Consider the following 144,179-nt stretch of genomic DNA (forward strand, 5'->3'; position numbering starts at 1 on the left):
AGGAAGATGAACACGCGTAATAAAAAATATATGCCAGTGAAGCGTAATTGAATTGAATTGAATTGAATATCAATATGTCTGAGCAAATATATCATTATATCACAATACATATGCAGTAAATTATATACAGAGTATTGTTGTGTTTCACCAGAATGTGTCTTGATGTCTGTAGATCAGTTTTGGCTGTTAAATGCATATGTCATTGTTACCATGTACTCTAGAGAAGAAACATACATGCAAATGTTATATTGCAAAGAAAATTGTCGATATCTACCTTATTATATGATTTCCTAATTAATATGTTAAATAATGTTTATAATAGGTTTTACAACCACTGGATTGTAGTGTACATTCGATATTTCAGTAGACACATTACCAGCTACGCCACTTTCACTGCTCTAAACATATTTACTGCAGACACCCTGCATACTACGTCACTTTAATGCTTCTAAACATACTTTCAACGCGCCACCTCCCACGCCATATTCACTGTTGTAAACATACTTTACTGTAGACATGCCACTTTCACTGTTCAAAACATATTTTACTGAAGACTCGCTACCTGCTACACTACTTTCACTGTTCTAAACATATTTTACTGTAGACGCAGAATCTACCACGCCACATTTACTGTTCTAAACATATTTTACTGTAGACGCAGAATCTACTACGCCACATTTACTGTTCTAAACATATTTTACTGTAGACGCAGAATCTACTACGCCACATTTACTGTTCTAAACATATTTTACTGTAGATGCAGAATCTACCACGCCACATTTACTGTTCTAAACATATTTTACTGTAGACGCAGAATCTACCACGCCACATTTATTGTTCTAAACATATTTTACTGTAGACGCAGAATCTACCACGCCACATTTACTGTTCTAAACATATTTTACTGTAGACGCAGAATCTACCACGCCACATTTACTGTTCTAAACATGTTTTACTGTAGACGCAGAATCTACCACGCCACATTTACTGTTCTAAACATATTTTACTGTAGACGCAGAATATACCACGCCACATTTACTGTCCTAAACATATTTTACTGTAGACGCAGAATCTACCACGCCACATTTACTGTTCTAAACATATTTTACTGTAGATGCAGAATCTACCACGCCACATTTACTGTTCTAAACATATTTTACTGTAGACGCAGAATCTACCACGCCACATTTACTGTTCTAAACATATTTTACTGTAGACGCAGAATCTCCCACGCCACATTTACTGTTCTAAACATATTTTACTGTAGACGCAGAATCTACCACGCCACATTTACTGTTCTAAACATATTTTACTGTAGACGCAGAATCTACCATGCCACATTTACTGTTCTAAACATATTTTACTGTAGACGCAGAATCTACCACGCCACATTTACTGTTCTAAACATATTTTACTGTAGACGCAGAATCTACCACGCCACATTTACTGTTCTAAACATATTTTACTGTAGACGCAGAATCTACCACGCCACATTTACTGTTCTAAACATATTTTACTGTAGACGCAGAATCTACCACGCCACATTTACTGTTCTAAACATATTTTACTGTAGACGCAGAATCTACCACGCCACATTTACTGTTCTAAACATATTTTACTGTAGACGCAGAATCTACCATGCCACATTTACTGTTCTAAACATATTTTACTGTAGACGCAGAATCTACCACGCCACATTTACTGTTCTAAACATATTTTACTGTAGACGCAGAATCTACCACGCCACATTTACTGTTCTAAACATATTTTACTGTAGACGCAGAATCTACCACGCCACATTTACTGTTCTAAACATATTTTACTGTAGACGCAGAATCTACCACGCCACATTTACTGTTCTAAACATATTTTACTGTAGACGCAGAATCTACCACGCCACATTTACTGTTCTAAACATATTTTACTGTAGACGCAGAATCTACCACGCCACATTTACTGTTCTAAATATATTTTACTGTAGACGCAGAATCTACCACGCCACATTTACTGTTCTAAACATATTTTACTGTAGACGCAGAATCTACCATGCCACATTTACTGTTCTAAACATATTTTACGGTAGACGCAGAATCTACCACGCCACATTTACTGTTCTAAACATATTTTACTGTAGACGCAGAATCTACCACGCCACATTTACTGTTCTAAACATATTTTACTGTAGACGCAGAATCTACCATGCCACATTTACTGTTCTAAACATATTTTACTGTAGACTCACTATCGACCACGCCACTCTCATTGTCCTTAAAATAAATTACTCTATTGAACATACATTTTCTAATAATTGACTTAAAATTATTACATCTTTAATTGAATTACATTCCCTGAAACAGTCTTAATGATTGTATTTGGTGATATAGTACATTGTAATATCTGTTAAATCGATATGAAAGATGCTATAGTACAGATATTTATAAACGTCGTCTCATATATGAGCATCATAAAGAGCACAATTTCGCTACTCTACTTGACATTTGTAAATCGTGTCATACGAATTGCTGTTTACAGCAAAGGGTATTTCAAATACCATCAAGTGACGAATTTGCAATCAACATGGAATCAATTTGACCCGTCTAACTTTGATGTCACTTATACGTCATGCGAGCAAATGGAACATGGACACTTGTGTAATGTTGTCATTATAACATCCCACGTGGAAAATAAAGCTATGAGCAGTTAAGTAGCTCGTCTGCGCATGCGTGTATTCTACGATATATGTGGTGTGTGATCTGTTGTAACCCAGTTAGAAGAACTCATGCTAGACCGTTAATGTTGACATCTCGGCAGGAGAACCCAAACATCGAAATTCAACACAGTCGGTAAGATATGCATTTGTATTACTCTACGTCAAATAAAATGTTAGCAACTATATTCGCACCTTTCCCGTGTCAGTCGTAGTTAGCAGTATAATAAATATATTTGTCTGGGGAGCGGGCGAAGACGAATAAACAGCATAAAGGTAAGTTATGTGTTGGCAATGTAAAGTTGCATATAAAACAATACAGAGATTAGATTCTTAAAATCGATGTGTGCACAGTATTCAATGATTGTATTCACCACATACAATAAAGCTATTAATAGATAGTACACAAATAACGTTTCTATTGTAAATTGACACTGTTTTAACCCTATACATTATGCATTGCACTGTATTATATCATCATTGCACACATATAAATAGTGAAAGATCCATTGTATACTTGTGTAAATAGGTCGTTGTGGGATTTAAATATTTGAAAAACACTCACAGTGTAATTCAGTTATGTGCGTCTGTGTGTTACAAAAACCAGGTATACACGTGTGAATCATACATGCACTGATACTGCAATTGAATCATCTGTTATTTAGCAACATTCTAAACTGAATCTTTCTTTCAAACTCTGATACGTGGTTTTAAGGTGTTACAATCATGGTTGTAATTAAACAAAAAGCATTGAAATCATACTCTCTTTTATATTTTTCCCCATTTAATTATACACTTTTGTTACAGCACCTTTAATTAGTGATTGACAATGCCCCTAGCTGTTCAGCAGACTTGGATTTAACCATTTGAAAACCACTGATAATGTTAAATGCAAGTTGAATTTTAGACTAGAACATTCTTGACGTCTTTCTGATTTTATGTTGCATATGCAATCATGTGACAGTTTATTGTGATACAATTTAACACCACGCATTTTAATTCAGTCGCTGCGTCTAGGAATAAATATTACTACTTAAATTGGTCATAGTGTAAGGACATTTATGAGGTCCCATAAGAATCGTATTTTCCAATCTGTGAATAATATATCAAGTATTGTTCACGTGGATTACAGAAGCTTATTCCTTGTTCTCGATTGTTCAGTAACTCTAAGGAGAATATATGAATGCCTGTAATAATTCTTCAGATCGTTAGTTGTTATTTCACCACTCATACGATACTCAATATTCATATCCCCAACGTATCTGTGAATCACATTACAATCGCTGACTCGCCATGCATCAAGATACGTCAATAAAATTATTAATTGAAATTGGATTGTAGTTCAGCGCCGAGTGATCGTAAAATATCCAGCTTCAAAACTCGAAATGAGCAATAAACGTCCTTTGGAAAATAAAACGCCAAAAAATTGTGACAGGCAATATACAGAATATATGGCTTCAACGCACTTTCCAACGGTACCTATTTATCCGCAATGTGTGTTTCACCTCGTAGTGTAGGTACCCACGCGATCGCCCTGTGGCAATCTACGCTGTGGGATTTGAGGTTCTTCATTAAAAGAAGCGCCTATGTCAAGCTATTTGACAATCTTTATCTATTAGCCGATAAATATCAATTTACATAGTATTATTTACATGCATCTTTTGGTAAAGTGCTGTAGCACAATATTACACACATTCTCAAGTTACTGTTGTTTAGGTGTAGTCAAGACACCAGCGTTATAACTAGGTTATTGTACTTGATCGAGTTTTCGCAGAAATTAGCACAATTCGGACAGCTTGCACAACTGTTAAGAACACAAATGTTTTCGCGTTGCGTTGAAATTACCGTGTAGAATTGGTTATTTCAGTTGTCCAGGAATGATTTTACGTGTATGTGAATTGCATTTGGTTCTAAAAGCTGCAGTCATACAACAAGAACCCGTCAAAAAGAGTCATTTAAACTGAGTCTATGATAAAAGGTAAGCTTGTAAAATTTAGTAACTCGCATATATATTCTAAGATGATTGCAAGATTATTTGCAAAACTATAATATAATATGGGAAGTTGTTCATTAGTTTACAATAGAATATTTATGAATAAATCCCCGTATTCAGAACAAGTATGGCGTCTTCTTGCATTCATATATTCATTTCCGCTATGACGAAGGAATACGTGGAGATTATATTTGTAGTATAAACACAGTAATTCACGTGTAGAATACTTTCTTGTAGAAAGTGTTTTATTTTTATCGAATATAATATAATCGGAATATATGAGAGACTTTGGGTGCGCAATTAGTTATACGCAGTCTGGCGTTCTTATGCATTGAACGTTGTGCCGAGGGTCGCAGTCCAGTAGCAGAGGGCTTACCGCGTTTTACGGAGGTTCATTGATTCATGTCAGCTGGAAACAACGTAACACCGCCTTATTAACTGGATTATTTATCACATGAATATATCAAAAATGCTATACAGCTATCGTAGATCGTTAGGATTGACACTACGTTTTTATCTCCTATGGTAAAACGCTAGTTCTGAAATTCATTTCATTCACCTTCGGACGTGTTCAGAAGACTTAGTTTGTCCAAGGTGCAATCAGACAGCTCTGCCGTGCATTCCACCTTGACATGTCACAAAGTGAAATCAGACAGACCCACCATGCATTCCACTTTGACATGTCACAAAGCCAACTTGAAATGGCAAAAAGTGCGACCAGACAGCTGCAATTGGCATGTCACAATGTACAATCGAACTGCTCCGCCGTGCGTTCTACCTTGACATGGCAAAAAGTGTGATCTGACAGATGTAATAGGCATGTCACAAAATGCAGTCGAACATATACACCATGCATCCCATTTTAATATGTCACAGGGTATGATCGGAAAGCTCCACCGGGCGTCAAACCTTGACATGCCGCAATTGCGACCGGACAGTTGTAATTGTCATTACACAACATGTGTTTGACAGCAGCATCGTACGACCGACATTGGTATGTCAGAAAGTGTGATCGAACAACACTGTGCATCCCACCTTTACATGTTATAAAGTGCAATCAAACAGTTCCGCCGTTTTTCAATGGTACATTTCCTGTTCAAGGCACCATTTTGTTTGTTATTTCACGATGCGAAGCGAAACAGATGTTTCTATTAAATGGCAAAACATTTTCAGAAACGTCCCTTAAATGATAAGACAAACGTTTCCTGACTACGCGCTGACCATAATAAAAGTTTACCCCAACTTGTGCGTAGCGCCACCTTAAATCCCGTTCAACTCACACCTGAACTAATAACGCTTAACGGCCAAAATCCACATTACGTCATTTACTGAATCGATAAATCGCTCAGATGTGCTCATGGACCTGGCAATGTTTGATACGTATTACTGGTATATTACAACAATACCCCTCCCAAAAGTCGGGTATACCGCATACACAATGTACGAGTTGTAGACGTATGTCTTTATATTATCTGACGTACGTCATACCATACTGACAGGGTCTACTTGTTGACTATGATTGACATAAGGCGGTTATAATATGTGCGCACTAAGCAGATTGTAAATATGTGGATGTTCATAATATATACTTTATTGATGAAATGTTTAGTGTTCACGGTACAACCACTTTTACTGTTTTGTTATTGTAGCGCACAGAAACGAGCAAACAATCGAATATTTTACCGTGTTAGAGATAATTTACTTCTGTGTATAAAATAATATACTGGTATGTTGATATAATCTCTGATGTGCGTGGAGAAAACACCAATAGCGAAAGTTCCGCTGGTACTGTGCCGTCAACGTTAAACCGTTAAACCGTCGAAATTTATTTGTGGATTCATCTTTGAATTTGACTATGTTGTGTAGTGTACCAGCTGTATTGTTTTTGTGGATTGTTTGTCGTTTGTTCTTGGACTTGTGTTAACTTCTCTGCGGTTATTCCCGCTTTAGTAATGATGTACTAATGATGTCTCCGCTTTACTGTCTATCTCTAATCAGTTTATAAAGAGAAGGCAATATTCCAATAGAGATATCAATTTATTTCAGAGATTATTCAGTTAACTATATTTAGTTGATTAGTAATATTAGTTTTTCTGAAAACCAGTTTTGAGGTTTTTCACGATAGTCTGTTCGCTGAATTAACGATATCCTATATAATATTGGAGCCAAAACCTACAAATTGCTGACAAAGCTCACCCTGACAACATGTTTGCGATATTTATTTTGAGAGAATATTTCAATCATGGTTAATACTTTTTCAAAAAACATAGACCTTTGTTGTCAGTGGGGTGTATCCAATTTAATTTGTAATACCGTTTAGTAATGGACCAGCTTGTAATTTAGTATTTCAAAAAAAAAATTGACAATGTTCGATATTCAAACTAATTTACTAGTAATATATGTCATTACATGTCTTTATGTATTTATGTATTCTAAATGAATATTATAGGAACATTTCCGTTATATTAAAAACATATTATATTTACTAGAGCCTAACTATTCTCCCAGTGGGGACCATGTAACAACCTAACAAACATGTGAAATGGGTAAGAAAATCACAAATTACCCAATATCATAACAGAAAAAAGAGCGATAATTGGCACAGATAGTGTAAATTGTGCAATATCTCGAGTTTTACACAACGGCGGGGGTTATATATTATGTTGTAGTTTGTGTGGATGGAAAGCATACAAAAGCAATAATAAAATCAAAATTCAACGAAGCGTTCGTGGCGCGTCCGTGGAAAAATTAAATGGGTACTGAAACAGTATCATTTGAGAAATATCAAACGGCAGTGGTAGTCTTAATAAAGATCGTTTTTAAATGGACACTTGGCGGGACACTGAAGGTTTTGATGCCATATTAATATAGTTATCAGTTACTAAACAGCGCCATACACTGTTCATTCAGTTTTAAATAATGCACCACTTTTTCCGCGTAATTCACATATCAAGCATACGTATTACACATATAGTATATACATACTGCACGTGGTGTAATATGGTCGACTCATTCCGCAATACAGTTATTAGTTAGAATTGTGTGTAATTTGACATATACAAACGTAATTTACATTACACAATTTATTGAGTTGGTTAATTTATTGCCCACTGTTATTGCAAATAAAACATTTACACAGTTTCGTGTCACGAAAAATCAAAAAAGGATAATTTATCGATAATTATTTCCATTTCCCGCATGGATGACTGTCTTTATTACCTGCCATGTTATTGTAAATATATTTGTAAAATGACTCTGTTCTTTATTGCATGCTATTATGATTCTCTATATATAATTTAACAATTTAGTGAAATTATGATGAAATGGGTGAATATAACTGTCAACACGTGAGCAAATATTTATATATTGACGTGCATGTGTCTACTCTGTGTGCAATGCGATATATAACCGAGGCACTTTTTTTTACATTTCCTTATACACCACGTTGCCACACCATATGAATTGCATAAACTACATAAAACAGGCAATGTATTATATAGTAATTTTTTTCTTTCTTGTGGCTATCCAAAAAAGTAATTGTTTACTAATACTAGCTTTAAAAGTACACGGAAAAAATAAGTAATGTATAATTGTCAACATATAACGATCATAATTAGGCTTTGTTATAATTTTGGAACGTGTTTTCCTTGACAATATCTTCTATTAGACATAGTTGGTTGGTTAGGTTTATTAAAATATTTAAAATGCGGCAATAAAGAACAATTTGTGGCATTCCCTATGTTAAAAAATGGAGAAAACAAAATAACTCTAGTCAGCTTGATTTGTTAAAAAATGTGTTGCTTCATTTTGTGTTGACGAAAACATCAACAGTCTGATTTGCTTATTAGATGTTCGACCTTGGGTTTGGTCTTGCAGATGTGTGATAGGTATTTTTGATGGTTAAAAACCTTTCACTTAGGTAACCGGGATTCGGTCGTTTCCACGCTAGGCTAACAAAAGACACACACAAGCTTCGTTCATGTTCCCAAAACGATTCTCTGCCAAGTCCCTGGTTTTCACCCGAGACAGCATTGAATCCATCTTTATTTCTTGTCACCCCTTAACCAATTAAAATCAGTATAAGAGACTCCAAGGCCTTGCCTTCCAACAAACAACCAATCACATGAAAGTTTTACACATCATAATCAATTAATTACTCGTCAAGCTGTCTAGAGAAAACATTTCTATACTTTGTCAACGCTAACTAATATTGATGGGGTAATAATCTCGCACTAACATTCCACCAAGATACTACCTTAGTTTAAAATCGCAAACAACATTGGTTTAGAATTACAGCTACTGTCTTGTATCTTAAAAACTGCAGAGTCATAAGATGTTTTTGGTTGATTTCGACCAGCTCGCCATCTGGTCTTGTCATTAACCTTTATCAGTATATGTCATGGCAACCACTGTCAAACTGACTGAAATATAAATCATGATAGATGATCAAATTCAGCTCTGGCTTCTAGAAATGCTAAATTTTGTGTTGGTTTAGAGAGTAAGCCATAATGAAGGTTGCAGTGGCCAGAGAACAGAAGGTACATAATTTGCTACCAAGCTTCGAATTATGACATCACATATTTAAACAATGTTTTATCAGTAAGGTTGCATACCGACTAGACCCAATTGCGTTTACGCATGGAAGGAAACAGTTGTTAGCACTGGCTAAGAAATACCCAAACTTATTAGGAATATACAAATCTTCAGTCATTTTAACTATGATATCTCAGTACAGTAATCAGTGTCAAAGCAAATTCAGAAAGTGTAGATTAGATTGCTGAATGACAAGTAGTACAGAGTCTCATCGTCAGTTTTCCCGAGAACAATGTCGTAAATTGGATACTAAAATGAATAGTTATGATCATAATAGTAAATTTTCAAAATGATCATGAATACAATAGCTTAGCCCGATCTAAGTGTTAGCGTACACTTCGTTAGCCCCTGCTGGCTTACGTTTCAATTAATTCCATATTGCTTTTGAAGCTATGTATGTGTCGATGTCTCGCATGATTTTTCATGATCGCCTTTCCGAGTTCCAACCATCTCGTTATGTATCTTAGTGTGCAAGCATGAGTACAATCCTGGATTCTGTGTCATCTCGGTAATGCACAGCGAGTCATTCGTAAGTGTGTCCAATATACAATTGTTTCTTTTTACTGATACGTTATCGATAAGTATATCATTATTAGTTTTACTAACTATATGTTTTCACTAATTGCCTTAATTAAATTAGGTTACATTGCTATTTAACAAGTTATCTACATTGTTGCTATACTACGTGCAATTACGTGAATTGAAAGTAACGGCAATATATATAGTTATTGTAGATGTCTTGGCAATCGTTAAATAAAAAGAATAATTTTGTGCGCAACATTAAAATATCGCCTCCGCAGCTAAAAAATTAGATATTCAAATCAAAGGTAAGGTGCCAGTTCCATTGATGTTATCATTTATCTAAAGAGAGATAACAAGAAACATATTACCTCGAATAAAATAATACGTATAATTTTTACAAGATGAAAAAACATTCGTTCAAATTTGGTATGTGGTCGTCGTTTCTGAGCGAATTAATTTGACAAATGTGTTCACATAGACATTTCGTTGGAACAATTACTCATAAATAACGTATTCCAAGACATACATGGTTCGATTATGTCAATAATTGTACAGCAAAACAAAGTAGAGAAATCAATCATTAACAAATCGTTCTTAATGATTTTAATGGTATCAATCCAGACCTGTGAATATCCCCGCAAAGACAACATAAACAGTTACACTGTCGCTTGTTCTAGTGCTATGTCCAAGTTTGTTTCATCATGGGCGCCTAGCAAAACGTTCTTTCATCTTCAATCTTCCGTCTATATTAAACGATCATAGTCAAATATATACAGACGTAACTCAAACGATTTATATCTATCATACGTAAATACTTAAGTTTCAAAATTTACCAATATATGTTTTTCTTTGGCAAGTCAGAAAATGTTTATTGACTGTTCAGTGTTGTTATAACAGTCACATGTCAAATTCGTTAAATATTACAGTTAATGAGTGTAGTAATTCGTAAGACTGTCATTCAGTCGTTTGCTCTGCACTGTGAATACTTTCTCCAAATGCCGCAAGGAAAATATTCATCATCATACAATAAAAATATAATATGACAGTTACAAACGCTCGTCACAACAACTCATTAAAAGTATTTTCAGAAAGTGCTGCATTTCCTGGAAGAACTTAAAACGTCTTGCGCTAGTGGCTATAACCGGAGATACAGCTTGTCTCTTCTTGACTAGCGCCATATGAACCCTTCGAAATATGAGTGACTTTGATACATCCCAGCGTGTAGATGATTACGTGTTATCTTTAAAAGCTTTAAGTTTGACTTCAAGATATGGTATTACGTGTAACATGTAATATATATACCTTTTAAGTGAAACCGACATCAACCATTATACATAAGCTGAGACGTGTCTTTATGCTTTACTATCCGTATCCGTCCATGACACAGCCTCGGGTTTTCTGCATCGCTGATACGATATCGTGATTCAATAACTAGCATTATGTAATTAAACAGTAAAAATTAAACCGATTTTAAGCAAAAAATCAACGCAATTACCTTGGTTGTTTCGTTGTGAAAGGAAATCAAGTATATCTGCAAGCACTTTTTTCCCGATTTCTCTATTGTGACACCTGCTGCCCCTACAAGAACTAGCAATAATAATAGTTCTTTGTGACTGAGTCGAAATGAATGTGTAGACTATAAGTACCATTATCGCATACACATAACACTAGAGTATGACTAATAGAGGTTGTTAATATCTTTTCCAGACAAACAAACACACGGCAAACGATCTAATGCATAGCATAATTAACATATCCATGATTGTTGTGTGCAAAATCATGCTAACACTCTGTATGACTTATGTCTGACATCATCAACAATCGCGTTTTTCAAGTAAATTCGACATAGCTACTATTTAGATATATTTATATGCATGGGTAACATTAGCCAATGAACATTTATTTGTAGATATAATTTATATCGGTTGTAGACAAAATTGTTGTAAACTGCTTAATCAACACAATTATAACAATAGTGTGAACACTGTTTTTGTCGTAAAGTTTTTCATATGAAACGAATGCGCTTAGTCATTACTGCTGATCAAGATATTGATGCTGAATAAACAGCACGCTAACTCTCATTGCATACTTTCAGTATCTGGCAGACACGGTCACAAGCTAGAAAAATGAGAACGGATTGTTTACACACAATACACCTTAACTTGTGTTAATTTATGCCGATTTATTTAACTATTCACGTACATTTTCATGAGAGTAATATTTTATCTAATATATCAGCCTTTCATGGTATGATAAAGCTATATAACCGGCTGAGTTGTATTACAGCGGAGTGGTATATATGTTTCACTGGTTAGACATATGCAGTGTATACTGAGCATCAGCTCCCTTTTCAAACCAGTGTAATGCGAATGTCTACAGAATGTTATTTTGATTTATTGCATTTTTTGATAGTAAGATATCTGGATTTCTAAACTCACGATTTATCTAAGCATCGCAGATTCAATAATTCTTTTTCACCTTGAAGGCTTACTGACTTCATTCTTGGATTTGTCCATCATTTTAACCATAAAGAATCTTTATCCATTATTTGTTGCATTTGAATAATTTTCGGGCAGTTATATTCAGTAATCGTTGCAACGTCACTTATGTTCCGTCGTACTCAATATAAAAACATGGCGAATTGCAATTGCTATTTGCAATGCTCAATTGAACTTGACCTTGACCTTGTCATGAATGCCCAACTTGATTAATCGCACAAACAAAGGCAATATATATTAAACGAATCTCCGAATAAACCGTGACGTATTTGTATACAAATTGCACAACACTATCGCGTATTACGTAACTCTCATTTGTGAGATGCAATACATATTATTATCATTTGGTCCGCTCCTCAACAAACATTAAGCAACGTAAATGTACTATACTAATTTTACACCTGTCCTACCATAGGTCATGTATACATTTTTGTATACTTAAGTTATACCAGTCTAGCAAGTATTTTTTTTCTCCAATTAATTATCTTTGATTTCTGGAGCATTGTCGATTACTTCTGTTCGACACTAAAAGTTTATGCAGGTCCCAAAACAAGTTTGATAATTTGTATTTGAGTGTGCTGTTACTTCCATTTAAGTCACTCGCCAAAGAATATTTTGAGAGTGTCGATCACGGACATTACGCTTGTTTTAAAACGTTCGCCGTTCAAACTTATTTACTTACCACTTATTTGCAGACACATCGTTTAGAGTTATTGCAGAGGATATGTGTGCGTTGTCGCTAATGCGGAGCCCTTTATATTTTCATTACAAGTCAATTTCTTTTTCCATTTGCCTTGCACTACTTGAGGAAAAATAATGGTGATTTTGAAATAATAATTTATTTTTTTTAAAAATAATGCTTGATTAAACAGAAATTTGATGAGATTTAACCAACTGTACAGAATGTGATATCAGTCGGTCTATGTCTTACATGCTGTTATGCAAATCACACAATGTTGTTGGAGCCCATTTGCTCGTTGCACACAGCAACATGTTATGAACACTTGGATTCATGTCGATGTCTTCGAATTTACTGTTGAAACTATCAAAATGCAATATTCAAAATAAATCACTAGTTTTACTATATCAGCCTTTACAATACCCGTATTCACTCAACTATCAGCTAAAGGGCAAGACGAAAATATACGAGATTACCGACGTCTATACGCGGTAAACCTAATAAGCGTGCAGATCAGTTAGCCCAGGGTAATATGCTTTCATTCTTTATAGTAGATATAACAGGCATGGGTTTTAAGAATACTGCAGTACGTTAATCATTTTAAGGCAGTCCTTTACAGCCAAACAGGGGAGTTGTATGTCTAAACGATATATTACATTTACCAAATATTATTGTATTGTGAAGTACACGCGCTTTCCAGTGCCTAACTAACTGATGTGGAAATGTCTTCACTTTAAAATGACATACTGGATGCACAGTGACTAGATAACAAAGTACCGCCAATGCATGGTGAAATGACAGTGCGTGATTGCTTAAGCGACGCAACCCCGGAGTTTCTCATTTCCTGTTCATAGCCAAGACTCAGCAAAGTACATCCTACGTTCGACTTCAGATACTTTCATCAACATATAGAAGTTATATATCTAGTCTGTGTGTGGGCGTTTGAAATGTTCTTTTCATGCCGACAATAAACTCTTAGAAACTGACGATGCACAAGTTTCTTGTATTAACACGCAATGTGCAAGGACGCGTAATGATATGTTGCATCATATGTAAGTTTATGGAATCTCTCCCAACATATAGTCTTTGGCACATCGCTAAGAAGAACTGTTACCGAAGAGAAACATTGCGTTATTAATACTGGTCTATCAAATGCAATGCCATATATACACTTATATATCCATAAAATACTGCATTTTTCACGACCCATTTGTATCATGCATACCGATATAAACATTATTAGACTACCTTTCACTAAATACTTTCACAATTATTCATTTCACGGAGTTTGTAGCATAGCTATTACATGTTAATGTTTTCAAAAGCATGGTGTTGGCAAGACAACCATGGAAGTGAAGGCATAAATTTCCACACATTGTATGAAGCGGTTACAAGCTATATACGATATTTTGAGATTTCTGTCTAGTATTCATGAAATGTTAGTGGTACCGCATTTGTAGGAACCACTTTGACCCACTTCTATTCGTAGTAGTCGGGAATGAAGTTCATTCGTTTTAGATTGTTTTAGTTCTAGTTTAACGAATGTTATATATATAATAACGAATGTAATATATAAAAGAAAGTCGAAAGACTGGAAAACTTCATAAATATATGCAATTGCAGTATTGTATTGACCAAATATTTAACAAAATATTATAATATAATACAATATAATATAATAATACAGAATACGGAATAAACAAAGACTAAATTACACCATACACACATCTCTGTCATTGAGTTTTACTTTTAGTTACACATGATGTTAATAATGATAATATTACTCTACGTAATGCATTTTGTTGGTTTACTATACATGTACCCTAAGATGGCATTTGTATAGAAATAAAGTCATCATAGTACATTCAACCCCGTTGCAGAAATTGTACTCACGTATCGCCTCCTTTAACAAGAGCAATGAAATCTGTTTCAATCAGGATATGTTATACACATGCATATGTGCCTTGTACTGCAAAGACTTATCACGGTTTTATTTTTTGCTTCAGAATTTAATACGAACCATCTATTATATCGAAGAATTTATATACTACACACACAGAGTTGATGAGCAGGTAAGTAAATGATATTTCATATTTAGTTACAATAGACATTTTTTGATACCTGAGCCATTGGAAGAACTAATTCTAATTCTATTTGAATCAATTCTAAGTGAACAAGCCATTGTAAACTCATACATATTGGTAACATTTTGTTGGTGTAAATACAGAGGGTGTATTTTAATCTAAATCCTGCCTTTCTTGTTCCAGGATTAACTATGGATGACTTAATAAATATCAGTGCCTCATATGAATTCTACCAGACTCAACGGATTATCGACGTGCCAGACAACTATGGAAGATTTGTTTATTGTTTGTTTTTTGTTCTGATTGTTATTGGGAACATCTGGGTGATTGTTGCTGTGTTTAGACAACCAAAGTTGCGCAACTCCTCGACGAACATGTTCATAATATCTCTATCACTTGCCGACCTTTTGGTGGCAATGTTTCAGATTCCTCACGAACTGTTTTATTATCATGTACCAAGACTGTTTGACTCTTTGAATAGCAGTATATTTTTTTGCCGCACATTTGCTTGGCTTCAGTGGACGTCACGTTGTGCCTCGGTATTTTCGCTCGTCGGCATTGCAATTGATCGATACAGAGCTATCGTGACGCCCTTGGAGCCGAAACTGACGCGATCGCACGCTGCCGGAATCATATCAGTGGTTTGGATAGCATCGTTGGGGTACTCAGCCAGAAAACCAGCGCTATTGGATGTGGTTCCTTTCACCTGGTACAATGTCACCATACTGGCCTGTTATGTCCCCTATGGATGGAAGGCAGAACTCAGTCGACTTTTCCATCTGGTTGATTTCTTAGTGATGTATCTCATCCCATTGATCATCATGACAGGGCTATACATCGCAATGATAGTATCCCTAAGGAAGAAAGGGCCGACAAATTTATCAAACCGCAACAAACGCAAAGCAATCAAAATGCTTATGCTGGTCGTTCTATCATTTGCACTGTCATGGTTACCGCACTACATTTTACTTCTGTACTGGAATTTCACTGACTATGAAGATATTCCGATGGGTATGAAAAAGGGAGCATGGGTAATGCGACACATTGAAGCGTTCAGTTATAATAGCAACAGTTGGACCAATCCATGCTTGTACGCCTATTTCAATGAAAACTTTCGCAAAGAGTTTTACCGAATGTTCCCATGTCTTGAAAAGTGCCTGAAGGGTAACAAAATAGTCCCAAAAACGTCCAAGTCCTCACAAGAACCCAACACATTACAAACTAGGGCTACGGTACAAGAACCTAACGCGATCAATCTAAACCAAAAATAAATTAAGCTGAGTTTAAAACAGTTTTTAATGTAATTTTAATTGATTTTATGTCTTCGTCTATTTTACGGAAGCAGTCGTGCGCATTTAACTGAATGTGTGGCTTGTATACATAATGCAGTACATTATAAACACATATGTATTACTGTACATTGAGACAGCAAACCACCGCTGAAGGTGGGTATACCACGAAATTTTAAACAATCTACGACATATACGAGGGATGATCAATAAGTTCTCGGCCTTACCATGGGACAAGGGGCGGAACTCCTATTCTGGGGTATAACTTTATACTATAATGTCTTAAGTCACTACCTGAAAAATGCAAATTTAGGTATTCATTAATTAGCACGTGGTGTTTAATTAAAATCAGCAGATGAGAAGATAATCACAAAATGGACCAGACAGAAGCTCGTGCTGTGATCAAGTATCTCTATAAAAAGGGGATGACTCCCAAAGAAATCCACAAAAACATCGTCACGACACTTGGTGAGGACCATTCTTATTCCACTCTAAAGTAGTGGGTTGCTAATTCAAAGCGAGGCAAGGAGAGCACGAAAGATGACCCAAGGTCTGGAGGCCCAAAATCTACCACCACGGACAATCAGGTTGAGACCATTCATCGCATGGTAATGAATGACAGACGTGTCACTATCCGACATATCGTGCATTCCCTAGGCATCAGTTATGGCGCAGTTCAAAATGTTTTGTCGAACATCTTGGGGATGAGCAAGCTGTCTGCAAGGTGGGTGCCCCGACTGTTAACCCACATCAAAAGTTGAACAGGTTGGGAGTTTCAAGGACGCTTTTGGCCCGTTTCCAGTCAAATCCTGGCAACTTCGAGTGATTTGTGACCCAATATGAGACATGGGTTCACTACTTTGATCCAGAATCAAAACAACAGAGCAAACAATGGACACACGAGGGTTCACAGTCAACAAGAAGTTCAAGCGAGTGGCATCTGTCGTCAAGGTGATGGCCTCTGTGTTCTGGAACAGCAAAGGAGCCATCATGATTGACTACTTGCAAAAGAGTTAAACAATCAACGGAGAGTACTATGCTTCAGAACTGCGACAGTTAAGAGCAGCATTCAAAGAGAAAAGAAGAGGAAAGCTTCGAGCTGGTGTGCTGATGCTCCAGAACATTGTACCTGTCCACACAGCACAGGTGGCAGTGGCAGCATCAACCAAATATGGCTCTTACCCTTCCTGCTCACCTGACCACCTGGCACTGTCGGACTTCTACCTGTTTCCTAAACTGAAGGCTCTCTTGCGTGGTCACCATTTTGAGATTGATGATGACGTTATCCAAGCTTTTGAGGCCTATCTAAAGGATCAAGAAGAAACCTTATTCTAGCAGGGAATAGGAAAACTGTAACATCGATGAAAATAGTGCATTGAACTTATAGGGAACTATGTTGAAAAATAGTGTGAGAAAACTCTAAAAGTTTTATGAGGAAGGCTTACACACGGTTGTAAGCCAACTTATTTAAAACTTTGTTCTGGAACATGGAAATAGCTTTAAAGCAAAAGAGATACAGCACCTAAAACTTTCTACTTTAATTCGTCGTAATAAAATCGGCACTGGAACTAGCATACAAAGATAGTTGTATAAACACATCGAATGGGAAACAAATTCGGTCCCTATTCCGGCGTTTCAAGGTTTATTCGAGGAGCTCTTGGCAACGTTGATATGTGTAAAATCTTCTCAGTTGACAGAATTAAAAAGAATACAAACACTGCAATTGGTGCCGTTTTTAAGGTCGACAAACATACCTTCACATGCGAGCTACTGGAGACGGCAATGTTTGCATCGTTTGCATAATTCTGCATGTCATATAAACCCCAAACACCCACGGTTCGCATTGCCTTTATTACGTTCAATGTGAAAAAAAACTTTTTTTGTTGATTGTATTTGAAAGCAAAATTCATCTCCACGTTCACGTTTAAGACTAACACCTAACGTGAAAAACCATGCTAAACCAGCGAACACCAGCTCAACCAATCAGACCGACGTATTCAGGCAATTGAAATGCTGTTATAATATAATTTATCTCGACATGTGTGAATATGTATATATATAATCCTATAGTGAAATAATTGTTTTGTCTACTTTTCAACTTTAAATGATCACTCTTGATTGAATACGAGTTTTCTTATATAATGCACAGTTCTTAAGTTATTTTATTTTTTCGTGATAATCCCTTCAAGTAAAAAAAAACCATTAGAAGCGTGACGTATTGTTTCACATTAGTATATATATATATGTGTACATGACATCGAAGTAATACATTCACTGAAAGTAGTGACTAAAGTCTAACTGTGGACAGGGTTTTTAAATCTACTCCAGAAATTGGTTGTCATGTGAACAACACATGCGCATAACTATACTTGTTTTAAGATAACAATGATAAATGTCCTAGCATATAGTCTTCGTGATTGCAATACATCTTTAAATATATAAAACATATATCATTTTTTTATAGACATATTTTTGTAATTCTTAATTAGAAATAGTCGTTCTAATTGTATATACTATTATGTAACACTATATGCCCGATCTACGTTGATTAGCTAAGCTAAACTTGAATTTAATTTTTTAATTTTTTATGAAATTCTTCTACAACCAAAGGGATTCTGTGCCGTATGTGCTGGTTCAGAAAGTAGCAGAAACAGCGTAACAGGTTGTACATAATAATGAAAAGAATAATTTTATATTCATATATGATGATTGGATTTCAGTGTGGTTTACTATATCGAACACACTTCCGCAAAACAATTTATTTGGAGTGTTATAGCCACTTTAATTATAAGCTACGACAAAATACACACTAGTTTATTATGCAAACATGTCATTCTTCTGATTTTCATGGGTCAGTCAGGGAGATTCAAACTAACATATGCTTTCTGGAAAGCTTTCACACTGTACTGGAGTGTGGGCATGTAAAAGGGTTGTAACCAGTATATTATAGCATGAAATAACTAGGTCATTCCGCTTGATTCTTGCTGTAGTGGTAGTACACATCAACTGAATAGTAATGGAGAAGCTAGTTATGCTTGAAACAAACAAGGAACCGAAACTGACACAACGCCCAATAAAAATACTCGTGTGAATGTCATGTTTAAACATGTACCACCAGTGTGACGCCCAAACTGTTTGAATATAATACTGCACGAGAACCTGAATATATAGCTTTCACTTTGAATTATATATGTATTCTAAATCCAATTTTTCAATTATTATTAATAAAAGGTATATTTGTACAAGAGAATTGGGATACATAAATGTTTTTAAAAATATGTGTCGTTTTTCAAATTATCTACAAGTATAGAAAAGTTCAACCATTAATTCTTCCCTACTTTTCAATGGCGAGTTACCTTTAAATTAAATATCTAATTCTCTACCAGCTACGTCAAATTTCAAATCATAAATGTCGTTTATATAACATTTTTTATCATTTCCTGTGCAAGAAATACGTAATTAAAACGCCAACAAACGTAAGTTATAGTACGGTTAGTTGTTTTAGTGAAATTTTGAAAATGTTCCCATACAGTAAAGGGTATAGAGCTGTGGTCCTTATAAACTTTTCATAACACGTGTTTATAAATCAAAATGGTTGTTAGAATTCAAATTGACCAATGACCAAATTTGAATATGTGGGCGGTTGTAGCTACTACGCCACGTGAAGGCATGCGCAAGCATTTAGCGTGCCAATCGCTATTGAATATTTGAATTTGAATGGAATTTGATGATCGACTTTTACTATTGATTATTATAAATATGTTTGTGCCTTTCGCTGTACTTGGTTACTTTCTTGTTTAATATTGCATGTATAACTGTCTATATCTGGTATTAATGAATTGTACATATATTTAATACCAATATAATATTTTTAATTGATGTGAATTATTCTTCAGTTCTTATAAATGAACTTGTTCAAATTTTGTTGTAATGTTTTAATGTTCGCAACATACCAATTTTCAGGGCGAAGTCATGTAATATTACTTATATTACTTCATTCACACTGCAGATACTAGTATCCTTACACTTACCATTATTAATGAGAAATAATATTAACAAACTCTAAAATCTAAAAGAACCTCTTAAAATAAAATAAGACATTTCAAAACATGAAAATAGTCTTGAGTGATTACAACAATGTGAATTAAATTTGATTATTTACTAGAAACCACAATCGTGTTTTTGTCAAGTGTATGCCAGCGTCAGTACTCCAATGTTTCATAATTTGTTGCCATGGCAACTGATATTATTACTAGTATATCAAATGATGATCATATTAACCAGTGGGAGGTGTTCTGCATATATTACAATGTGGGAATAGATATTAAAACAACATTATGGGCTATAATTGAGTATCAACATAAATTCATGATTTCCTTTTTATCACTTAAACCATGTGATTAAAGAGGTTTTTTTAAATTAGCCGTAGTAGATTAATGTGAATATATGTTGTACTAATATATACATTATGTACCAACACTTTCTTCATAGATGTGTTCACTGTGACTTATGTAACGTCGTTACATCAAACATCGCATATGCCAATTTGTCCTTGCTGGCTGTGCTTTTTAACCATGAATTGCTTATATGTGTGAATAGATTTATATTACATTAATATTGTTAGTGATTTTCAATATTCGGCATGTGTGCCTAAGCACGCGCTGTTGTGTTTGATTTCATCTAAAGTGAATACAGGATTATAGTGAGAAATCTGCCAAGGTATAATGGTGAGGCGAAGCCGAATAAATGGACCTTAACTGGCTAAGATGGTTACACCTCTTATATAATATAATTACCCAAAAATGTTCCATTATTTCTATATTTTTCATAATTATATTAGTCGAGTATAACGAGTAAAATACAATACAAACACGGGCGTCATAATGTAGTCATAATTTTACGCCCTACCATTATATCTCATCATATTCTGTGAAACAAATAACTACCACCGCCATTTGTATTAAGTGCTCCAATTTTTATCCGGAGATTTATTCATTTTTTGTTTTCTGTTATACCAAGAATATATTGTTTTCCTATTTAATAATTTACAGATGAAATATAATTATAAGTGAATTATTTTATTTATATAAGGCTTGTGTATTGATTGCAAATATATAAGTAACGTATCTCGGCAAATAGCCAATCAAATGTTTTGAACTATGATTGACATTAGTGTTGTATTATTATATTTATGCGAAAACGGAATGGAACTTATTCAGGATTAGGGTATATTTAAAAAATGTAATGATTATATAAGTCCAGTATTTACCTCTGTTCTACAACAATATTAACGCTAAACAATAAATAGAATATATTGTATCTAAATTGAGACAACGTATACGTATTCGTGATATTTATACCACTATCATTGAGACAACGTATACGTATTCGTGATATTTATACCACTATCATTGAGACAACGTATACGTATTCGTGATATTTATACCATTATCATTGAGACAACGTATACGTGTTCGTGATATTTATACCATTATCATTGAGACAACGTACACGTATTCGAGATATTTATACCATTATCATTGAGACAACGTATACGTATTCGTGATATTTATACCATTATCATTGAGACAACGTACACGTATTCGTGATATTTATACCATTATCATTGAGACAACGTATACGTATTCGTGATATTTATACCAGTATCTTTAAGACAACGTACACGTATTCGTGATATTTATACCATTATCATTGAGACAACGTATACGTATTCGTGATATTTATACCATTATCATTGAGACAACGTATACGTATTCGTGATATTTATACCATTATCATTGAGACAACGTATACGTATTCGTGATATTTATACCATTATCATTGAGACAACGTACACGTATTCGTGATATTTATACCATTATCATTGAGACAACGTACACGTATTCGTGATATTTATACCATTATCATTGAGACAACGTATACGTATTCGTGATATTTATACCATTATCATTGAGACAACGTATACGTATTCGTGATATTTATACCATTATCATTGAAACAACGTACACGTATTCGTGATATTTATACCATTATCATTGAGACAACGTATACGTATTCGTGATATTTATACCATTATCATTAAGACAACGTACACGTATTCGTGATATTTATACCATTATCATTGAGACAACGTATACGTATTCGTGATATTTATACCATTATCATTAAGACAACGTATACGTATTCATAATATTTATACCATTATCATTGAGACAACGTATACGTATTCGTGATATTTATACCATTATCATTGAGACAACGTATACGTATTCGTGATATTTATACCATTATCATTGAGACAATGTACACGTATTCGTGATATTTATACCATTATCATTGAGACAACGTACACGTATTCGTGATATTTATACCATTATCATTGAGACAACGTATACGTATTCGTGATATTTATACCATTATCATTGAGACAACGTATACGTATTCGTGATATTTATACCATTATCATTGAAACAACGTACACGTATTCGTGATATTTATACCATTATCATTAAGACAACGTATACGTATTCGTGATATTTATACTATTATCATTGAGACAACGTATACGTATTCGTGATATTTATACTATTATCATTAAGACAACGTATACATATTCGTGATATTTATACTATTATCATTGAGACAACGTATACGTATTCGTGATATTTATACTATTATCATTAAGACAACGTATACATATTCGTGATATTTATACTATTATCATTGAGACAACGTACACGTATTCGTGATATTTATACCATTATCATTAAGACAACGTATACGTATTCGTGATATTTATACCATTATCATTGAGACAACGTATACGTATTTGTGATATTTATACCATTATCATTAAGACAACGTATACGTATTCGTGATATTTATACTATTATCATTAAGACAACGTATACATATTCGTGATATTTATACTATTATCACTGAGACAACGTACACGTATTCGTGATATTTATACTATTATCATTAAGACAACGTACACGTATTCGTGATATTTATACTATTATCATTGAGACAACGTACACGTATTCGTGATATTTATACTATTATCATTAAGACAACGTACACGTATTCGTGATATTTATACCATTATCATTAAGACAACGTATACGTATTCGTGATATTTATACTATTATCATTAAGACAACGTACACGTATTCGTGATATTTATACTATTATCATTGAGACAACGTACACGTATTCGTGATATTTATACCATTATCATTGAGACAACGTATACGTATTCGTGATATTTATACTATTATCATTGAGACAACGTACACGTATTCGTGATATTTATACCATTATCATTGAGACAACGTACACGTATTCGTGATATTTATACTATTATCATTAAGACAACGTATACGTATTCGTGATATTTATACTATTATCATTAAGACAACATACACGTATTCGTGATATTTATACCATTATCATTAAGACAACGTATACGTATTCGTGATATTTATACCATTATCATTAAGACAACGTACACGTATTCGTGATATTTATACTATTATCATTGAGACAACGTACACGTATTCGTGATATTTATACCATTATCATTGAGACAACGTATACGTATTCGTGATATTTATACTATTATCATTGAGACAACGTACACGTATTCATGATATTTATACCATTATCATTGAGACAACGTACACGTATTCGTGATATTTATACTATTATCATTAAGACAACGTATACGTATTCGTGATATTTATACTATTATCATTAAGACAACGTACACGTATTCGTTATATTTATACTATTATCATTGAGACAACGTACACGTATTCGTGATATTTATACCATTATCATTGAGACAACGTATACATATTCGTGATATTTATACTATTATCATTGAGACAACGTATACATATTCGTGATATTTATACTATTATCATTGAGACAACGTATACGTATTCGTGATATTTATACTATTATCATTAAGACAACGTATACATATTCGTGATATCTATACTATTATCATGGAGACAACGTATACATATTCGTGATATTTATACCATTATCATTGAGACAACGTATACGTATTCGTGATATTTATACCATTATCATTAAGACATTGTACACGTATTCGTGATATTTATACCATTATCATTGAGACAACGTATACGTATTCGTGATATTTATACTATTATCATTGAGACAACGTATACGTATTCGTGATATTTATACCATTATCATTAAGATAACGTATAAGTACAATATTCGTGATATTTATACTATTATCATTGAGACAACGTACACGTGTTCGTGATATTTATACTATTATCATTAAGACAACGTATACGTGTTCGTGATATTTATACCATTATCATCGAGACAACGTACACGTGTTCGTGATATTTATACCATTATCATTGAGACAACGTATACGTATTCGTGATATTTATACCATTATCTTTAAGATAACGTATAAGTACAATATTCGTGATATTTATACTATTATCATTGAGACAACGTACACGTGTTCGTGATATTTATACTATTATCATTAAGACAACGTATACGTGTTCGTGATATTTATACCATTATCATTGAGACAACGTACACGTGTTCGTGATATTTATACCATTATCATTAAGACAACGTATACGTATTCGTGATATTTATACCATTATCATCGAGACAACGTACACGTGTTCGTGATATTTATATCATTATTATTGAGACAACGTTTAGGGATTGGTCAGTTACTTCAGCCTAGGGGGGTCGGCAGATTCCATTTTGCCAGCTGTAAATCTCAGTTGACCCACCCCCCATCAAAAAAAGTGGGTGACCCCCCCCCCAAACATTATATTTTAAAACATGCTACTCCTCCTAAAAAACAAAGAAACATTAACAGTTTTGGCTCTGACATGATTACAAAATGTATTATATGATTATATGTGCATTGAAAATATCATGGTTTGCCATAATTTTGACATAATTTTTAGCGTTTTCATTGAATAGACCTTAGGAGGGGAGGGGAAGCATAAAGCCAAAAAACGACTACAGAAAAGGCTGCAGGAAGGAGGGAAATCTATGCAGCTAAAGATAGTAAATAAAAGCAAAGCTGTGGAGTACTTACTCGATAAACGCCCTTATAAGATAGGAAAAGAGGATTTGAATCTAGGTGGTTTGAACTCTTTGAAAACTAAGTTGGATTTAAAATATCTTTCATATCTTATAGACCAGGAAAGCTTTACACCCGAAGCACAGTCTGGGCTCATGAAAACAAAGGAAATTTTGTTTTTTGCTTAAATTTGTGTTGGGTTTTGGTATTTTACAGAGCAAAATATGCATATTTAAAAGTTAAAAAAACAAAAAAAACTATTTATTTATTTTTTCATCATTTATTTTAATTTATATATCAGTATTTTCACAAATTTGATTTTCTGAACAAAAGCTGTCACTGCTTTTTGTACTAATTGCTGTGTTGTCTTCTTTCCGTCTGCTGTTATAATTGGATAAATCCAGTAAATATCTTATACAATGGTGACTTCAGACTTTAAATAAAATAATATGATACCAGCAGCACATGGACTTGGGATGTGTTTAAAACTTAACTGTATAATTGGGGTTCTAGCCGCATTGCATAATCTGTTAGTTTGTTGGCAATTTTAACCTCAAAATATTTAGCCTATAACATTTTTTGCATCAACAAATTTATAGGTAATATAGGTAATAGTTATTATTAAGAACACATTTGTACAATTAACTTTTTTATCGTTTGTTCTGAAATAAAATTTTAAAAAATATATGCATGAGCACGTGTGTGAATTCTGGCAAACATGGTGACCCCCTATACATGATATCAAAAACAGGGTGACCCCCCCTATTCATACAATCAAAAACAGGGTAACCCCCCCCCCTACTGATCCACCGACCCCCTAGACCGATGTAACTGACCAATCCCTTACGTATTCGTGATATTTATACCATTATCATTGAGACAACGTATACGTATTCGTGATATTTATACCATTATCATTGAGTCTACGTACACGTGTTAAGTCCACTCATATTGAACGATTATATGATTATATGTGAATTGAAAATATCATGGTTTGCCATAATTTTGACATAATTTTTAGCGTTTTCATTGAATAGACCTTAGGAGGGGAGGGGAAGCATAAAGCCAAAAAACGACTACAGAAAAGGCTGCAGGAAGGAGGGAAATCTATGCAGCTAAAGATAGTAAATAAAAGCAAAGCTGTGGAGTACTTACTCGATAAACGCCCTTATAAGATAGGAAAAGAGGATTTGAATCTAGGTGGTTTGAACTCTTTGAAAACTAAGTTGGATTTAAAATATCTTTCATATCTTATAGACCAGGAAAGCTTTACACCCGAAGCACAGTCTGGGCTCATGAAAACAAAGGAAATTTTGTTTTTTGCTTAAATTTGTGTTGGGTTTTGGTATTTTACAGAGCAAAATATGCATATTTAAAAGTTAAAAAAACAAAAAAAAACTATTTATTTATTTTTTCATCATTTATTTTAATTTATATATCAGTATTTTCACAAATTTGATTTTCTGAACAAAAGCTGTCACTGCTTTTTGTACTAATTGCTGTGTTGTCTTCTTTCCGTCTGCTGTTATAATTGGATAAATCCAGTAAATATCTTATACAATGGTGACTTCAGACTTTAAATAAAATAATATGATACCAGCAGCACATGGACTTGGGATGTGTTTAAAACTTAACTGTATAATTGGGGTTCTAGCCGCATTGCATAATCTGTTAGTTTGTTGGCAATTTTAACCTCAAAATATTTAGCCTATAACATTTTTTGCATCAACAAATTTATAGGTAATATAGGTAATAGTTATTATTAAGAACACATTTGTACAATTAACTTTTTTATCGTTTGTTCTGAAATAAAATTTTAAAAAATATATGCATGAGCACGTGTGTGAATTCTGGCAAACATGGTGACCCCCTATACATGATATCAAAAACAGGGTGACCCCCCCCCTATTCATACAATCAAAAACAGGGTAACCCCCCCCCTACTGATCCACCGACCCCCTAGACCGATGTAACTGACCAATCCCTTACGTATTCGTGATATTTATACCATTATCATTGAGACAACGTATACGTATTCGTGATATTTATACCATTATCATTGAGTCTACGTACACGTGTTAAGTCCACTCATATTGAACAAGACATTACCAATAGCATATCCTTTATCCAGGCCCTCTCTCAAATACACGATGATAAATGATGTGTCTCATAATAACTATCCCGCATATGGCACTTCACTGAAATATGTCTGGGTACATTTTGTAAATATTTCATCATATAATTTTCCTAAGCGAAGGGTTTCAGAATTGAAGGATTGGCATTCAATGTAATTCACTTATCAAAACAGTCTACAGTTGCATTGACAGACGTTCCGTCAACCGCAACATTTTTAAATCGACACTCAAGTTCCGGCATATCCCGGAGAGAAGGTACTATAACTTTTGAACTCGTTGATAAACTGTCACATCGTTACTGTTTTGATAGTATGTTAAAGCACATTTCGACACCGCACAAAGGAAGGTGTACCGAAATAGCACAGTTAAAATGTATTGAAGTGATATAATATGTGTAGTCATTTTTACTTAGCGGAGACTTGATTCGTGCAAGTGTTTGTTAATGTATTTCCATTTTTCAACTTTAACTAATAAAGACCTCGATGTCAATAGCGTTGACGACTAATCGGGATATGGGAATCGTGGAACTGTGGTAGGGAATCGCAGTATATTGAGATATAAGAAATAATTACATAACGTGATTATGAACAACTGTTAATGGCTATGGTTTAAGTTCTTTTAATTCGAAATCTGCAAATGGTTAGCATTCAAAACAAAACGCTGATACGAGGCCAACACGTACAGGCTGAACGTCATCAGCAGTGTGAACGCCATTCACTGTATGAACACATCGAAACGTTGTATTGTACGTGTGATCACGAATTCATACACTAGCTTGTTGTGGGTGTGCATGGCCACCAAATGGTACCGATCGTCCGTTGAAAGTGTATATCTTATGTATCGTTCGGATTATTAGTCCTTTATTTCAGGAATGTTGGTCCCAGAGACACACAATGAAAGAATACAATATACAAACTAATATGCAGCTAATAAAACATTGCATATATTCGATTGCTCTGTGCTATCTACAGCAACTAGATTGATAAAGTAAAATCAAGGTCACGGTTAAATATTAAAATCCACTCAGAATGATGGATTTTATAATATATACGTTGCATGTTTACTCAACTCAAATATATCAGTATTCATGAAGTGTTCTAGGGATTTTATATAAATCACGTGACATGATAATTATAATTTGATAATTATTTAGATCTAATTTGTATGGTACACCTACTATGCGAATAGTATCAGAACAATGATTACAAATTCTGAAAAGTCGACGCTCATGCACATGCGTATGTTCAAAGACTTTTATTGCATATTGGATTTTAAAAATTGGGACATGACCGAGTAGTTGACAGGATTCACTAAAATAATGAGAATTTTTCCAAGATGGTTTGGACGATCGGTTTTAAGTCAGGCAATGCTGTCGTACTCGGATTTGTAATGATATTAAGTCCTCGTAATGAAATGTCTCCGTCGGTCTGCGGCCTCAACATTGTGTATTGGGTCGGACTTTGTATATAGTCCGAGTACTTGGGTTTTATCATATACGTAAACCATTGTCACTGACACATAGTCATTACCTAATATTATACAGTCAAAGTTGAACATTTTTAAATATTTCTACTTACACAATTGAGATTATCCTTATTCAAGCCTCAAATTATTACTGCCGTTGGGGGCGTGGTTGAGGATACAGAATAACGCGTTCAGTCGGTGCCATTTACTAAATGCTACCTTCGAGGCATTGCACTATATTTATACCAAACAATCAACCAACACTAATCATGGAAAATGCTATAACATGTATACATTTACCCGATTTTAAACATTTACTAAAAGTGTGTAGTATGTAATTATATTTTGTATAAATAGATTTAAATTGTCTCTTCATGACTGAGATTAATAACTGACTGATATTTTACCAGACATTATAAATACCAACACCCAAAATAAAGCATTAAATAACGCATATATTTTCTTGCCTTACAAAATACCATTGATTTACCATATAATAATACGTCAGGCAAATTATTTTGGTTTCTATAATTTCGGAAATAACGTCATAAACTCAGTTTTCGTGGTGTGAAATCGAACGTCGTGCTCTTTATCTAAACGATTACTCGATCAACCACAAACATTTTTATAGTGCTAAAATCCAAATAGTTGAACGCTTTATTGAACAGATTTTTCAAAAATGTTCAACGGTTGATTTTTTAAGTAATTCCAAATGGAAAATGTTCCACAGGCGAGATACGAGAATTGGATTGAAAGATTCAGATTCGGGACAACAGACATGTACGCAGGGCTAGTTTTAACAGTGTCAGTGGTTTGCCCAATCAAAAAGATTTTTGTGGTAACCTTGAAACAAGAAAAACATGGTGTTGTGTCTTTTGCAAAAATCCATAATCCCCTTTTATCACAAAAAGACATATAACTGTGGAAACAGTGTTTATTTTTATACCTGGATTAAAAGCAACTAGTATGAATAAGCCATATATGCGGCTTAAAACTATAAATAATTTTAAAATAAAATAAAATTAAAGACAGCCTGTATTATTTTTTATTAATGACAGATATATTCTGTAAATGCACTGATTATTCCCTGTTTTTTGATTAGTTAATATCCGTTATACGCACAACTCAAATATTGAAAATTATGAAAATGTATGTTATTACCAAAGAAACAGATTTGCCCGCTTTTATAAAAGAGGGCGCTGTCTCAATCCCGCTGATAATCACTGATGACCTGTTGACCTCTGTACAAATAAAGACGCGACACGGTGACCGGCTACTGGGGTGAACGAAGGACAGACACATGTGTGACGCGGTATATTGTGCATGTACATCCCGGATTTAGTTGTTTATGTAGTGTGTTTCCAGTCAGAGTTTCCAAGCACCATTGCCGTCGTCCGCTGATGTTCTGCTGATGATTCGCGATGCCTTCAGCCGCGAATCATCTTTCTCTTGCTGGTAAAGTAGCGGTCGTCACTGGCGTAGGTGGGTTGAATCGCAGTCAGTGGACATAATGTTTATTTATTTATTTAGTTGTCTCGACGTTCTAGATAATACACTAGTGGCACGGGGGTTGTTGTTTACTATATGCATGGAGGTAGAAAAGAGATTTTCTCTTTTCTACCTCCATGCTATATGGAACCAGTGACGTCACCTGAAAAGAATGTTCAATTTAACAGTAAAATGAACGTTTATTCCGAAAATATAACATACAGTACAGTCTATTCTTCACCAATGAAAATGAGGCGGAAAAGCAAAATTATGGCAATTCACAATTTCCTCTCGATCTATGTAACGGCCCGGGTGCGTGATTATACTCTGGTTGATTGACGCTTCGATCGACGTATGTATTAAAATCTGCTTTCCGATTCGGACACCGTCACTGATTGACCCTTTCTATTTGTCGGCACTCTGATTTGCGCTTCAATTCAAATCTGAGCCTGATCTGCGCTATGCTGGTTAACATCTTTTCATAACCTGACTTTTGCCCACCGTCCCTCATAGTGTTGAGGGACGCTGTTTTGCCATACTGGACTTCAATTTGCATTTGACTAACATTTTTCATAATTTAAATATTACATCACAATTAATACATCGGCAGACTAGGTACAAACATTACAAACTATACATCTCCCCAATTCAAGTTCAGTCCGCAGTCCGCCGTTTCCTGCTTTTTGACCGTTTCCAAACCACGACCACTAAATTACTCTAGTGTGATCAGTATTGAAGTTCACTACTGAAATTGGCAAGTCGTTGTGTCCGCTGCGTATTCATCAAAGACTATAGATGCGCAGAACAATTTAGCCTGTGTGTGGAGAAGTTGTATCATACGTGTGTATGTGTTGCCTGGGTCAAATGTCAAAATCAGCACTGTTGAAACTTTGTTAGCCTTGTTGAAACTGACTTGTTATTAAATAAAAGAGTTTAATATGTCTGTGCATATTAGGTAGCTAATTTGCTTCAGCCTGGTAAGCAAAATCTCACATCGGAATAGATTTTGATCAAATTTGCTATATATTGTCTCTGAATATCTCCTGGCTGATTATTCCAACCTCTAATGCCATTGCTGTTGGGAATATTCATTTCCTAATTCACACAGAAGCTTTGCAAAATTTAACTTTAACATTTTTGTTGAGCCTTGCAATGTCTGATTGGTTCATGTATTATAAAATGTGTGTATTCTATTGTATTAAATATTGGAATGGCGTTCATATGCTGCCATCCAGTGCCCTACTTTAAATTTGAACAGGATATCACCCTATGGAGTTGAAATGATAGGTTTATTCACCTCTGCCTACTTGTTTCAGATCAAATTAGGACCACACCTTATGTGATTATATATGCTAATTTATAATTCTGTCTGCGTTTTTTGTTTTGTTTTTTTTTCCCCAAAGCGGATTTTTAATTCTGTCTGCGTATAGTCTGCTATGAATGTGGAGATTTTAGGATATTTAGGCATGATAGTTAAATCCTGAGATGAGATATGTGTCAAGAAGTTTCCATGTTAAAAACTGTCCCCCATGATGGCCGCGGCGACAGTGAACAGAACAGACCATTGACGAGAAATTTTTAAATCAAGATCTTCATTTGTCAGCATGTGTGAACAAGAATAGTGACACATGTAGTTTAAAATTTATAGTTACAAGGTCAGCTCAGACCACCATAATGAAAGAGGGAGCACAAACAGAGGCTTTTTGTCATGGATTGGCGCCGCGACATGACCCTTCTTTATTTAATGTATTCAGTTTAGGCTTGGACTAATTGACACTGTTATCAGAAGATGAATCGCATGTATTGGAATGGAGAGTTATCAATAATCATAGCCACAATAACGAACAAAATATGACAAATGAACGACAGGAATGATAATACGATGATTGATTCATTTCTAAATTCAAACTTGTCCTGGTCAAAAAACAGAAGTTCAATGTCATCAGTTATTATTATATAAATTATTAAATTCAATTTCAGGGTCAAGTTCTGGTATTGGTGCAACTACAAGTGTTTTATTTGCCAAACTAGGTGCAAAATTATCGCTAGTTGGCGAACATGCCCCTAGCCTTGATGAAGTTGGAAAGCGATGTGAAAAAGAAAATGGAATAGTAAGATATCTATACGTGGATTGCTGTGTTATATTAAAATGATGATATTATTATTGTATTATGTATACACAGAGGTATGTTTAAAATATTATATGTTAACAATAATATTCTTATTTCTTCATTAGGTTCCTATCGCATTGAAGGGAGACCTTACTGATGAGTTTTATGTTGAAAGCATTGCAGAACAGACAAATAAACATTATGGACAGATAGACATTCTTGTGAGCAATATACTTTAATGAAATTATCATTTTCGTTATTTGGTGGTGTATGTACGCTTATTCAATAAATCTAATCAGTATTTGGGCAACTAAAGAGTAAGGTCCACACTATAAATAGTGGCTTAACATTCAGCCTAGGTTTTGCAAATATTTACAGGCAATGAGATGAAAAGTTTACAAAGTCTTAAAGGCGCCGGTGTTAGGTGTATCATATTTTCTATATTAATAGCACATGTGCTGTATATGTCAGTGGTGCGTATGTGCCAAAAAAGTAATATTTGAATGATCCACTTCACAAGAAATGCAATTAAATTGTTTACATACACTTCTGTTGCAGATACACATCTAATAGAGCAAATAAATTAGTATTATCTATTCTACACAATTACTTACACATTGACAATTATTGCATTATTTCACAGGTAAACAATGCTGCCATATATGGGTCTGGCAATATACAGAGTACGTCACTTGAAACATACGATAACATGATGAAAGTCAATGTAAGGTGAGGTATATGACATCATTCAATATGTAAATTAACAAATCCACTCACAAATATTGTTCACAGACTCAGGTTTATTTTTCAGATTTGATGTTAAGTTATTTTTTTTATTTCAGATCGATATTTCATCTTACATCACTGATTGTACCATATCTTATAAAATCACATGGAAACATTGTGAATGTATCCAGTCTAACCGGACTTAGAGCGGTAAGATGTGGTCTACATTGATATTATCATTTTTTGTAAATTAAACAGTGTAGAAAAAGTATTCTGACACCTTTCACATGTATAACATACACAATAGTCACAAGAGATGTAAATATCAGTATTTGAACTTTGACCGATATGTCATATGAGTTTGTTCAATTACACATAACATGGTTATTGTTCCCATTTCATTAGAAAAACTCATAGATTTGAAGATTATACACATCATTTCAAATATTATTTTGAGATTAGTAAACATTAATTCAAAGCACATATTTTTCATAGTTCATTATATTATTATACAAATAGTCAGTTTACGATGAATGTTAACTAAGTTTGTTTATCATCATTACAAAGTTTATTCAGAATATATATATAAATTTATTATAGTTTCCATTTGCATTGGCATACTGTATGTCTAAGGCGGCTCTCGATCATTTCACCAGGTGTATAGCACTGGGTAAGTTAGATTAGATTACCAACATTACATAACGTAACAATATAATACTAACAGTGTAATGGGGTTTCAAAGTGTTTTTGTACTGTTGTGTGATCATCTTTTATTTTATTTTACCATAAACTAAAAGACAGTGCAATGCATTACATAATACAACAATACAGTATAATACAATATATAACAATACATACATACATAAAAATGCAATAAATTGCAATGCATTACATAAGCATAAAATGCAGCATATTACATTAGATAGCAATGCAATACAGTGTAATACATTACATACCAATACAATACATAATAATATATTAGTGTACGTTACAAAACAATTTTATGCAGTGTATTACAATACCTAAATAATGCAATACAGTGTAGTACATTACATAAGAATACAATAGTGGAATACATAACATAAAAACACAGTATACTATGACATAACAATAAATTCAGTGTAATACTTTGCATAACAATATAATACAGTATAATACATTACAAAACATAACAATGCAGTGCAATACATTACATACCGATAAAATGCAGTAATACATTATATAACAATACATGCATAAAAATGCAATAAAGTGCAATGTATTACACAAGAATAAAATGCAGTATATTACATTAGATAGCAATGCAATACAGTGTAATACATTACATACCAATACAATACATAATAATATATTAGTGTACGTTACAAAACAATTTTATGCAGTGTATTACAATACCTAAATAATGCAATACAGTGTAGTACATTACATAAGAATACAATAGTGGAATACATAACATAAAAACACAGTATACTATGACATAACAATAAATTCAGTGTAATACTTTGCATAACAATATAATACAGTATAATACATTACAAAACATAACAATGCAGTGCAATACATTACATACCAATAAAATGCAGTAATACATTATATAACAATACATGCATAAAAATGCAATAAAGTGCAATGTATTACACAAGAATAAAATGCAGTATATTACATTAGATAGCAATACGTTACATAACAATATATTAGTGTACGTTACAAAACAATTTTATGCAGTGTATTACAATATGGTAAACTAAACAATGCAATACAGTGTAATACATTAATAACAATATAGCACAGTGCAATATATTACATAACAATGTAATACATTACATAACAATACAGTGTAATACATTTATAACAATACAGCACAGTGCAATATATTACATAACAATGTAATACATTACATAACAATACAGTGTAATACATTAATAACAATACAGTACAGTGCAATATATTACATAACCATGTAATACATTACATAACAATACAATGTACATGTATTGCTATTACATAACAATGCAATGTAATACAGTGAACAACACTAAATCACATAGGATAATATAGAGTAGGAATAGAATAGCATAATATATTCATCCAAAGTTTGATATTAAGTGGCACTTTTTGTTTCACCCTAGAACTGGCTGGTAATAAAGTGAGGGCGAATTCTGTAAAGTGAGTAATTTATCAAATATTGTATTATTGACAGCTACAGTTGCCAATTTGTATCATACAATTCCTTTGCCACATAAGTTACAAAGTAGCAAAGTTACATGTATTTAAAGTATTGTTATCATGTAGCACAAAGAAATTCAGTCTGGAATTGGGAATACACCGTTTTCCTAGACATTTATTCCAATGTTAATATTTATTCCTTAATTCAGCCCTGGTACAACTTTAACTGGTTTACATCAAAGAGTCCTTGGTTTAAGTGATGCTGAATACGACCAGGTTAGTACTGTCCTATTTGTAATATTATACATATGAATATTATTTGTTAACATAGAAATGATCTCATATTATCATATACTTTATCATGGGCTGATGTCACACTTTTCTACTTCACCATGTGGCATTAACATGCTGAGGAAAGCATGATGAAACTCACTTGTGTAACATGATTGACATTTTTATTTTATCGTATGAACACATAGATTAATTTACATTGTTCAGGAATGTATTGATCTAAAGTGATTATGATTTCTGTGAAAATAACATCACTAATATTTTGTTGTTGTTTATTGGTTAGGAATACACTAACAATAATTTCATATTCAAACCAGAATATTAGAATTTTCATATGTGTTAATTATGTTAATCAGACAAAATTGAAATATTTATTCTTTCTCACTTTCAATACAAATTCAAAATTTGAGTTAAGTCCATCTCTTTTTTTTTATAGCTTATTGAACAACGACAAGAACTGTATCCTCTTGGTCGGGTTGGTTACGCCGAAGAAGTTGCTAATACTATCGCATTTCTTGCATCTGATGCTGCATCCTTCATTACTGGGGCGACACTTCCTGTAGATGGAGGGAGACAGTTGGCTTGTCCAAGATGATATGAAATGCCACTCACACTGTGGATGTATGACTAGATCAGGCTCTACTAAACTTCCTGAGATATTTTCTAGACTTCTAGATCGCATTTTATACCTGGTGTGGATGGAGTATGTTAGGGTGTAGAAGTAATAATGTGAGCTAGAGAACTCAGTTTATTGCATACCAAGTATAAATTATGTTAATTCTCCACAAATCAGTGGATCATAGCTTCCATGACTTAGTGAGGTACTGGTATTATACATAGTGGATTGACTGGAGTTCAGTAGTTCACACACATCAACCAACATTGTTCACATTCCTGGTTCTTTTGCTAACTTTTATATTTGATACCAACTATGGAATTTTTATTTTCTGATGAAGTAGATACAAACATATTTTTAATATACCTAATTAAATATGCTATTGGTAAAAGTTAATAAAAGGTATGTTTGTACAAGAGAAGCCATAGTAGTTTTTGATAATTGTTTTTTTTTTAATTTAATATTAAAAAAAATATAATTTCAAGTTTTTTTATCAAAGGCATTGACATGTTCATTCCCAATGTTATTACATATTTATGTATTATAAATTAGATGTGTTATTTAAAACATTAAGATTAAATAGTAAATAGTACCAGCATGCTGTCTTCTTGACAGAACATGAATATGAATATGTGATACATATGAATACAAGTGTGTGTTTTACAACCCATATGAATACAAGTGTGTGATTTACAATCTATGAATATGTGTGTGATTTACAATCTATGAATACAAGTGTGTGGTTTACAATCTATGAATACAAGTGTGTGGTTTACAACCCATATGAATGCAAGTGTGTGGTTTACAATGTATGAATACAAGTGTGTGTTTTACAACCCATATGAATGTGTGTGTTTTACAATCTATATGAATACAAGTGTGTGGTTTACAACCCACATGAATACAAGTGTAGTTTACAACCTATATGAATGTAAGTGTGTGGTTTACAATCTATATGAATACGAGTGTGTGGTTTACAATCTATATAAATACAAGTGTGTGGTTTACAATCTATGAATACAAGTGTGTGTTTTACAATCTAAATGAATGCAAGTGTGTGGTTTACAACCCATATGAATACAAGTGTGTAGTTTACAATCCATATGAATACAAGTGTGTGTTTACAATCTATGAATACAAGTGTGGTTTATAACCCATATGAATGTAAGTATGTGGTTTACAATCTATATGAATACAAGTGTGGTTTACAACCCATATGAATGTAAGTGTGTGGTTTACAATATATATGAATACAAGTGATTGGTTCACAATCTATGAATACAAGTGTGTGTTTTACAATACATATGAATGTAAGTGTGTGTTTTACAATCTATATGAATACATGTGTGTGGTTTACAATCCATATGAATACAAGTATGTGGTTTACAATCTATATGAATACTACAAGTATGTGGTTTACAGTCTATGAATACAAGTGTGATTTACAACCCATATAAATGTGTGTGTTTTACAATCTATATGAATACAAGTGTGTGGTTTACAACCCATTTGAATACAAGTGTGTGGTTTACAATCTATGAATATAAGTGTGGTTTACAACCCATATGGATGTAAGTATGTGGTTTACAATCTATATGAATACAAGTGTGTGGTTTACAATCTATATGAATACAAGTGACTGGTTCACAATCTATGAATACAAGTGTGGTTTACAACCCATATGAATGCAATGTGTGGTTTACAATCTATGAACACAAGTGTGTGTTTTACAATCCATATGAATGTAAGTGTGTGTTTTACAATCTATATGAATACATGTGTGTGGTTAACAATCCATATGAATACAAGTATGTGGTTTACAATCTATGTGAATACTACAAGTGTGTGGTTTACAATCTATGAATACAAGTGTGGTTTACAACCCATATGAATGTAAGTGTGTTTTACAATCTATATGAATACAAGTGTGTGGTTTACAATCTGAATACAAGTGTGGTTTACAACACATATGAATGTAGGTGTATGGTTTACAATCTATATGAATACTTCAAGTGTGTGGTTTACAACCCATATGAATGTAAGTGTGTGGTTTACAATCTATATGAATACAAGTGTGTGGTTTACAACCATATAAATACAAGTGTGTGGTTTACAACCCATATGAATACAAGTGTGTGGTTTACATCCCATATGAATACAAGTGTGTGGTTTACAATCTATGAATATAAGTGTGGTTTACAACCCATATGGATGTAAGTATGTGGTTTACAATCTATATGAATACAAGTGTGGTTTACAACCCGTATGAATGTAAGTGTGTGGTTTACAATCTATATGAATACAAGTGAGTGGTTCACAGTCTATGAATACAAGTGTGTGGTTTACAACCCATATGAATGCAGTGTGTGTTTTACAATACATATGAATGTAAGTGTGTGTTTTACAATCTATATGAATACATGTGTGTGGTTTACAATCCATATGAATACAAGTATGTGGTTTACAATCTATATGAATACTACAAGTATGTGGTTTACAATCTATGAATACAAGTGTGGTTTACAACCCATATGAATACAAGTGCGTGGTTTACAACCCATATGAATACAAGTGTGTGGTTTACAATCTATGAATATAAGTGTGGTTTGCAACCCATATGGATGTAAGTATGTGGTTTACAATGTATATGAATACAAGTGTGTGGTTTACAATCTATATGAATACAAGTGACTGGTTCACAATCTATGAATACAAGTGTGTGGTTTACAACCCATATGAATGCAATGTGTGGTTTACAATCTATGAATACAAATGTGTGTTTTACAATCCATATGAATGTAAGTGTGTGTTTTACAATCTGTATGAATACATGTGTGTGGTTAACAATCCATATGAATACAAGTATGTGGTTTACAATCTATGTGAATACTACAAGTGTGTGGTTTACAATCTATGAATACAAGTGTGGTTTACAAACCATATGAATGTAAGTGTGTGTTTTACAATCTATATGAATACAAGTGTGTGGTTTACAACCCATATGAATACAAGTGTGTGGTTTACAATCTATGAATATAAGTGTGGTTTACAACCCATATGGATGTAAGTATGTGGTTTACAATCTATATGAATACAAGTGTGGTTTACAACCCATATGAATACAAGTGTGTGGTTTACAATCTATATGAATACAAGTGACTGGTTCACAATCTATGAATACAAGTGTGTGGTTTACAACCCATATGAATGCAATGTGTGGTTTACAATCTATGAATACAAATGTGTGTTTTACAATCCATATTAATGTAAGTGTGTGTTTTACAATCTATATGAATACATGTGTGTGGTTAACAATCCATATGAATACAAGTATGTGGTTTACAATCTATGTGAATACTACAAGTGTGTGGTTTACAATCTATGAATAAAAGTGTGGTTTACAACCCATATGAATGTAAGTGTGTTTTACAATCTATATGAATACAAGTGTGTGGCTTACAACCCATATGAACGTAGGTGTATGGTTTACAATCTATGAATACAAGTGTGGTTTACAACCCACATGAATGTAAGTGTGTGTTTTACAAGCTATATGAATACAAGTGTGTGGTTTACAATCAATGAATACAAGTGTGGTTTACAACCCATATGAATGTAAGTGTATGGTTTACAATCTATATAAATACTTCAAGTGTGTGGTTCACAATCTATGAATACAAGTGTGGTTTACAACCCATATGAATGTAAGTGTGTGGTTTACAATCTATATGAATGCAAGTGTGTGGTTTAAAATCCATATGAATACAAGTGTATGGTTTACAACGCATATGAATACAAGTGTGTGGTTTACAACCCATATGAATGCAAGTGTGTGGTTTACAACCCATATGAATACAAGTGTGTGGTTTACAATCTATATGAATGCAAGTGTGTGGTTTACAACCCATATGAATACAAGTGTGTGGTATACAACCCATATAAATACAAGTGTGTGGTTTACAACCTATATGAATGCAAGTGTGTGATTTACAATCTATATGAATACAAGTGTGTGGTTTACAATCTATATAAATACAAGTGTGTGGTTTACAGTCTATGAATACAAGTGTGTGGTTTACACCCCATATGAATGCTATGTGTGGTTTACAATCTATGAATACATGTGTGTGGTTAACAATCCATATGAATACAAGTATGTGGTTTACAATCTATGTGAATACTACAAGTGTGTGGTTTACAATCTATGAATACAAGTGTGGTTTACAACCCATATGAACGTAGGTGTATGGTTTACAATCTATGTATAACAAGTGTGGATTACAACCCACATGAATGTAAGTGTGTGTTTTACAATCTATATGAATACAAGTGTGCGGTTTACAATCTATGAATACAAGTGTGGTTTACAACCCATATGAATGTAAGTGTATGGTTTACAATCTATATGAATACTTCAAGTGTGTGGTTTACAATCTATGAATACAAGTGTGGTTTACAACCCATATATATGTAAGTGTGTGGTTTACAATCTATATGAATGCAAGTGTGTGGTTTACAATCCATATGAATACAAGTGTGTGGTTTACAACGCATATGGATACAAGTGTGTGGTTTACAACCCATATGAATGCAAGAGTGTGGTTTACAACCCATATGAATACAAGTGTGTGGTTTACAATCTATATGAATGCAAGTGTGTGGTTTACAACCCATATGAATACAAGTGTGTGGTTTACAACCCATATAAATACAAGTGTGTGGTTTAGAACCTATATGAATGCAAGTGCGTGGTTTACAGTCTATATGAATATAAGCGTGTGCTGTACAATCTATATGAATGGAAGTGTGGTTTACAACCCATATGAATGGAAGTATGTGGTTTACAACCCATATAAATGTAAGTGTGTGGTTTACAATCTATATGAATACAAGTGTGTGGTTCACAATCTATGAATACAAGTGTGTGGTTTACAACCCATATGAATGCAATGTGTGGTTTACAATCTATGAATACAAGTGTGTGTTTTACAATATATATGAATGCAAGTGTGTGGTTTACAATCTATGAATACAAGTGTGGTTTACAACCCATATCAATGTAAGTGTGTGGTTTACAATTCATATGAATACAAGTGTGTGGTTTACAACCCATATGAATACAATTATGCGGTTTACAATCTATGTGAATACTACAAGTGTGTGGTTTACAATCTATGAATAAAAGTGTGGTTTACAACCCATATGAATGTAAGTGTGTTTTACAATCTATATGAATACAATAGTGTGGCTTACAACCCATATGAACGTAGGTGTATGGTTTACAATCTATGAATACAAGTGTGGTTTACAACCCACATGAATGTAAGTGTGTGTTTTACAAGCTATATGAATACAAGTGTGTGGTTTACAATCAATGAATACAAGTGTGGTTTACAACCCATATGAATGTAAGTGTATGGTTTACAACCCATATGAATGCAAGTGTGTGCTTTACAATCTATATGAATGCAAGTGTGTGGTTTACAACCCATATGAATACAAATATGTGGTTTACAACCCATATGAATACAAGTATGTGGTTTACAACCCATATGAGCACAAGTATGTGGTTTACAACACATATGAATACAAGTATGTGGTTTACAACCCATATGAATACAAGTGTGTGCTTTACAATCTATATGAATGCAAGTGTGGTTTACAGCCCATAAGCATGTAAGTGTGTGGTTTACAATCTATATGAATACAAGTGTATGGTTTACAATCTATTCTCTGGGGCAGAACTACATCGCAACAATTCATAGATTCGCCATGCGAACGGCCGGTGAAAAAATCGGGAAAACAACAGAAACTCAACTTTGAAGTAATCCTGAACAATCAAATTTGTATGCGTTACACGCGCAGGGGGTAATCTTGTTACACTGTTCAGGGGAGTCTCAACAACCATCCTAAAGTACCGTTTTCTGAGAGTTTTCAGCCTTTGTTTTCACTATGATGGTTGTCATGTGGTGAAAATGCGCGGATGTCCACCCCGAGAATATAAATACAAGTGTGTGGTTTAAAATCTATATGAATACAACAAGTGTGTGGTTTACAACCCATATGAATGCAAGTGTGGCTTGCAACGTTCATAGAATAAGTGTTTTTATAATCTCCATATGAATGCAAGTGTGGTTTACAATGTTCATATGAATGCACGTGTGGTTTACAATGTTCAATTACCATATAATTATAACTCTTGACATTTAACGCATTACGATGTATTATAAGTTAGTGTCATCTTATTTTAATTTAGATAAAATAAAGTAATTTACGTAAATACAAAAAATGTATTGTAAGCCTTGTCATTTGCTAATGAATAATTCAATCCAACAGCCCAATCGTTAGAGACTCAACCTGCTGTGGTTGATGTTGTGGGTTTGAACCCATTCCTTGTCCAACCTTTTCAATAATTGAGTAAGAAGTCTATATCTTTGTCGACCCAGACGTTACACTGCGATAAAATCTGCACAGTCCTAGCCAATGTGCAAAATATGGAACAGTTACATAGCTAAGACAATGCCGGTTTACAAATATGCCACAGTTATCTGAAGCAATTACACTTAGCATATGAATGCAATTGTAGAAATATTGTATTGTTTATTTCACCCGAAAACAAGTTTTCTGAGAATGTCTGAAAGTCACATATTTCAATCTGATAGGTCATATTATAGCAAGTTCTTACACACTGGATTTGTTTGGCTTGGAACACAATAAATTTAGAATTGCAATGTCGTGTGTTTTCAGCACAATGGTAAACTTTGTGAAATGTGATGGATTATAAGAAACGCGCAGAAGGCACACTTACATAAACGGGCGTAATGAAAGAAAGTGATATTCGTTTACAAATTAGTTCGAATCGCAGAATTGATGTCTACGCTGATTTCTCTTGATCGTTTCTTTGTCGACTTTAATACGAAGACGACACTGCGAACAAAACATGATAAAGGACGTATATGTGTTCTGATTAGACTTGCATACAGTCTCTTATTTGTTTTGTTTTTTCATTGAATAAAATATGGAAGTATATAAACGTGTTAATTTCTCTGAAACCCGACTATCACTGTAACCTGGCTTTCTCCATTTACATACTCCCATATTTTATTTCATTGAAAAAAACACCAAAAATAAACAAGAGACTTCTCAGCTGAAAGTCTATGTTCTGATATTAACAGAAGTTAAATTATTTGATACACCACCAAAGGTAAATAATTTATTATTCGGGAATCTATTGGAGATACCTTGCAAATTATTACTTGTATAATACCGAATACGTTCACGAATACTGTATTTCCAAAAAACCTATACTTAAGCGCCATATGTCAGTGTGGGTAAGATCGATGAAAGATCTTGAAAAGGCTTCATAAGTTAGTGCTTTTTATGAAAAAGCATCAATATAATTGTAATAGAAAACTACTCGTTTTCCCATATAAAATTATGTTTCGTGTTTCGACATAGGACCACCATTTAAAAAAAATAACAACACTATTTTAGTTTTTAATTCTAGACTTACAGTCATTTTCTACTTTTAACAAAAAACACTATTTCAGTAAACCACTGTAGACTCATGATCGAGTCTGAAAACATAACAAAGTAATCTTGCTATGCTAATACTCTTATATTAAAATTATTTACCCGAATACATTAGTTAAAGAATTTATTTTTGATTTATCGACAGGCCCCTTTCTATAATTACCTGGGGATAGAGAGTTATTATTTTAATTATATTATTATTTTTATATATTACTCTGTAGTAATTAATATTAATTAGAACTAACGAGATGTCATTAACGAGATTTACGACTTTTTTTACATTTATCGGTAACGTTGACTCTAGCTGATTTATTAGATTTTTAACCATTTGACAAACACCACCAATCCACGCCTCCACCACACCACCAGGAATTATCGTGTTTTCCATAGCTTTCGTTCATATTCTTCAAAATTTTGTCATGGGTTTTACGTTTTTCAAGAGTTTCTTGTTCGTTGTGTTAATGCTACTACGCTAGGGGGGTCGTACTACCCATGTGACTTATTTATTCCTTTGCAAGATGGCGTCGCCAATGATGCTAACTGGCAAGGTAGCGATAATCACAGGTAAACACACACCAACTGACAGACTACATTCTCGTACAGTGTGTATTATAGAATGACTACAGTGAACTATTGAGTTCCGATGAAAATTTGGCGATGTGCATACCCACGAGTGTTGTATTCCAATGCCTGGTCTTGTCATTAGAGTGACTGAAACTCCGGTAGTCAATGTTTGGGGGCGTGTTCCGTTAGACGATTCGGCATTCTTAGGTGGTAATTATGCGCCAGTCAATGTAAAACCCGACCGCTAGGGCAACCAAAAAACGACTTGCTTATGATAAGCACCCCCTACCCCATTCCACACTTTCTTTAACCTGGGCCTCTGGAGCAGCTGTGTCCCGCTATTATCAGTGTCCCGGGATTATAGCCCCATACTTGCTCCATAATGCCCGAGGTTGGGCGAAGGGTCGGAGTTGACATTGATTGGTACATTATTACAAGGTTAAACCCTACTATGCAAATTGAGGCCCCCTCACCCCAACCTAACCCCCTATTGTAATACAATATGGCCCTCTAAATAAGTGTCCCAAAGAGGGGTACCACCGGTATATACAGTTGAAATAGAGGGGCAAGGTTAGGATTAGAGTTATGGGTGAGGGGCCCTAAAGAACTCTTACCCACAGTCCATCTATAGGCCGCTCTCGAAACTGACCAAATTTCTTTGAAACAGTACGTGTTGCGGGTAAATAAACGATTCACCCCTGCGGATGAGCGTGCATATCATTAACTTTGTGTTTGGCCCTCTAGAGACGGATTGATAGAGTAACTGTGTCTTACCCAATCATTTTGAATTAGCCGTTTTTTGTTCACTCTAAGATCCCGAGTTATGCATGAAATCAAACATAAAAACAGGACAAACAAAGTTTGGCCTCATTGTGGTGTCAAAACATCACGTGAGATTCAACAAATGTGAAGTATATTCAGGTGTATTTTTATATTTAATAACGTGCTATACACAATTGATGATGGTTACTTTGATGAAATAAGGTTATTTATCTCAATGCAATATAAAATTATTTATTACAATGATCGCTCATTTCAATACGACGCTGTGGGGGTTCATTAATGTTAAAGCAGGAGGGTGTCACCAGCACATAGCGTGGAAATTGAGTCCCAAGCGACGATTACAATACACGCTAAAAACGCAAAGGGTCATGGGTGGACGCTTGTTTGTAAACAATGACACACTATGGCCATCTGACGCATGCGCAGGTGACGACTCCCTCGCTTTAAGTTTGGAGGCTTTTTGTGATGTCATGTAAACTATTAATTTTGATAGTATGGTGGTTTTTAAAAAGTAGTAATAGTAAAATTTAATGTGCAGAGCAGCACATCAAAAGATATTTGCATTACTTGTATTACTTTTATAAATAAACAACATGCAAAAACATATACTTGGATGCCAGATGAAAATTAGACATCATCTCAATGTGTATCTGTATACATGTGGGAAAGCGCTCGATATTTCTGATTATAACACAATCTTGTGTGTACATTGACCTCAGTTAACATCTGATAACAGGACTGCACATGGTGTCAATCGACCAATTAGAATGGTCATCTCAATAATGGTCAATGCACAGTATTATAGTAAGCTTAATTTATATTATAGCATTTTTGTCCTATTTTTAACAGGAGCTAGTTCTGGTATTGGGGCAGCTACGAGCATATTATTTGCAAAACTTGGTGCAAAACTTGCATTAACAGGAAGAAATCAACAACATTTAGAAGACACTGGTAAGCAGTGTGAAGAGCAAGGATGTATTAAGGTATTTCTGATCATATTATTGCATTTTATTTTACAGGAGTCTTGTTTATTAAATTCATTCACAAATAGGGAAAACCTGGTAACTTGTGTGTTATTTTGGTATAGCGCCATCTAGAGTACTGGTGAGAATTCACTTTTTTTTTACCCTACCTAATTATTTCACCTAAATTGACCCCCTTTATACTGTAAAGGGGTTAATTATTCACTGGGTTTTAATTTTGCTTATTTCGCTGACTAGGAAATGCGCTAAATATAAACCCAGTGATTATGTAAAATTTAGCATAGAACACATTATCTAAATGATAAAACGGTGAATTTAATTAAAACCCACTGAATATGCCTGAAATGGTACATCAGTGAAATTTAAACCAGTGATAATTAGTCATTTTACAGTACTGTGGCAATTCTGCATTTGAAATTACCGCCCACCTGTTGAACACTGTCCTGCTCTGATGGCTGATACAAAAATCGTGAATAAAAAAATATGCAAATATTTTACATTTGGGAATTTAAATTGTACATTTTGTGTGTAGAGCTTTTATGGTGCTTATTATTAAAAATAATCCTGCAAGACTGATACTTTCTGACAGGGATGCTGAAATATGAAGTATATACCTGCCATTGTGTTGGTACGAAATTTAGAAAAAAATTATTTAGTCAGTTTTCGAGGTCATAGCATTTAATGGCGGTAATTTGTCATTATGATATCATCTGATGGTCGGACTTCCTGGTTGTGTTTGTTTTTATATTCAAATTGTGCATGTCCTTTGTGTTGTTAGGAGTGGTTAACACAGACATAGTTTAGTATGTTCGCACGTTGAGTGTGAAATTGTCTAGAAGGGTAGATCAAGTTTTCCAAAGCTGCCCTGCTCTGGTCTTACTTTTTCAAAATACATCACAATTTACAAAATAGTCCTGTTTATAGTCTGCATTTTCCTTCAGAAGATTGGGACGAAAATAGCAAAATGTTTTGAGTAAAAACTGAGAATTGACTCAAATTTTGTCAGTTGGCTCCTAAATTATTGAAGAGTATAGGAAAAAAAGTTCAGAAAAATTGTCGCGAGAAAGTCTGGTGGTGAAAAGGTTAAGACATCTATTTTTGACCAGTAAACAAGCGGTGTAACAAGTGTTTAACTACTTCATATGCAGACATCGATGCTACAGAACCCACAATGCAACTTGCTCACTGAGTTAAATGGTAACAAGGCCAGCACGTTACCTTAGTGTAAGGCCATGTGAGGCAGTAACTCATAAGTGAGTGTTGCCTGTACTATGATATTGTCACCACTCTTGACTTGAATACAACTGTGGCAAGGCAAGGTCATCATGGTACCCAAGTGAGGCCTTGCGACAAAGTGCATGCTGTTAGTGCCAACTTCTTAACTTTATTTACTTACTATCTTGAATGAATTGATATATGGAATTATCATAAAAATCTGAAAAGGAAAAAAATTAAGTAAAGGATTTGTTGGATGGAAAAAACTTGTGAAACTATTGAGCATATGACATATTACAAACAGGAATGTGATTTGGAACTTGGAACTTGGTTATTAATTAAGGTAAGTTGGTATATATATATGGGAAAAGAGGATTCTAATATGATTTGGAAACAAATACTATGTATGCCTTGAACTTGAAAACAGAATAGGTCATTAAAACATATCTGGTTAGTGATAGTTAGGAATGTTCATTAATCAAAACAACTGAGCTTAACTGAGCTCAACTGAGCTCAACTTGAGCCAACTTAACTTTTTGTGGGGGAGATATTAACTAATTAATTTTTTTAAACAAGGAAACAGGAACACAGCGCCCTCATGCCATGGCCATGCGCCCCTTTACCCTAGGGAGCAGATAGTCTGGCAACCATAAAATTCTGAATGACCAGGGATCACATGTGGCCACAGTCTTCAACTGATAGTAATTTTGGCCCCAAGGAAGCCATAGAATTCTCCATTTTAACTTAGAATTATCAACCCTATCTCCCCTCTTGCAGATTTTCTAGAAAAACCCCTGTTAACTTATTAAATGTTTTTCACTTTGCAGCCGCTGCTGGTTACTGGTGATATAACATCAAATGAAGTAGTGAAGAATCTTGTTGATAGCACTGTCAACCATTATGGTAAACTTGACATCTTAGTAAGTACTCAGTCAGATATCTCATCTTCCAACATGCAAAATCCTTTGGTTCATCCATTCTTGGTTATCCAAGAATTGTCAGTGTAGTTGTTACATTAAAATACTTTAAGGAAAATTCAATAGTGAAAATAAAATCCAGTGAATATACTTTTTTCCAATATTTTACATTCAACTCAACAACAAAAAATCAGTAAAAAAAATCCTTACATAACACCTCAAAAGTCTTTCAGCAAAAATTAACTCCAGCTAAAATAAATTATTTATATATTATTCATGAAAATCACTGACTAACAAAAAATAACTGTATTGGAAAACAGAAGATTAAAACAAATCCTTCAAAATGTGTGTCTGTAGAATGCATGATACATCTTAAACTCTGGGTTTTATAAACCAATATCTGTTAGTACCAAATACATAGGATTGTGGGTAATTATCTGGCACTGTGCCATGCCATGTATACAACATATGCATAAAATACATTGTTTGCTTACACAAAATAATCACTGCTTGTCACCATAGTTACATATAATTCCAAGATATTTTCTGATTAACTTGTTTCAACGCCATAAAATATAAAAGCTATTAAACTTTTGAGCACAAAAATCAACTTTTGTCACCATTCAAAAAATTTAAACTTGTATAATTTTGTTTATATTTTTTAGTCCCCGTTCGGACGCAGTCCGAAAACGGGGACTTATGTTTTGACCTCCGTGTGTTCGTGCGTGCGTCTGTGCGTGTGTCCGACCCTGTATTTTAGAAATGCCTGGACCAATCACAATCAAACTTCACACATACATCATACATGATATCATACATATGCACGTCAATTTGTTTCATGATCTGATTCAAGATGGCTGAATGGCGGCCATTTTTGTGCTAAAAATCATCAAAATCGAGCATTTCCCGGTTGTTTACAGATGCATTTTGTTCAAACCTTGTATATATGTTGGACATTATAGGACCTTGATGCACATCATTTTGTTTTACGATCTGATTCAAGATGGCCGAATGGCGGCCATTTTTGTGCTAAAAAATCATAAAAAGCAACCATTTCTCGGCTGTTTACGGATGGATTTTGCTCAAACTTGGTATATACATTAGACATTATGGGACCTTGATGCAAATAATTTTTTTTTTCAGATAACATTCAAAATGGCCGACTGGCGGCCATTTTGTATTAATCAATGTGGTTCTCGTGCCATATCCATATCTTGTTTTGACTGATTATGTTCAAATTTTAAATATTCATTATACATCATGTCATAGATATATTGGTTTGACGATCCTATTCAAAATGGCCGAATGGTTGTCATTTTTGTACTAAAAAATCGTCAAATATCAAGCATTTCTGGCATTTATGGATGGATTTCGTTCAAACTTGGTACATACATTAGACATTACAGGTTCCTGATGCACGTCATTTTATTTTTCAGATCGGATTCAAAATGGCTGTCTGGCATCCATTTTGTTTTAATGAATGGGTTTCCAGACCCATATGTCTGACTTGTTTTGTCTGATTATGTTCAAATTTTTAATATTCATTATACATCATGTCACAGATATACGGATATATTGGTTTGATGATCTTTTTCAAAGTGTGCTATTTTTGTGCTGAAAAAATCCTCGAATATCAAACATTTATTGCATTTATGGATGGATTTTGTTCAAACTTATAACACACGTTAGACATTACAGGTTCCTGATGCATGTCATATTAGTTTTCAAATTGGATTCAAAATAGCTGACTGGCGGCCATTTTGTTTTAATGATTGGGCTTCTAGAGCCATATCTCTTAAATGCTTTGACTGATTATATTCAAATTTTATATATTCGTTATACATCATGTTATATATATATAAATACATGTATTCAAAATGGCTGATTTTGAATGCTGTTCCAGAGCAATATCTCTCAATATGGACAAGTACTTGTTTGACGATCAGATACAAATGTCAATCATTTTAATGTTAAAAAAATCATATTCCTGACATGGTTATATTCCAGCTATATTACTATAAACATAACTATATATCTTAAATTTGATAACTAATGGGGACTGTGCCATGCATGGCTTGTATTTTTTAATTTTGATCAAAAGCTGTAACAAATATAAAATGTCTATTTTTTACCAAATTTATTAAGCAAATAATAGAGTAATATTTAACAATAGGCAAAATGTTGCTCTGAAATTTTGCTGAGGAAAATGATAGCACTGAGACTCATCATGTTGTCAATAATCTTATTGTTTACCTAATGTTAAGTTTTGACATAAGGAAGATGATGAGTTTTTATAAAGAAAAAACACTAATAAGCATTTGTTAAAAAAAATAGAATATTTGATGAAAGGGACGACAAAGTGATAGGCAAAATATTCACAGAATGCATGTACATCGGTATGGTCATGCGACTTGTTTGTCTTTGCAAATTTAGCACCGAAAAACCTTGTGATTTTGTCTCAAAAATCGAGTGTATTTGAATACAAAACGCATGAATTTATCAAGCTTATGATTTGTACCAAAATTTCCACTATACGTAATACAGCTAAATTTGTTTACCTCGCATTTAAAAAACAAGACAAACTTCTCAGAGTATATTAATTATTTTGTCGTCTATATAATGTATTCCTTAAACTATTGTATACCTAATGAGTCTATTGTACATTTGGGCCAGAGGTCTACATGTATAGTATGGAATAAACATACTATACTAGATATGTGTGAAATTAAATAGAATGTTTTTGAGAAACTATTCAATGAGAAAATGTTGTAAAAATAAGGCTTAAGGGCATGTGGCTGACTGTACATGTTTGTTTACAGGTGAATAATGCTGGAATTATTGAGTTAGGTACAATAGAAACAACAACATTGGAACAGTTTGATAAAATGATGGATATTAATGTTAGGTATGTATGAATTTATATTTAATAATTTTTAATGTTTATCTTTTTGTCTTTTTTTGGTTTGCGTTGATCTGTGCAGCAATCAAAATCAACGTTTTTTATTTTTGCTGTTGACTTTGTTGAGCGGAGCTTATCCTACAGTGTATGAGGGATTGTCTCTTGTTGTCCCAGTCAACTTTTTCAGTTTCTTCTTAAAAACTATAAGTCTGATTGCTTTGGTACTTGGTGTGCATGTACCTCTTAAATTTGTTAATTTTGTGATTATATCTCATTTCTCTAATTTTGATGAATATTTTTGTCATTTTTGGTAAAAAGTGTTGAAAATTGCAAGTCCGATTGCTTTGATATTGAACATATAAGTACCTCGGGTTGACCAATCTGTTCATCTTGTGATGAAATCTTCAATTCTCTAATTGAAACGTGCATTGCTAACAACGGAGCTATCTCAGCCGAGAGATTGCTTGTGTTAATATCTCACGCATATGTGGCATGCCAAACACCACAGGCAATAAAGATTTGAGTTATGACATTACCTTAAAAATTTGCGCATTCTTGTGTAAAAACGTTCCAATTTCATCTGCATTTGGGGGATTGATTTTGCCATGTGATTGTCAATAGCTCATCAGAATGCCAGAAACCAGGGAAACCTGAGAATAAATTGTGCGAGCTAGAAATCAATATGTGAATTACAGATGTACTTCTAATAGTAAATACAGTATTCTTAATTTGTACTTCATGCCTCCAAAACATACCCTCAGCAGCCAAGACTTCTATCTAGCTTTCTTTGATTATTCAGTATTTCTACAAATGGTCATTTTTAGTCCCCGTTCGGACGCAGTCCGAAAACCGGGACTTATGTTTTGACCTGCGTGCGTGCGTGCGTGCGTCTGTGCGTGCGTCCGGACCTGTATCTTAGATATGCCTGGACCAATCACAATCAAACTTCACACATACATCATAAATGATATTATACATATGCACGTTAATTTGTTTCTTGATCTGATTCAAGATGGCCGAATGGCGGCCATTTTTGTGCTAAAAATCATCAAAATCAAGCATTTCTCGGCTGTTTACAGATGGATTTTGTTCAAACTTGGTATATACATTAGACATTATGGGACCTTGATGCAAATAATTTTGTTTTTCAGATAAGATTAAAAATGGCCGACTGGTGGCCATTTTGTTTTAATGAATGTGATTCTCGTGCCATATCTCTGACTTGCTTTCACTGATTATGTTCGAATTTTAAATACATCATGTCATAGATAGACAGATATATTGGTTTGACGATCCTATTCAAAATGGCCAAATGGTGGCCATTTTTGTGCTAAAAAATCATCAAATATCAAGCATTTATGGATGGATTTCGTTCAAACTTGGTACATATATTAATCATTACAGGTTCCTAGTGCACATCATTTATTTTTCAGATTGGATTCAAAATGGCTGTCTGGTGGCCATTTTGTTTTAATGAATGGGCTTCTAGACCCATAATTCCGACTTGTTTTGACTGATTATATTGAAATTTTAAATATTCATTATACATCATATCATATATAAACATGTATTCAAAATGGCTGATTTTGAATCCTGTTCCAGAGCAATATCTCTCAATATGAACACGTACTTTTTTGACGATCAGATACAAATGTCAATAATTTTACTGTTAAAAAATCATATTCCTGACATGGTTATATTCCAGCTATATTACTATAAACAAAACTATATATCTTAAATTTGATAACTAACGGGGACTGTGCCATGCATGGCGTGTTGTAATCCTTCCAGAGCTGGTATATATTTTTACAGATTTACCATTGGCTTTGAACACCAGGAAAATCAATTACATTCAAAAGGTTATAATCTTGAAGGACATGAATGGTAAATACAAATTCTTACTTGGTGTATGATTGTTGCTATTTAGGTCCGTTTTCAACTTGACATCACTATCTGTACCTCATCTTATAAAGTCCCAAGGCAGCATTGTAAATGTTTCCAGTGTTAATGGTATACGAGCAGTAAGTATGTCATTTATTACATTTGGCAAAAATTAAATGTTTCCGGCAGCGGTGATTGATCTATGTTCGATTAAGGTTGTGGACCAATTTTTATGATATTTTTAGGACAGTTTGCTTGAAAGGATTCTTCACCATTGCCAAATAACAAGAAGTTCACTTTCATGAATTTTTTCGGGGGGGGGGGGGGGGTAATGCGCTAATTTGGCACAATTTTCAGAGCCATGCTTTTATATTATTTGCAAAATTAATACTTTATTTGACTAGGAGAAATAGCAAAGTGGACCAGTGCCAGATTTGCTCAGAGGAAAGAAGGGACCCCATCTAACAACACATTTGTATACATTGAAAGTACCCCTCAGCTCCCTCTCCTTGAATCAACACATCGAGTAGCCATGCAACTTACACAAATTCAATATCACTAAAAGCAGTTTTTTAATATCTCTGACAGTTTCCTGGAGTGTTAGCATACTGTACATCAAAGAGTGCTGTGGATCAAATGACAAGATGTGTCGCACTTGGTGAGTGGTTAAAAGTCAGCTCTGCAAACAATATAATCCAATCACAATCCTCTTGTCATCTGTGGAGTAAATTTTGTGATTCTCTTTTATTCTATACAATGCAGCCCTCAAAGTTAAATTTTTTCCTAGTAGTCATTGGCCACTTCAAATTGTTGGTGGCCAGCTGAAAAATTTGATAGCCAAGTACAAAATTGTTGGTTGCCAGAATTTATTTTTTTACTAAAATACATAATAAACTACACCAAAACAGAAATTTGTGTTTTTTACAGATACAGTGAAACCTGTCAAAACCGACCCCTGGATAAACCGACCTACTGTCAGAACCGACCGATTTATGTAGCCCCGAAATTTCTCCATAGACGCCTATGTTAAAACAACCTGTGAAATCCGACCACTGTTTACTCCGAACACCGACCGCATTGATCGGTCCCAAGTCCAAAATTCACACTGAATACATCGACCATCCGACCAGTTGCACCACATCCGCTGTCTAGTAATTCGGTCTGCCCGACCTAAAAAGTGTGCATTGTGTCCAAATTCCGCAAACGTCACAGAAACAATACCAAATCTCACACTACAAGTAACGTCCCGTGTAAAACAATGGCAACTGATTACATTTTTCACACCACACGCCCACGCATCGCGTGGTGTCTGGACAGTATAATGACCCCGGATATAAACAAATGATCGGGGTCATCACCTTCAATTGCGGTGAAGCACACTGCATTATCACTTCTTCAACGCTCAAAAGACATTGAGTTTTCTTCTTTCCATAACGATTCTGATCGACAATTTTGTGCTTTCGAATGTTTCCGTAAAGGGGGCTTCAAGATTGAAATTTATGATGACGAAGAAGCAGACGACAACAAATAATTCGGAAACCTTATTTAGCAAGTTGCAGACCCGCAAACACAGTGTAGCGTTGTAGAATACCTCCACTTTGATGAACGTATACCGACTGAAGCAATGTATGATGGCGAGTGGGAGCAACAGATTGTTGAGAATTTTATTGCAGACAAAGAAAACCATGAATCTATAGACAACAATGACATAAATTGCAACGACAGTCAAATTATTGACCCCCACAACGACAGTGACTTGACGCATGGCGATGTGCTAGACATGTTGACAAGATTACAGAACAAAGACTCCAGTTACTTGACAGATATCCAAAATTTCATAATTCGAACGGAAAACAAAATCGTTGAAAAAAAAAGATGTTCTTTAAAGTAGTCAAAAGTTGATGATTTTTTACATCATAATTTGATTCATTGACTCACAGTTGAGGGACTGTGATTGACTTAACAGCAAAATCGACTGTCTGCATAAATTATTATAATTACATGTAGCTCACGTGAACTTACGTTGTGATGTCATCCAAAATGGACGCCTTCAGTTACGATACACAATACTTACCCGGTCTGTTCGAATAGTTATTTTAATGTTAATTGATGTCATGTACATACCATAATATTTTTGTCTTGTTTGGTAAATTATTTTATGGAAACAATACAATAAATGCACATTGTAAATACATGTAGAATCACCGGAGGCAAACTCCGATGTCTTTCATTTGTCCCGTGTTTACAGCACATGTAATTGTTTCAATCAAAGTCACGCCCACCCTGAATAAACCGACTCCCTCTGAAAACCGACCATAGATCCCAGTCCCAGTCCCAGTCATGGTCGGTTTTGACAGGTTTTACTGTATATATTTAGACATACATTATATACCTGGTGGATTCATTCAAATCGTCCCTATTCACAAATGACACATTCGTACCACAATTCGATTTATCCCAATTCATTTTCATCTCATTGCCTTTGGTTAGACTTACAATGTACGATCTAGTGCAGGGTGATTTCTTTTATATATTAGTAACTAGGCAACACCCGATATTCAGAAATAAACAATTTTTACCATGATTACTATTTTTAAGAACATCAATTAATTACTGTAACTGATATAAATCTGGAATCTGTTTATGTATATAAAACACCAGTTTGACGTTATACATTAAATTGTACAATAAACCTGAATTCAAAAATTCACCATAATTATCAACCATTTTGTATAACTAATTGTAGAACACTAATTGTTTTTTAGTCCCTGTTGTGCAGAGTCTAAAATGAGAATTATGTTTGAGCTTTGTCTGTTCACCCATACATCAACGTTTCTTAGACATGTCTGATCCGATTTGGTTCAGATTTCGTAAAAATACAATTCATGATGAGATACACATGCACATTAATTTTTTTTTCGCTTGTTGAAATTTGACTATTTTAGTCCCAAAAAACATTTTTCGGGCATGCCTGAGCAGATTCATTCATCATGTCACAGCTATACACATGTTTTTGTTTTACTATCTGACTCGTGATAACCAATGGCAACCATTTTAAAGTGCCTGTGAAATGGCTGCGATTTTCACGCCTAAAATTATCCATTGATACATAAATATTATTAATTTTTATGTTTCTAAGCATGAATTATTTTTTTTAAGTGAAAAAATGTGTTTTAAACTCAGTCTACGGCAACTTTATTTTTGTGTATTTTAAAACGAGGCTCCTCATTAGCTTCTCATTTGCATACAGAAATTCCCCTTGTGACGTCAGAAGGGGAAGTCGCATGGCAGCTTGCATTGCCGATACGTGTAAATAAGGCAAATTTCTTGTGCAGTTTTCTCGTCTTTGACTAAATTGTCACTTATGTACTTGTTCGTCGAGGAAGAATGGACCATAATGAACACATAGTATCAATTTTTGTTGCATGGGGTCGAGTTAGATGCGAAATATGTTCGTTCTGGTGTAGCTGGTCACCGTGATTGTCACAGACACCGGCACACGTTTGTGCTGTGTAATTTCCTGTTTGCCCGACGCTTCGTTTTCGTGTCACTGTCAGAATTATTGCTACCTTTTACTTAACACTGAGGGACTAAATGGTCTCTATAAAACGATAATCAGGATCGCAAAAAAAGTCAACTCATTTGAAACACTTGCCGGACATCTCTCTCTCTTCTGAAATCCGCCTCGGTGATCATGAGCTGGTCCGTAATCTATTTCTTTCAAAAGAGTTGCACCAGGTTTACGTTGTCGGCGTTTCTCTTTAAACCTAGTTGTGTTTTTTTTCATGAACGAGGACAGTTTTTCCAAAACAAAAAAAAGAATCTGAGGTTAAGTGGCTTTCGTCCACTGATGTCTCACCTTCGGATCGATTAGAAATGTGTGAATACGTACACTATGACTACACGTTTCACTGCAACTGCCCACAACACAACATCTAAAAACTCTCTCAAAAAAAAAAAAAAATAGACAAAAAAAAAGAAAAAAACGCCGACCGAAAAATGTATATCATTTAAAAGTATACTGAATGACCAGTGTTATTACTGCTCAGGGGTATGACTTACTCTCACATTTTGTCATTTGGTGGCGCACTTTCGGCGAGAGTCGGAAAACCGGAAACTGTCAACTGTTTCAGGATAGGTGGGCGTGGCTACAACACGAGAAATATCCCAAATTTACTTGGATACGAGTATTCATTTTCAGCAAAAAAATCAATACTGCCCATTTCAGTGAACTCATATGTCATTATATGACTTGTGTTCAAAACTTATTTTGTACTCTCTAATGTTAACTCAACTAAATATACAAACAGGGAATATGTAATTGACAATGACTTATAATATTGCTTATTCACTTTTTTTATATTTGTATTTATATAAGTCATGTTTCTATTTGTGTTAACAAATATTTGAAACATATCTTCATTTCCAGAACTAGCTTCCAAGCATGTCAGAGTGAATTCAGTAAAGTAAGTATTCTAGTTGGTTTCATTATGTGTTCCAGTTATCAGTCTTATAAGTACAAGTGTGATGCAAACCTTAGATTCAAGCCTTTTTAGTCCCCGTTCGGACGTAGTCCGAAAACGGGGACTTATGTTTTGCCCTGTGTGCGTCCGTGCGTGCGTCCGTCCGTCCGTGATCACCTGTATCTCGAACATGCATGGACCGATTAAGTTCAAACTTCACTCATACATCACACATTATATGGGACATATGCACATGCATTTTTCTCATGATCCGATTAACGATAGCCGAATAGCGGCCTTTTAAGGCCGAAAATGCATCAAAATTGCACATTTTCACCATTCCAGACCCGGATCTCAGTTATGCATGGACGGATTTTGTTCAAATTTGGTACATACATTAAACATAATAGGACCTTGATGCACGTCATTTTTTTTTTTGGATCGGGTTTGAAATGGCCGACTGGCGGCCATTTTATTTTAAAGAATTCAGTTCTGGATCCGTATCTGAGACATGCTTGGATTGATCGAGTTCAAACTTCACACACACAAGGTACATCATGTCACAAATATGTATGTGCATTTTTTTCATGATCTCATTAACGATAGCCAAATGGCGGCCGCTTTAAGGCCGAAAATGCATTGAAATCGCACATTTTCACCATTCCGGACCCGGATCTCAGTTATGTATGGACGGATTTCGTTCAAATTTGGTACATACATTAAACATAATAGGACCTTGATGCACGTCTTTTTTTTTTTCGATCAAGTTCGAAATGGCCGACTGGCGGCCATTTTGTTTTAAAGAATTCAGTTCTGGATCCGTATCCAAGGCATGTCTGGATTGATAGAGTTCAAACTTCACACACACAAGGTACATCATGTCACAAATATGTATGTGCATTTGTTTCATGATCTCATTAACGATAGCCAAATGGGGGCCGCTTTAAGGCCGAAAATGCATTGAAATTGCACATTTTCACTATTCCGGACCCGGATCTAAGTTATGCATGGACGGATTTCGTTCAAATTTGGTACATACATTAAACATAATAATGCACGTCATTTTTTTTTTTCGGATCAAGTTCGAAATGGCTGAATGGCAGCCATTTTGTTAAAGAATTCAGTTCTGGATCCGTATCCGAGACATGTCTGGATTGATCAAGTTCAAACTTCACACACACATGGTACATTATATCACAAATAGATATGTGCATTTGTTTCATGATCCGCTTAACAATAGCTGAATGATGGCCATTTTAAGGCCTAAAATGCATCAAAATCACGTATTTTCACAATTCCGGAACCGGATCTCAGTCATGCATGGATAGATTTTGTTCAGATTTAGTACAATGTGTTGTACATATGCAGGTGCATTTCGGTCATGATCTGCTTTGAATGTATATGTCACTCAAATATGAACGGAACGGGGACGTGTCATTGACAATGACTTGTCTTAATTAATTAATTAACAATTGTTTATGAAAAAATTTGAGCAATTAATATCAATACTGGTGAGGGAAAGAGAATATATGCATAACTGTACCGCTTTAATGCATCTTCACCGTGACCAGCCATGATTCATTTATTCAGCCATTGCTTCACCATATACCTTGGCAGAATTCCCACTTAAGTCTGTATTTATTGTTAGTGAAATACAACTCAGCGCATCCTCTAGTGCATTTCCATGGTAAATGGAACATGAAATAAATTATATTGATGCGTTTCCCTGGGAATGTCACATGTTGAAGACAGTTGAGCTATGATGTGATATAAGATGGCAATATTTATTGACTTAGTTTTAAAATGGATGAAAGTTGCTGTTACAAGAATGCTGATTGATGGATCTAGCTTCTTGGTGCGCCCAATCAAATCATTCAATTTAACTGCGATCAAATTTCCTAACATGATCACACATCTGTTTGTAGTGGCGGCCGTGAATTGTCCGCTCCATTGCAACCGTGCTTATTGGATGATGGCTTTAATGATAGATTGGAATATATCTATACATTTATAATATCATATCAAAACTTTATTCTGCAGAATAATTAACTGATCTTCTTAACTGACAGTTTCTATAACACATACATATATAATATTCTACATCAGTGATTAAACATGACCATCTCAACATATTTTTTTACAGTCCTGGTGTAACAAAAACTGAACTACAAAAAAGAGGTGGTCTTGATGAAGAAGCATATGCAAAGGTAAAATAGAATGACATAACTATGCTAAAATAAAATGGTTACACATACATCATACATAATATTATACATATGTACCTCAATTTGTTTCATGATCTGAATCAAGGTGGCCAAATGGTGGTCATTTTTGTGCTAAAAAATCATCAAAATCAAGCATTTATGGATAGGTTTGTTCAACCTTGGTGCATACATTGGACATTATGGGACCTTGATGCTTGTCATTTTGTTTTTCAGATCTGATATAAAATGGCCAACTGGCAGCCATTTTGTTTTAATGAATGCAGTTCTAGTTCCATATCTCTGCCATGCTTTGACTGATCATGTTCAAATTTTATATATTCATTGTAGATCATGTTATAGAAATACAGAAATATCTGATTCAAAATGGCCAAATTGCAGCCATTTTTGTGCAAACAATTCATAAAAAATCAAGCATTTCTGGCATTCTGGAACCAGATTTGGTCATTTATGGATGTATTTTGTTAAAACTTGGTACATACAATGTACATAATACATTAAGGTCCCTGATGCACGTCATTTTATTTTTCAATTCTGATTCAAAATGGCTGACTGACAGCCATTTTGTTTTAATGAATGGGGTTTTAGAGCTTTTTCTCCTACATAATTTGACTTATTATGTTCAAATTTGATATATTCATTGTACATCATGTTATAGATATACAGATGTATTCAAAATGGCTGACCAGTGTCAATTTTGTTTTAATTAATACTGTTCCGGAGCAATATCTCTCAATATGGACAAGTACTTATCTGACTATCAGATACAAGATGACTGAATGTCACTCATTTTAATGTTAAAAAATCATAATCAGGCATCAGATTATCGATTTGTATCTCTAACATGTTTATGTTTCAACTATAAACAAAGCTATATACATCTTAAGTTGATATCATGGCTTCTGAAAATTGTATTTATCTAGTTTCTAGAGGATCTTTGTTATAAGACAGGCCAGGATAACTAAGAAAGCAATTGTATTATGCATAATAAAACAACATGACGTCAAATTATTGAGATATATTTATCAGACCTCCTATGTATGCATCTGTAAAAGTGCTCCCGTAAATCACATTTTCTATTGATAAACAGAGGCTATACAAGTCACGCCATTTTTATTAACATTAAAGAATCATGCATATGGATGAGAACATTTCATTTTTAGTATTGAATTATACATGGATTAGAGTTTATTATGAAATGCAAAAATTCAATTATTCATTTTATGAAACAATGAAACGTGCATCTACACTGGTTGTTTTACTTAGTACATACAATAAATAACAATTGCATCATATTAGTTGTTTTAATTAGTCATCAGATGATTACTGGTGTGTGTCTTCGTTATTAATTTATGATAAATAATAATCCGATTTGGTTGACAGTATGGAGTATCAAACAATATTATGTATTTGTTCAAATTGCATCTTAAAAGGATATTTTTTCTTAGTTTTTAGAAAGAAGCAAGACGACCCATGCCATGGGTAGAGTCGGTGAACCAGATGAAGTTGCCAGTACCATTGCTTTTCTGGCATCCGATGCTGCTTCATTTATCACAGGAGTGTCCATACCTGTAGATGGTGGAAGACATGCCATGTGTCCTAGATAAATAAACTATATTCCATAATTCAATCATTATAATAATTTTATTGTATCATTAAAAATACATAGTTTCTATCAATTAATAAAAATAAATATAAATGAAAAAAGTCATTTGTTCATTTGATTTATCTGAAACAACATTTGTTCCTATAGAGGGCAGTATCATAAGTATCACTATCTGCATGTGTGCTAAAGTCATCTCTTGTTAATAATACAATCAAAGTTAAGTTAAGTTATGTTTATACGAACTAGTCCCACCAAGTCGTGCCAATACTGAATCACCAGGAATGGAAACACATAATAATGAATCACCAGGAATGGAAACTCACAATAACAAATCTCCAGGAATGGAAACACAATAACGATTCACCAGGAATCAAAACACACAATAATGAATCATCAGGAATGGAAACACACAATAACGAATCACCAGGAATGGAAACACACAATAATGAATCACCAGGAATGGAAACACACAATAACGAATCAGCAAGAATGGAAACACACAATAATGAATTGCCAGGAATAAAAACACACAATGACGAATCAGCAGGAATGGAAACACACAATAATGAATCAGCAGGAATGGAAACACACAATAATGAATCGCCAGGAATAAAAACACACAATGACGAATCAGCAGGAATGGAAACACACAATAATGAATCAGTAGCAATGGAAACACACAATGAATCAGTAGCAACGGAAACAAACAATGTCGAATCTCCAGGTGTTAAACGACCCCGTTAATGAATAACATAAATAGTATAAACTGCCCTGTAAGTAGGGTAACTATTTTGGCCGGGCACATCACGTGGTTTGTTATTTACAAATTTCTTTTGCAATCAATCGTCACGGCTAAAAGCATGGATTCCCGGGATGTACGTTTTGTAATCTCCGCTATCGCATGAAAATACACTTGAAAGCCTTGGCGCTACAAGAAAGTGCGAATTCCAGAGGCTTCACGTACTTACGCATTAAAGTAAAATGAGAGTTTTATATCAAAAAGGGCGTTCATTTGCATTCAGTGGGCAGTCAGTGGGGCGTCTTGAGTGGTAAAATTGGAACCTTTTTTGTGGCGTTTAAATATACACGTCATGAATATTTATAGTTATCTAAGACTATCGTATCTTGTTCAGGAATTATCACAGTCAATCCCGAGAGCAAATCTTTGTCGCTGATTTAGTCGCCATCGCGGTGGACTGTTTGGGCAAATCACATTAAAAGCGATATAAAATCTGTCTGTATAATGCAATCTCTCCGCTGCTGTCGAAACAATAGTTCACCCGGTAATTAATTCTGATTGTGAAATAGACAGAATACACACAGTTGAGAATCTGTGATTTATAAATCTAAAAATTTGTACTGGGGTCACAATGAATAATTTAGCAAAGTTTCAAGATTTTTTTGGTCAAATGTGTGATAATCGCACTCCTCTTCAATTTAGTGTATAAATAACTAATGCCTCATTTGCCGTGAATATCAATATTTCTTTGAGTTTCTGCGATCATTTTTGTAAGATATTTCATCAAGAGTTGTAATTTAAGAGTATAAGGAGGAAGAATATATTAGGTATTGTGATATAAAATATGCACTCTTAACGCAGACTTGTACAGACACCGTATAAGTCTGTATAAGTCTATAATATATGCGTTCTACAGAGTTCTGATTTAAAAAAAAATTGGCCCCTAGGGACAAAGCTATGAAACTAAGCTGGCTTAAACTATTTTATATATAGGGGTGCTCGAGGTAAACAGCATATGCATGTAGTGTATCTGCGTGTAGATTGCAAATATATCCAGCCGGGTTCAACTATTCCATATGTAGGGAGGGGCCAGGTTATTAACTGCAGTACATTGTTTTTTAAATAGGAAATGTATTCAGTCGGTTTCAACTATTCCATATGTGGGGCCGTTAGAGTTATTAATTGTAGTTTATTTGTTTTTATATTGGAAATGTATTTTAACTCATTGTTCAGTAATACACAGTGCTGTCATAATATCAACTGTTGAGTGTTTTATTAAATAGCACGTCTATCCATCCGATAGTTAGTGGCGGCACCTCCTGTAAAAAAGTATAACCATCTTTGATGCAAAGAAAAATATAAATAACAACGTTTCGCCTTTCGCAGTTGAATCATACTTCAAATTTGTATAATTATACTCACAAGCGAGACGACGCCGCTGTTACATGGGAACACAGGATCCGAGCTCACTATGGATATAAAGACGAACATGTTATGTGTACGATTATTGCTTCTTTATGCAACAGTGATTTCTACAATTTACTGTGACGGACAGCTGGGTTCAGGCATGAAGTTTTTGACTGTTGATGTTAGCCATGGCTGGCCGAGAGACACTGGGCGTTTTTTCGCCGAATTTGTCGTTGGCTCAAAGCCCTTACTTTTCAAAGGTGCCACAATGTTATCGCGTGCATTCACAAAATGGACAGATGACTACTTCTGGAACTTGGAAGAGTCGGACAATTACCAAGTTGGTGTAGAGAGGGGGAAAAAAGAAAACAGATCTGATTTGGCAACTACTATGTCACTGAAACAGTTCTTAAAGCAATACACTTCTTCAGATTTATACTTGGTCGACCCCGTACCGGAATTTTTAAGGTAAAGCACTGTTTGTTCGAAAATATTAAAATTCTTACTAAAATGTCTCTGCTAAATTTATTTCAGATATGTCGATAAAGACGTACTATATTCTCATTTGCTCACCGCGAAAGATGGGCTATTTATAACTACGTTCACCCGATTATTACCGAATTTGTCCCACTAATCATGAATATGCTACCAAACAATGATCTTAAATTTGCATATATATGTAAATATGGTTGTATTTATGTGGAACAATAACCCCCAGTGACATTAATTCATGCTGTGTGAATTTTATACAGCTTAGTAATTCAACATATCATTGCAGCTCGAACTATCAATCACAGCTAGTGTTATTGTTGTCGTTGTCGAATATGGATGTTTAGTATAATTTAAGCCGCAGGTGTGGATGTTCCACAGATATTATATCCGAAACCAGTTTCTACAAATCTCCACGATAAATACACGTCACCGCACGTATATTGAGTCGACTTACTTAAAAACTAATTTCCGGTGCGTTTTATAGGAAATTCAAGCCGTAAGATACAAATGCAAATTTACAATTCTGTAGTTAATGAGAAAGAGGAAGAAAGTAGAAAGTGATAAAAGAAAGCCGAGCTGTAAAGATGAATATTGCCATGATATTTTAAGACTTGGACGAGTATTGCTTAGTTTGTATAACAAGTAGATATAAAACCTCACACGTACGTGTCAGCATGTAGAATGAACGATATAAGCAGTCGACACAAGGCCTACTATACAAAATAAACGTGAATGACAACATTGGATCCTAATGAGCCTGCGATGTCAAAGACCTTCAAGACATGTTACAGCATGACAATTATAATAGATTGACGCTGACGGTCTAAGACCTGCAACACGACTTATAGGTCATCTTAACATCGTATACAAAATATATATTGGCTATCTCGTTCACCTCCGCAAAGAAATCATCGTGTATGTATCACGGGGGAAATCTTCTCCTCTAGGGTTCTCTACACTTGTCAGGGGGAACTCGTCTCGTCTCTATATCTCGTCCCTTTGAGGTGCGGGATCGGGAAAGTCACTTAAGCTTTACAGTCAAATAAGACACACACAGCGAAATACCGTAACGGTTCAACTCTCGTCTTAGTCGGTCAGTCGAGCACTCTATAAGACACGGCGCCCTGGGGAAAAGTCCCCAAGACTATCGCAAGGCTGACCCAAGACTCTCTTAGACTGGACTCAGACCGCGTCTCTTGTGGTGTACTCGTTAAGACCAACTCAAACTCTCTTTATTCATTTTCAAAACTCTAACCAATTACAAAACAGTAAAAAGACTCTAGGGCGTAACCTTCAATCATAAGGCCAATCACACTAAGCACTGAATACGTCATATTTTTTGATTAATCGTTCACTACATTAATAACTACGGGTACCAACTGTCAGAATTCGTAGTCAGAATAGCGACGGTTATCTCGTAATTAGTTCCAAATCACTGAGCCAAGTTCCGTCCAAAACTTCAAATAGGCCTAAACGATGACAGAAATAACACAGCAATTCGCTAATAATCAGCTAATTAAGTCGGTCAACAGATACGCGTAAACTAATTCATGACATATGCTTAGTATATCTCTGACAATCACGTTAAAATGTCGATGTCCACCACGGTTTTCTAGTCAATCGTAGTAAACCATTTTCTGTCAGTTTTTTGTAACTATGTCAACATTTGTATGGTAATCTTGAATTTGAAAATGCATATGAACATGTTTTGTGAAATTGTAAGACGATAAGACGGAGTCAACAGAACAAAAATAAAATGGAATCGACCTCTAAGTCACCGATATTGTTGTATAGTACAAAAAGGGGAGACCTTGTGTGTGTTTCTTTCGTTCTCGGTGGAAAAAATTACATATTTATATAAAATATTTTTCAAAATGAAAATATTTCTTCTGAAACATGAACAACTGTAAATATTTCATTGATATAGTTTGAACAGATTTACAGACAATGACGCGTTTTGCATTTAACGAGGTTCTCTATTGCTTAAAACGTCGAACAATCAAACAGAAGTTACTCTGATTTCTCCTCGTTCAAAGCATTTCGAAAAATATATGAGTTGCCATGGGTACATGTTGATTTACAAACAGAGACTGGTTTTCAATTTAGTGATGTCGCAGGTCAACTTTAACATTTTTCATTCATTTACTGTATTATAATAGCGTTGGAAAATTTTCAAACAAAGATATGATGTGTCGCCGATTACATCCTCTGTTCCCTTCTTCATATGTTCTCATGTCAGTTCCAAGAAGTCAGGTCTAATACAATAAATACCTACTTGAATCGATAAATACGCAGCTGTATCATGAGGCATTGTGGGTAATTATAGTTATCTTTCCTATAGACTAGGGTCTTCTGGGGTACTTGGTGATGAGAAGTCGAAATTCCAATATAATATCATATATTTGTGTTCTTTATAATTCTTCAATATGTCATAACAACAGAACTTGAATTTGATGTGACTAAACTGCTCGTAAGTTACTTCATTAATGGATAACCGACTTGTCTGGTAAATGCACGTCTACGTTGATCGGGCAACAGGTGGGAACCGGTCCGGTACATCGTTCTACTTTGGAAATGGTTTTCAATTATGTGGCTACATACCTGAGCCTACTACAACATTTTAGATTGCGACTTGCAAGTTTTGAAATTAGCGAGTAAGTATTCTTGCCAAACTATTCGAAAATACCGGCAAGAGTAGGTTACGAACACGCAATATATAATACATATATACTTCATTCTCGTGCGTTTACAAGATGCGTTTACATCTTGCGTTTACAAGTTGCTAATCCATTAATGAAGTAACTTGCGTGGCGTTATCAGCCTAAAACCCCCTAACTCCTCAAATTATCTATCCAAACACATTCGGACACTCGTGTCGCATTCCAGCTTTATTCAAATATTTCAATATACTCATTTATAAACACTATAGATTTCAACACGGTATTTTTGTATATGACTGTACATTTGTAAATTTTGAGTCTCTAATTTCACCTTAATTCAAATTCACTTCATATACGATTCAAATAAACGCAGACCTATCTAACGAGGCCTCACAGTAATAACAATTGTATTAATTGAACTCAGATTCACTCGGTTAGAACGTTGTGCTCTACCACAAGCGGAACTAACTAACTCAAATAACCGCATAATTTTCTACATCTTACACAAATATTGAAAAATAAAATGTGGTTACAAAATATTCACAAAATATTAACCCTTTTTTTTATTACACTGTTTATATCATAATGTCAGAGAACCCAAAACCTTGCGAGAATAAAAAACCTGGACGCTTTTTTTTCTAGACAATCACAACCATTGACTCGGTCGTTTTTGTACTTTACGCGATCCATATTTTGTAACTTTAGTATTACAGTGGCTTCTACCTGATGTTATACATTAAAGGGCGTTACGTCATGTCGTCTAAAAGCACTAATAATGAAAATGATCTTGATATGATGGTTATTGAATTTCTTCCCAATTCCCAAATTTAGATGATTCAAACAATTGAAATTGTTAAAGGGCGGTGGTCGTCGCAGCGCATGGGAAATGTGCGTTGATAAACATTGATTATCCCACAATGCGCCCGTCTAATGAAAATTACGAGTACGAGTTTTCACCTGGGTGTAACGTGTCTTATCTAGTTAAAGCTTGGTAATGTCTCACTTCGCTCTCGTTAGTTTACGCAACATAAGTAATCATTAGATTCAACGTAGTCGATTGTTGTTTTCAACCACCATCCATCCCTTCGTCAAGTATAACACCCTGATAAAATAAATCAAGATCACCATCACTCCCCACGTATCTCACTAACGTTAGTAATAATTGTGAATCATTTTGGACGTGCTATTGTACGCCAAAGTGCAACAATCTTTGAATGTATGATTCTATCTTAAATGATTATAACGACTCCCCACAATCTGCAGTTATTGCGAACACTCTGTACATGTTGTCAACATATGACGTAGAATATATGACGTGTGTACTGTTACCTTCACTTTTATTGTCACGCACTATAAAGTAAGCCTTATGATAACGTGATGCACGCGAAACGGTCAGATTTCAGCAGAGATGTGGATTAGATATATTTTAAAAGGAATAAAATATGGCAGACTAATTTGTTATAATGAATAATATATGGGTATTATTGATAATACTTTCCTCTGTGTATTAATTATTGATATTGATAAATAGTTGAATGATATTCTAGCTAAACTACAGGGCATCAAATTGCAAATCTACTTCCGTGAGACAAAACTCTTGTTGACGACGAAAGAAGGATTACGTTCTGAACGAATCGGATTTAATATAAAAGGCCTTGCAGCAAGAGTATGTTATCTATAATCCCCTATTTGGTACTCGTGCTGCAAATATTGCAAGTCAGCCATCATTTAGACCAACCTTTTGTGAACGTACTTTGTAGTGCATAATATAGCGGCAGACTTTGAGTGGATGTGCACAATTATACAAATAATGTTATTTTTAATCACGTTTTTGTTTTTATTTTCGATTTTTGCGCAGTTATTAGCACAAATAATTGACCATTTTGCTATTTGACCTAAGTCTTTGTTAATCTCATTACTCAATAGCTCAATTTTCACACATCTATTTGATGACCTATATGCATATTTACTATAACTATTCTTGAATGAAAGCTAAATTGTGTGTGATGTAAGATGTGCATTGCGCGTTGCACGTATCCTCACGTGCGAATATGTTCTACCATGTATCTTACTGTAGCATACGGTAATTATGAAAAAAAAGCATCAATACATGACCAATTTCTTTTATTTCAGCTTATATGTATTTCCCGACTCAATGTTTCATAATCTATTTTACACCCACATATAGCCCAACATATTCAGAATGAAGTATATACATGTTTTATTTGCACACGAAATTGCCTTATATGATCAATCTGTACACAAATTATCAGAAAATATCATAAAACGAAGTAACAGTTGTTCACCCTTTTTTCTGTACGGACCACAAAATACTCGTGTTTAACGTAAGTCGAGCTCAAAAAATCAAATTTAATGACATTTTCTGGATCATTGAATTAAAATGATGAATTGCCCTTGAATATATTGCCCTGTAAATAATTATCCTTCATTTCACTTATTATATCCTGACATATTTCCAAATTGAGACATTAAAGCAGCTTAGTGTTTCGCCATATATCGTTGAACATAGATTATACTAGAAGTCATTTCGAGAGCGCATGCGCCTGCCCTGTGTGCAATTACATATCGTCACCACTACCCTGACCTATTGCATACGTGTAATATACTCACACACGCTTCTAAGACCAAATTGAGTCTTTAATAGATTTGTTTTCTCAAGTACCCTATCATGCAATGATGAATAACCTCCTAACATCCAGGTTCAAATTTCTCCTAAAATCTTAAGGCTTGGATTTTAACTATTTTTAACAATTCTTTCAGTTATTTGGCAAACAGTAGTCAATTAAAACATATACGTTTGCATGGCATCAAGATGAAGATCTCAACCAGCCTCTTACCGATTGGTAACCTCCTGAAATTGTCACGGGAAGCCGTCTATAACTTTTTGAGTTATAAGTATTTAATCAGCCCTAAAATTGGTGTTTTGATGACAACCAGATCCACATATTTTTGCAGAATGTAATCGATTGGTGCAGCCCTGCAGAAAATTTACTAAAACCAATCAAAAACTTTTTGAGTCATATAATTCTTGTAATTGCTGTTTTCATGACTTCACATCTTGGTGGAGGAAATATATATAGAATTGCGTAGATGAGTCTATTGAACGGCAATCAATTTTATGTAAATAGTATCTTTTACAGTGGCACTGTGAATTGCATTTGCAGGAGGTTGCCAATGAAAAGATATACATGAGTGTTCCGACAAAAGAGACTAAACTGGTCAGCAACTGTCAATCGTTGTCTCTGGCAGGTCATAAAAACAAAATTACAAATACAAATCTTGTCAGTAAAAGGATGAAAATTTACAAAATATGGTAAAAAAGTTACCATTTTCGGGGGAATTAGTGGTAATGGCGGCATACTCCGTTTTGATCTTATTATGTTCAATTATGTTTTTATGACATAATTGGGTAAAGTACGTATTTCTTTTTAAATTATGTGATTAAGACTTTGTCGACACTATGTACTGTGTCATACTGCTGATGTGTCATGGATCGGTCACGGTGTCCGGAACCAATCCAAGTTACACACATTATCAACATATTTTAATCGAAATTATTTGTAATTCTATTAAAATGACCATCAATCGTGTATAACCTGTATTGCATTTATTTTTGTATGAATTATGTTCGCCTGTACGTGGTCGGTTTACTAATGAGTTAGTAATGTTCTCTTCAGTATTAACACACATTCTTCTTTGCTTGAATATCTCACCAGGAAGGATGTACAAATGCCAGTGCCGTTACAATGTAAGGAGTTGGCAGACACGCTCTTAGAAGCGGTAAGTATATAGCACATATTTTTAAACAACAACAACATACATGCAAATGAGTTGCCATATATTAGCTAAACGCGTGAACTACCCCAGGCGTTGCAGGTTGTAATGTTCCGCCCGCCCGGTAGGATAACATTACAACCTCCAGCGCCAGGGGTAGTGTACAACAAGAGCAATTACAATTATTATATCATTATGCAGGAACGAATCGCAAAAGTTTTGTGGCATATGATTTGGCAATAACACATTTACTAAACATTGATCACAGTCGGTTATTGCCGAATATGACATGCGTATACATACAAAACACTTACACGTTTCGTTGCACATACAGTTCATGTGGTTCAGCAGTGGTGGGACTAAGTCAGTGTTACACTTCGATACAGTGGACAATATAAACTGTGTATTCAGTGGTACTAAAGAATTTCTTTTGATCGACCCAAACGAATATTCCAACAAGGTATGTACCGATATGTAGTGCATTTAATGTACGTGTCGTCGTGTAATGTTTGAAAACAATTTACTTTATGAAAGAGTATATTGTCGACAACATCATTGAAACAATTAAAAATACATGTTGTCATTGACTTTCAAAGATATATTCACAATTATTGCTACTATCTGGGCCACATAAGCAGGTTCGATAAACCATGAATGCAAGCATTTTCCGATAAAAACAATTTAAATAATCAAATATTTCGATATGTTCAACAATTGTGATAGTGGTATGAGTAGTGCTTACAGTTCAATAATGTTGTCTTATTAGGACAACGATTGCCAACTATTTTATATATCGCACACTTGGGTAGGTTTGTTTGGGAAATTTTGCTTTCAACATCTGGACACATCGGTCTGACATGAGTGAGGCTTGAATCAATCAATCAATCAGGGAGTTGGGTTTTTAATTTTTTCATCGAAATAGAAACCTAGTCATAATATTTGAGAAAGTTGGTTTTGACTCACATAAAATACTATCACGAAACAGGATTATTTTTCGTGCATTAAGACAAAATAGACCTAATATTATTTGATAATTTTCATTAAGAAAAAACACACACAAAGACTCATGGGTAGACGCTTGTTTATAAACAATGACACGCTATGGCCATCTGACGCATGCGCATATGACGACTCCCCGCTTTAATACTCATACAATTTAATGTATACATTAAATAAAGGGGCACATAATTAGTGTTCGATTAAGTAGTGGTTCGCGGTACGTTAGTCCAGCATACATCTTGAATGTGTCATGTTGTTTTAAGTGACTGGTCACTATTTCCATGTGTTGCCACATATGTGATGAATGGAAAAGTACATGCATCAAATCAATATGGGCAGATAATTTAGAGAAAGACAAACAGGCAAACATCTGCCCAAATAATACACTGTAAAACATGCCTTTTTAGCTAAATTAGCTAATCTGTAATTTCGCTAATTCAAGATCCAGCTAATTTAACAGAGAGATAGTCGACACTTTAGCTAAATTAAGATTCTGTTAAGTCCTGCCAAGAGTCAAATCCGCTATAATTGCATGCAGCTTCGACATGGGGAGGGGGGGGGGGGGGTCTGTGAGATATTTCATGCGACATATTTATCCAACATTTAACGCATTGAAAGGAAGAAAATATTACAATTTATTGACTCTTTACCTTTCTTTGTTATACACTCAGATAGAAATTGACCACCCTGAAGGTAATTACTGTGGAGTAGATGTCGATAGGTGTGTACTGCAATTTACATGTTATGATATATACGTATCTAAACCTGATGAATCTGGAATATTAGGGAAAAAGATTTATTTGTTGAAATGAATTACTCTCTCGTTCACAAATTTTGTTGATATTCGGACAATTTGAAGTACTCATACACTAAACAAAACTGGTTGGCATGGTATTTTTGATTGGTCGCGGTTGTCACGGCTTTTTGATGTCACTCTTTGTAGAACACGAGAAAAGACTCTACTTCATACTGGCATAGTCAGATTATTTTAATATTTAATATCTGCAAAATGTTCACGTTGATTGGACATAACGCAGGCATGTACATGTCAATCTTTAAAAATCATTATTGACTTGAAGTTAATAATGAAATTTGCACCGTTTATATTATGTTTCCTCGATATAATACAACATATATACACCTCAGTATTGGTCAATAATCAGGTTTTAATGACCTGAAAACAAAATTCTTGACTTGCGCCACGGGTAATAATTTCATCTGAGGGTCATTGAAACTGAATACTGACCTCCACTTCTGTAAGCATTTGTTTATAATTGTGCAGCAGAATACTTCACAAGATACCAGTCAACGTGTTCTGACCATTCTGTGTATGGCATGCATTTACTGACATATCTTTTGTTCACAATGCTTCGTTACCATATTGTTTTGACATACCTATATCTCCAGATAAAGTGTCAAAATAATATGAACCTAATATAACTTTACACTTTATATTTCACAGAGTGAATTATACCACATATCCTGGGTTGGCAGAGGTAAAATATCATCATGTCATAGTGGAGGCTGGGGATTGCTTATACATGCCTTTCAAATGGTGAATATGGCAGAATATTATTTACTTGCATAAATACTGCATAAACATTCAGCACGTGTATAACGCGATTGATTGATAACGCATTAATAAGTTAATAATTATCTTAATATTTATTGATATAACCCAAGAGAAATAATTTATTTGAGTGCTGTGGTTTTTCAGTTCATTGTTTCACGTTATCGTATCCAGACAATTTGTGTTTTAAATCACATCAAGGTTCTATAATTAAAATTAATTTATTACTATATGTTGAGCTTTTTGTTATTGTCTACTGCCATGTTCTTAAAAATAATATGTAAGATGTATACATCAAAACGTTGACAATATATCGAACGAATGGAAAAACATGAATAATTTAAGATCTTAGCAGTTTGTGAGATAACAAATATTACAGTACATGCTGTTGGCAATATCACGCAAATCTGAATGTAATTCTATACATACCTTACAAGGATATTTTTTCTGTGGGTAGCATATTATTGTAGTTACGTGCCTGACTCACGTATTATTTTCGCAACACATATATTCTTCCAATGGATTATTTGTGATAAATATTTTAATGATGGTAATTCAAGAATGAAACTATTTTCAATGTTTCAATGTGTAATGTTTCTTGCATATATATCATGTGTAAAAGAACTCGATATATGACAATATATGTAAATCAAATTGAAATTTGTTCTAGGTTTCATCAAGTCAATTCCTATGGCAGAAACATTGCAGTGAATGTATGGTGGAATCACTACGCGTCGATCAGAATGAATCTTTCATGTTGTGGCGACCCTTCGTCTGATGCAATACGGAAGACATTAGACGATTTTTACTTCCATGGTATTCAACAACTTACAAACGACCTGGATATAATAAAGTGAGAAATAACTTAAATCTGTCTGCATTTTGTTTATAAACATTAAAATATATTGTATTCGCTTAGGAAAGGCGAATAGTAAGCACAATTCGAACACTTTTCAAGCTCATGAAATCGCTTGGGTGAGCAGACGAGTTGCCTTATATTTAATCTTGGTATGGCAATACGCGTACCAGTATGGTCGACTCGTAATCTTTTTCAAAAAACTGACTACGACAATACTAGTAATATTTATCTGATTTGGAGAGCAACATTTTGCTCAGCGCATTTTCACATCAATTCAAACTCATACCTGGCATCCAGACAATATATATTACAGGGAAACGTATCAACACCGATTGATAATTTGTCTTTTAATTGTCACAGAGGTATGGTTACGGATCTTGCACAATACAGGGGAGTCAACACAAAAGAAGATTTTGTAAATGTATATTCCAAGCAGTTTAGCGAGTTTTTACCACTAGTCAAAAAAATGGTAAACAAGGTATGTTTACTATTGTAGTGGTTTATGGGAATCATACTACTGCGATGTCGACGGACAAAACAAATCTATTCAGAGATTTTAGTATAATTCTTTCAAGGAACAAAAAATACGCAGGTATATTTAACCCCACATTTCTGATTAACCAATATTTAAGGGTGGCATATGTAATTGGAAAAGGTTTCATCACTCCAAATGCTGATTTGGTTGTAATGATGCTTACATTAATTATATATGTGACAATTATCACTATATATATGCAAATTTAATATTGATATAACTTGGTTGTCGGTACAACAGTGATATATTATTATTATTATTATTATTACTATTATTATTATTATTATTATTATTAAGTCATTGCAACACAACTCGTGATTGAACTGTTTTCAATTATTTTAATTTAATTTATTTAGTCATGCATGGTTATGGTGATGGAAACTTTTAGTATTGTGCGCATGATGTGAATATGATGACGTTTAACTGTTCTACGTCAGCCGTTACATATGGAACTAAATTCCAGCGGAGTATATGATAATTTCCTGAGATGAAATTTACTGAACAATTATTTTCCCGTTTAATTCCAGATATTTAAAGAATTAGATACAAATTCAGATGGAATATTGAAGATGCCGGAGCTGCTGGTATTATCGAATGAGGTCGGTTAAATAATTTACAATACAGAGAAAATTAGCTTGATTAATTTCTAAAGATCGACGTTGATGGCGCGTTTTTGCATTGCCAAAATTGCCAGAATTTTGCTAAAATGGCCAGAATTTCGCTAAAAATGAGCGAAAATGTTTTAAATAGACGGTCAAAAAGATCGGCTCAATACCCCAATACTTCAACTGTAACCCATACGTGATTGCGATTGCGGGATTTTTGTGATATACATATTCATTAGTTGTTATCGCATTACACAGTACTATTTATTAAATCAATTTAAAATGTATATTTGACTAATCGAAGTAATCGAATAATCATACACAAACGGTTTTGTGTTTTACAGTGAATATCATTATGATATATATATATATTACTTCTTCGCCTTTCAGGTTCGTCCATCTACTATAATAATTATATTTGACGTTTCTGTATTCATTTAAACATAAAATAACATGGTTTAACAACTCTTTTATTTTAGAGATGGAAAGAAGCTCATAAGGTATTTCTAGAATTTGAAGACATTTTTTACACACTCGAGTTACAAGGTGAACTTGATGACGACCAGTATGAAGAATGGTTGTACGAGGATCTATATGAAAAAGATGTCAACATTCTTAAAGATGAACTGTAATTCAAAATCGCTGGCATACACTTGTTATGAGTGCTTCGATTTGATCCGTTAATTTAGATATGCGCATATTTTTGTTATCACAATCCCAAATTTCTGTTCAGTATATGTTTTTGAGTAACGTTTAATGGGAGACACAAGCGTTATTGTGTGGACACAGACACGATAGCATTCACGTTTCGATGAGTAACTGCCTGATTTATATCTTCACACATAGTTTTACCCTGAAACACAGTTTAGCAGAACGCATTTATGATATATATTTGGTAATTGTCGTTCTACGTAACTTTTCGAAACAGCTACACGTGTTGAGAGCAATGCTCTTCTTCGATAGAATTTAATAACAACAGTCTAGTTATTTTGCATTTCTACAATATATATATATATATATATATATATATATATATATATATATATATATATATATATATATATATAACATCAAACTCTAAGTTAAAACACAACCCTGCCCCTCAGAAACCTGAAACACTTTTAATATATAATGAAGATGACATGTCAACAAATGGAGTTAAGATTCATGAGATGGACTTTATTGTACAATAGTATTTTTAGTCAAAAAAAACTGGAAAAATGAATTCCTTTAACATCTTTTATCTGATTTTATGTTAACCCGAAATGCCGTTAGAAACATAATTTCTAGAAGATAGGAAAGCTTTTGGGATAAGGTCGTTTTATTCAAAAAAGTGCCTAAGCTCTACATCTCTTACTTGAAATGGACTTTTCAGTCAATAAAGCGTACCGACTCCAATTGTGAAGAGAAAAACAGAATATGTCACAGGCGAATACACATTTCACGTTCAGTTAAAAGATTATACATGGTTACATTAATACAAACAGTTTGATATGAAAGAAAATATCTGACGAAATTGCGCCGGCGGAAAAATATACTACAAAGGAATTTTTGATTGAACAAAACATTTATTTTCTCTACTGCATAAATAAAGAAAATGATGTAATTTGCTGAAGAAATTGCAAGAAATGAGTGTATATAAATAGAATCACAAGCAATTTATTGAATAATAAAGCTTTAGCAAAACAATGTGGCCAGTTTCTTTCGTCAATACAAATCATTAGGAACACAAGTGATAAAACACACATCTGCAATTCCATTGAAGTGATTATAACACATTGTGTACCCTTGAGCTGTATCAAGTATTTCTCAAACAAATATGTACTATAGAATTCCAGCCCTCGAAATGCAATGTTTTTACACAACATTATGTGGCGGCTATCCAGATGCAGACTTCTTTTTATTGATAATTAAGATTCACGAATTCCGAGTTTATTTTAACCCACGTAATACTAAAATGTTATGTCACATATGTTTGACCACAATTTATTTTCCAGCTATATCCTTACTCATACCATGAATATTCTAAATGCTAACATTCATGCTTATTTGTCACAGAAATGTCATTTTAGCTATTCTGGATAACAAATGGCTAAAAAGCAGATCAAGGTCCTCTAAATTAAAAATTGTGGAAATATAATGAGTTTAATTTTGACACAATCAAAGTTCATTTAGCTTCTAATGATCCACAGTATAATTACATAATATGAACTAATATGTATAAAATCTTCAAATATTAATATATATCTATCGAATATTAACAAGTTATGACAAAATATGATTTAATATTGATTACAACTGTCACAACAATGTGTTTCACCCATTACAAAGTGACGATGTCTTAACTGTTCCCGTGTACATACTTAATTTGATTGAACGACCATACATTATAGTATAAGATTTAGTGGTATATATACACATGGTAACATGTGATGCACCCAGCACTGATGTAGGATAACTGCTAAACATGATTATGCATGGTTACACAAGTGTGGCACACAAGCAAATGTGGTTGTCAAACTAAAAACAAATATGCCATCAAAAACTTTCACAACTGTAGAAACAATGAAGAACACACAATTCGCAATTGTTTAATTTTATGGTAACAGTGAATGGTATAAAACTGTGTCGACCCATTTTGTTCATTACCTAATCTATGATATTTGTTTGTATTGTGATATTATTGAACATCTTAAAGCAATTAGTTGTTGAATGGATTACATGTTATTTGCGTATAATAAAACAAGGCACAATATATGCCAGCGAATGTATCAGGTTTTCTTGTAATAGCTGTATGGCTAGAGGTGCCTGGAAGACTGCTTGTGATTTGATTACTGACCCCAGCATTTATTTCTGTATTTATCTATTACCATTGTAATATATGACTGTAGTATTAAGACCAGGAAATGTTGATTATAGAAATATCTATATGATATATAGATGTGATATGTGATCAGTTGATAAGGCATAAAAGAGATATGTAAATTATTCTACATTTGCAATGAGATATTCATAATAAATATATTGCTATAAAATGAACTAAGGTACACACATGTTGCATTCTATTTAACCTTTTCACCACCAGTTCACTCTTTCCATCACAAATTCACACAATAGTCCCGTTTATAGTCTGTACTTCTTTCAGAAGATTAGGACAAAAATAGACAGTAAAAACTTAAAATTGATTCAAATTTTGTCTATTGGTTCCAAAATTAGTGTTCACTTCCAGAAATACTGAAGAATATTAGACAAAGTGCAGACGAATTTGGGTGCGAACATCTAGTGGTGAAGAGGTCAAGTTCATAAGACACAAACTGTACATATATGAATAGGCACTTTTAGAGAACACAGAAAAAGTATTAAAAACTAACAGCGCAATTAATTAATTAAGCGATATCATAAATTATATTATTTACTTTCAATATTTATTTAAATTTACATAGTTGTTATTTGTGATTTTTAAATGATAGTGATAATTTTAATCAAAGAAAGCTTAGAAAGAACTCCCATGTGCTGAGAGTATTGGAGACACATTAAATATAATTCGAAATTACTTAGCTGAAAACTAATTATGCAAATCAGAAAATTAATATGACCAGATTTGAGTGTAAAACTAATGAGGTCTGCGCAATGTAACAGAAAATCTATGTCTCCAAGTTTAATTGAAATGTGATTAGAACCAAAAAATTATGAATTATTATGCTTATTAGGGAATTAATATGAACAGATTTTTACCCCAAACTAATTAGGTTTGTACATTGTCCTAGAGCATCTTTGTACTAAGTTTCATTGAAATGGAATAATTAGTACCGCGAAAACTCCAAAATTTTCGACCCCTCTAAAAATTCGGCCACCTATTTATTTGCCGGGTTTCGGTGTTTTATTTACCTCCAAATTTTCGACTCCACTAAAAATTGCCGACTCATTCTTATTCGAAAATTGCGACCAGTTTTAGTTTTCCCCCAAACGAAAAAAAAAAACGATGTGAGCGTTCAAACGGGACCTTCCTCGAAGGCATGAATCCGGGTTTCTGATTGACTGAGAGATTTTTATTTTATTGGTAACGAAAATATATTCTAAATAAACGAAGTTTCAAATAAAAACGAACACAAAAATCTCGGCATGCTGCGTTTCTGAATTGTTGATTATTACTGTACTCAGTAGTGATTATAATAATGTACACAAAATAAATTTGTTGAATGGTTATGAAATACAAATAAAAGTCAACTTAGTTTCATCGTAAGCGAACGATTCCGGTCTCGTATAAACGTTTGATGCTGTAGGATATCCGCCATGTTCTCTTAGGTCAAATAGGTCAAATCGCTAATTAACCAATCAAAAAGCTGGATGATGCCAACGTGTTCAAATTACCATAGCTTATTTAAATATGTTAATGTTATTGAACGCAATGCGGAAGAGATTGATGTTGTAGTACGATATTTTGGCTTGGATTTTGATGCGAAAACGGCATGATTTTTTTTAAATAAAAAAATTAGTTGTTTTTAAAAAATAAACTGGTCATCTGAAGAATAATTTAACATTGTTCACAGTGATAACAGCTCATTCTCGAAAGGAAGCTTACCCGCTCACGCTAGTCACGATAAAAATCATACACGTGTACTCTTGAATAGACAGACGTCAATGACTACGGTAAAACTTACTCTATTTTAGCCGGCAGGATTGATTGAAATGTCCGAAAAATTACGCCAAAATACACCTTAAAAGTCCCATTTTATTTTCTAAAATCCCATTTTATTTTTTAATCCAAGGGCGAATTTACGGCAGAATTTGGTCCCTCCACAGTCCCTCAAATAAGGGACACGTGAGCTTTGATTCTAACCGGATACATTGCACTGGGTCGGGGAGATAGTTTGCTAAACTTCCATGTATCTTTTGTCCAATGGGTACCTGTACTTCGAACATTCGCAAGTTTTCCTAGGTAGTGCGAGACAGCTTTGTCTTTTGACCTATTAGTTTTGTGCTGACCTCTTCTCCGCGTCTTGATGTTTTGTTTTGCTTGTCATAATACTCACTGATTGATGACTTTGTTTAGATTTTGAGTTACAACTTGGCCACGACCTTTGCTTTTACCGTGAAACATGAGGAAGTTTACGTCAATTGACGGACATTGCATTTTTTAAAAACTAATGAAGCACACTGTCTATCATCCCCATTTTTTCATTTGCTGATTTCTATTCTGAAAAATTCGACCGTCCGAAAATGCACCTTAATTTTGACTCTAAAAACACGTCACATTTCTAACACCAATTATTTAAAACCGGTCGAAATTTTGGAGTTTTTACGGTACTTTAGATATCAGTGTGAAAGCTTAAAATTGGTTAATTATGCAAATTAGGTAATTAATATGTACAGATTGTAACCCACAATTATTCAGGTCTGTCTATTGTCCTACATCATCCATGTACATTCATTGATATGTGATGTATAGTACCTGAGATATCAGTGTGAAAGTTGGTTAATTATGCAAATTAGGTGATTAATATGCACAAATATTTACCGGAAACTAATTGGGTCTGCATAATTCTAGATTCATTGAAATGTGATGATTAGTACTTTAGATATCAGTAGAAAAGCTGAAAATTAATTATGCAAATTAGGTAATTAATATGCACAATTATTTACCCTAAAACTAATCAGGTCTCTGCATAGTCCTAAAGGATCTATGTACCAAGTTTCATTGAAATGCGATGATTAGTACTTGAGATACCCATGGAAAAGCTGAAAAATAACTAATTATGCAAATTAGGTGATTAATATGCACAAATATTTATCGAAAACAATCGATCTCTGCATAGTCCTTGAGTATGTAAGTACCAAGTTTCATTGAAATGTAATGCTAACTACTTATATCAAATGCTGAAAATTAATTAATTATGCAAATTAGGTAATTAATATGTACTGATATTACCATAAAAACTATCAGGTCTGTGCAGTGTCGTATGACATCTATGTACCAAGTTTCATTGAAATGTGATGATTAGTACTTGAGATATCAGTGGAAAAACCGAAAATTGACTAATCATTATGCAAATTAGGTAATTAGCATCCACGGATTATTACCAAAAACTAATCAAAACCTAGCATTAGTTCAGAGCATCTATGTACCAAGTTTCATCAAAATCCAATGAGTGGTTCTTGAGATAGCAGTGGAACAGTCGGACACACATACACACATACACACATACACACATACACACATACACACATACAGACACACTAACTGCAAAGACTCCCATTTTGTGCTTCGCACATGGGAGTCAAAAACTATATATTTTCCTCCAAAACTTGAAAATAAGATATAATAAATTGGTTGTAAGAAATTGAGGAAATTGAAATAGATTGCAGCTATTTCTCTGGTTTATTGGGGATGACTAAACTAAGTGACACACATCTAAGCACATTTTTAGGTTAAGTGTAAACTTAAAATGAATTTTAGCCAACAATTACCTGTCTCAAGAAATATAAAAATTGAGACAGCATCTGGTCATTTGTGGCAAGTCGTTTAATGTCTTATGATAAAATGAATGGCCCCAAAATTTATATGATAAATAGTTGAGAATTTTGCTTGCTGACCCAGCTTTTGTTTTCCATTATTTGTTTCTACCAGTGGGGACTTTCAGTAGGCTGAGTGGCAAGTACATAATATTCTATGACTATTATAACTGACAATGCAGTTTCAATAGATATTTATTAACCTTTTGAGTGCCAGATTTTTTTCCCACCAAAAATTCAGCGCAAATATTTTCACATTTTGTAAAATTTTCACTAAATTTCAACATCATCATTGGCCATACGAACAGTTTTAGATGTTGCTTTTAGTTTTTGATTAAAAGTTTTGTCAGTTTATATCAACATTTCATTTTGGGATTAGCAGACTACAAATTAAGGCACTCAAAGCGTTAACGGTAATTATACGTACATAGTTTAGTGACCTTCATAGTGGTTCTTAGCAATATTGCAAGATAATCAACTCTTTGTAATAAATCAGTTATCTGGGTCATTTGATAACCATCTATTACTGGAAATGACAACATTACAATTACTCAAAACATAGCTGCTCTAGAAACACACTAAAATAATATTACAATTCCTCCTTCTTTGCTGAGTTACCTTCTGCTTTCAGCCTCTTATATGCATTTTCTGCAAGGATCTGAAATACAAAACATACAATTAAATGTATGCATTCTTGATGCGAAAATTATTATAATATAAATTAATTTGATAAATGGCATGAAACTTACTGCTTGTTGTTCTATCATAATTTCATTGAAGGCTTCCATGATATCTGCAATTTCTTCAGTTTCTGGTGTTTCCTAAAGCAAAACAAAACTTGTCTATGTATTCATTGTGTTATGTAAACAACTAAAGTTGCATTCTTACTTCGCAAATTTGTGAAGTATCATTTCCAGACATCAAATGATGATATTATGGATGAGTAGAATGAGAAATTAGACGGCACTGAGTTTTGAGTGTTTGTTTGTTTCTGAGTTCAGGTGCATTATATATATGTCTGTCTAAGGGATAAGACCCTCCAATTTCAAAATAAAATGTGTGGGAAGTTGAGGGTAAGATAACTACTTTTAATCTTTCTTAATTTTCAGCAAGGACAGCATCGTCATTTCATGTTTCTAGCTTGTTCAGGGAATTATGTTTTACATACTTGCAAAGTAAGAATGCAACTTTTAGTGTAGAATGCCACAGCATTGGCATATTAAAGCATATTTATATCACATGGTGAAGTGATCGACGGCTGAATAAATGAACCTTAATTGGTGAAGATATGTCTATCTCTGAATCTCATCATTTGAGTTTACATGAATGTCATTACCTTGTTCTCCATTTCATATAGATTGACAACATCTTCTTTAGAAAGCAGTGCATCTTTATCAAAATCTATCAATTGAAAAAGCTGTAAAAGATGATAACATTACGTTATTACATATGTACTGCTTTGCTCATGAAAATACAGCATGGATACACAGCACCACAAAATAACCCCACAAATACAGTGTATCAGGGTGAGGACATGGTATTCTTTTATAATATATTTATTACACCAAAGGTTACAATTAATACAAATACTACTGATATGACATGTGTGGATAAATCCTGACATATTGTAAAAAATTTCATTTTTAAGACTCAGAAAGATTGGATTAGCATTCATCTAATTTTTATAGTGTCCTTGTATATCAGAGAGTGTACATTGCAAACACCCACTTTGAATAAAATCGACTCAAATCCCTAAAAAAGCCAAATAGATAGAACCTGAATTGTATTTATAGAATATATATAGTTACATAATTGCACGGGATGTTCAACTATTTTCATAATTTATATTAATATTAAATTGAATTTAAGCCAAGTTTGCGAACTTTTCGTTTAGTTAATTCGGAAGGTATGGTTCAATTTATATTAACATTAATATAACTGTACCCTACCTTCCCCTTTACTATACTTAACCTTCGCAAACATTTCTATGTTCAGTCACAAGATATTCAACTTTTATTCTTATTAAAGCACAATTCTATGTTGCATTGCATTGTAATTGAGTTTAATTAAACTCCAATTAAAACGTAACCCTATATGGTGACGCGTTTTAATCGAGTTCATATCACAACATTATTAAAAGTTAATTCAAATATATTAAAAGTTAATCCAATATGTGTCGTTAAGACGTGTATGTGTGTGTGTGTGTGTGGGTTTACATGGGAATATAAAATCAGGGGCACATAGATTTGCATTTTCACACTCATGTAACAAATATGAAACAATATTCTTCCAGTTTCCTAATTATTAACATTGTTCTAGATGATTACATGGTGATGACTCTTTTCACAAAAAATTAAGGTTTGTAATTGTCCATTACTGGTAACTAAAGATTAAAATAAAGATGAAAATATAATAAATAATTACCTCTCCTGACAGTTCATCACATTCCTCTGTCCATTGTTCTAATACTGGCAAAAGAGTAGAGTCCTAAACAAGATAGTGTAGAATATAATCATTTAGAATAATTGCCCAAGATGTGTGTGTATGTGTCTGATCTCATTCTGAGAAAAAATATTGGTATTAATTCATTTTAACCCCAAACTATTAAATAGACTGGTAAAACATTCAGTTTCCGTCAGTAAATACTTAGCTTGTATGTCAATGTCAAGTAACACTAAAAAGCCTGGAAGCTATATAGAGAAGATATACTCCAAATCGGTTTAATTTTGTGAGTAACAAATTGGATTCTGTTAAAATCACAAAATTTTGTAGCATTGAAAATTACACTTGTGTTCAATGACAAGTAGTGTCAGTAATTTTCACAAAATTTTGCCTTCATGAATATCATATATTCCTGATATTACAAAAATTTATAACAGTAAAATTCAAACATTTTATAGTACATAGAAATGTCACACACTACATTAATACATCATTACAATAGTAATCAACATAAGTGGTACAACACTCAATGTGATCCTACGCCGCCTGAATGCATACTTTGCAGTATTCTCCCATGATACACTTATTGTGTTATACATGTTTTTGTGCTTATGGTCATATATTAGTGATATTATGTAACACTTTGAAATGCCAGCATAATATTATGATATTATTATGGCAGCATGATTGCTTGCAATCCTTGACAGGATTATATTTATGTCACAGGCTGCAGCTGAATGAAAATACCATGTAAAAAGTTTGACAGGTAGCTGAATTGTTTTCACCACCAGATGTGTATTAATTGAAAATGCATGTCCAAAACAGTTGCCCATGGTAACTCAATTCATTGATAGATTCACATAAATTTAAACCATACACAATACAATTGTATATCACTCAAAACAAAACAAAACTGCATGTACACTGCTTTAATTTCATGATTTTCACTATTTTTGATAAATTTTGTAGAAGCAACTTATACAGCAGTAAAAGAAATGCCATTAAATTTTTAAATCGCAAAAATTGCTAGCAATAAAAATTTATTGCGTATGTGTATTGACAAAGAGTCAGGATATTTCAGTCTAGATTAGTTTCTGTTTTAATAATTTTTTAAGCAGATTCAGTGATTCATTCATCTTCACAATGTTTTTTGAAAACCAGGAGCATGTACAGTGACAGCAACATTTGTTAGCAATAAAAGTTGATTCATGTACTAGTGTATACAGATGGCAACACTCTACAGTACAGTCTTTGCATAACATAACTTACAAGCTGACTATCAGCTAACTTTGCATGAAAACATACAATTGTTAAAGTATGTATTATTGCCACCAATAATTTCAACTTATTATTTTTAATATTTTTCTACGTTACAAATATGAGACATAATTACTCAGCACAATTGGGATCAGATATATAACGTTTTTAAAGAAACCAAAGATATAAGTTGAAAGCTACATAAGTGAAATTTAGTCCAAAATGTTCGACAGACTATATTTCCAGAACTATGAAGCACAGACAAATTTTGAGACCCAGTTTCCAAGATCATTGTCTTATAAAGCAACACTAATAAAATCGAACTCATAGAAAGAACGAACAAGAAACGTAAAAACCCTATTTTTAGGAGATCCACAGGAATTTTTGTAACTTTCGTAATCCATTGAGCAAATATTAACTTGAAAAATACACGATCGTATTCTCTTGTATCTCAGCTTTCTGAAAATACATACACTGCCATAGTTGCATGCTTAAATAATGGAAGAGAAAGGTCCTAAGGACAAACGAAACTATTAGTCCCCTTTCCCTGCTCACTAACTTAAGTCAGTTTAAAGCTACCTAAATGTTACATCCAAACTGTACCAGAGCAGTTAACATGCAACATGAATTAATACAATATTTTGTGGATTCAGACAATTTAGAAGATTTCTGCAAAACAATGAATACTACTTACAGTTTTCATTTTTTTCTGAAATTCATCAAATGATATGCTTCCAGTTTTTACGTAACTTAAAAATGTTTTACTGAAAAGAAAGTTGAAAAGAACAAACAACAAGTAAAGCATACCAGATAAACAGAATATTTATAATACACTCAGAATTGATTCAAAACATTATAAAAATATATCATGAAAAAGAAACATTAATTTTAATTTGCAATCATATTTCAGGGTTTTCTCTAGAAAAAGAGGGAGTACTGCAATTCTACGGCGTCACCAAGTGGTGGAGATAGAGTTCTCCTTACCAGGCTGTGGAGTTTTGGATAATTGTAAGTTGAAATGGAGCATTCTATGGCTTCCTTTGGGCCAAAATTACTATCAGACAGGTCACAGTTAAGGACTGTGGCCACATGTGATCCCTGGTCAATCAGAATTTTATGGTTGCCAGAGGATCTGCTCCCCAGGGTAAGGGGGCCCATGACCATGGCATGAGGGCGCTGTGCCCCTGTTCCCTTGTTTAAAAAAATCCCTGATATTTGAAATATATAATTTAATAGTGAAATTGTGTTGCTGCATTTACATATACATACATTGGATCAGGTCCAACAATGTCACTGGCATCTGTTTCAAAAAACACATTAGCAATTGAGTTTGGTTGGGGATCACCACACTTATCAGCAGATACATCTAGTTTAGGTCTGTGGTTGAACCATACATTGACTGCTAAGTTAGCATCAAAAGAATTCACTTGGTGGAACCTATAACCAAGAAAATGATGTACAAACATTGAAAGATCTATTATCATTTGTTTATTGTGTAAAGTAGTTATGTGACATACTGTAGAATACTTTATTTTCGCTTGGAATTTATTTTCCCTATTTTCACTAAAGAGATGCTTCAGTGAAAATAAAAACCACTGAATATACCTTTTTCCAATAGTTCACATTCAACTCATCAAAAATCAGTAAAAATAATTCCATACAAAAACCCTTTTCAGTGAAAATTAATTCCAGCTAAAATAAAGTATTTTACAGTATTTTGTAGAAATATCTAATTCATTTGTATCAACTTAGGGTGTCAATAAACTGCAGTGTCAACCCTCTATTGAACATTTTTTTTTCAGTTTGTGATTTTCAAAGATTAGCTTTTGTACATGTAACAACCACTGATTAAATTCATCTAGGAAATAAAATACAAATAGTTAACAAAAAGAAAAGACGAAAAAAAAAAAAAAAAATACTCAAAGCAACTCAAATGCTAATAACAAATATTTATTCTGTGATTCAACTGGAGAGGGCGATGTTGTAGCCTTGACCCAGAAGTGGAATATATGGGCTTCACTCACAAAGGAAAACTTTCCAATGCCTTGTTTTCTACTTCATGAGCATTAAGTAGCATTTGCTAATAACATTATGAAGTGACTTATCAGAATAACATAAAGAAAAGTTTTAAATGATATTATTTAGTGAACTCATCCCTGGTATGGGTAGGCCATAGAGATTTCTAGAAATCTTTTGATTATTAAATAAATTAAAAAAGCAATGGTTTGGAACATTGTCTGATTCATATCACTCATGGACACTTCTTGCAGTTTGTTTAATAATACAAAGGGTAATGTCTGATAGATAAAAGATATACAAGTGACTCTAGCATATCAGATAATATTTAACAGTATTGTATTTGCTTCTAATTATCAGACATCTTTCATGTATATATGACACTGATGCATCATTGTAATAAGCTTGTGTTAAATGTTAGTTGCATTTTACCAATAATATAATAGTAGTTTAGACTATATATTGTGTATTTCTGTTACCAAAACAAACTTTGTGATATTGCAACCCCCAGAAGACCATTTGTAACATAAGGTACCAGATGAGCCAGATTGGTCACTGCATGTACCAAACTGGTCAATGTATGTACCAGATGAACCAGATTGTTCATTGCATGTACCAGATGAACCAGAATTGTCAATGCATTTATCGTATAAACCAGATTGGTCAATGCATGTACCAGATGAATCAGACAAGTCAATGCATGTACGAGTTAAACTAGATTGGTCAGTATATGAACCAGATTGGTCAATGCGTGTACCAGATAAGCCAGATTGGTCAATGAATGTACTAGATGGGCCGGATTGGTCAATGCATTTACCACAAACATTAGCAAACACAATCCATTTTGTGACTTCAATATATAATAAACAAAAATATTTGTTAAAAAGGCTAGTCTTACCATTTGTAAGGAATGAATAAACAATCACCAGCTGTAGTATTAGCAAAGAAATACTCCACATTGTAAAGTTCTGGGTATTTAGTGAAGTCCACTTTGTCCACATCAACTCCAGAATAACCTCCTTCAAAATGATCAAGTTTGATCTGTAATTGACCAGTGAACATAATTTGAATTCACAAATGTTTGTCATAATTTATACTGATAAAAACAATGAAAGTTAGTCAGTGTTTGCATATTGAATTAAACGTTCTAAGAGGTAGGTAAATTAAATTTGAATAAGAATTAAATTTGGGAACAAGATAAATGAGTTACAAACATTATTCAATCAATTATTGTGAATGACATAATTTTTATTTTTTCAAAGGAGAAGAGAAAAATGATGCCATTTTGTCTTCAAAGTTCTACAAATAGACGGGGCGCCAACTTGAGTGACATTCACAAATGTTTTGGCTTAATTGCACTTTGACTACAACACTAATGGCATGAACACATACACTTAATTTGCATACATAAAAAAAGTGTTTAAAATATAAATTAATGATGTCTCATAATATTTAAATAAGGTCAATGATATAGTTCACCATCCTGTCAGTTCCTGTGAATGGTGTATATATCAATGCATTGTAGACAATATGTACTCCCATTGCCTTATTTGGGAAAAACATTTAAATATTATTGTAACATTTAAATATTATTGTAACACTATTTTTTTTTCACAATAGGGCACATGTATCAATCTTTTCACCACCAGAATTTCTCACTCAAATTTTTTTGCAATTTTTTCCTATATTCTTAAATATTTATGGAAATGAACTCTAATTTTGAAGCCAACAGACAAAATTTGAGTCAATTATCAGTTATTACTTATTATTGGCTATTTTTGTTGCAATCTTTTGAAAGAAAGTGCAGACTAAACGGAACTATTTTGTAAGTTTGTGAAGGAAAGAGGAAGGCTAAGTTAGTGAAAACCTTAATATATTTTTAATAGAACTAACTTACTGTTTTTCTGTATTTCAAAAAATCAATAAAAAGCAGCTCTTTTCTTCCCCTATAAAGACAGTTGATATTATCGACGTCATCGTTATGTAAAACAGACTTAGTTCCTCCACTACTGAACCACATAACCTACAAGATATAAACAATAACTAAATAGAGTCAGGGTTCTCTTTACAAATTTAGTCGAACCAATTATTTTAGAGGTTAAAATAAAATGGAATGAAAAAAAAACAAAAAAAAGTACGAGTAATTCATCAAAAATTGTGTACAAAGGGCAAATTTAAGCTTATGGTGGTCATCACAACAAGTCATGTTTCATTTCAAGTATATAGTTTGTTTATGTGAAATCATAACACACATCGCATAATGTGCTGTATAAAGCGGGAGGGTTGTCACCTGCGCAAGCGCGGCAATTGAGTCCCAAGTGACGATAAGAACACACAGCGACGATAAGAACACACGCTAAAAACGCAAATGCTCATGGGTAGATGCTTGTTTGTAAACAATGACACGCTATGACCATCTGACGCATGCGCAGGTGAAGACTCCCCTGCTTTAACAGTCATGTGATTTTTCTCTTTTTTAAAATTTTAAATGTAGAACAGCGCCCTCAATTTGTCAATATAAACCAACAGCAGATAACCACTAAATAAATTATATTTTATATTATATTTCTCAGCAAAAAATTCCGACATTTTTTCAGCATGGAGTTAGTTTATTTGATGAATGATTTCATCAATAGTGCATACAAAATATGGCATATAAATCAACGCATCAAGGAATCATTAAATGGTTTCTATGGATACCTGATCTATATGCTAGCTACAACCAGCATTTGCACAGATATTTTAGAGCAACAAATTTTTCATTCATATCCCAATAAATGCCACAATTCCAAACTGATAAATGGATACAAATTATTGTTTCTCATCATGAATGATCCTATTGTTTTCTGATGATGTGCAACAATTTGTTTGTGGGTAGAAATATAGTTCAATTGCTCTAGAGTGGATATATTTCTCAAACAATAATCATTTCATGATCAAGCGACAAATTTCCTGGTCATAAAAAACTAGATTTATTAATAACCTCTATCCTCGTTACGAATACATTTTTCATGTGTGTTGAGGGCACATGCAGCTTAACATCTCTAAAATCTAGTAGTACACCATAGAAATGTGGAAATGCTAGCTACCTGTTTCTGCTTGAATTTCACGCGTTACTTCATCAAAGGAAGCACGTAAAATCTAGAATATTCCAAAATAATTTTAGTCTACTCTGCACGAAAAAAATATCCACTGATGAAAATTGTTGTTTATTAAACTCACTATTAAAATTTGTAAAAAAATCTATTCACTGCTACTCTATATATCACCTTACATATGTCATTTTTGTCATCTTTGGGTCAATGAAGCGTCATTTTATTCACCAATTCAGTAAATTTTTATTATTAAACATTTTAAAATCATCTTCCTCAGTGATCATAGAACAGCTAGTCCAACCAGCATTTAAAAGAGCTCTATTTGAAGCATGTATTAAGTAAACAATATAGTGGTATGTTTTTGTCCCCAAGATGGATCTTGTACACAGACATTATATCTCTTATAACCAATTATAAATTTCTGTTTCACATAAAGTCATTATACAATTAAGCATTAATACACCATGTGATTAATTATTCATGAGATGTTCAATTCAAACAAGCAATTCAGTAAAAACAGACCTATTTACAACTAATGTGACATTGAAATAGTTGGCTTTGCTCAAACAATAAACTCCATCACAACAAAACACTGAAAGGTCCAGGTAAAGTTAATTCAGTTTGAGTTGAAATTAATATTTGTTATCGTTTATACATGTTGTCCACATTGAATCTGTTTCACATACTGAATAATGTATACCAGTTCTATTTTTAGTAAGATTTCATGAATGTGACAAATGCTGAAGGCACTCAAAATAAAATACTTTCCTGGAAACATACAATTTATTACTGTACTGTACTGCAGCATGATATTGATTGAATTACAGAGAGAAACATAGTTAAACTACATATGGCTTGCCATGTATATTTTGAAAGTATACTGTGGAATACTTTATTTTCACTGGAATTAATTTTCCCTGAAAACACTTTTGGGTGTTTTGTATGGAATTTATTTTCACTGATTTCTGATGAGTTGAATGTTAAATATGGGAAAAAAGGTATATTCGCTGGATTTAGATAACAGGCCTGCCGGTAATTACAACCAGTTGATTTTGCCAAAAGTCAGATAAAATATTTTCCTATGTACCTGGCGAACCCAATGTTTCTCTAGATTTATTTTCAGAAAATGGTGCAAAATATTTATCATTTCCAACTATTTTCTGTGGTGAACATAGAACTGCAGATGGTAGTGTTAGACCAGTATACCAGTAAATTACAGTGCAATTGTAAATAATGGGCACTCCTTTTTGTGGCAAGAGTTGCATGTAATATTCCAAATATTTTTTTTGTTAAAGAAATTACAAATTAAACATATAGGAACAAACATATCAATATGTTAATGTAAAATGAAAGACCCTTTAGAAATAGGAAATTATAAGGATCAACTCAAAACAAGATTTCTTTGAAATTATCAGATACATGTACCTGGGTATTACAACATAATTTGGTTCATTTTCTACAGCTGAAACAAGGTGGTTACATCTACTCAGAATATTAAGCCGAATGCAAAATAATAATTTTTTTAGTTATGTTGAAAAAATGCCGAGAGGAAAAAAATTAGAATTACCGGTAATATAGTCACTGAAACATGTGAAAAAAAAATAAAATAAAATTTGTCATTTTGCAATTTCTAAAACTAATTTAATTCATTTTAACAACAAGCTAAGAAGTATCAGATGAGTAAATAAGGCCCTTTAACTTATGTCAGAAATTATTTCAAAACTAAAATTATTGTTCATTGTATAGCCAACTTAATAGACATTCTGTTGTCATGGATTTATAGTAAGCTGCAGTTGACGTACTTCTCCATGGTTATTGGAATATAAAGTTTTATTTGCCAGTTTTCACTTAAAAAAGATGTCTGTAACTATAATGATGGCATTCACATATATAAATTATTTTAAGATGGATCTGTGATGCACAAAACTGTTCTGCACAGACTACTGATTAATGAGAACAAAAAATAAGGTCATCACTCTAAAACTCTAAAATTTGTTCAGGCCATAAATATTGTTATAATCATTTTTTATGAAAACATATTTCAGTATAAACTAATTCTCCTTCAGTGCATACTAGCTAATATCTGATAGATTAAACCTATTTTTACATGATAACCCTCCATGGCCACTGTACTCATTTTGAAAACTGTCAGATTAATGAAGAAAATAGTATATTGTCAGTTTGTTTCATAATGAAAAATAAAAAATACTTTTAATCATTTAAAAAGGAATTGAGCAAATTGATACTAGTTTGGAAAAGATGTTTTCATTGGATTTTATTAGGATTTACTTCTCAAGTGAAAATAATTTCTGAGCAATTTAGTATTATTCTACATTCTGTTGCCATGGAAATGACTGTATTCACATGAGTAGTCTGGACGTCTCTTTGAAGCTACATGTACGAGTAGCTGCACAATTTTCGTCTAACATAATTCAACCCTGAACTTTTGAAATACTACATAATGCTTACTATCTATCAAACACACTGGCTAATAAAACCTTTCACAGATAGGTGCAAAATGAATGAAAACGCATCAAATGAATAACCCACTGAAGGCTTTTCATTGTGATTCGAAATAGAGAAAACAATTGGGAGAAGAATAGATTCAGAATACAGGTACATATTTATATAAATGCATATACACAATTACAATACCTACACACTACCAGTAATTTGGTAATATTCAAAGTAGAACTCGGATTAAATTAGAATTAAAAAAATTTCACCTTTCAACTTGCAACCTCATAAACTGTAATTTGGTCAAAATCAATACCCCCCAACCACTCCCTCCTCTAAGACATTCATAGAAAGGTGTAGTGATATGCAGTGTTATTTGCATAAAGCAAAGAAGTCATCAACTGTGCATACAACAGACAGCCATAGCATGTCACTGTTTACAAATCACCATCGTTTTTACTGTGCATTGTTATAATTATTGCATGACCTCTTGATTTTAAATGTTTTTTAATTGTAGTAAAAACATTTTTGTATTTTTTACAATATTTTTGCAATGCATCCTTTCAAAATGAGGTGTATACTGACAATTTTTAGTTTATTTATTTGGTATAGATATAGTATATTGTCACTAGTTTATAAGCCACATAAGGTCACAGTGTATTAATATCATGCTTCCCACAATTGTTGAAAGACAGCACATATGGTGATCCCTCTTTAGATTGTGACAATGTAGTTCACATGAAACTTGTGTCATTGCCAAAATAAAGTATGTGGGGGAGGGGGAGTGTGAGGGTAGAGGGAATCCCTATCATTACTATTGCTTTATTGCTACCTGATTTGAACAAATAATATATACTAAGATGTCAATGTGACAAATTATGAGAAAATAATTAAACTTTTTATATGTTTTATTATAAAAATATTGAGCAATTAGATCATAAATTTATTAACTTCCAAGCTGGCTCTCGACTGGTTTTTGTTTTAACAGAATCTTTTAATTTTGATTGTAGTATCATTGACATCAATAATTTTAAAGTTTATTTGTAGTATAGTATGTGTTTTTGTGTGTTGTTGTGGTTTCTATGGTTATAAAAGTGATTCTGATTTGGTGATAAAAAGCATACATATACATGTACACATATAATCTATATATAGAATGGCACATATTAACACAAGACATTAGCACTGTGTGTTGACTTTCACATTCCATACTGTCACATTACCAAAATAATTTTACAGTACACAAGAATTTTATATAAAACAGGAAATTTTGTTTTGATTCAGAGAAGATTTAATAATCTGAAAAAAAGATATCAGATCATAATAATACTGACAGAAGTATTTCATATCCAATACCAATTTATTCTGTACCTGTTTTTTCTCCCCATAACATTTACAAATTTTTAAACAGCTTAGACGGACTGGAGTCATCAAATCTTAATATTAAATATTAAAATAATTAAACATCGGTCACCGACATAAGTTACAGCGTGCTGTAATGTTGCGGTATTTTACAGGGTATTTTCATCCTACCATATAAGGAAATTTGATTTCAAAATATGGAATGATTACACATGAAAGCGTCCTCTAATAATAAAAACAAACATGGCTGCCACCAGGGTTTGACCGGACTCCATACAAAGAAGTTCAATGATTTTGTTTTAAACTTTTTGGATTTCGGCATTCCCATGATGTATCCTTGGAAGGAAAATATGTATAATAATAAAGTTATTATGAGGATACCTCAATGTATGCACTCAGGCAGTACACCGTGTCGGTCGATACTCTTGCTGTACTGTCTTCATGCACACTTTGAGGTATCCTCGTAATAACCTCATATCATCAATATCTGAATTTGTATTTTTGACCATTTCTTAATATTTGAAATTAATAATTTGGTTCTACTGTATTATTATGCTCATAAATACATAGAATAGTTGTTGCTTGGAACAAATTAACTGAATGTCCCTAAATCGCCAAGGCTGTTGAAGACTTATGGCAGAGACTAGATGGTTCTGAACGAATTTGTTCGTCAATTTATGACAAAAGCACCCTAAGAGTAGTATATTGCATGAAGCACCATAGTCATAAAATTCATATTAAATATTCTGTGATACCATGACTGTGGTGTTATTGTTGGCAAAACAGGATGGATTTATTCTTATCAATTTAATTCTGACAAATGTATGAATACAGTTATAATCTTGTAATATTAAAAATATCAGAAAATGTAAAAGGTTTAGTCACCATGGGGCAGTACATAAAACAGTAAAAATATTATTACACTGCTTGTATTTGAAAAACAATGTTTTTTAATTATCTAAAGTTGTTTGTACTTGAAATAAAAAGCTTTTCAATTATAAAAAAAAACAGTTTTCACCTCAACTAATATTTTAAATTGATCCCTGATGCAGTTAAAATATCAGAAGCCAAATTTAAATTCTGTTCGTGTTGGAGTCTTTGTAAATGGAGTTTCATAAAATAGCTTTTAAAAGAGTACAGACCAAAAATCACATTCATTGTACCTGGGTCATTTAAAATTGCACAAATATAGATCATTCTTACTGTGATTTCTCAGGACTATTAGGTGAGATATTTGAGGGCCAGAATTTGTGCAAATTGTAAGGAAAAATTTCCTTAAGATTGAAATATTGATTTTCATCAAATCTGAATAATGGCTTTTAATTCTATCTACACATTTTATATATTTTTTTATTTTTATTTTTAACACTTTTCAATAAATGTCCCAGTGCCTTTTAGAAAATATACCATGAATTGCATAAAAGTAGTTAAAAATAGTAAAAGTAATCTATCTACTGGAAAGCAAAATATTTACATGAATAATGACTTTATATGTCATGTACTACATAATGACATATAAAAATATGTCCGGTTATTGTAATATTTAAGTACCAGATTTTGAAGAATATACATGTATTACTGACATCTACCGGTAGTTGTCATATGCATTTATTTTATTTTATTTAATAATTTAATTGTTGCACTACACTAGTTATAGCAAATTTAATGTAGTTGATAATGTATACAGTTGGTTACATTGTATTGTAATATACACACAAAAATGCAATATTTAATCATTATATTTTATTAATAATTTCAAAAATGTACATGCCAAAAACAAAAAAACTTTGCTAATATTCAATACTGCATCAAATGCTATAATTTAAACATTTAAATATTTTGTACATTTTATTATTTTTCTTGAACTTCATTGTTAATTTTGGATTAAATAGACATAATTAAACTATAGCTACAGGTTTTTATCAAAATTATTGAAAAAAAAGTAGAAAAATTTGTGTGGGTTTAATTTTGTTACAAAAGTTGACATTTAATTAATAAAATATCCAAGTTTGAAAAATAATTGAACAAAAACTGTTGTCACAGTCAACAACAACTACATACATTTTTCTCATATATGCCATTCTATTCATCTATGATGGTAATAGTGCATTGGGCCATTCCAGTTTATACATGTATATGATGAGAGTTATATTTGGAAATCCTACTCTGTATGGTAGCACAATGGAACTCATCAACACCATAAGTAGGACCTATAGTTTTGGATTTCCATTACTGTATGGTGAATGGTGATTTGGAAATAAAACTTTGTATGACTTATACACCCATGGAAATTATACCCTGTATGAAGTAAACATACAAGCTCATCAACAGGGGGTGCAGATATAAACTGGAATGGCCCATTCTGCCAGAATAGTCTACCATGATATTGCATAAACAAACACTTGTAATATTAAAATATTCAGAAAATGGCAATAAAATATTCATATCATAAGAACCTAAAATCAGATAATAAGAGTTTTATGACCAAGAGTCACTGCATGATAACTGACATGATGGGACCTTGCTAATCAAAGATGCATAAGAGATAATGCAAGGGTATCTTTCACAGTCATGTACAGCTTTTGCATAATTTACTCCGCTGATGTTACTGGGCCCAACATTTACAATTACTGCCGGGATTCCTCCAATCCTTCAATCATCTAACTAGTTAAAGCTTGGTATTGTCTCAATCTTATCAGAAATCCTGAGATGCTGTCAATGAGGTAATTGACTTTAGAAGGCATTGTCATATAGGGACGAAATGTGTTAACTGCATATTGGATTTTACTGGGAAGATTGTTTTGACGATTTTATGCGATAGTAAAATGAATGGAAAGTCCGAGAATAGAATCATATAATAAAAAAAAAAAAAAAGCATTACTTGAAAACAGAAAAGGTGAAAAGCTGATTTCAATGTAGAGCTCTATGGAAAAGATGAAAGATCCTCCCAAATGTCCTCTACACTTCAATTTTCTATCCCACAATCCTTTGCAAAATCCAATATGGAGTTAACATGTTTCTTCCCTATAACATGTTTATGATATTCAAGAAGACATAATAATGCCTTGATTATGTATATTACATGAGTGAACCTGAGATATGAACTTCTTTCATAGTCTCACCAACTAATACACTGACTTCTTTCATAGTCTCACCAACTAATACACTGACTCCTTTCATAGTCTCACCAACTAATACACTGACTCCTTTCATAGTCTCACCAACTAATACACTGACTCCTTTCATAGTCTCACCAACTAATACACTGACTCCTTTCATAGTCTCACCAACTAATACACTGACTCCTTTCATAGTCTCACCAACTAATACACTGACTCCTTTCATAGTCTCACCAACTAATACACTGACTCCTTTCATAGTCTCACCAACTAATACACTGACTCCTTTCATAGTCTCACCAACTAATACACTGACTCCTTTCATAGTCTCACCAACTAATACACTGACTTCTTTCATAGTCTCACCAACTAATACACTGACTCCTTTCATAGTCTCACCAACTAATACACTGACTTCTTTCATAGTCTCACCAACTAATACAATGACTTCTTTCATAGTCTCACCAACTAATACACTGACTTCTTTCATAGTCTCACCAACTAATACACTGACTTCTTTCATAGTCTCACCAACTAATACACTGACTTCTTTCATAGTCTCACCAACTAATACACTGACTCCTTTCATAGTCTCACCAACTAATACACTGACTTCTTTCATAGTCTCACCAACTAATACACTGACTTCTTTCATAGTCTCACCAACTAATACACTGACTTCTTTCATAGTCTCACCAACTAATACACTGACTCCTTTCATAGTCTCACCAACTAATACAATGACTTCTTTCATAGTCTCACCAACTAATACAATGACTCCTTTCATAGTCTCACCAACTAATACACTGACTTCTTTCATAGTCTCACCAACTAATACAATGACTCCTTTCATAGTCTCACCAACTAATACACTGACTTCTTTCATAGTCTCACCAACTAATACAATGACTCCTTTCATAGTCTCACCAACTAATACAATGACTTCTTTCATGACCAATCATTCTGTCTCAGTATGTGCATGACTTGTAATAGATTCAGTTGTAATTTTATCATAATGCAATACAATTATTTGTACCACATTTGGCCAAGAAATATTTTAAAATTGCCACAGTATGTGCCATGATTTTCAATGAATAAGTGATTAACCGTTCAATACAAGATCTTGAGTATACATTGTACATGTAAGTCACAAACCAAAAACGTCTGCCACAAAAATGGAATGATTGAATTTGAGCTTACATGTACATTTCTTCTTTTTTTATAATCAATAATGAAATGGCAATCTTTAAGAGTATTATTGCATTGAGATGTGCTTACTTCGTCAAAATTTACATCAAATGTGCCTAGCACGTACACTATATAAAACATGGAAATACTCAAAAAATAAAATCACATTTGATGAATATTTCATATGATGTTTTAGATGTCACTATGGCGCTACAATCTCGAATTGTCTTGCTTTTACGTTTAATTTCACCTATAATACAGGATACCCCAGTGATTAGAAATACCAGAGTATCTATATACTTACCAAAAAAGTTTGAATTTACTTTATTACATATCATACATGTATTTGCTCTATTCCACTGAGTCAAGCACATTACATTTAATTTATACTAAATCAATAAAATATGCATTAGTTTGTCAAAGACACACATGTTTCATCTATGTACATAAGAAATGGTATCAAAAACAACAAACTACACTAGAGCAGTTTTAGATGAACTCAAAACATTGAAACACATTTGCATCATACTTTACGTATTGTGAACCACTTAATTTTCATCGCTAGAAATTTTCACGTATTTGATAATTTTATTTTTTATCATATTTATGAAAGTCGCTGATAGTCTGTATCATATAATTTTCACTGATTAATTCACAATTTTCAATGAAAATCTGTGTCTGCAAAATTAAGGCAATATATTGCATGTATGGACAGCAAATATGGATATAAACAATACATACCGTGTCTACCAATTCATCAATCAGGGTGTTGCATCGCAATGGATCTGGTAATGGAATGTATTTTCTAAAAACAATTAACAAAACAAATAGAAGAATTAATGCTACACTACATTTTGGAAAGTTATATTATTGTTTTTCATAAAAAGTATTTATAAATGATTCATACAGCAACTAAGCCAATCACAAAGCTTTAAACGAACATCAGCTTTCGTATAAAATTCCAGAACTGTTAGTTTGACCTTAAACACATCGTGACAATTTCTATGTTAATTGAAAAAGAATAAAAATGTTTTAAACTTTTGAAACATTCTGCACCAAACTGTGATAATGGTACTTGTAAAAAACTTGTAAAAAAACTGCCAATAATTATTTTGAAGCATTTTGAATAAATGTGATTGGATCTATAGATAAAAGATAAAAAAATGATTTATTCCAACCACTCAGAAAAGTGACACTTATAAAGTTAATAAAAAGTTAAAGTTAAAGTAAAAATTTTCAAAAATACTAAAATATAAAATAACCAACAAGGTACATATAATAAGAATTTTTTTTGTTTAAATCCTGTTATAATTTTCAGGTTGTATAATAATGCAACCTTAATACTGTGATGTTTTGATTTCTTATTCTGATTTGAATACAATGTTGAGGATCTGTGTTCGGGATAAATGTTTTATACATTTCTATGAAAAAAGGGGAACAGCTTCAAATATTATGATTACTCTACTTACATCCACATTATAAACAGTTTATTTTTGTCAAAATCAAAATGAGATTTGATTAACTCTACAAATTCACCAATTATTTTACCTTTTGTTCTGATTGGTCAATTGTGTTTTCAAAAATTGTTCTGTTCATACGTTTATTCCAGTTATTCTACTACATATGTCTCTTTGTCCTCATTCAGATCACAAAACAATACATACTGTTTTGTGTATTACAGTAATGAAATTAACCTCTGCAGTTCAACACTGTGTACAAGTACAATTATTACTGCATCTTTCCATTTTATCATTTTCATAATGCTGGTATATAATCGTAACTTATCATCACAATCATAAACACACTCAAACTCGTGCAATTATTTAAACAGAACCAATATCACCCCCCCCCAATATATATTGTACAATTAAGATAAGTTTACTATTGACCTGATATTTCTGTGTGTTTTCATTTCACTGTTCAGTGAACTAATTCACTAAACTAAATCACATGAAATGTAAAATCACAACTCACACCATCAAGGGTAAGATTTCAATAAACAGGCAAGGTCGATAACTTTCAGTAATGTTATGCATGATTACGTTTAATCATGGGGGGTACAGTTTCATAAGTCTTTGGAAATTTGTTTTATTTTATGAACAAATAATGCCTATTGTTATACAAGGTAATATCTTGAAAAAAAAAATTATGGTCTATAGTTGAACTATGGACATATAATGAATATAATTGTACCATATTTGCTCTAATAGAAGCATATTTCCAATAGAAGCTTATATCAACCCAAAATCACATTTGTTTTATACTAAATCATATATCAAATCATTAACATATGTACTTATTTTGACCAAAAGGACACCCCTGTAATGTACACTACTACTACAGAGCAATAACAGTACTTGCTATTCATAATGTATAGAGATCTTGTCACAATACAGACTACTAAGTGTCAAGTACACACAATAAATGTATTCCCAGGGACGACGTACAGGGTCTTTAATACTTACCTCAAGTACTTTGGTACAGTCGCAACCATGTATATATCAGTGTTGTTGTAAGTCTTTAAAAACTGTTCAAAAGTCGATTCAAACCCGGACTTGCTTCGAATTTCCTTCTTGGCTCTCTCGATAAATACTCTCTCCTTGCTGGTCTCGGGAAGGCTCATCAAAAACTGGTCATTCCATTGTTTAAATGCAGGATAATCGCGGGCGGCATCCTTAAATATAACTGGTATCGATGGTTGAACGTATTTTGTGTAAAACTCTTCAGGTTTCGGAAATCCATCGAGTGTCAGTAATGGTTGCCACTTCTTACCCGATCCTAAGGGCTCCATGTGCCCTGGCCATGTTGTGGGATCATTATTCAAATTGTCACCTAAAGCCAGGTTTGGTAGGGGAACGAGCAACGTTGTTACGATAACCAAACACGTCAACAACCTGATGCCTGAAAGCGTACTGAACATGCTTTGATGAACAGACCTCTAGTATACTTCAGAATTTACGCATGTGATTCACACTGTTGTGGTTATGTCTTCAACTCAGTGAAAACGCAGATCACTTTATACTGAACGCACAAACGCGGAAGCTGCAAACACGGAAACATCAAAGTTTGAATACTATTCACTTTCTTAACTAGCGCCCTCTCAGTGCATGATGTTAGAACTGTAGAGGGCGCAAGTAAGATAGACAGACCTGTACCACACGATTATACGTTGAGTCATCGTATTATTTTTGGAGAAAAATATTGGTGTAATAAACGAAAATAAAGCAAAAATATGATAAAGTAAAAGATGTGAGAATCTCCAAACTCTTGGATCACATTAAATGATTTCGATAGGATCCACCACTGATCATTTTGTTTATAAATAAAAGTAGGAATCAATGAGAAACTGTGTTTATGCAATGTATGGTCAATTGAACACCTAAAGTGTGTCTCAGATTATGATTTTTGCAAGGTGAACAAATACATATATTATAGTCGAACTTTTGTTATTAGCATCAAGCACGACAATGTGATGGAACACATGTGTAATAGACAGCAAACTCTACTTAGATTATGTGGTGTGGAACAAAACAATGCTTTTCGTATTTTTGATGAAATCCTTCCTATCCTTTTTAGGTAGCTCAATTGGGGGTGCCCTCTAAGCCATTTGACACGCCACTGTTGCAAGGGGTACAACACGACGCAACTCCAAATTGACACAATATAAAAAAACACGTAATTCATAGAAAAATATATTGTGTGTTAGTGAAACACGGGTCTGTGGTATATGTAATGATACTTGACGAGTTCATAATATATATAATTTTTGTAATTTCAGACTGAATAAATATTACAATGCAACAAACACTGTGGTACAAGGAAACATCCACTTTATTTTCAAATTTATGGTCAAATAATAAAGCAGCAGAAGGCATTGCGCCCTCTGTTGACAAAGTGATAAAACTTGCAAAATGTGTGTAGCGTGAAAGATATGAACTGTTTGGCTGCACTCGCTCGCCAGGCATTGTCTGTTACATATTGGAGGCAGTCAGAACAATTCGTCGAACGGGATTATATATCTCGATTTGGATACACAAGTATTCAGATCGAGATTATAATGGTTTGTACCCCGATCCGGGAGGGGGCACTTGGCTGGTATTATTTTCTAGAATTGTGAGTACTCATTACTTCCATGTGTAAAACAACCCGACCTTTTAACTTGTTACATTGTTAGAGTGTAATTGTATTATGACACATGTAACTCTCTCACGCAAACTTTTCTGGGGCATGAAGTCTCACCACGGTATAACATATTTCAGTGTGACCCCGAGGAAACGTTAAATATTGTTAACCGCGTTTAGCAGTATAGAGGTTAACTATCGTCTGTTCGAGATGGCAAACAGACGGGTATGGTATGTGGGGTCATGTGACAAGGGGTATTTAAGTGGAGGACATAATGTTGAATGTCAGTCTAGGCCAGTCTCGCTACAGTCATGTAGGTCTCTTTTCTACCTCCATGCTACAGTGCAGTTTTCAATTGATTTGTCTTGTAAGTTTATTAATGTTTGTTGTATATTTCAGGGTGACGGGCACAGGTTTCCAGTTTTTCTTGTCCCCAAGGTTTTTTTTATTCCTGTTTTTCCTGGGCGATCGGCGTGCCAGTAACGTTTTTTTTTATTTGTTGTCGATGGTTTTGTCAGTTATTTTAAATGTTTCTTTGACCGAGTATTGTTAGTGGCATTTGCCGAGCACCGATATTCGATTTTTTTTTTCGCAGTCCATGCAAGTTATTTTTTTTCTTTCGCATTTAGTAGTTTTCAATCTGTACACTTCAAGTTGAACACTACATGCAATGTAATGGCAGCCGTTTTTAGTCGGATTTTTAGTGTGTTTTGTTAAATAAATGGTTCACCGGATCGACTGCACATACGTTACCGCAGCTGGCATTAACCTTACCTTATGTAAGTGTGTGTTGTACATTGTCGGATGTGTGAGTCTAGTAAAGACTTGGTGGATAGCAGTTTGACTCAAATGGCCCCCGCTTTTAAGTTACACTCTAGAGAGTGGCCTGAAATCAACTTTTGAGCTGTAAATAATCACAAAAGATTAAACAATTTGCTATTTCTGGCGGGAAATGTAATGAAAAGCGTTCTTTAAGAAAGGGTAAGATAGAAGGTTTGAACCATGCACAATAAATTACGAAAAAGAAGCCAGTCTGAAAAAGGAGTGCATATCTTTTGTAAATTTGTGTGAATGCAGTATCCGATTAGCATTTTAATTATTCAAGAAGGAACAGGGGGTCCTGTGGTATTTGGTACACACTCGCATAATATCCATATTGTCCGAGTAATGAAGCCTCGTGTTTTAGTCGATATATGCAAAATAAGACGTCCACCGTGACAACAACATCCCGTCACTACCACCGCCATCAATATTAATTAATTGAAAGGACACAAAATAAACGTAATACGAAAGTGAATCCAACATCCGGCCGCCTTTTCTTATCATGTGCATACACATTTAATAGTACACCGGATGCCTGACTCCTCGATTCCTGGAACTGTACTTACATTCATGATCATTGAACCATTCACACTAAACTGACCTGTTCTCTCGTTAACACGCCATTTAAACTGGTGCATCAATATATACGGACAGCACACCAATGGATATACAGTCAGTAATGTGTTATCTTTTGTTTCTAAATCTTTGTATTTATGAACCATCATATCACATCGTTCAGATTTGTTATATATATTCACATACTTGAATAACAGTACGGGTAGTGATCATATACCCGGTATAATGTATTATCGGATTATGTATACAGCGGTGGTTGATAGAAGTTGTTGCTATATTAATCAAGATTATTCATCGAACGGGATATATAAGCATGGCGATTACGATAGATATCCTAATCGAGATATTGATTTGTATACCGATCGGAATATTTTGTCTTAGATCACGTTGGCACACTTAAATTACAACATATCACAACGACCTACAAAAAGCCAGGGCTCAAACATAGATTGCCCAGGACAATCGCTACATGTTGTAAAAAAAATATTTATCCCGATCGAGAGGATATTTTTTCCATCCCGATCAGTATCGACTGACTCTTGGAGTTGGATTTGATTTCACCAGTAAATCGACTGTGGATTTTTCTTAGTGACACACCTTCGACAGTTTTCGGTAAAAGGCAGGCAGGCGTCAACAATTCTCGGAATATCTGTGATACGCGACACCCATATCATCCGTCTATATGTTTCAGTAACGCTGACCATAATATTCAATTACCAGACGAGCATTGTAGCCTTTATGTTATTAGCTTCTTCGAGTGGAAACGCGCCAGGAGCGGGGAAGCGCAGCGATTTAAAAAAAGACAAGCAAGCAATTAAATGTATGCTTTGAAAAGTCTGGCACCGTGCTAAGAAAACACACCCATATTTTAGCTGCCCTTGGTAATCTCCGTTGCCTGGGAAAAAATCCGACCGACTCAAGATGACCCTTTAGGCTATTGATTTTTAATAGTGTTCGGTTCTTGTTACATGGCTGCTTCAAACAATCAGATTGATTCACGGTCTATACAACCTGTATAGGTTCAACCACAGTCAGCTGGCGCACACATGATAATAAAATAAATATGATATTTACTATATGGGGCCCGCCATCTTGAATGACGCATAAAACTAAATAAGAGACAAGTTGTGAAACGCGTTTTTCAGATTCCTACAAATCAGGATAAAAATACCAATCTTTCACAAAATACGGTCCGTTGGGGTTATATTAAGCCAACCGATAACAAAATTCGGCCTAATTCGTCGTTTTTGTGTGGAAAAATCCCTTGCATACGAACACATAATTACGCGAAGAACCTAGAACACTAAGCCGGGGTATTTGAAACCGAAATTGTCATCTGAGCGTTAGGCCGTCGCTGATTGGCTGCTGAGCTGGAATGCCAATTTTTTGTTTTAAATACCCCCAGGAAAGTGTTTATTTAGTTTTATGCGTAATTCAAGATGGCGGACCCCATATAGTAAATATTGTATTTATTTTATTATCACGTGTGCGCCAGCTGACTGTGGGTTCAACGTAGTCCATTACCTGACTTATACATAGGATCTAAAATCGATTGTGTTCTGTAGCAGAATTGCATACAAATATCACATTGATAATATTGAGTGGTGACTTACTATATTAACTATGTACAGAAGACATGAAGTAATGCTTAATGTGATTCTAGCATAGTATTTGAAGAATGCTTTTAAATTGGTATTCATAGTTCTTGACAATTATTCAATACAATGACGTGCTGCATCATAAATATATGCGATTTAGTGTTGCAACAGCTCATCATCAAAGCGATTTAAAAGCGCAATTGCGAAACTTGCGAGATTGTCGCCTATAAATACCTCTGTAAAATACTATATTATAAACTCCAGCAATCATGATTAAAAGAGGGACTACTTATAGCGACACATAAGTTGATTGCGTGACGAATTTAATTGCTGCACCATGACGATAATAAAAATTTGGATGAGTACATCAACAGTTTTCATTCATCGTCTAAGTTGAAGATATTTTTATTAATGACATTATGTACGCACATTTATTACACTAATTGGTACCAATCAGGTATGGGAGTTGAATTACTATGTCTGAGATATGTGATTGAGAACGGAAGTGAATTTAGTTGTATCAGAAGGCCTGAAAGTATTGGTATTGAAAGTATGATTGCATTACATCAACATTTGTTTCTTTCAAGAAAAAAATATGTATATTAATCTTATTCAAATGTGCGCAGAGAATTAAAAATGATTGTATTAGCACATGGTACTCAATTGCCTATACAACCGCCGTTTTGAGTTTATAAATATAATTATATTAGGTAATTTATACCGGACACGGCTTTGCTAACTTAAGTATCCTCTACAACAAAAGAAATAACATAAACTTCAACAAGCCGATTTTTTTAGTTCTGGAAGAAATTCTGGCGACGTCAGCTTACAGCAATAGTGTCCCTTTACCTGTACCAACGCAATTCAACGCGTATGTAGTGGCATATCTGTAAATGTATGTATGGGTGTTTGACTGGCAAAGTGGGAACTTTTAACATTTAAACGTTACACAGTTTACCCACGTGACCTACCTACAATGACTGGTTACCTTTTCAGGACCAACTGTTCACAATATAATTCAAAGTGGCAATAACAAGAGGCTTTGAACTTTACACACATGTGACCTGCACAAAAAGCGGTTAAATTTTCAGGACCAACGGTCAAGGTTACAGTGTATGTATTTATAAGTTCGCAAAGGAACCCAAACATTACCCACAACACCAAGAGTTAGTTAGACTGGAAGGCAAATATCAAAATATGCGTGAATGTTTGTTAGCAATATTACTCCATAAAAAAATAGCTGCCTTCATCCATGATATTCACAAGGCCAGGTTAAATGTTCAGAGCATGTATGTTCGCAAACTCAAAGTGAAAATTAGATTTCGCATTCAAAAAGTATAATCATTTCTCAAGTGACCCGTATGTTAAGAAAAAAATTACGATGTGTTTATGTACTAGTATGTAAGTTCGCAATTTCAAGAGGAAATAGCTAGTACCTTTTAAAGTATACATACAAGTGACTCTGAAGACCTTGTTAGATAGCTAATTTCACTCTCCACGTTTATGAAAGTAATAGTAATGTAGCATTTATTCACCATGTAGCACATTGAAGCCAATGTTTGATATTGATAATACTGTAGTTGTCGTTGGGACGAGAAACGGAAGGTCTTTGCAAAAGAAAAAAATGCCTTGTGTAATCCAAAGGACGTATCAGAATTCAGACTTGAAAAGTTGATGACAACTTTGACAAGGTTAAAGAGTATGTAAACAGTACGTGTCTAACCTAATCTTGCAAAAGTTGTCGGAATCCGCAACTAAAAAGTGACCAGAAATGTTTAACTGGCAAATTTCCTCACTGAATGAAACCTTTGTCCTGGATTTGATATGTTTTATTTTTAGAACCACATACAACACCTATGCATTTGTATTTTTGATTACCTAATTCCCACTCGGGACCGTCTGATATGTCCAACTCTTTCGTATTGTACTAATCTGTTGGTTTGCTTACAGGTCACATGTTCATGTTCAAGCTGGGAAGAAGAAGAATTCAGAGACGGGAATACGCTCCAATCCACAGACAGCAATGTCTGGTGAAAACGACGACCCAGACAAATCCGTGTTGAAAAGCTATGAACGACGTAAAAAAGAAGAAAAAGACGGAATTCCTGTATTGTAAAATCTTGAGAATGCTCTTGGTGTAACACTGCGTCGAGATCATGACTTTCCTGAACATTACTTATTTTGTATTTGTATAACATGTTGCAGAGTAAAGCTTATAAACTCACCACTATGTATGTGAAAAGCTATGAACGACGTAAAAAAGAAGAAAAAGACGGAATTCCTGTATTGTAAAATCTTGAGAATGCTCATGGTGTAACACTGTGTCGAGATCATGACTTTCCTGAACATTACTTAGTTTGTGTTTGTATAAAATGTTGCAGAGTAAAGCTTATAAACTCACCACTATGTATGTGATATATGTATGTTTTTGGGTTAATAGCATACCACATTGGCTGAGCCCGGAAAGTCATATGAAAAATTTTGAGAGTCTCTTTTGTGCAAACAACAACAAAATGTAATTTTGAAAAATTATAATGTCACTTGAAAAGCCGTGGGAGCAATTTGCAAAGTTTGAAAAATTACATTTGAAAGCAGAAAAGTTGCCAGAATAGTCATGAATGTCGTCTACCAGTCTCATTGGAAGAAGAGAAGATTGTTTATGCAAAGAATGTTGCCTGGTAATCCCTCCGCAAACGTAGACTAAGATCATGTTGAAGGGAGTAAGTTCCATGAAAAGTCTTGAAAGTGAAAAGTTATCTGAAAAAACACAAAAGTGTTGCTTTGAAAAACCAACACAATTTGAAAAGTTCGAAAATTTTTATTTAAGGCGGGAAAAGTTGTCTGAAGAGACTATGATGTCGTTTGCAAAGGTCATAGAATCGCCTGCAAAGTTGAGAAAATTGCCCCAAAAGTCAAAAAGACTATCCCCAAACCTGGAAAGAGAGGCGGTAAAGTTCAAGAAGGCAAGAACATTTCATAAAATGCCACAAAAGTAGTCTGCAAAGTATAACAAGTTTCCTTAAAAACAAAACAAATTACATGAAAAGTTACAAAAGGAAGGTGGAGTTTTCTTAAATGTTAGGAAATTGTAGTCATAGTGCAGAGGGTCTCTTTAAGAGGGTGGGAAAGTGGTCGAATAGCCTCGAAAGTTGTCTTCATAGTTTGAAAATTGACTGCAAAGACCAGAAATTTGACTGAAAATTAAATAAAAGTTTTACAGAACACAAGGAAGTCGGGAAAAGTCACAACGAAAACGTTTAGAGAGTTATTTTGGTAGTCAATGTTACCTAAAGGTCATGAAAATTGTCTACAAAGCTCAAAAGTATATTTTAATAACAGAAAACTTTAGTGAAAGGTTACAAAAGCAATTTGCGAATTTGAAGAAAAGAAAAATTGCATGAAAATCACTTGGGTATTAAATAGACTTGCTCGCCTTTCAAACAAATTCTCATGCAACTATCCTGTTATCCAACTTTCCTTTTATGATTTCAATTCACCTTTTTCACTCTTTAAACTTCCCCATGGCGTTTAAGGCGACTTGGCTGCTTTCTGAAGCAATACTCTAGACTCTAGACGGTTTTGCGACATTTCTAGCAACTTTTCTGTCTTCCAATGTGAATTTCCGATTTTAACAGACTTTTTGCGACTCCATTCTCGCCCTTCAAGATGACTTGCTGAATTTTTCAGATGGATTTTGTAGCTATCAAGGCAGCTTTTCTGACATCCAAAACAACTCTCCAAATTTTTACAACTTTCATGACTTTTGAGGCGAAACTTAATTTTCAATTTTATTACATTCCAAGGACTCCTTTGACAGACTTATTTTCGACATTTTGTGCACTATCATCTTCCAAGAAAATTTCCATAGATTTGCAGATGACTTTTCCTTATCCAAAGTCTTTCTACATTAACGATGTTTTAGTGGACATGCACGTCTATGAGAGTAAGATGAGTAAAAAGGATGGTGATCATTTTTTTTATCTTTTAGTATTCTATATTATTTTCAACTCTCTTTTCTCAACGTTGTCGCATTTCTCCTCACATTACATAATAACGTTTAAGATGATGGCTTCATAAATAAATTCCATCTCTTTCTAGAAAACATGTGTCATTCTGTCTGACGGGTTGTGCATTTTTCACACTTCTACGATCAACTCTTCCACAACCTCAAAATATTTCTCGCTAGCTTTGCAGCTTTTCTTGATCTACATACCATCAATATCTACCTACGTTATCTGAGCAAATTAAGTTATTACAAGCAAAATCTAGCGAAGTATATTAAAAGAAACATATTTCCGACACCACTGACCATGACAGCGTTCCAATCCTCAAATAAAGAAAGTTGTCTACTTTAACAATATTGATTGCCTCCAGCTACATCATGTTGACACCATTGAAGCGATTCATCTCCAGATGTAGCCACTAATTGATAAGGTGAATTCTTGGTATTTCTTATTTACCAATTCTTGTGCATTCGATATATACATAGATCCTCTTTTCTATGATTTATAATGTATTTAAGATTTAGCGAATATTTTGAAGTGTATATGAAGCCCGACAGGGAAGCATGATCTGATTGGTTGAGAAGTTCTAAGCAGATTTGAAGCATTGAATGGTTCAGTATTAGACATACGCTGTTACATAGAAGCTGAAAATATTTATGTATCGTTTTTTTCTCCAATCTTCATAGACAGCAGTTGCCCATTTCCTTGACGTTTTTTAACATTTCCGTACATACTGTTACCTTATTAAGGGCGGTGATAATTTCAATAAACCGTATTCGTCAATGACCGCTAAGATCTCGGTAAGAGCGAGGGTGCCACGATACTTGTTTTTGACCCAATCTAACGTAATCACGTCTACGGAACCCTGGTCATGAGAACCTTGGAACAGTGGACACAATGGCGTTAAAAAGTAAAACACTAACCAAAGGGCTCCCTAGTTTTGAACGAGATCTCGACGGCGACTTTTGTACACTGTTTATTCGAATCGAACGTCTTTGAGTTTAAATACTTGTTGCATTTAACACACTTACATACACACATGAGCCATAAATATTACTATTACTATTACTATTTATTAATATTATTAAATTGATACGATAGGTGGTTCTCTACAGGTCCATCATCCATGTCTCAGTGAGGACACGGTCCGATCTCGATGAACTCAACTCACTGTCAGTCAGTAACTAAAAAAGAAATAATGTTACATCACTTAAATATTTTTTAGGTAAAAGGGTCATATATCTTAGGAGGGAACAGTCGGGGGAACTTGAACAAGATTATTCCAAACGTTCGGAGGTACGAAGTATGAAGATGTGGGACAAATATATAAATTTAAACAAAATATTAATTAAATAAAGAACTATCTTACGAGTGCCGTCACTTGCTTAAAATATCAACATTTTCCCTTACCGTCGTATTCACAAATAAATCCCTTCTTCCTGCCAAACCCAGCATCATTGCAGTAATCGTCATCCCACGTCAGATAGACATCTTTCCTGAATTCAATGAGGTTGTGTCGAACTTAAGTATTGCCAACTACTAGTATTTATTTGCGTGAAAAGTTATTATCATTGAAAGAATAAGCTTCCAAAGTTGAGCACACTGCTCGCCATTACTATCTTTCTGGTGGTTGTCATTTGGTTGACCCTTCGCCCATTTCGTAAATGTTCCGGATGACAAAAGCGACGAATCGGACCAGATAAATTCCCCATCACTGTTTCTAGACAGTCCAAACCAAAATCCCTTCTCTACTTCATCGTCAAGGTCGTTATCGAATATATATTTTCTAACTTTCACAAAAAACTGGCCGCATCTTCAACATGGCAAGCTGGCCACCTTAGGCAATGCAGTTACTCTGAGCAGTTGACCAATGTACTTCCTCCATGAATACCTCATAACGCTTGCACTTATAATTGACACACTGTTCTAGCGCTACGAATAAAACAAAACCTTCTTAAGTAGCGTACCCCTTGTCATTCAAATAAATCGCGATATCTATATGTGATAATTGTCATCAGAAATATATCTAGTGAATATTTACGTACAGATGATACCACATTAGTCCTATGTGGATTCGCTTAAGTTTGTACTGTAACAGCGATGTTTGACTGACAATTTCGATCAACAAAATTATTAATAATATAGCAAAACAAAAAAATATATACACAGGTCATTAGGAACTTGGATGGCAGATCCAGCGACGTATACACGATCAGATCTCCAGGAAAAAACGTCTCCTTCAAAAATACTCCCCGTTATGTGTTGAACACGTCTTGAATTTGGGTTGCGCTAAATACGCTGTTCCACATGTTGAAAAGGGTCAGCTCGCCGTCAAGTGCCTGGAAATTTGCAAACTCTCCATCAGGGATGTCCTGTTCTTGTCCGAGCGATAGAGAGCCTCCTCCAATGATCGTCTCGTCCGTTCTTAAGTTACTAGTATTGCCGAAATCAATTTGTACACCATTGTCATAGATATGCCATTGTCCTAAAAAGTTCGTCCACGTGACACACACACGTGATGCCAGGTATCATCATTGACCGCATGTCCGGTGTTGCGACTATGACCTTTAACATATATCGCGAACTCATCGCTTTATAAAGAAGGAATTCGTTGTGCTGGCCTGGGACTGAGTATGAGAAGGGTGTGCCGTAGTGGTTTGTCACAGTAGCTTTAATCCATATACAGGCCGTTACTTCTGTCATGTCGGGAATTGGTGACAGAATACTAACGATTACAGTCGAATCTTGATCGACTAGTATCTTGTCACAACCAACAATTACCGGGTAATCGGCTGCCATTAAACAGAACATTATAAGACATTATTTCGGAGAGTTCGACGGAAAACCCACGACTGTTGTTCGTGCTAATACATAACACAGCAAACGTGTAGGACAGAAAAGCTACACCTCATTCATTGTATACATCAATGTTTTTGACAGTTTAAAGATGCTATACTGAAGAAAACATTTATTATTATTGTTGTTGTTGTTGTTGAGGACTCAATTAGATCATGTTTTATGGTAAATAAAACATTGCTTTGCAATACTTATTCGTTCAGTGACAAATACACATATACATAAATTAATAGTCTACGTACATTGTTTCTCCGAAAACATACTTAGTTATGACTATCAAAGAGAATTCCTTAATTAATGATAAATCACAATCTATAGACTGTATCAAACAGAACAATAAGTTTCACTCTCGTTTGTATTGCATCGTTATTTATATAATTGTAATATATATTACAGTCGATACTTACAACACACGTCGGCTTCGTGGATATGGTTGTCAACGAGATCGGATGTTGTTATATCAAGACCTGTTTCTGCATGATATATCCACGAAAACACATTACCTTCCGGTTCGCCATGACAGTTCTCATATGATAATTGAATGTCGACCAGATCTCGCACGGTGTCCCACATATTGAAATACGCAATTTCTCCTTTGAATGCTTGGTTGCCATCAAAGCCACCATTAACTGAGTCCTGTTCTTGACCTAAATATAGAGCCCCATCCTGTGTTATGGTATGGCCACTTTTTAGACTACCACCTTTTTTTCAGTATTCCGTCTCCATTTTCCAACTCCCGCAGTTGCTGCCATGTGACACATACGTGATGCCAACGACTATCATCGACGCCAAAGTCAATGTCACCCGAGTTGTCGCCTTTCACATAGAGCCTAAAGTTAGATGACTTGTATAACAAGAACTCATTTTGGTTCGACGCGGATGCGTAAGAGAATGGTGTGCCAGGATTGCTCTCTGATGTTTTTAACCAAATACAGGCTGTTGGTGGCATGTCATGTGTAAGAGTAACTTTGACAAAAGTCTCCACATCGACTTCTATCTTGTCACAATGATCGACTACGCCTGAGATCATCAAATAGATTATTATTGAATGTGTGGATAACAATTTTATAGCTACCATAGGAATACTGCATTACACCTTAATAGCACTCAAGTGAAATCGTATCCGCTGGGTGGGGATTCAATCAGAAAACAATATATATATATATATATATATATATATCGCAGATTTTATGAAAAGGGTCTACCATTTATGGTAGAAATGTTATAATATGCAGCATTTATTAGGAAGAGCGGTTTCTATTCGCTACTAAACGGGTCTATATTTAACCGTTATGGTTGAACTTAATAGAAGCTCGACTGTCGACGCCAAAGCTTTTGACAGAAAATCGGTTGTTATCGTATACAATACACGCCAAAACACTTCGAGTGTTATATGACGATATTATCGAATAATATTAAACTGTACCATCAATAAACAGTATTTCATTGTGTCTTCTCGTGTTACTAAGCTTTGTGAGAAAAGTTTAAATAAACAAATAGGCAAACATACTTACATATACCTAATGCGTAACACATCATATAAACAAATAACTTACATATGGTTCAATGTAATGGATACATCAACCAAAACCTTACCTGTAACAGCCATTGTAGAGGTTACTTCAAATAATATCTATTAAAATGAAAACAGTGTCACATCAACAATCGTGATCGGGAAAATAAAATATATTTCATGTGCTCCACTGTTTAATTAAATTGTTTATGAAAAATAATATATGTAAACTCACCAAAGATATTAATAAAATAATAGATGCCATCATTTTGTCCGTAATGAGTTTACCTACCCTCCAAAAAAGACAAAGTATTGTGTTATTTTGAAAAGTTGTACAATTTGACCACATCATCAGAAATACTTATCTATCAGTGTATTATATTCATAATGTTCACGGTGTCAAGTCAACATTATTAACAATGCATTTTTCTCAGAGAAAAACTCTATGGAAGTACTTTTTTCAGCAGAAAATATATAAATGGTGACCAATTAGTTTATACTGGTTTATACAAGTAAAATGATGTTATACGAACGAAACTGTGTTTGGCTTGGCTAGAAACGAAACTGTGCTCGCTTCGTATAGAAACATAACTGTGCTTGCCTCAGACAGGAACGAAATTGTGCTCGCCTCGGACAGGAACGAAATTGTGCTCGCCTCGGACAGGAACGAAATTGTGCTTGCCTCGGTCGACAAAGTTAACTCACTACTCAGGAAATTGTCCAACATTTATAAAACTAGTTCTCATTGTCCCCATTGTGTCAGCGAAGCCACATTCAAATGAAAAAGAGACAATGCAAAATTCAAATATGAATATTTTTGCTAGAGTAGGTATTGTCACGCGTATGATAGGCGGCTACATTAAAGTGCAGTAGAATGATGATTATCTGATATAGCTATTAGTTATCTTGAAAGTGTTCATTCAAATATCAGAGATCAGCTGTAAAAAATGTTTGAGCTGTTGAAAACAATTATTGACTAATGATGATAAATACGCACTTATTGCGGAGATTAACGGCAAACCGCAAACTATCACGTGTTGTAGGGATGTACCCGTCTTTGACTTTAGTAATTAATGATGTGACACCGCGACATCATCAAAAGACACATTCATTAGTCTCGCCGCCAGAGTCAACGTTGATTGTATGTCGACGCCTAGACCCCGAGCAAGGAATGCTCCAGCCCTATGATAATATCTACATCACCAGTGTGTGCTTGTCGGGACGTCAAACTAAAACGCAAACCAATATACCTATTCTCATTGATGTTTGTTGAATTACAGATATGATCTCATTGTATAGAAACCGCTCCATTAAATAGCATCACGCATTTATTCCTTGAAGTCTACCTATGCATGCGCAATAATGTGACTTAAATTCTGTCCTGTATATATTTGAATCTACTGCCGTCTCAAACACGTTTTTTTTTCACCACAGGCATAAAGTGAAAAAGGCACGCCAAAGGAAGAGATCATCGTTTGACTCGATGCTGAGTCCAGTTTCTACTACTAGTATATGGAGGGTGATGAAATACGATCAGCGTGCGCTTATTTGGAAGCGCTGTAAAAGGTCGGCAACCTGGCCTTAGCATGAACCTATGCAACGCTTCAAACATAATACCACCTCCGTATTATCCCGCAAGTTATTGAGATTGTTAGTGACGTCATGATACTTGAATGTAACGATGTGCTAAAACTCAATTCACATTATTTAATTAAGATCATTAGCAGCAGTCTATTATATCAGTGGGAATAATTGCTACATCAGAGAAATGGTCTTATTGTTTAATTTTCATGTTTTAACTTGCATCTGTACAGTATTGCAACCGCATGCCATGGATCTGAGGTATCTTTTGTTAGACGTACACTTATCGCGGGGTGGGTGGGGTGCTGGGATGGCGGTAGGAGGGGTTACAGTGCGTAAAAATGTAAAACCAACAAACAAACATATGAATACTATAATTAGTAGTACTGTGATTAATCAACAGTGATGACAATTTTCTCTGAACTTTTTTGTTGTAGAATAAGAAGAGTTTTTTCAAACATAATAAAATGACAATTCTGTTTTATTAGGCCATGCACCCTCCCCTGAAACTCTCCCTGCCATTTCCATTTGATGCATAATTGAAGTGGTTGTCACCCGCCCTCGCTGATGGATTCGGTTGCAAACTGACTTTAATCACATTTAGATTTACCCATGTTAATTAAGGCTAATGTTCACTCACGATTTGTTTTCAGCATATTTTATATTCCTAAAATTAACAACTTTTTGGTTAACCTATGACCTCTAAAATTCTTGACACCAACATACTCTAGGTGTAAATGATAGCTCGTAACCAATGGACCCAATGCGTTGAACAATATTTACATTCGATTGTCTGCCGCACACTTGTCGCTAAAATATACGCAATACGCACGCGTATACCAGTAACAACCTAACCTTCTTCCACATTCACGAAAGTTCAACCAAATTACATGAAATAATTTCAATTGAAATTTTCACTGCTAACTTTGTTTTTGACCTATATTAGGTTGTGTTGGTTTATTGGTTTTGTTGAAAACGGTGAGCATAAATTTACAGCACTTTCACTCCATGACAGTGTTTTAGTCGGCAGGTTACGATGATCGGCTTCGAGACGTTTCATACAGGTCGAAAAGCTCCCTGTAGTGCGTGCCGGTCTCTAAAATGACAATTCACAGTATTGAAGTACATCACATGACCATATACAACATTCATACAAAATAAGATATTCATATTCTCTCGGCGATTATCAGTGATTACTGCTAACATGATAGGTGAGTGTGTTGCTGTGTTGAAAACTGAAATTACGGCAATTGAGAAGCTCATTAAGATCATTAGAAACAATTTGTATGAATTATATCCAATAATATTCACTATTCTAAAGTAATCGTTTTAGTCATCATTTTTCATGTTACAACATGAAATGTTAGTCACCATTTCATAATGCCGGCAAGCGCCTCCACAGGACTGGGTTCCCAGGCGAGTTCTCTCTCTCTCTATATGTATTTTGAGTGGGTGGAGTGGTGTCATTGACTGGGGGGTCATGGCGCTTTGAAAAATGTAATTGTAGTAATAAAAATGTGCGAATTACATCATATTGAGCATTGATATGCTTATTTAAACTGACTTTTCAACGTACCCCAACGTATTTTATGTTTTGTGGATATTTTAATAAAGTGTGTATTAGACAGATTTCTCTGTTACTGTAAAGCCTAATTCTTCACTGTCAAATGCCAAAACAAATGGACCCCCATAATATAAATGATATATTTATATTATACTTTACATTGTTTCCCTTTCCTTAACCTCTCCAACCATTTCTATTTTTGTGGTATAATTACCGTGTTGCTTTGCGCATGCGCATAAACGCCGATATTCACGAAAAGGTAACATGAACGCAAATAAATTTGAACTCATTTATATTTACTCTAGAGCATGCGCATTGACGCCTATATTCCTGTTAGTGGAAATGAGTTGATAAAGACTCGGGAACGAAACAAATTAAGCAAAAATGTTTTCAACATATTTTATGAGCAAAACATTAACAAGCTGTATGCAAATCATTGAGTTCTAAAATTACGAACACTAACATTTTCTAGTATCACTAAGATATATCTGGTAGCTCTGCCCAGAATGTTGTAAGAGTTGGCGATACTCATATTCAGTCGTCCGCTGCTCGTTCAAACCGCCAAATTCTGTACGGAATACGGATGCGTGTGCCAGTGATTACCTAGTTCACGAAAAATCACCCAAATTGCTAAAATCTGGATTTTAAGTGAGATTTTTACTGTTTTATTGTCTTTAATACGTTGTGTTTTGTTTAAGATATGTTTGGTTGAAAACAGAGTGCGCATCCAAGCATTTTTGCTATTGTGGGAATTATGGCAGTGTTGGTAGTTGGTAGGCGACGTTAATACACCCAAGATTGGCTTTCAAACGTTTCATCCGAGTCATAAAACTCCCTGAAGTTTGACCCACCCCATACACTGTGACAATCCACCGTATACATCACATGACCATACACAACACGTCGCATAAAAAGCACAAGATCCGTATTATAATGGTGATTGAGGATATTAGTGACGTCACCAAATACAATACAATAACGAGAAGCGCATTAACAAATTAACAACTATTTGTGTCAATTCCATCTGTCGAGGTACTAGTAATAGCTGTGTCGAGGTAATTTATTTTATCGCCGAAGTCAAAAAATAGCTGCTCATTGAAAATACGTGCACATTTTAAAACGTCAAATAAACTTCAAAAATAATAATCAGCACGAATTTCTACTATAAATGTTTAACATCACAGGATTAAAAGATAAACAAACAAAACATTGCGTTTTGTCTGTTCTATGTGGTCGCCAATTTGAATTAATTTCAAATTAATGTTATAGCTGAGCGATCAGGTTATCGACCGATCAAAAAAGTAAAGGTCAATCGGTCGTGGTTAGTACTTACATAATATACAATCTGAGAAAACCAGCGGGTGAATAATTTTGGGGGTTTGCCGTACACGTTAAAAAGACAATAAAGCAATTTTTGTGCATTATTTTCTACTCTAATGTCGAACATTTATTATAGAAATTCGTAGAAATTATTCGAAATTTTCAAGTTCATAGAAAGTTAAAAAATATGCCCATATTTCAATGAAAACCAACAGTCTTTGCAGTTTGCGCCTAATTGATCTAAGCTGTTAAAACAACGTGCAAAGTTGTGTAAAGGGATTGCAAAGTTGAAAGATTCCTGTGTTTAAGTGATTTTATATCAACACCCAAAACAAAAATATGTAAAGGTCTAAAATAGCCAATTACATTAGCAGACTATACCATCACCTAAGCGTAAAACGATAAACAAAGTGCTTACAAAGTTGTGAAAAGCTAGTGCAAAGTTGTCAGATTTACATGGAAGTGTTACATTATCAAGACCTGTAGTTTAAGGTTCGGAAAAATGAATAAATATCTCGTAAAAGGCCGTTTGAATTTTGTAGTGGCTCCCGACGGATGTAGAATTTTGAAACATTTCCAAACGTTAAATGGTCGCAAATTTCAAATGATTCTCACAGATGAGCGGTCAGGTGATCTACAAATCACAAAAAGTAAAGATCAATCGGTCAATTGGGCGAATTGAAATTGAAAATGAATTGAATTGAAAATACAATAAAGCAGTTTTGTGCATTATTTCCTACTCTGATATCGAACATTTATTGTTGAATGTCGTGGAAAGTATTAGCAATTTTAAAGTTTATAGAAAATCTCAAAACATGCTCCTATTTTCATTGAAAACATATGAAAAACGATGGAAAAGTTCATGGATTTGCGTGCGTATTTCCCCTAAGAGATTTCATATCGAGCCCTCAGTTAAATTTAGAATAAAAACATGTAAAATTAAAAAAAAACATTTATATTAGCAGATTGTACACAGTCCAAGCGTAAAATTATAAACTAAGTGCTTACCGAGTTGTGAAAAGCTAGTGCAAAGTTGTCAGATTTACACGGAAATGTTTTGTCGCCTTATTATATTTATTTTAGTACGTGGGTCTTTTCTGACCGGCGACTAGTATGGCAGTCAAGATGGCCGCCAATACAGGTGTCAACAACACTCGTTTCAAGCGGGATTGACATGAAAGCATTGCATTCGGTGTGAATCCATTGCCGGTGTTAGTATAGAGGCGTATGTTTACGCAATTGTTGACATCGTAGGTGCAACTAATGTGATCGCTGCTTCTCCTGTCAATGGAAGTGTTTTTGTGTTTCTTGATTCTCTGAAATCGGTTAAAGAGGTATGTACGATCGGTGATGTACGTTGAACCGCTGGTGAAACCAGCTACTAAAGTTGTATTATCCAGTGTGCCACCATTCATATCAAATGCAGTCCTTGAGAAAGCATTACAGTGTTACGGGCGTGTTGTGAGTACAATATGGATAATACCGCTGGGGTGTAAAAAAACAGATCTAAGACACGTCAAGTCTTTCCGAAGACAGGTCTATATGATCTGTGAGGACAAACTAGAAGGCATATTTACTGTTACACACTACGAGCGATAACAAACTTAATGAACACGATATGCAACCAACCACTGACGAGCACAATCACAATCACACCAAACCAAAATAAATCCGATCCCGATCACATAGAAAATATTACCGACACTAACTGTAAACTATGCAAAACAAAACAAATCAACTGATTCTAAAATGCCACAAGTCAAACCAAAGCAAGCGCCGATCAACTTGAACAAAAAATGGAAGTGAGCTCACTCGAAATAACTATTCCACTGTTAAACCTAATGTCAGCAGCACTATCATGAAAGGTGATGAAAACGTTATTAGTAGTCCGTCAATGTCAAATGATAATAAGGTACCTGAAACCTCTGCTGTTGAGGAGAGGGTACGAATCAAACCTTCACTTCCCTTACCCACTGACTGGTCTGATCCTACTCCATTTCCCGGCCCTAGAGACGCGTGTGTTTTTCGGGCTTGTGATGTCTTTGATCGACAGGTCGTAAGCCCATCAGACGACAGGGCCGCACAGCCTTGTCATGTCGTCCCAAACATGAATATGACTACTGTGTCAGCACTAGCATCTGCAATTTGCACATACAAAATAAATAAAAAATACAGGAGAGACAACAGTGACATTCAGTGTCCGGAACTGTCGCCTGGCACAAACAAATTATAAAAGAAAATAACAGGATACAGAGAATACCATCCAGAATGGCCAAATACTTCCTGAATATGAAAAGGAAACAAATTACAGACCATGATGACACATATGAACGAGAGGCTGATCAAGTACTCCACATAAAATATGGCCTTCTTACCAGTCATAGTGGAAATCAAACAAAGGAAATTAAAAAAACGTAAAAACAATTTTTGGTTTCTGTCGTCACTATCTTTAGTGTATATGTGTATTACTGCATGCGGCTAGCTACAACTAACAGTAAGCTGTGTACTACTCTGTAATATTGTCAGCACCGTTTTGTACATCTCGGGTGTCTTTTTGACACTTAATTGGCCGATCACTGTTGCAGATATGCTATCAGGGGTAAATTCTTCGGCCTCTAGGGTTCTCCACACGTGCCAGGGGGAAATCTCGTTTCGTCTATATGTCACGTCCCCTTGAGGTACGGGATCAGGAAAGTCACTTAAACTTTACAGTCAAATAAGGCACACACAACAAAATACGTTTCAACTCTCTCAACTCTCTGGGGAAAAGTCCCCAAGACTCCCCAGGACTGGACTACGTCTGTTCTGGTGTACTCGCCAAGACCAACTCAAACTCTCTTTATTCATTTTCAAAACTCTAACCAATTACAAAGCAGTAAAAAGACTCTAGGGCGTAACCTTCAATCATAAAGCCAATCACACTACGCCAGTATGGACACAGACCTGTTGTATACAGAGCTTGGACTACAACCAGACACTTCAGTTGGAGCGCTAACGAGCGAGTAACTCAGTTTATTTCTCAACGGGAAAACAGAACAACATGGCGGGGAAAACACAACGAGAGAACAGAGCATGCGTAGCAAAATGTAAAGCGAACACAAGAGGGCGTTAACATGATCGTAAATACAATAAACACACATAGTGGCGTAACCACTTATTGTCTTTAACTTACATCATTTTCGAAAAGACTAAAGAAAACGCATGAGAAAAAATGACAGGCTACATGATAATTCAAAATTGTTGTTGGAAAGACACAAAAAATAATCTAAACTGAATACAGACTTAAAAGTCCATGACATAGTCTTTTAGATGTTCCGGAAGCCGGCGGTTACGGCTTGATCGTCTATGTTGAACGGGCTGCATGACTTTTTGATTATCGTCAGCCAGGGATGGTGGTGTCGGGTCTCCAGGAGTCAACAATATTGGGTTGATTGAGCCAATACTTTGCGACTCAGTTTCTGAAGGAGTGTCAGTGCAACCTGTTGCCGGTGTTAGATCAGAAGGTATACTTGGTGGTATTGGTGGATGTGTTGGAGATAGTGGAGTTTCGTCTTCGTCCGGATGATATGACATAGGGTTTTGATCGGTGTCTTTTGGAGAAGGTACGATATAACATTCCGACTCTTTGACACGGTATGACGTTTGCCTGAGTTGACTACCGCGGAACTTGCGGATGTTGCGCCATTGGCCATCGATACCAGTCACTAAGTAACGATCACGGGCATTAGACTTATTGCGGCCACAGTGCAGATAGACGAGGTCCCCAACTTCAAGTTTGGGTGCACTGGTGGTTTTTACTGTAGGAGCTTTTGACTTCTCGCTAGTTTTATGGTTAGCCAAACATTTCGTGTGTTGGTCTAAAATAAGTTTACGGTCGCTAATAGGAAGCTGGTAATTGGTAAATTGGTCTCTTTGGGTCCACATTTCACGTGCCGATAAGCCACTTGAACGTATGCGAGAGTTAACATGAGCGATTGCTATGGAGAGGGAGAGTGGCGTAATAGTTGCGCACAGTGGATCCTGGCAGAGAATCTCATCCTCAACTTCCTGTATTGCTCTATCTGCGACAGGGTTTTTGTTGCGATTCTTGATGCGACCGACCTCAATATTCAGACGGTATTTTCGAAGAAGGCTGTCTTTTGATAGGGCTACAAAACCTGGAGCTGGGTCTGTCCGTATAACTGCGGGTGGACCATCAAGGGGGCTCAGGTCAATGCAAAGTCGCAGTAAGGCGTTGTGCAATGTTTCACTGCGTTCGTCTTCTATGAGGCACGCTGTGGTGTATGACGTGACGCATTCTCTGACGACTAGGACTAATTGTCTTTCACGTTTAATTACATCTGCTGCATATAAACTGCCCACAGATTCTGGTGGATCTGAAGTTGATTGCTTAACGATTGTGTGAGGTACTTTGTTAAGTGAGGCACACTGGTGACAAGACGTGGATACGTGTTGGATTGCCTTGTCCATGTCCAGTGCGAAAAAATAACGATGGAGGACCTGCTTCATTTGGTAACAAGACGGGTGACTGAGACAAATATGAATTGCTGTCAGGAGGCCATCTAACACCTGTCGAGGTACAACAATGCACTCGCAAGATGGAGCGAATGGATCAGTACGCTTGACTACAAGTAGACCATCTTTGGCAATAGTGACGATGTTGAGGTAGCGTTTGACGTCTTTGATGTTAGTTAGCTTTTTAGATGGACGAGTCCCCTGGGTGAGATGAGAATGTGTGCGTCTTAAATCAGCGCATTCTAACTGGATAGTTTGCCACGCTGCCCTATTGGTAAATGGTAGGCGTTTATTTCCTGATATGTCTTCAACGGATGTGTTCATGACAACCAAGTCTTCCACACGTTCTACAAACGAACATATCTGACAGGTAGGGGTGGTACACTCTGCGGCATTGCGGCTGGCAAAGTCTGATGGAATATTGTCCTTGCCCGCCAGGTGACGCACGTTGGCCTGGTAACGACTAACAGAAGAGAGGAATGTTGTTACGCGTGGGCTTGCTGAGAACTCACCCCAACAAAGTTTTTCGTACGCTTGCACACATGGCTTACTGTCAGTAAGAATACACGGTTTATGGTGGGACTGAATGATGTATGGCCCAAAGTGCCTTGTTGCGATGGCAATAGAAAGGGCCTCAATTTCACATGGAAGCCATGTTGCCTGACGACCTTGAAGCTTGGCACTGAAGAAACCTGCGAGGTGGAGCTTGTCACCACGCGAGATATACATGGTGGATCCAACACTGTGTTTTTTAATGGCTGCATCAGTGACGATCCAGATCTGATCTGTGCGTCTGGGGAGTGTGAGAGATACGGTGTTGGCTTGCGCGGATGGTTCCCTCATTCCATACCCAACCGAGAATTGTGACTGTTGCCGGGCAGATGACAGTTTTCGATGGTGACAGTCTTAAGTCATTGGCTGCTAACTTACACAGGAGATGTCTCTAGTTTACAAGAAGGTCCTCGATTGTATTTGCACCGCAGTACAGATCATCTGCGAGTTTGGCAATGCTACCATCCTCAAGCATGTCACCAAGTACGCGACACATTAACTCCTCCAACGCTGTCTCAGAGCATGGCATTCCCATGGCTGAATGCACGTATACGCGGACACCTTTGAATGGGGTTACAACGCCACAGTATTTTTGTGACTTGTGTGACAGGGGAATCTGGTAGAAGGCCTTAGTGAGATCAGTGGTGATGATGTACTTCCATTGTGCAATCTGGCGTAGTGTGCTGTCGATGTCTGGCATGAGGGCGGGTTGTGGCTTACTGTAGCAGCCAACGTCTGCAAAAGCGGTGACAAGACAGAATTCACCGTTTGGTTTTTTGACTAAAAATGAGGGGTTCACATATTCCACATTGACATGTACGTTCTCCGGGCGAGCAAAAACACCAAGCTCTTCAAGTTCGTCAAACTTTTGTTGTAACTCGGCCAACTTGTCACGGGAGTATTGGAGAACACGGCCCTTGCGCTGCGGTGGTTGAAAAGGACCCATGTTGACGACTGCTTGAAATGGGCCAGAAGCACTGTTATAACCTTTGATTGCAGTGTTGAAGACATCATTATATTCATGGTGTAATGTTGCGAACTTTGCTCGGTGAGACGGAGAGAGGAGTTGGTCGGGGTCAATTTTAACCAAATCTGAGTAGCTCTTTTCTGGAAGAACTGATTTGTGTGGTGATGTTACATGAAGTGTAGTGTCTATGCTGTCTTTGTTTGTCGGTGGTACGAAGACAGGACATATTTGGCAAAAATGTTCATTGCGTTTCAAATTTTGGGGTGTGTTGGTCTGGTTCGAAATCCGAATTTTACCCGATATGGTTGAATAAATGTTTGGAGCAGGCCATGGCTTGTCAGATGATATGACTGAGAGCGAGCGAGATTCTACTCGTGGTTCAAGTGCAAACGCCTCGCTTGAGTCTTTGATTTCTGTAGGCAAGTCAAGTTCAATGAAATCACCATGCCAAATTGTTGTTGACTTTGGTGGTGCGCATAGTATGAGTGTCCGGCGAATGCGATGACTGCCCTTTGGCGATGAACCGTATGTATATGTAGTGTTGTCTCCCACAGTGACTTGGTGCTTGGCTGGACGAACACTTATATCATTAGCCTCCATGAAAGGGGTACCTGCGAGTATTTCAACATCGAGATTCTCGACAACGAGGCCTTCAAACTTGAAATTCGTATCATCGCAACTCACTGCGAATTTGGTCTCACCCACAACTTTTAGGGGAGATGAACCATCTGCTTGACGTGCTGATTGAGAACTAGACTTTATTGGGACGCTGAGACGTTTTGCGGTGGCCAGTAGAATCATATTGCCAGTGGCACCACTGTCGATGGTAAGACATGTAACCTGGTGGCCATAAAATGTATCAATATATGGTGACTGACGAACTTGTATTCTAAGGGCAGTTGGGACGTCCGCAGTGTTGGGTGTCCTGGGGAACGTCATCGAGTATATTAACAATCTGTCAGGCCTTGGTCATGAACTTACAATCTTGGTCCGGCAGGAAGTCACACTCGCTGAGGAAATGGTTGTCTGGACGGCTGGCCTGCTTACATAATGGGCATGAGCGGCTTTTGCGTTCCCTGCGCCGAGCCTTTTGATATCTCACTGGTTTTGGTGTGATGCGTCCCCTCTGAGGCCTTGAAGCAGAGAGCATGACAGTGGCGTCCTCAGTCATGTGGATTTCATCTAAAAGTGAGCTCAATGCTTGCGAGATCTCGGGCTTTATAGAAGCTAGAGTCCGTGTTCGCAGCTCAGTCCCATACTGCTGTTTAACCAGTTTGGGGAGGTCACTATGAATTAGTTGTAACCAAGTGAGTACAATGTAGTTCTCAAGTGAAGGGGAAATTTCCTCATCGTCAGTTATTGTTTCACCATGGTGTGAAATACCATTGTCGCTGCGTAGCAGGTTATCATCAACAAATGCTGTTAAGCGTTGCAAGAGATCTTCTGGGCGTTCATCTGGTTCAAGGTGTATATTACAAAAATCTAGCAGGTGTGCACCAGTGGACTGGAACCCAAAATGGAGACGGATTACCTGCCAAATATTGCTCATGGATGTCGAATTTTTGACTATCATGTTGCGAGATATGATTGGGCAGAAGTTGGCTATTTGCCCAAACATTAGTTCTAGGGCACTGACATCTGTGAAACCCCTCAGCGGTGTAGCCTTGGTTCGCTTTGTCCACTGTACGCCCTCACCGAGGAACTGTGCAAAATTTGAGTCTAATGAGAGTGTGTAGACCAGGTTCTGACGCCAGCTTTCAAACGAAGTAATTGTTTCTGATTTTGACAGACACCACTGCTTGGGCGCCCGTTGTTGGTTGGCCATAATGATTAGTATTGCTTAACGAGATCAACGTCGGTATTATCCAGTCGATATATTGACTGACTGGCTGTACACAATATGCGTGTGTAAAGTCCGTACGTGTATAGCAGGCTTGTGAGTTAACGATGTCCGTATTACCTTTCAATGACGTGTAGATCCGAAGGACGCTGCCACCACGCCAGTATGGACACAGACCTGTTGTATACAGAGCTTGGACTACAACCAGACACTTCAGTCGGAGCGCTAACGAGCGAGTAACTCCGTTTATTTCTCAACGGGAAAACAGAACCAACATGGCGGGGAAAACACAACGAGAGAACAGAGCATGCGTAGCAAAATGTAAAGCGAACACAAGAGGGCGTTAACATGATCGTAAATACAATAAACACACATAGTGGCGCTAAGTACTGAACGCGTCGTATCTTTTGATTAATCGTTCACTACATTAATAATTGCAAATACTAACTGTCAGAAATAATAGTCCGAATAGCGACGGTTATCTCGTAATTAGTTCCAAATCACTGAGTCGAGTTCCGTCCAGAACCTCGCCTAAACGATGACAGACATAACACAGCAATTCGCTAGTAAACAACTAATTAAGTCGATTAACAGATACGCAAAAACAAATGTTTAGCTCTCGAATTGTTCACTCACTTAACTACGTGACCGGACAACCGCATGTGGGTTGCTGTATGGGAGCCGTATTTCTTTTTCGGCCAACTTGGTACACTGAATATGGAAATGAAAAATCAATTGCTAAGATTGACACAATGCGCCAAACCAAATTGTTGACTGGTGTTTAATATATTTACTTAAGGCGAACATTTCAGCGGTTACATGGAATGTACACGGTGTCACGATTCAATGAAGCATTACCGACTTTTTGAATTTCTCAAGTTGTACCACTTAAGTGATTTGTATCAGCTCCAAGAAACCCACACCATTGCTTCAGATAAGACGCAATGGGAATTTGTGTGGAGGGGTCCCACGTTCTTTTCTCACTGAACTACGCATTCCGCTGGTATCGCCATTTTAATCAATCCTAAAATCATTCAGCTCGGCATTGTCGCACTGGATCAAGAGGAAGCCTTTGATCGAGTGAATCATTGTTATGTTTTTAAAACACTCAAAGCATTTGGATTTGGCAATCAATTTTTAAAATACATAAGACTGATATACACACAAGTATTGTACGCATCAATAAGTCAAAACTGATTTAAAAAAAAATAGCTTCGGTTCCTGACAAAATTGGTTTATGGATACATCTGTTTACTATGGAGAAAGTGCCGCCTTGAAAACTGTCCACCAGTTGTCAATTTTGCAGGGCAGCAGCTCAAATTTCACTACTTCAAGTTTATGCACAAATTAACACCCAGGCTAATTGTCTGTACGATTGTTATAACACTGTTCAACTAAAAACAATGCCCTGACGGCGTTTTGAAGATAAACACATTTTCAATCATTTGTGAAAATTTCAAAACAAAAGGTCGAGGCGTCTAGGAGCTATTTTTGTAAAGTTCTGGGATGTGCACTAAAAAGAAGCTGAGGTAATTGCTAATTTGCATAACAATTGACTCAGTAAGTAGTTTGCTAATGCTCGTAATTAAAATGGCTGTAACAATTCTAAATTTAAATGTATTTTCGTTTTGTTAAAAGTTAAATATAGTGCATAATATGGAGATCCCGTCATTTTTTTCACCTTGTTTCTTTTTTATTATTTATGTACAGCCTTGCTAAATTTTGCTAAGCATTTAAAAGAGATAATGTTTGCACCTGTTATCTATATTTTAAAATCGTTTTTTGAGTATGTTCTAATATTCACAATTCTAAGACTGTTTGGATAATAGAAAGCAAAAAAAAATGTTTACTCCCAAGTGCCCACGAACCTGCATCTATACCTTAAACTACGACAAAGAACTATTTGTTATAAATCTACCCAGCTTTTATACTTGTGTCTCTGATTTCTATAGCGATATATTGAAAACATGGTACTCATGTAGATCTTTAAGGAAAGATGAACCACATACTTACCAAGAAGTATGTGAAGAACCGTTGTTTTTCAATAAACTGATTTTGCACCTATTGCAACACAAACCACTAAATCTTTTGCACTTTCATGAATCCAGATTGACGAAAATTGAAGATTTATTGGCAAATGATAACTGATTGAATGTTGCAGAATTACATCCGTGCCGATTTATTCGAAAAGATTGCTGGCAACCGCCCTCAACATTGTACATAGAGCCATCCCGCAAAATGGAAAACTATTTTAAGTAGACACGACATTGAGAGTGATATCACATCACTTGACCTAAAGTGCTCACTTGAGCTGACGTATATCGATGAAGATATTCTTCTAAACTGTCTCCTATACAAATTTGAGAAAGGAAGAATATACAAATTTATCTTAACAAAGCAAAAATTCAGGAAGTATGCAAGCCGCTATGGTACTGTATAGAGGGACATCTTATATTTTAACGATGAAGACATCCCCAATTTCAAGGACTGCTATCTAGCTCCGATCACCAAGAAAGACGGTGACCTAAAATGGCGCCTGCTGCATGGCGGATACCCCACGGGTGGCTTTTTGCTTAAGTCCAAATTACGTAACACTGATGCATGTCTCTTTTGTCATGAAACCGATTACCTGGCTCATAGTTTCATCGAGTGCCCAAGATTGGCACCACTTTTTCAAACTTTTTAAAAATTATCATCCACAGACTACTTGACATTGACAAAGTTCAACTGTCGTGGTATATACTAGGTCCTCCATATAAGCGAGCAACTCCAAGTCACCGCCCCTTATGCTTTATCATCACCACCATGGAGGCAGTGATCCACGTGACCAGAATCAATAAGACGAATGAACTCTTTCAGACTGATGTAGTGGATTACTTTTAAACCAGAATCAGACAAAATTTGAGAAATGAGTACAACTACCACATGGTGACTCGTTCTCTAAATAAATTTATATCGCTTTGGTGCATCAACGTTGCCATATCTACTGTTTTCGGACAACTAATAGAGTATCCAGACTACATGCTTCATTAAGAAGAAGATGGTTAACAGAGGAATGATGCTGATGAATAAGCTGACGCAGAAATATATCAGAACTGCCGAATCGCATTTTTTTGTTTTTCGCTCTTTCCAAGCAGTACTTTTAATTACTTACTGCACATATCTTTATTACTGCAATGTTAATTGCCTTTTAAACCTTGGAATAAAACATTTCCTGTTACATTATCGATACCAGTAGTTAAAAGTTCGCGAAAGTGGATGAATATTTCGTAAAAGACCATTTGAATATCGTAGTGCCCCCCGAAGAATGTAGAATTTAGAAACATTTCCAAACATTAAATGGCCGCCAATTTTGATAAATTTCACAAAAGTAAAGTTCAGTCGGTCGTGGTTAGTACTTGCATGGGAGCCAATCTGAAAAAAAAACAGCGGTGATTTGCTTTAGATTTTATGCACATATTTGGTTTAAGCTGTTAAAACAGTGTTCAAAGTTCTACAAAATGATTGCAAAATTGGTAGATTTGCGTGTCTATTTGGCCTAAGTTGTTTTTTTGGTTTTACCTTACACATTGAATAGACAATTACGCAATTTTTGAGCATTATCTCCTATTCTAATGACAAACATTTATTGTGGAAATTTGTGGAAGGTAAATATCAATCGGCAGTGATTAGTACTTGCATGGGAGACCATCTGAGAATATTTAAAGTTTTGCAGTCTGCACCTAATTGCTCTAAAGCTGATAAAACAGCGTGCAAAGTTGTGCAAAGCGATTGCAAAGTTGGTAAATTTGCGGGTTTATTTGACCTAAGTTATGAAGTATGAAAAATGAATAAAATTCATTTGCACCTTCGGTGTTAGCAGCCTGTCATATGAGCCAGCAGTAAAATGTAAAAAAACAGCCTAAATGTGAAAAGAGATTGAAAGGTTGGTAGATATGCGTGTATATTTCCCCAAAGTCATTTCATATAGAACCCCGCAGTTAAATTCAAAAAGCTAAACGTAGAAGTCTAAAAAAGTCATTTATGTTCGCAGATTGTACCACTACCCAAGGGTAAGAGGTTAAACAAAGTGCTCGCAAAGTTGTGAAAAGCTAGAGCAAAGTTGTCAGATTTATATGGAAATGTTACCTATGTTGTTATATCGAAACCTGTTGTTAAAAGTTCGGAAAAGTGTATGAATATCTCGTAAAATGCCGGCAAAGTAGAGGCAAAGTAGTGGCAAAGTACGGCAAAATGGTGGCAAAGTACTGAAAAGTAGTGGAAAAGTACTGGAAAGTAGTGGCAAAGTACAAAAAAATAGTGGCAAAGTACTGAACAGTAGTGGAAAAGTACTAAAAAGTACAGCAAGGTAGTGACAAAGTACGGCAAAGCAGTGGCAATACTGAAAAGTAGTGGCAAAGTACTGAAAAGTAGTGGCAAATTACGGCGAAGTAGTGGCAAAGCACGGCAAAATACTGAAAAGTAGTGGCAAAGTAGTGGCAAAGTACTGCAAAGTAGCGGCAAAGTACTGCAAAGTAGTGGCAAAGTACTGAGAAGTAGTGGCAAAGTACGGCAAAGTAGTTGCAAAGTAGTGGCAAATACTGTAAAGCAGTGTCAAAGTACTGAAAAGTGCGGCAAAGTAGAGGCAAAGTACGGCAAAGTAGTGCCAAAGTACGGCAAAGTAGTGGCAAAGTAGTGGCAAATAATGCAAAGCAGTGTCAAAGTACTGAAAAGTACGGCAAAGTAGAGGCAAAGTACGGCAAAGTAGTGGCAAAGTACGGCAAAGAAGTGGCAAAGTACGGCAAAGTAGTGGCAAAGTACGGCAACGTAGTGGCAAAGTATGGCAAAGTAGTGGCAAAGTACTGCAAAGTAGTGGCAGAGTATTGAAAAGTAGTGCCAAAGTACAGTAAAGTAGTGGCAAAGTACTGCAAAGTACGACAAAGTAGTGGCAAAGTACTGCAAAGTAGTGGCAAAGCACTGCAAAGTAGTAGCAAAATACTGAAAAATAGAGGCAAAGTACTTCAATATAGTGGCAAAGTACTGAAAAGTACGGAAAAGTAGTGGCAAAGCACGGCAAAGTAGTGGCAAAGTACGGCAAAGTAGTGAAAAAGCACTTTTCAGTGCAAAGCACGGCAAAGTATTGCAAAGTAGTGGCAAAGTATTGCAAAGAAGTGGCAAAGTACTGAAAAGTAGTGGCAAAGTACGGCAAAGTAGTGGCAAAGTACGACAAAGTAGTGGCAAAGTACTACAAAGTAGTGGCAAAGTACTACAAACTTGTGGCAAAGTACTGCAAAGTAGTGGCAAAGTAATTCAAAGTAGTGGCAAAGTAGTGAAAAGTACGGCAAATGAGAGGCAAAGCACGGCAAAGTAGTGGCAACGTACTGAAAAGTAGTGGCAAGTACTGCAAAGTAGTGGCAATGTACTGAAAGGTAGTGGCAAAGTACGACAAAGTAGTGGCAAAGTACTGCAAAGTAGTGGCAAAGCACTGCAATGTAGTGGCAAAGTACTGAAAACTAGTGGCAGCGTATTGAAAAGTACGGCAAAATAGTGGCAAAGTACGGCAAAGTAGTAGCAAAGTAGTGGCAAAGTACTTCAAAGTAGTGGCAAAGTACTGAAAAGTACGTCAAAGTACGGTAAAGTAGTGTCAAAGTACTGCAAAGTACGACAAAGTAGTGGCAAAGTACTGAAAAGTACGGCAAAGTAGTGGCAAAGTACTGCAAAGTAGTGGCAAAGTACTGACAAGTAGTGGCAAAGTACTGAAAGTAGTGGCAAAGTACTGCAATGTACGACAAAGTAGTTGCAAAGTACTGAAAAGTAGTGGCAAAGTACTGCAAAGTAGTGTCAATGTACTGAAAAGTAGTGGCAAAGTACGGCAAAGTAGTGGCAAAGTACTGAAAAGCAGTCGCAAAGTACTGCAAAGTAGTGGCAAAGTACTGCAAAATAGTGGCAGAGTACTGCAAAGTAGTGGAAAAGTACTGAAAAGTAGTGGCAAAGTGCTTCAAAATAGTGGCAGATTACTGCAAAGTAGTGGCAAAGTACTGAAAAGTAGTGGTAGAGTACTGCAAAGTAGTGGCAAAGTACTGCAAAGTAGTGGCAAAGTACTGACAAGTAGTGGCAAAGTACTGAAAGTAGTGGCAAAGTACTGCAATGTACGACAAACTAGTTGCAAAGTACTGAAAAGTAGTGGCAAAGTTCTGCAAAGTAGTGGCAGAGTACTGCAAAGTAGTGGAAAAGTACTGAAAAGTAGTGGCAAAGTGCTTCAAAGTAGTGGCAGATTACTGCAAAGTAGTGGCAAAGTACTGAAAAGTAGTGGTATAGTAATGCAAAGTAGTGGCAAAGTACTGAAAAGTATTGGCAAATTACTGAAAAGTACGGCAAAGTAGTGGCAAAGTACTGCAAAGTAGTGGCAAAGTACGGCAAAGTACTGTAAAGTTGTGGCAAAGTACGGCAAAGTAGTGGCAAAGTACTGCAAAGTAGTTGCAAAGTACTGTAAAGTATTGGCAAAGTACGGCAAAGTAGTGGCAAAGCACTTTTCAGTGGCAAAGAACGGCGAAGTAGTGGCAAAGTTTTGCAAAGTAGTGGCAAAGTACTGAAAAGTAGTGGTAATGTACGAAAAAGTAGTGGCAAAGTAGTGGCAGAGTAGTGGCTAAGTAGAGGCAAAGTACGGCAAAGTAGAAGCAAAATACTGCAAAGTAGTAGCAAAGTACTGAAAAGTAGTGGAAAAATACTGCAATGTACGACAAACTAGTTGCAAAGTACTGAAAAGTATGGCAAAGTACTGCAAAGTAGTGTCAATGTACTGAAAAGTAGTAGCAAAGTACGGCAAAGTAGTGGCAAAGTACTGCAAAGTAGTGGCAGAGTATTGAAAAGTAGTGCCAAAGTACAGTAAAGTAGTGGCAAAGTACTGCAAAGTACGACAAAGTAGTGGGAAAGTACTGCAAAGTAGTGGCAAAGCACTGCAAAGTAGTGGCAAAATACTGAAAAATAGAGGCAAAGTACTTCAATATAGTGGCAAAGTACGACAAAGTAGTGGCAAAGTACTGCAAAGTAGTGGCAAAGCACTGCAATGTAGTGGCAAAGTACTGAAAACTAGTGGCAGCGTATTGAAAAGTACGGCAAAATAGTGGCAAAGTACGGCAAAGTAGTAGCAAAGTAGTGGCAAAGTACTTCAATGTAGTGGCAAAGTACTGAAAAGTACGTCAAAGTACGGTAAAGTAGTGTCAAAGTACTGCAAAGTACGACAAAGTAGTGGCAAAGTACTGAAAAGTACGGCAAAGTAGTGGCAAAGTACTGCAAAGTAGTGGCAAAGTACTGACAAGTAGTGGCAAAGTACTGAAAGTAGTGGCAAAGTACTGCAATGTACGACAAAGTAGTTGCAAAGTACTGAAAAGTAGTGGCAAAGTACTGCAAAGTAGTGTCAATGTACTGAAAAGTAGTGGCAAAGTACTGAAAAGTACGTCAAAGTACGGTAAAGTAGTGTCAAAGTACTGCAAAGTACGACAAAGTAGTGGCAAAGTACTGAAAAGTACGGCAAAGTAGTGGCAAAGTACTGCAAAGTAGTGGCAAAGTACTGACAAGTAGTGGCAAAGTACTGAAAGTAGTGGCAAAGTACTGCAATGTACGACAAAGTAGTTGCAAAGTACTGAAAAGTAGTGGCAAAGTACTGCAAAGTAGTGTCAATGTACTGAAAAGTAGTGGCAAAGTACGGCAAAGTAGTGGCAAAGTACTGAAAAGCAGTCGCAAAGTACTGCAAAGTAGTGGCAAAGTACTGCAAAATAGTGGCAGAGTACTGCAAAGTAGTGGAAAAGTACTGAAAAGTAGTGGCAAAGTGCTTCAAAATAGTGGCAGATTACTGCAAAGTAGTGGCAAAGTACTGAAAAGTAGTGGTAGAGTACTGCAAAGTAGTGGCAAAGTACTGCAAAGTAGTGGCAAAGTACTGACAAGTAGTGGCAAAGTACTGAAAGTAGTGGCAAAGTACTGCAATGTACGACAAACTAGTTGCAAAGTACTGAAAAGTAGTGGCAAAGTACTGCAAAGTAGTGGCAGAGTACTGCAAAGTAGTGGAAAAGTACTGAAAAGTAGTGGCAAAGTGCTTCAAAGTAGTGGCAGATTACTGCAAAGTAGTGGCAAAGTACTGAAAAGTAGTGGTATAGTACTGCAAAGTAGTGGCAAAGTACTGAAAAGTATTGGCAAATTACTGAAAAGTACGGCAAAGTAGTGGCAAAGTACTGCAAAGTAGTGGCAAAGTACGGCAAAGTACTGTAAAGTTGTGGCAAAGTACGGCAAAGTAGTGGCAAAGTACTGCAAAGTAGTTGCAAAGTACTGTAAAGTATTGGCAAAGTACGGCAAAGTAGTGGCAAAGCACTTTTCAGTGGCAAAGAACGGCGAAGTAGTGGCAAAGTTTTGCAAAGTAGTGGCAAAGTACTGAAAAGTAGTGGTAATGTACGAAAAAGTAGTGGCAAAGTAGTGGCAGAGTAGTGGCTAAGTAGAGGCAAAGTACGGCAAAGTAGAAGCAAAATACTGCAAAGTAGTAGCAAAGTACTGAAAAGTAGTGGAAAAATACTGCAATGTACGACAAACTAGTTGCAAAGTACTGAAAAGTATGGCAAAGTACTGCAAAGTAGTGTCAATGTACTGAAAAGTAGTAGCAAAGTACGGCAAAGTAGTGGCAAAGTACTGCAAAGTAGTGGCAGAGTATTGAAAAGTAGTGCCAAAGTACAGTAAAGTAGTGGCAAAGTACTGCAAAGTACGACAAAGTAGTGGGAAAGTACTGCAAAGTAGTGGCAAAGCACTGCAAAGTAGTGGCAAAATACTGAAAAATAGAGGCAAAGTACTTCAATATAGTGGCAAAGTACGACAAAGTAGTGGCAAAGTACTGCAAAGTAGTGGCAAAGCACTGCAATGTAGTGGCAAAGTACTGAAAACTAGTGGCAGCGTATTGAAAAGTACGGCAAAATAGTGGCAAAGTACGGCAAAGTAGTAGCAAAGTAGTGGCAAAGTACTTCAATGTAGTGGCAAAGTACTGAAAAGTACGTCAAAGTACGGTAAAGTAGTGTCAAAGTACTGCAAAGTACGACAAAGTAGTGGCAAAGTACTGAAAAGTACGGCAAAGTAGTGGCAAAGTACTGCAAAGTAGTGGCAAAGTACTGACAAGTAGTGGCAAAGTACTGAAAGTAGTGGCAAAGTACTGCAATGTACGACAAAGTAGTTGCAAAGTACTGAAAAGTAGTGGCAAAGTACTGCAAAGTAGTGTCAATGTACTGAAAAGTAGTGGCAAAGTACGGCAAAGTACGGCAAAGTAGTGGCAAAGTATGGCAAAGTAGTGGCAAAGTACTGAAAAGCAGTCGCAAAGTACTGCAAAGTAGTGGCAAAGTACTGCAAAGTAGTGGCAGAGTACTGCAAAGTAGTGGAAAAGTACAGAAAAGTAGTGGCAAAGTGCTTCAAAGTAGTGGCAGATTACTGCAAAGTAGTGGCAAAGTACTGAAAAGTAGTGGTAGAGTACTGCAAAGTAGTGGCAAAGTACTGAAAAGTATTGGCAAATTACTGAAAAGTACGGCAAAGTAGTGGCAAAGTACGGCAAAGTAGTGGCAAAGTACGGCAAAGTACTGTAAAGTTGTGGCAAAGTACGGCAAAGTAGTGGCAAAGTACTGCAAAGTAGTTGCAAAGTACTGTAAAGTATTGGCAAAGTACAGCAAAGTAGTGGCAAAGCACTTTTCAGTGGCAAAGAACGGCGAAGTAGTGGCAAAGTTTTGCAAAGTAGTGGCAAAGTACTGAAAAGTAGTGGTAATGTACGAAAAAGTAGTGGCAAAGTAGTGGCAGAGTAGTGGCTAAGTAGAGGCAAAGTACGGCAAAGTAGAAGCAAAATACTGCAAAGTAGTAGCAAAGTACTGAAAAGTAGTGGAAAAATACTGAAAAATAATGGCAAAGTACTTCGAAGTAGTGGCAAAGTACTAAAAAGTACGGCAAAGTAGTGGCAAAGCACGGCAAAGTAGTGGCAAAGTACGGCAATGTAGTGGCAAAGTACTGAAAACTAGTGGCAACGTAATGAAAAGTACGGCAAAGTAGTGGCAAAGTACGGCAAAGTAGTAGTAAAGTAGTGGCAATGTACTTCAAAGTCGTGTCAAAGTACTGAAAAGAACGGCAAAGTACGGTAAAGCAGTGTCAAAGTACTGCAAAGTACGACAAAGTAGTGGCAAAGTACTGAAAAGTACGGCAAAGTAGTGGCAAAGTAGTGCAAAGTATTGGCAAAGTACTGAAAAGCAGTGGCAAAGTACGGAAAGTAGTGGCAAAGTACTGCAATGTATGACAAAGTAGTTGCAAAGTACTGAAAAGTAGTGGCAAAGTACTGCAAAGTAGTGTCAATGTACTGAAAAGTAGTGGCAAAGTACGGCAAAGTACGGCAAAGTAGTGGCAAAGTACGGCAAAGTAGTGGCAAAGTACTGAAAAGTAGTCACAAAGTACTGCAAAGTAGTGGCAAAGTACTGCAAAGTAGTGGCAGAGTACTGCAAAGTAGTATAAAAGGACTGAAAAGTAGTGGCAAAGTGCTTCAAAGTAGTGGCAGATTACTGCAAAGTAGTGGCAAAGTACTGAAAAGTAGTGGCAGAGTACTGCAAAGTAGTGGCAAAGTACTGAAAAGTATTGGCAAAGTACTGAAAAGTACGGCAAAGAAGAGGCAAAGCACGGCAAAGTAGTGGCAAAGTACTGCAAAGTAGTGGCAAAGTAATGCAATGTAGTGGCAAAGCACTGAAAACTAGTGGCAGTGTAATGAAAAGTACGGCAAAGTAGTGGCAAAGTACGGCAAAGTAGTGACAAAGTACGGCAAAGTACTGTTAAGTTGTGGCAAAGTACGGCAAAGTAGTGGCAAAGTACCGAAAGTAGTTGCAAAGTACTGTAAAGTATTGGCAATGTACGGCAAAGTAGTGGCAAAGTACGAAAAAAGTAGTGGCATAGTACTGCAAAGTACGGCAAAGTAGTGGCAAAGTAGTGACAGAGTAGTGGCAAAGTAGAGGCAAAGTACGGCAAAGTAGAAGCAAAATACTGCAAAGTAGTGGCAAAGTACTGACAAGTAGTGGCAAAGTACTGAAAGTAGTGGCAAAGTACTGCAATGTACGACAAAGTAGTTGCAAAGTACTGAAAAGTAGTGGCAAAGTACTGCAAAGTTGTGTCAATGTACTGAAAAGTAGTGGCAAAGTACGGCAAAGTACGGCAAAGTAGTGGCAAAGTATGGCAAAGCAGTGGCAAAGTACTGAAAAGCAGTCGCAAAGTACTGCAAAGAAGAGGCAAAGTACTGCAAAGTAGTGGCAGAGTACTGCAAAGTAGTGGAAAAGTACTGAAAAGTAGTGGCAAAGTGCTTCAAAGTAGTGGCAGATTACTGCAAAGTAGTGGCAAAGTACTGAAAAGTAGTGGTAGAGTACTGCAAAGTAGTGGCAAAGTACTGAAAAGTATTGGCAAAGTACTGAAAAGTACGGCAAAGTAGTGGCAAAGTACGGCAAAGTAGTAGCATGGTACGGCAAAGTACTGTAAAGTTGTGGCAAAGTACGGCAAAGTAGTGGCAAAGTACTGCAAAGTAGTTGCAAAGTACTGTAAAGTATTGGCAAAGTACGGCAAAGTAGTGGCAAAGCACTTTTCAGTGGCAAAGAACGGCGAAGTAGTGGCAAAGTACTGAAAAGTAGTGGTAAAGTACGAAAAAGTAGTGGCAAAGTAGTGGCAGAGTAGTGGCTAAGTAGAGGCAAAGTACGGCAAGTAGAAGCAAAATACTGCAAAGTAGTAGCAAAGTACTGAAAAGTAGTGGAAAAATACTGAAAAATAATGGCAAAGTACTTCGAAGTAGTGGCAAAGTACTGAAAAGTACGGCAAAGTAGTGGCAAAGCACGGCAAAGTAGTGGCAAAGTACGGCAATGTAGTGGCAAAGTACTGAAAACTAGTGGCAATGTAATGAAAAGTACGGCAAAGTAGTGGCAAAGTACGGCAAAGTAGTAGTAAAGTAGTGGCAAAGTACTTCAAAGTCGTGTCAAATTACTGAAAAGTACGGCAAAGTACGGTAAAGCAGTGTCAAAGTACTGCAAAGTACGACAAAGTAGTGGCAAAGTACTGAAAAGTACGGCAAAGTAGTGGCAAAGTAGTGCAAAGTATTGGCAAAGTACTGAAAAGCAGTGGCAAAGTACGGAAAGTAGTGGCAAAGTACTGCAATGTATGACAAAGTAGTTGCAAAGTACTGAAAAGTAGTGGCAAAGTACTGCAAAGTAGTGTCAATGTACTGAAAAGTAGTGGCAAAGTACGGCAAAGTAGTGGTAAAGTACGGCAAAGTAGTGGCAAAGTACTGAAAAGTAGTCGCAAAGTACTGCAAAGTAGTGGCAAAGTACTGCAAAGTAGTGGCAGAGTTCTGCAAAGTAGTGGAAAAGGACTGAAAAGTAGTGGCAAAGTGCTTCAAACTAGTGGCAGATTACTGCAAAGTAGTGGCAAAGTACTGAAAAGTAGTGGCAGAGTACTGCAAAGTAGTGGCAAAGTACTGAAAAGTATTGGCAAAGTACTGAAAAGTACGGCAAAGAAGAGGCAAAGCACGGCAAAGTAGTGGCAAAGTACTGCAAAGTAGTGGCAAAGTACTGCAATGTAGTGGCAAAGTACTGAAAACTAGTGGCAATGTAATGAAAAGTACGGCAAAGTAGTGGCAAAGTACGGCAAAGTAGTGGCAAAGTACGGCAAAGTACTGTTAAGTTGTGGCAAAGTAAGGCAAAGTAGTGGCAAAGTACCGAAAGTAGTTGCAAAGTACTGTAAAGTATTGGCAATGTACGGCAAAGTAGTGGCAAAGTACTTTTCAGAGGTAAAGTTGTGGCAAAGTACGGCAAAGTAGGGGCAAAGTTTTGCAAAGTAGTGGCAAAGTACTGAAAAGTAGTGGCAAAGTACAAAAAAAGTAGTGGCAAAGTACTGCAAAGTACGGCAAAGTAGTGGCAAAGTAGTGACAGAGTAGTGGCAAAGTAGAGGCAAAGTACGGCAAAGTAGAAGCAAAATACTGCAAAGTAGTAGCAAAGTACTGAAAAGTAGTGGAAAAATACTGAAAAATAATGGCAAAGTACTTCGAAGTAGTGGCAAAGTACTGAAAAGTACGGCAAAGTAGTGGCAAAGCACGGCAAAGTAGTGGCAAAGTACGGCAAAGTAGCGACAAAGTACTTTTCAGTGCAAAGTACCGCAAAGTTGTGGCAAAGTATTGCAAAGAAGTGGCAAAGTACTGAAAAGTAGTGCAAAGTACGGCAAAGTAGTGGTAAAGTACGACAAAGTAGTGGCAAAGTACTGCAATGTAGTGGCAAAGTACTACAAAGTAGTAGCAAAGTAGTGGCTAAGTACTGAAAAGTATTGGCAAAGTACTGAAAAGTACGGCAAAGAAGAGGCAAAGCACGGCAAAGTAGTGGCAAAGTAGTGGCAAAGTAGTGACAAATACTGCAAAGCAGTGACAAAGTACGGAAAAGTACGGCAAAGTAAAGGCAAAGTACGGCAAAGTAGTGGCAAAGTACTGCAAAGAAGTGGCAACACTGAAAAGTAGTGGCAAAGTACGGCAAAGTAGTGGCAACGTATGGGAAAGTAGTGGCAAAGTACTGTAAAGTAGTGGCAAAGTACTGCAAAGTAGAGGCAAAATACTGAAAAGTAGTGGCAAAGTACGGTAAAGTAGTGTCAAAGTACTGCAAAGTACGACAAAGTAGTGGCAAAGTACGCGAAGTACTAGTGGCAAAATATGGCAAAGTAGTGGCAAAGTACTGCAAAGTAGTGGCAAAGTACTGAAAAGTAGTGGCAAAGTACGGAAAGTAGTGGTAAAGTACTGCAATGTACGACAAAGTAGTTGCAAAGTACTGAAAAGTAGTGGCAAAGTAAGGCAAAGTAGTGGCAAAGTACTGCAAATAGTGGCAAAGTATGGCAAAGTAGTGGCAAAGTACTGAAAAGTAGTGGCAAAGTACGGCAAAGTACGGCAAGGTAGTGGCAAAGTACGGCAAAGTAGTGGCAAAGTACTGAAAAGTAGTCGCAAAGTACTGCAAAGTAGTGGCAAAGTACTGCAAAGTTAGTGGCAGAGTACTGCAAAGTAGTGGAAAAGTACTGAAAAGTAGTGGCAAAGTGCTTCAAAGTAGTGGCAGATTACTGCAAAGTAGTGGCAAAGTACTGAAAAGTAGTGGCAGAGTACTGCAAAGTAGTGGCAAAGTACTGAAACGTATTGGCAAAGTACTGAAAAGTACGGCACAGAAGAGGCAAAGCACGGCAAAGTAGTGGCAAAGTACTGCAAAGTAGTTGCAAAGTACTGCAATGTAGTGGCAAAGTACTGAAAACTAGTGGCAATGTAATGAAAAGTACGGCAAAGTAGTGGCAAAGTACGGCAAAGTAGTGGCAAAGTACGGCAAAGTACTGTTAAGTTGTGGCAAAGTACGGCAAAGTAGTGGCAAAGTACTGCAAAGTATTTGCAAAGTACTGTAAAGTATTGGCAATGTACGGCAAAGTAGTGGCAAAGTACTTTTCAGTGGCAAAGTTGTGGCAAAGTACGGCAAAGTAGGGGCAAAGTTTTGCAAAGTAGTGGCAAAGTACTGAAAAGTAGTGGCAAAGTACGAAAAAGTAGTGGCAAAGTACTGCAAAGTACGGCAAAGTAGTGGCAAAGTAGTGACAGAGTAGTTGCAAAGTAGAGGCAAAGTACGGCAAAGTAGAAGCAAAATACTGCAAAGTAGTAGCAAAGTACTGAAAAGTAGTGGAAAAATATTGAAAAATAATGGCAAAGTACTTCGAAGTAGTGGCAAAGTACTGAAAAGTACGGCAAAGTAGTGGCAAAGCACGGCAAAGTAGTGGCAAAGTACGGCAAAGCAGTGACAAAGTACTTTTCAGTGCAAAGTACCGCAAAGTAGTGGCAAGGTATTGTAAAGAAGTGGCAAAGTACTGAAAAGTAGTGCAAAGTACGGCAAAGTAGTGGTAAAGTACAACAAAGTAGTGGCAAAGTACTGCAATGTAGTGGCAAAGTACTACAAAGTAGTAGCAAAGTAGTGGCTAAGTACTGAAAAGTATTGGCAAAGTACTGAAAAGTACGGCAAAGAAGAGGCAAAGCACGGCAAAGTAGTGGCAAAGTAGTGGCAAAGTAGTGACAAATACTGCAAAGCAGTGCCAAAGTACGGAAAAGTACGGCAAAGTAAAGGCAAAGTACGGCAAAATAGTGGCAAAGTACTGCAAAGAAGTGGCAACACTGAAAAGTAGTGGGAAAGTACGGCAAAGTAGTGGCAACGTATGGCAAAGTAGTGGCAAAGTACTGTAAAGTAGTGGCAAAGTACTGCAAAGTAGTGGCAAAATACTGAAAAGTAGTGGCAAAGTACGGTAAAGTAGTGTCAAAGTACTGCAAAGTACGACAAAGCAGTGGCAAAGTACAGGAAAGAACGGCAAAGTAGTGGCAAAGTACGCGAAGTACTAGTGGCAAAATATGGCAAAGTAGTGGCAAAGTACTGCAAAGTAGTGGCAAAGTACGGAAAGTAGTGGTAAAGTACTGCAATGTACGACAAAGTAGTTGCAAAGTACTGAAAAGTAGTGGCAAAGTAAGGCAAATTAGTGGCAAAGTACTGCAAATAGTGGCAAAGTACGGCAAAGTAGTGGCAAAGTACGGCAAAGTAGAGGCAAAGTACGGCAAAGTAGTGGCAAAGTACTGAAAAGTAGTGGCAAAGTACGGCAAAGTAGTGGCAAAAGACGGCAAAGTAGTGGCAAAGTACGGCAAAGTAGTGCCAAAGTACGGCAAAGTAGTGGCAGAGTACTGCTAAGTAGTGGCAAAGTACTGAAAAGCAGTGGAAAAGTACTGAAAAAGTTGTGGCAAAGTGCTTCAAAGTAGTGGCAGATTACTGCAAAGTAGTGACAAAGTACAGAAAAGGAGTGGCAAAGTACTGCAAAGTAGTGGCAAAGTACTGAAAAGTAGTGGCAGAGTACTGCAAAGAAGTGGCAAAGTACTGCAAAGTAGTGGCAGAGTACTGCAAAGTAGTGGCAAAGTACTGAAAAGTAGTGGCAAAGTACTGCAAAGTAGTGGCAAAGTACGCAAAGTAGTAGCAGAGCACGGCAAAGAAGTGGCGAAGTACGGCAAAGTTGTGGCATAGTACAGCAAAGTAGTGGCAACGTCGCGCAAAGTCGTGGTAAAGTACTGAGAAGTAGTGGCAAAGTACGGCAACGTAGTGGCAAAGTACGGCAAAGTAGGGCAGAGTAGTGGCAAAGTCATGAAAAGTAGTGGCAAAGTATTGAAAAGTAGTGGAAAAGTACTGAAAAGTAGTGGCAAAGTACTAAAAAGTAGTGGCAAAGTATGGCAAAGTAGTGAAAAGTAGTGCAAAGTAGTGGCAAAGTACGGCAAACTAGAGGCAAAGTACTTAAAAGTAGTGGCTAAGTTCTGCAAAGTAGTGTCAAAGTACTGCAATGTAGTGGCAAAGTACTGAAAACTAGTGGCAATGTAATGAAAAGTACGGCAAAGTAGTGGCAAAGTACGGCAAAGTAGTGGCAAAGTACGGCAAAGTACTGTTAAGTTGTGGCAAAGTACGGCAAAGTAGTGGCAAAGTACCGAAAGTAGTTGCAAAGTACTGTAAAGTATTGGCAATGTACGGCAAAGTAGTGGCAAAGTACTTTTCAGTGGCAAAGTTGTGGCAAAGTACGGCAAAGTAGGGGCAAAGTTTTGCAAAGTAGTGGCAAAGTACTGAAAAGTAGTGGCAAAGTACAAAAAAAGTAGTGGCAAAGTACTGCAAAGTACGGCAAAGTAGTGACAGAGTAGTGGCAAAGTAGAGGCAAAGTACGGCAAAGTAGAAGCAAAATACTGCAAAGTAGTGGAAAAATACTGAAAAATAATGGCAAAGTACTTCGAAGTAGTGGCAAAGTACTGAAAAGTACGGCAAAGTAGTGGCAAAGCACGGCAAAGTAGTGGCAAAGTACGTCAAAGTAGTGACAAAGTACTTTTCAGTGCAAAGTACCGCAAAGAAGTGGCAAAGTATTGCAAAGAAGTGGCAAAGTACTGAAAAGTAGTGCAAAGTACGGCAAAGTAGTGGTAAAGTACGACAAAGTAGTGGCAAAGTACTGCAATGTAGTGGCAAAGTACTACAAAGTAGTAGCAAAGTAGAGGCTAAGTACTGAAAAGTATTGGCAAAGTACTGAAAAGTACAGCAAAGAAGAGGCAAAGCACGGCAACGTAGTGGCAAAGTAGTGGCAAAGTAGTACAAATACTGCAAAGCAGTGCCAAAGTACGGAAAAGTACGGCAAAGTAAAGGCAAAGTACGGCAAAGTAGTGGCAAAGTACTGCAAAGAAGTGGCAACACTGAAAAGTAGTGGCAAAGTACGGCAAAGTAGTGGCAACGTATGGCAAAGTAGTGGCAAAGTACTGTAAAGTAGTGGCAAAGTACTGCAAAGTAGAGGCAAAATACTGAAAAGCAGTGGCAAAGTACGGTAAAGTAGTGTCAAAGTACTGCAAAGTACGACAAAGTAGTGGCAAAGTACACGAAGTACTAGTGGCAAAATATGGCAAAGTAGTGGCAAAGTACTGCAAAGTAGTGGCAAAGTACTGCAAAGTAGTGGCAAAGTACGGAAAGTAGTGGTAAAGTACTGCAATGTACGACAAAGTAGTTGCAAAGTACTGAAAAGTAGTGGCAAAGTAAGGCAAAGTAGTGGCAAAGTACTGCACATAGTGGCAAAGTACGGCAAAGTAGTGGCAAAGTACTGAAAAGTAGTGGCAAAGTACG

At 35.2% G+C, this 144,179-nt stretch overlaps 6 protein-coding genes and 1 pseudogene across 7 annotated transcripts; 5 read left to right on the plus strand and 2 right to left on the minus strand.

Annotated features, from left to right (window-relative positions):
• The first annotated feature begins 15,267 nt into the window (after positions 1–15,267).
• LOC100374122 (QRFP-like peptide receptor) lies at positions 15,268–16,347 on the plus strand. The gene has a single exon (XM_078009683.2). The coding sequence runs from the start codon at positions 15,268–15,270 to the stop codon at positions 16,345–16,347; it is 1,080 nt and encodes a 359-aa protein (XP_077865809.2).
• A 13,976-nt stretch (positions 16,348–30,323) lies between these two features.
• LOC100373813 (uncharacterized) lies at positions 30,324–37,075 on the plus strand. The gene is made up of 9 exons (XM_002735271.4): positions 30,324–30,567; positions 32,554–32,684; positions 32,810–32,905; positions 33,328–33,413; positions 33,527–33,620; positions 34,011–34,080; positions 35,540–35,576; positions 35,786–35,852; positions 36,304–37,075. Exons 1-9 carry the CDS (start codon positions 30,507–30,509, stop codon positions 36,460–36,462), a joined length of 801 nt encoding a protein of 266 aa, XP_002735317.1. The 5' UTR covers positions 30,324–30,506; the 3' UTR covers positions 36,463–37,075.
• A 7,433-nt stretch (positions 37,076–44,508) lies between these two features.
• LOC100369216 (uncharacterized) lies at positions 44,509–61,650 on the plus strand. The gene is made up of 9 exons (XM_085505513.1): positions 44,509–44,580; positions 46,213–46,346; positions 48,389–48,481; positions 51,298–51,383; positions 53,305–53,398; positions 53,847–53,916; positions 57,688–57,724; positions 59,865–59,928; positions 61,392–61,650. The coding sequence occupies exons 1-9, from the start codon at positions 44,535–44,537 to the stop codon at positions 61,548–61,550; spliced, it is 783 nt and encodes a 260-aa protein (XP_085361639.1). The 5' UTR covers positions 44,509–44,534; the 3' UTR covers positions 61,551–61,650.
• A 2,058-nt stretch (positions 61,651–63,708) lies between these two features.
• LOC144347593 (tRNA wybutosine-synthesizing protein 5-like) lies at positions 63,709–75,842 on the plus strand. The gene is made up of 9 exons (XM_078007418.2): positions 63,709–64,163; positions 70,585–70,648; positions 70,977–71,102; positions 72,313–72,362; positions 73,104–73,196; positions 73,882–74,064; positions 74,431–74,548; positions 75,133–75,204; positions 75,690–75,842. Exons 1-9 carry the CDS (start codon positions 63,760–63,762, stop codon positions 75,840–75,842), a joined length of 1,263 nt encoding a protein of 420 aa, XP_077863544.2. The 5' UTR covers positions 63,709–63,759.
• Positions 75,843–76,758: 916 nt separating this feature from the next.
• Positions 76,759–101,710, minus strand: LOC102806697 (bifunctional peptidase and (3S)-lysyl hydroxylase JMJD7-like). The gene is made up of 10 exons (XM_085505090.1): positions 101,125–101,710; positions 99,401–99,464; positions 89,336–89,461; positions 88,337–88,479; positions 86,692–86,859; positions 86,117–86,186; positions 84,148–84,210; positions 83,060–83,140; positions 82,473–82,544; positions 76,759–82,381 (listed from the first exon to the last, which is right to left on the minus strand). Exons 1-10 carry the CDS (start codon positions 101,577–101,579, stop codon positions 82,313–82,315), a joined length of 1,311 nt encoding a protein of 436 aa, XP_085361216.1. The 5' UTR covers positions 101,580–101,710; the 3' UTR covers positions 76,759–82,312.
• An 855-nt stretch (positions 101,711–102,565) lies between these two features.
• On the plus strand, positions 102,566–108,177 carry LOC100369071 (uncharacterized). Of its 2 annotated transcripts, none has more exons than XM_078007419.2 (2): positions 102,566–102,772; positions 107,728–108,177. In XM_078007419.2, exons 1-2 carry the CDS (start codon positions 102,591–102,593, stop codon positions 107,891–107,893), a joined length of 348 nt encoding a protein of 115 aa, XP_077863545.2. In that variant the 5' UTR covers positions 102,566–102,590; the 3' UTR covers positions 107,894–108,177. The 2 variants fall into 2 exon arrangements, with proteins under 2 accessions (XP_077863545.2, XP_077863546.2); XM_078007420.2 differs by lacking the exon at positions 102,566–102,772 and adding an exon at positions 104,156–104,275.
• Positions 108,178–121,897: 13,720 nt separating this feature from the next.
• Positions 121,898–125,450, minus strand: LOC146736601 (uncharacterized; annotated as a pseudogene).
• Positions 125,451–144,179: the final 18,729 nt, after the last annotated feature.

Source organism: Saccoglossus kowalevskii, chromosome 11 (assembly GCF_978046115.1).
Source record: "Saccoglossus kowalevskii chromosome 11, keSacKowa6.1, whole genome shotgun sequence".
NCBI classification, from domain to species: domain Eukaryota; kingdom Metazoa; phylum Hemichordata; class Enteropneusta; family Harrimaniidae; genus Saccoglossus; species Saccoglossus kowalevskii.

What these genes read in the sequence shown, in the direction of transcription:
- LOC100374122 (XM_078009683.2), top strand. Translation starts at nt 15,268, where the DNA reads ATGGATGACTTAATAAATATCAGTGCCTCATATGAATTCTACCAGACT.
- LOC100373813 (XM_002735271.4), top strand. Translation starts at nt 30,507, where the DNA reads ATGCCTTCAGCCGCGAATCATCTTTCTCTTGCTGGTAAAGTAGCGGTC. An exon ending in AGCGGTCGTCACTGGCGTAG is followed by an intron (nt 30,568 to 32,553) that starts GTGGGTTGAATC and finishes ATTCAATTTCAG; the next exon opens with GGTCAAGTTCTGGTATTGGT. An exon ending in GTGAGGGCGAATTCTGTAAA is followed by an intron (nt 35,577 to 35,785) that starts GTGAGTAATTTA and finishes TCCTTAATTCAG; the next exon opens with CCCTGGTACAACTTTAACTG.
- LOC102806697 (XM_085505090.1), bottom strand. Translation starts at nt 101,579, where the DNA reads ATGTTCAGTACGCTTTCAGGCATCAGGTTGTTGACGTGTTTGGTTATC. An exon ending in TTATTCATTCCTTACAAATG is followed by an intron (nt 86,860 to 88,336) that starts GTAAGACTAGCC and finishes TCTTGGTTATAG; the next exon opens with GTTCCACCAAGTGAATTCTT. An exon ending in TATATGAAATGGAGAACAAG is followed by an intron (nt 82,545 to 83,059) that starts GTAATGACATTC and finishes GTTTTGCTTTAG; the next exon opens with GAAACACCAGAAACTGAAGA.
- LOC100369071 (XM_078007419.2), top strand. Translation starts at nt 102,591, where the DNA reads ATGAACTGTTTGGCTGCACTCGCTCGCCAGGCATTGTCTGTTACATAT. An exon ending in TGGTATTATTTTCTAGAATT is followed by an intron (nt 102,773 to 107,727) that starts GTGAGTACTCAT and finishes GTTTGCTTACAG; the next exon opens with GTCACATGTTCATGTTCAAG.
- LOC100369216 (XM_085505513.1), top strand. Translation starts at nt 44,535, where the DNA reads ATGGCGTCGCCAATGATGCTAACTGGCAAGGTAGCGATAATCACAG. An exon ending in ATGGTAAACTTGACATCTTA is followed by an intron (nt 48,482 to 51,297) that starts GTAAGTACTCAG and finishes GTTTGTTTACAG; the next exon opens with GTGAATAATGCTGGAATTAT. An exon ending in GTCAGAGTGAATTCAGTAAA is followed by an intron (nt 57,725 to 59,864) that starts GTAAGTATTCTA and finishes ATTTTTTTACAG; the next exon opens with TCCTGGTGTAACAAAAACTG.
- LOC144347593 (XM_078007418.2), top strand. Translation starts at nt 63,760, where the DNA reads ATGGATATAAAGACGAACATGTTATGTGTACGATTATTGCTTCTTTAT. An exon ending in CAGACACGCTCTTAGAAGCG is followed by an intron (nt 70,649 to 70,976) that starts GTAAGTATATAG and finishes TTGCACATACAG; the next exon opens with TTCATGTGGTTCAGCAGTGG. An exon ending in TTATACATGCCTTTCAAATG is followed by an intron (nt 73,197 to 73,881) that starts GTGAATATGGCA and finishes AATTTGTTCTAG; the next exon opens with GTTTCATCAAGTCAATTCCT.